This window comes from Typopeltis vanoorti, chromosome 5 (genome assembly GCF_054136105.1).
Source record: "Typopeltis vanoorti isolate ZY-2024b chromosome 5, IOZ_Tvanoo_1.0, whole genome shotgun sequence".
Classification (NCBI taxonomy): Eukaryota; Metazoa; Arthropoda; class Arachnida; order Uropygi; family Thelyphonidae; genus Typopeltis; species Typopeltis vanoorti.
In genome coordinates, this window is record NC_143553.1 from 86,871,589 (window position 1) to 87,012,898 (window position 141,310).

The 141,310-nt window shown below is 35.0% G+C and overlaps 1 protein-coding gene across 2 annotated transcripts; it reads left to right on the forward strand.

Annotated features, from left to right (window-relative positions):
• The first annotated feature begins 51,356 nt into the window (after window positions 1–51,356).
• On the forward strand, window positions 51,357–114,665 carry LOC150106617 (uncharacterized). Of its 2 annotated transcripts, none has more exons than XM_090392579.1 (4): window positions 51,357–51,722; window positions 74,389–74,536; window positions 101,393–101,541; window positions 112,116–114,665. In XM_090392579.1, the coding sequence occupies exons 1-4, from the start codon at window positions 51,662–51,664 to the stop codon at window positions 112,304–112,306; spliced, it is 549 nt and encodes a 182-aa protein (XP_090248705.1). In that variant the 5' UTR covers window positions 51,357–51,661; the 3' UTR covers window positions 112,307–114,665. The 2 variants fall into 2 exon arrangements, with proteins under 2 accessions (XP_090248705.1, XP_090248706.1); XM_090392580.1 differs by having other exon boundaries at window positions 101,408–101,541.
• The last annotated feature ends 26,645 nt before the right edge of the window (window positions 114,666–141,310 follow it).

Consider the following 141,310-nt stretch of genomic DNA (forward strand, 5'->3'; position numbering starts at 1 on the left):
TTTAATTTACTTTCGTATGTTGTCGTGCTTATTTAACGCAGAACTGGTTTTTGCACTGACTGAGGTTAAGAAAGACAAAAGCTACGAGGTCATTTACAAGGATTATACTTTTAAAATGACATTCCTGTTAAACACATGGTCGTTTTCCGTAATATAATTTGGTTAGAAAATAATGGAATAAGTTCAAGAAAAATCTTTTTCCTTATAGAAGTGATTTAAACAAACTTTTAAATAATGTACAGATAAGCACATCTGTTGATCTTGAATCAATTTCATTTTCCTTTTTTTTTCCTTTTGATTCTCTACCTCGTTTGCTAGAAGGATGAAGCCAAGAGACTGAGGCCAATAGGTATAAAACAGTATTATACCTATTGGCCTTAGTTTTATCAAACTGTTGCGAGAAGTATGGATATGTCTAAATATATTCCAACATTTATACGCAAAAGTAATGGCAGGTGTTTGGCCACCATACGTTGCGCTAAAATATGTCGAGATTCATTTTGTGATTTAGCTTTTAAGATGTCTTAAGAATTTCAAGTAATTAAATTCTTCCTCTTCCTATTCCTATTCCTCAGTTACTTTTTTTTATTATAAATTTCTTATAATTACGCTCTTCATTTTCCCATATGTTATTTACTCATGCGTATTATTTATTTCTTTTTAGCGTAAATTGTTTCTATGTCTTTTCTGGTGTACTTTTTTTTTAATCGTATTCGCAGTCATCCTTCTCAATGACACCATACATTTATAGTAGTTCCTCTTGTCATGCATTTTCTAGTCCTACTATTTGCGTCAGAGAAGTTCTATCCAACCAAGAAGTATATTTCGTGCAATATTTTTTCCCCCTTTTATTTTATTTTTTTCTCTATTATTAATGCTCTTTCAAAACTTTCATTGAAAGAAAATTTTTAGTTGAACGTCTTAAGAAAAAAAAATTATTTAAGACTTTAAAAATTTTTTAAAGATTTTAAAAAATTCTCTTCCGTCTCCTTTTTATTTTCATAATTTAATTCCCAACGAATAAAATGTTAATAATGATTTAGGATCATTATCCTCCTGAATTAACTCTTTTAAATTGAAGATTATTTATTCTTTATTTTTAGATTTTTTTTCATCCTATTAATTATGGCGACAATTTTTCTTGGGGGGATACACAGAATATTTACACTTGGAGGGCTTTAAAATTAATCATAACCTTATTTCCAGATTATCTAATTTCTGAATTTTTTACTGATATTTTAATTCTCAAGAAGTGTACTTTATTATTTCTTATTTGCATTTCTAAATAAACTAATTGTTTTCAAGATTTCAGACAGTACCACATGCTTTAGGTATTTTGAGTGCATACTCTTCCCATTTTGTACTAGCCTTGGTTTTAGATTGAATCCACGTCTGATATTTTGTGTGTATTCTTTATTCATGGGGGAAAAAAAAACATGCCTCAAAGTTTGCAAAAAATTATAAACGGCTGATTCGAAGTCCAAAGAGTTATGTGATAGACAAAATAAAAAGTTCACATTTTTATGAGAGATACGCTAGAGAGTTGGCCATAAAGCAAAATACGAGTAAGCTCCATTTTTATTATTTCCATCTCTTTAGCCTGGACAATTTCGAAAATGAAGAAAACGAGTTTGTTTGTTTTTTCCAACGTATTTAGTAGATACGTTATCACGATATTTATAAAGTGACTCATAAAAATTATTTCTATATGCAAAAGGAAGATTCATGAAGGGCAACATTTTCTTGGTTAACTGATTCTAGAATAACACAATATAACTCAAAAACTGTGTTGTAACGTATGTTTAAATTTTCAGAACATCGAAACCTATAGTTTACTTGGTATAAGTTCTAGCAGTTCATTTTTTTTTTCCAGCCAGCAACACACTGTGATGCATGATTTATTTATTTATTTTTTCTTTACGATTCCATTATCACTAAGTCAACTTCAGTAAAACAACGAAACAGATAACATGTAAGTGAACAAATGAGGAGAAAGAGGACGGGATGACAAATAATATGTCGAATCATGTCTCATCCTGCATCAACATGTTGTTTTATGAATCATGTGCACTCATGTTGAAACTTGCCTGTATCGCCACAAGTTCTGAGCCTGTAAAATTCTTACAGGTTTGGACATGAAAATTTTAGTGTTTTATATAATTTCTGTTCTTTTCCTGACTAAATTATTACGATATTTAATTCAAAAAATAGTGAAATAAAAGAAAATTAAATCAGGGTTCTTCCTATTAGACGTTTGACGCTTTTTATAGATGTACATAAACTCCCATTTGTTATTGTCATGTGTCGCCCCACTCATAAAAATATTGTCTTGTATTAAATACGCTGAAAGATGAAAAAAACAAAAACTCTCTAGTTTTCTTCATTTCAAAAGTCTATCTAGACTGAAAGGTTTGAATGTAACTACTTTTATTTTATAGCCAGCTATCAAGGGCATCGCTCATAAAAATTTCAATTTTTTATTTTGTCACCCACATAACTTTTTTGGGCTTCAAATTCAGCTGTTTTTATTTATTTTCCATCACAGAGAGGCTTCCATCAAGGTTATTTGGGGCATACATATTCCCCTAGATGTCCACCAAAACACACCCACACACACAAATATACCAGAGTATAGTGGAGTAGAGTGCAAAATGGAGAAAAGGAGCACTCGGAATACCTAAAATAAATAGCGCTGCTATCTTTAAAGATGGGTTTGCCTGAAAATGCAATTAAATAATTAAAAAAAAGTGCATATCTTGAATATTAAAACACGAGTAACTTGGAAATAACTTGTTTAAAACCCGTTGAAACTAGAATCGGAAAAGTTACGGATCTAGATCACGTGGTATATTTCCTTGGAGAAATGACTATAATTCAGATTAGTAGCAATAAGTACTTTTAATGCTATTTTTATGACTATTTAGCCTATTTTTGTTTAGGAGTACCCCTTTTTTATAATGTCATTGACTTTTTACTCAATTTTTGGGGCATTACTGATGTTTTATAGACAGATATACGAAGAATATATAGGAAGAATAATTCAGACATACCTTTGTAGGATGTTGCTCGTTGTCTTCTTATTCAGCGGCATCCGGCGTATGGCGATATATATTTGTATTACTACTGAAGTATGACTGAAAGGAAGCGGGGGGGGGGTTGGAAATGTGGGGATAGGAGAGATGTGGGAGAATTATTGGTGAAGCAAAAGATATGTGAATTTTAAAGGGTGGGCCGAGAATTCTTTGGGAAGAGGTGAAAGATTGAAATTTTTAGAGAAGGAGAAAGATATTATGAGATAAGATCAGGGGTGGGAGTAACGAGTGTGAGCCGTTTCGACAGTGCGTCGTCTTCGGAGCTCGTGGGGAGGGGGGGGGGGAGTGGAGGCCATGCCATGCCGGATTGGTGTTTTTGTCTTTGGTGTAAATAAAAGTTTTAATATATTATAGAAATAACTTATAACAAATAATAAAAGCTATATTGTATTATTTAAAATATTTCACAAAAAATTAAAAAATTCTGCGTTTCTTTTATTTATTTGGATTAATATTAAATTTTAAACAGTTTTATAGTAAATTTTAAATTGCATGTATATAATAATGTTTGGAATTTCAGTGACCAAATATTAATTTGGTAACTTAAGTACTACTTCATATCCCCCCCCCCCTTCTCGCAAGACGAATAGCTTTTTAAAGATCAAAAATCAAAGTTCACGGTCAAGTCAATGTCAATGGAAAAAAAAGTGCAAAACTGATTTAATTTTAAAAATATTACGTCATATTTCAGTAGTCCCACCCACCCGATCTTCCTTTTGTTTTTGTGATTATGATGTGACAATAAAGTACAGCTCACTTAATAGTTTCTGTCTTCGGGTCAGTTATAAGTCAGAATCTGAGTAAAATTGTGCGAAGTCACATCTTTTACGTGAAACATCTGATCTTATGGATGGCAAGTATTATCCATGCTTTTCCTCTTACAGTCCTGACACGAGCCTTCCAGCTTTCGATCTGTTCCCCAAGTCGAAAGAGCCACTCAATAGGTCAACGCTTCGCTACTATTCACGAAGATTCTTCTGAAATAACCCGACATATCAAACATATCCACAATACCACCACCACCATCAAAAGTTTGTTGAATGGGATACATGACTTACTGAACGTTGAGTAGCAGTGGTTAAGCAGAACTAAGATTATATGAGATTTGCGAATGTATTTTGTTAACTAAATATTTGGCTTGGCAATACGAGTACAGTGTGCTGAACTGATGAAACAACTCTCATACGCAAAAAAAAAAAAAAAAGTAGAGAAAGAAATACAGGCTATTAATATCTAATAATATCTAAGAATTTATGACTACTGAAATTATGAACAACTTCAGTTTTAACCAGTAGTCTTATTAGTGTTTTAGACTACATCGATCTTCAGTGTGAGATGGAGACAACATACAGAAAGAATGGGTGAAGGAAGAATCCCCCAGAAAGAGATACAGAGATATCGACCTGAAGGGAGAGGGAACAGAGGACGGTCTTTGAAGATATGGACCGTCACAGACCATTAGGCCTTATTAATGGAAAGGAAAAAGAAGTCTTATTAGTCAACCTTGTGGAACATAAAGTGCATCGTATAACAATTAGTCACTATTTGGAATTCATTATTTCGGTTACAAAATGAGAATGTATGTGTGTGTCTCTGTGCTCCATCATCAAATTTCCTGCTATATATCTTCAAGAGCACATCTCAGGTTACATATACTGTGTACTACACTTTGCACTGTGGAAGGATAGTACTACCTGAAATGTTTATATTATTATACTAACCTCCTATCGAAAAATTTCCTGCAAATGTGTCTGTTATCTATCAGAATTTTAATATTGTTAGATCTTATATTTCTATCTTCTATGGCACACTTCTTAATGCATTAATCCACCTGCATCTTGGTCGTCCTATGGGTCTTTTTTTTTTTTTTTTTTACTATCCTATCATCAAAGACCTGTTTTGCTAACCTTTCCTCTTTCATTTTATTTAAGTGACTAATGCCCCACATGAGGTTAACTATACTCACGCATTCCTGAATGTTAACAATGTCAGGTTCCTTCCAAATATCTTCATTTGTAATGTGATTCTGTCAGTGATGCCATCTGTTCACTCCCCTAATTTTTCTTAGAACTTGTCTCCAGTCTTTGATCAGCTGTTTTATTTCTAACCCCAGCTCTCAGATTCGCATGTAAGCTACTTCATTATACATTCATAAAGTAGTGTCCAGGTATTAAATCTGACTGCATGACTTCTCATGTGTATCGATAGACTACAATGAGAAATGCGCTAATGCTATTCCACCTTCGGAGCGTTAGTAGTCTCATTACTCGGTTTACTCTGAAAATAGAAGGGGTCACTCTAATACATGTGGGAAGCTCCAACTGTCACAGGAGGTATAATGAATGTTGGCAAAGTTAATTCAAGCACCGACCAACCCACATACCCGAAGGAGGTAACGAATAAAATATACTTTTCAGACTGGCTTGGAGTGAGAGGTGATTCTAACAACACCCAAAACATCATTAGTTATGATACGGATTTGTATCCCATATACTGCCAAGTTGGAATGGAACTGAAATAAGGTTCATAGAAGAGGTCAGTCACTATTGATCCTTCATGACCTTTGGGTGGGACCTAATTAAGAGTTATACTTTATACTTATTAAAAGTATGCATTTTCGGACACTTTATCATCTACTCCACTTATAAGAAGACCCTCTGTTTATTACTTGGTAGTTTATTTTGAAGGATATTCAACATCACGTTATCGGAAAATAAAGATTTAGGAACATTTGGATTGTAGTAAAAAAACGAAAAACAACTACTATGTTAATCCTGAAATTTTCTCGAAAGAAACATGCAGGAAAACCTCGCCCAATGCGATTAATTAATCCATCAAATAATGCACGCTAAGCGAAATCGCATTAATCGAATACAATACATAATAGAAATAATTATAATTCATGCATCAGTTAGCGTAAATTTGGAAACAAAATTACAGTATAAGCCACATTAGAGGATAAAATCATCAAAGTTAATAAAAATCAAATGCTTAAATTTTTGTTTAATGTCTAAACATTGGATTGAACTACTTTTTTACAAAAAAATTAAGTAAGGATGTTTGAATAGCTCGACTTTGTCATCTTGTCATGCAATTTGCGCCAGCTGGCGATCGCTTTATCAGGATTTCGGCAGACTTCGAAGCTTCGTTCTATATCAGAATCGGCAGCAAACAAAATTTCCTTAGCATGCTCAATGTGATTGAAAACTAGTACAAGTTCTTTTGCAGTTAGTTCCTTTGTCGTAACATTCTTTTCTTGTTCGCGCTCCTTAACTTCTTTTTCTTCTTCTTCTTCTTCTTCATATGTACACTGTTCTTCTAGTTGAAGGAGATTATTCTAAACTTAACTGTTCTGAATGGGAATCGAGCAAGTTTCTCACATCTTCATTATCCAGTTCATTAAATCCAAGTTTTTTTTTCCTATTTTCCTGATTTCTTCAATAATATTAGATCTTGAGCGCGATAAATTAACATAGACTTGAGTTTAAATTTCGCCTTCTGCATTGCCTCCTAATAGAAGCGTAAGACGATCTTTAGATACTTTGTATCCTGGTTGAAATGCTTTAGTTTTAACTAGGAAAGATTTTGTTGGCATACGCTTCCAAAAGAAACCAGTTTGAATATTTGCTGATCGTCATAATCACCCTCCTGAATTATCCTTTGCAATTCTTCAGGAAACTTGGCCGCAGAATCTTTATCAACACAAGCAGATTCCTCAGTTATTCTTACGTTATGCAGTCCAGTCCGATTTTTAAAACGGTCAAACCATCCTATACTCGCAGCAAAGTTTTCGCATTCTTCTTGAAATTTGGACTTTTTCAATGAGGTAAAAATATTGAGAGCTTTTGCCTGAATATTCCCTGTACTAAGAGTTTTTTTTTTTGTTATAATCCTCAATCCAAAGTGATAGAAGACGCTCCATCTCGATCAAATCTGCATGCTTAAAGAAGCAGTATCAGCTTTTCCTTGCTCTTTGTATTCTTTTGCCGTTATTTAATATAGTCTAAACTGTAGACTCGCTGTATCCCAGATCTCGCACAATCATTATATTACTAGGGCCACTTTCATGTCTCTTAATGACTTCCATTTTTTTTTTCTTCATTTTTTTTTCTCTTTTTTTTCCCCATTTCTTTTTGATATGGTTTGGATGTCTGGAAAAATTCCTCACTCCTGGAAAAAAGCACTGGTTATCCCAATCTATAAAAAAGGAAATAAAGAAGATTGCAATAACTATAGAGGAATTAGTCTGCTGAATACAAGATATAAAATATATGCAGGAATATTAAAAGAGAAGCTAAGCAGTATTGTAGCCTTTTCGGAAACAAAATAGTTTCCGAAAAGGCCGATCCTGCATAGATCCAATGTTTACTCTAAAATTATTAATAGAAAAGAGAAGAGAATTTCAAAAAGAAACACACGTGGCCTTTATTGATTATGAAAAAGCCTTTGACAAAATTAGTAGACAAAAATTGTTTAAAATATTAACCGATTTAAACATACCAAACCAAATTTTACAATCCATTCAAGCAATATATATGCAGGAAATAAAATAGCAGTTAAATGAGAACACATCTCAGAATGGAAAGATATATCAAGAGGAGTACAACAAGGATGTACCCTCTCACCTCTGCTTTTCAATATACTGTATATATAAATAAAATTATAACAATCTGGAAACAGTATAACCCATTTGGTATAAAAATATAGAAAACATTTGGATGAAAAACGAATTCAAACAGCAGAAATGAAGTTTCTCATAAAAATAACTGAGAACAGCAATTCACTACTACATAAGGCAGTATAAAGACAGTATATTTAAATGTTCTAGCCAAAAAACCATAAAATTGGCTAGAACATTTAAATCGAATGGACAACAGCAGACTACCAAAAGTGTTCTATAGATACAAAATAAGTGGAAAAACAAGAATCGGAAGACCAAGAAAGAGATGGCATGAAACCGGAACAGGCCACTTGGCCTAAAATCCATGTTAGGAAGAAGAAGAAGAAGAAGAAGCTTTTTCGCTCGCTGCAGATGGGCAACAAAAAAATTTCGAGTAACGTAAAATTTCGCACAACGCAAAAAAATCGCGTTAACTGATTAATCACTCGCTTAAAGCAGGAAATAGTATTATTTCACTCAATCGCGCTAACTGGTTATCGCGCATATCGAATTCGCGTTAAGCGAAGTTTTCCTGTAATTAGAAAAATTGTGGCGCACACACACACGCACGCACGCACGCACGCACACACACACGCACACACACACACTCCTTCCATTTGAATATACTCAGGAAACAGTGATATCCTCCTCCTTGATCAGAGGTTACACAGTTACAAGAGTTTATATGATAGATGTGCTTAAGTAATTTAATAGATAATAGGTTGACCAACCACACTTTCGATGTGCATCAAATGTGTGTGTGTGTGTGTGTGTGTGTGTGTGTGTGTGTGTGTGTGTGTGTGTGTGTGTGTGTGTGTGTGTGTGTGTGTGTGTGTGTATAAACAAAGCGTTATGGTTTATCCAATATCAAAGTCAAATTTCGTAACTGTGTCATGAGGGAAACCTTTTTTTATGAATGTACGAAGTGTGTTAGTTGTCAGTTCCATTATGGGGAAAACATGCAATGATCAGGCATGCATGCATGCATGTATGTACGCAGGAAGTAGTTCAGTTGAATGAAAGAAGGATACATCTATGTTAACACGTGACTACGTTTAATGGGTTATTGTGGCTCCCTTCAGATATTCAGTATGCAACAAAGTTCAGTTACGATCCACCAATGGTTACTACAGTACAATTCCTTACGCGAATATATCACTACTTCTGGTTCTATATTAACGTACTAATATAAAAAAATAAAAAAAAGGAAAGGAAATTAAATCTTGTTCTTTGAAATTAATGAACAATGTCTTTATGGAAATTTATTGATCGGCGAATTCATGGATCAGACAGTATTTAAACTTCACTATTTATTTAAAAGAAAATCAATAAATATTTAATATTACACTATTAACTGTTTATGATCAATATTTAAAACCGAGTGATTAAATGTTTTAATCTATAATAATATTTAATATTAATTTAATAGAGCAAACAGTTTCGTCGTTAGATAAATTCACATCCAGATTGTTCATGAATCTCAAAATGTATTTTTTTTAATCTGCAAAAATTTTGTATATATTAGTTCTTATCAACTAATTAAAGATAGCTGGCCAAGACTATCATTGATTTTAATAGGCGCACTGATATTCCGACTGATTTTATGTGCAGATATCCAGGCATTCCAGGAGTAGTGGAAAATCAAAATTTATACCAAGTTTGTTAACTGCTTCATCTTGATTTGTAACACTGCTATGGATTTGTAGACTTTTTATTGTGCTTCAAATCTACGTAGCACAGTGTTGCCGATCAGTTTCATCAAGATTGATCTAGCCGTTTATGCGTGATCCAAGTGATTTTTTAAATAATGTCAAAAAGTCATAATTTAATTTAATTTATAGATAAGAATTTGCATGTTTAGTACTTGATAATTTAATTACGAGAACTGCAAGATACTTCAGGCAATATTGGCATGAGTGTGTACTTTTTTATATAAGTCAAATATTCCCATCACCATAATAATAGTTTTTTTTTTTTTTTGGTAATACTATTTCCATAGCACTACCAAAAAAAAAAAAAAAAAAAGATATTATTGTGAAGAAAATGATGCTTGTCTGTAGCTGCCTCACAAGATAGGGAAGGTTCCCTCCAGTAAACTAAGATATTATTTTTCATCCTTCAAAACACGATTAATGGACAAACTAGTCAGGTCTCATAACCTTCTTTGCTTAAGTCATAATTCCAGCCTATCAATCCTCTATAGTTTGTTCAGTGATGTTTAATAAATATTCGAGCTCAAATCAGAATTGAAAGATGTGTAATGATTTTTTGATCTTTAATTTGTTTCCTTTCAGTTAACAAAATCACTCCGTTCCATTCAATTCTTTGAATAACTGAAATGCAAGACCTACAATGAGATGTTGGTTGTACAGCGACGATCTTCTTCTTCTTCTTCTTCTTCTTCTTCTTCTTCTTATTATTATTATTAACAATCATAATTTTTAAATAAGCATTTTTATCGCCTATATTAATCCAATAAAAACATTTATCAAAATATGTTTCAGGAATTGAATTTATTGGTACTCATCATAATTTAACTTGAATTGTTAATTCAAGTTAAAGTGAATTAAAAGATAAATTGCTGCAATGTCCATTTTTCCGTCCTTTAACTAATGCACACACACACACACACACACACACACACACACACACACACACACACACACACACACACACACACACACACAATTGCAATCATTGCTTTGCCAAGTTAAGGTATTAACATAGAAAATTTGATTATGTATTGGATATAGAGATATCAAGATATGAAGGGATCTTTCTGGAAAGATATGTTATGCTGCGCCATCTATTGGGCGAATTCAGAACGTTTTATATAAAATCATCTTTAACGTACCTAAAGCGCGGCAGCAGAAATTCGAATATTATTATTCGACTTATATTTATCATTAAACTATATTTATTTATTTATTTAATTCGCATAGAGAATAATAATATGTCACAGCCTTAATATCACGTCATAAAAAGTGCATATTATTTTATCTTTAAAACTTTCATTCAAAATTGAATGTATTCCAATCATGTTTATTATTATTATTATTATTATTATTATTATTATTATTATTATTATTATTATCAATAACAGGATTCTGTTCGTATTTAATTTCATTTGTTTATGATTGGTAAAGTATATTCAAATATTTTTAGAAAATATTTTGAATTTGGGACTTGATAAATATTCTAGATACAAAATCTCTAAAAAAAACTCAATTTTTCCGAGATTACTTCCTTTTAAAAGGAAGACAGCAATGTCAAAGAGGCATATATATATATATATTACATAATACGAAACATATATTATCTGGGGTAATAATTGCATAAGAAAATTTAAATTCCTAGAAAATTCAACTATATTTCCACTATATTTCAACATATATAACTATTAACATTTAACTATCTGAAAATTCAAATGGCGTTACATATAAGTTTAGAAAATGAGTTTTTAATTATTAGTTGGAAGACTGCATCTACGAAAAAGTTTTTTCTCTGCAATTTTTCTGTATAAATGAATAAAATTTATATAGAAACTAGGGGGGATCCTCCCCCCCATGACGCCTACGGCTCCCCCCCCGAGTTCCGGACTGGTAGGTCGGTTCTCCTTGAATTCTGATGACTCAAATTTTGAAAACTCGATACTCTGGGTAGACCCTGAGTTTCAATACGTTTCAAATAACTTGACAAAAAACGTGACACAAAAACGTTACAAAAAAAGGCTTATCAGCAGGCAGACGGGCATCCGAAGGTTCTGTGTTTTTTGTATTTTATTCATCAGATAAGTAAAAGGCATGACTTAAGAGACTTCGAGCGTGGTATGATTGTTGGTGACAGACATGCTGGTGCCAGTATCTCACAAACGTCTATCTACTCTTCAGGGCTTTTTACACACAACTGTTTACGGTGTACTAAGAGTGATGTAATAACCAGACAACTTCAATCCAACAAGTCCATGTGGGCGGAAACAGCTCATTGATGCATGCGGTCAGAGAAGAATAGTAAGATTGTGAAACATGCGGGAGGGGCCACGACCAGTCAAATGACAGCTCAGTACAATAGTAGTGGTCAGAACATTATCTCGAAGCGCATAGTTCGTCACACGCTGTCACTGATGGGTACAGAGGCAGACGACCATCCCAGGTCGCAATGCTGTCAGTGTTTTTCCAGTCGTTAGCTGTCCAGTGTTGGTGATCAGGAAAAATGTTGCCAGGTCTGACGAGTCTTGGTTTGTACTGTATCATGCTGATGGCAGAACCACAATATAGTAGCTACAAAATGAGGCCATGGACCCTTCCTGCCAAATAGCAACCGCTCGTGCTGGTCGCAGGGGTATAATGGTGTGAGTGAATGCTTTAATGGTGTGAGTGAATGCTTTCTTGGCACTTGCTTGGTTGCCTGATACCAGCCGAACATTGTCTGAATGCCCCAGCTTATTTTAGCATCGCCGCTGATCATGTTTCATTGATGGATACAGTTTACTCATTGTCAAATGAGTACTTCCAGCAAGACAATGCGCCATGCCATAAAGCGCGTAGCGTGCTGAAGTGATTCGAGGAACATGACAGCGAGTTTCCTTTAATTCAGTGGGCAACTCAGTCTCCAAACTTCAACGTCATAGAGCATCTCTGGGATGAGGTGAAACGAGCAGATCGTAGCAACGTGCCACCATCTAATCTGCAACAATTAGCCGATGACATTGTGATATCGTGGACGAACATCCCAGAGGAACGTTTTAGACACTTAGTTGAATCAAAGCCACATAGAATACAGACCATTCTTAGGGCAAAAGAGGATTCCACTCATCATTAAATGCTGTTCCTAATAAAGTGGCCATTCAGTGTATATTTTGAAAAAAATATACAATTTTATTTTCTAAAAAAATGGCGACACATATTTTAAGGAAAGCAAACAGTAGTAATAACTGAAAATTCAAAGGATTATTCGAAATAATTTTTAGAAAATTCATTTATTTTTCTGTTTCGCGTAAAATCTATCGGTTATTATACCGATGGTAGAGCAACCGACGGAACTATAGAACAAAAGTTCTATACAAACTGTTATTATTACTAAAATATCACTATATTTCTTCTGTAGTACTATAGAAGAAAACTATAATAATTATTATTTTTTTATTATTACGTGACACAGCCTAGGAATAGTCCAAGGACTCATTATGGGAGGATACTCCACTCCATACAACTCACTGCCTACACTACGTTTTCCTTTCTCTATACCACTATCCATCATCCACACTCAACGATATCTACTACCTCTGTGTGTGTGTGTGTGTGTGTGTGTGTGTGTATATATATATATATATATTGTAATTATGAGCATAAACAATATCTATACATTTATATCTACATGAGTCTTTGGACTCCCTGGAGGTGTCTAATAATAATAATAATAATAATAATAATAATAATAATAATAATAATAATAATAATAATAATAATAACTTATATCTATATATCTATAAATGTACTCATCACCTAAATGGAAAATGAAAAATTAAAGATACATGATGGTGGAAATGCATTCTATTTTAATATTTAATCTTTTGCGAATGTAGAAGTATAACAGAACAGACAGGAAACACCAAACTAGCGAACTAGATTCCTTGTATGTGTGTTTAGGTAGTTATTTTTATTTTTCCAGGAAATTTTGAAGCAACGGTAAATACCATAATTATTACTGAGAAACTGCGTTCCACAAAACAGAGATTCAGCAGCAGAATTTCGAATTTTATTTCCATTGTTTACTCATTGCACATGTTCCAGAATTCCTGAACACAAATTCGAATTTAAAGAGAAAATATGATATACGTTACGGTTAATTTGTTTTAAAATAATTTAGTTACTTCAGTTTATACAGACGTACTAGTTTCCAAGGGAATAATTATTCCATTTAGTGACTCAGCATTTCCTTGTTACAACATGATTTTTAAACGCATACAGATTTAACGCTAATTCCACATTCTCCCACTTGCTTTCTGAACCAAGACATTCTTGTATGTGCATAATCTTTCAAAACAATTGTGCCTACCTAAATACGTAGTGCTCTTCTAATTTTTATATTCAATAAAATATGCATTTAATAATGTTGCATACATATGTACAAAGCTATTTTAAAACTTCTTTGAAATATATCCAAAATCGTTTCAACGTTGCATGGATTTGCCTATAGTCTACGTTTGTGCCCACTACAAAGAATGCAGAATTGGCACTTTTAAAGTGGCCGATAACATTCTGATGGCAGCATAAGTCTCTTGTTAGTGGCAAACCTGTACATTTTGCTATTAATGGTTGATGTAACCAGCAGTGCTGGCTTTTAATAGTAACCGTCAAAAACATTATAACCTATTCTATAAAACCCATCTCTTCATTAAAAAAAATATTCATGTACATCACTTAAAAAATGTTACAAAGAATAAAGAGAGAGAGTTTTAATAGATTATCTCCGCTATCAGGAAGCATATTATTTTCATTTTTCTAAAATTAGTATCTCTTGAAAATATTAAAAAAGCAGATGAAAGAAACAGAAGATTCATCCGCTTTATATATATATATATATATATATATATATATACATAAAGTAAAACGGAAAATAATATTATACTTTCTGTCTAAACGCTATTTACATTTTTTTAAAGAATACATCAAAAATGAGAGCCTACAGTATGTTCTAAGACAAAGCATTGCGTTGTTTTAGAAAGCGGATATACACCAATTAGGCTTAACAGAATTTTCACCATCCTTTCAGAGTTAACCCCAGGGATCGGGCCTTGTCACATTTTATCTTTTCCTTGGTCATCCTTGATTTCCATGTCCTTCAAATGTATGGTATCAAAGTATTTTTTGGATAGTCTCGAATTGTTCATTTTTTCCATGAGTTCAATCCATTTATTTCAGTTCTTGTATATTTTATCTATTACTAAGTCTATTTTTAACTCTCTAGATATTTCTTTGCTTTTTCTTTTTAATCCCGTAGATTATATAACCTGCTATCCTTCGTAAGAATTTCATTTCTCCCGTATCTATTTTTGTTTTCTTATGCTGTTTTTACTGTTCGTATTTCACATCCCTACAGCATAGACGATCTTGACAGAACTTCATAAACTCGTATTATTGCGTGCTTTGGAGCTCGGTTTGAAAATATTATTGATCATCCCTGTTATCTTTAGCAAGTTTAAAAGTTTGGCATCAATGTCAACTTCTTTTATAATCTAACAGAGAGCATCCAAGATATCTGAAGCACTTGATTTGTTCTAAAATTTTATTTTCAATTATGATTACTTTGGACTAGAGAAAAAGTCATGATTTTCGTTTTATCCATTGATATTTCCATTCCGATTTTTCTTTAGCAATTGTGTTTATGGAAAATATTGATCTTAGTTCATCTTCTCTTCTTGCTATGATTATTTGGTCATTTACAAATAATCGCGTATTAAGTATAGGTACACGATCTAGTTTAAATGCTGACTTTATAAATTTTTCCCATTTCTTTACTATTTTATCTATATAGATATTAAATAAGAGTGATAATGCACATCCATATGCAATCCTCTGTTTATCGGTTTCCATTCTGTAACTTTTTCGTTGATTGTTACAGATATTTGATTGGGTTGATAGTTATTGCATGGAGCAGCTGATTTGAAACAGTTAACTTTTTCGGTATGGTCCATAGCTGCTCCTCGTGTCATCAAAGGTTTTCCAGTAATCTGCAAATATGATATTTGTTTTTATGTTGAATTCACAATGCATTTCCATTGGATTTTTAATGTAAAAGCTGGGTGAATACACGATTATGCTTTTCGGAAGCTACTTTCTTCTTCACAAAATTTATCTTCTACACGTTATTTGAGTTTCTAAACCAGTTAATATTCGACTTACTTCATAATTTTCACAATTACACTTGTTTCCTTTTATGTATAACGCTAATGGATTTATTCCAGCTTTTCGATACTGCCAGATATTGTTAAATATTTTTTAATAGTCATTTGATAAACAGGATGTGTGAGTATTTAATAAGTACTTTATTTATTCGATCTTCTCCAAGAGATTTTCCTGATTGACTCGATGTATTGCTTGTTGGAATTCTTGTAATATTATTTCTTTCGTTGTATAGTTAGTAGTTCGCATTATATCAGTTTTAGTTTTATTATAATCCTTGCCACAAACTTGTACTTTTTCAGGTTTCTTGTTGCACAAGTGAATTTATTGCAATCTTTATACTGGAAAAAAAGCGCTAGTAATTTTTAACGTCATTATACCTGGAGAAATTTCTAAGTCTGTATCCATTGCATATGGCTTCGTCTTTCGTTCCTGCATTTGTACTAAGTGGAATGTTCCCTATTAAAAGCTCTCGCTATTAAAAGACAGTCTATTTTATCTTTTTTTTTCTTTTTTTTTATTGAAAATCTGAATAGAAGGCATTGCTATCTTTCTCCTTTCCTTCGTTTGTGGCAGATACACCAATAAGAGGAAGTCAAGACTTATTTGTAATGTCAGTTCTAGTATTCTTGTGCTCCAATATTAATAATGTGTTCACATTTTATTCATTTGAATAAAAAATTCGAATGATTTTTTATTCAAATGAATAAAAAATCATTTGAATTTCAAATTTCATTTGAATTTCTTTTTTATTTCTGTTATTGTTGCTAATTTAATGTTTCTATTAGAGTTTTGTCTAGAAATTGATATTTGTGATGAATATTTTTGATATTCCAGGAAGCAACATTACGAATATTCTTTTTTTTTTTTTTTTCCCTTGTCTGGCCCATATGACAAAGTGACAGTCTCATTTCTTCTATCCTGAGACATCGGAGTAAGAAAAAATATTGAAGCTGGGTTGGTTACCGGCACCACGAACTAGGCTGTGGAGCGCCTACAGACTTGCTCTTCTCTCGTCTCTACTTGACCAAGCTTCCCACTGTGGTTGGTATATCAGCCTGTCTTCCACTTGGTTGCTAAGGTTCAAGGGGGGAGGTCACCACGTGGAGGCAGAGAGAGAGAGAGAGAGAGATAGACTAGATGATCCTGCTTGAGGGAATCATGTATTGCACATCCTTCTCCCTTTGAACTCCTAAAAGAATTTTAAAATTATGAAATCTGCTTCAGTCTGATCGACCAAGAAATGCACCTGTTCGTCAATCATGTTTGCATTAATTTAAGTCAATAAGAGATATGACCCGTAACTGTCAACTTATAGATTAATTTAGCATTTGTTTTGTACTCGTATAATGCCACCACCACCACCACCATCATCATTATCATCATCGCTGGTATTTATAGGTCTTTGCAGTCCAAGACCAGTCAAGTAGCTTGTCGTGGACACCGATTAAGCCTATGATTAAGAAAGCTGTCTTTGGCTTTTTTTACCATATTAACCATATTTTACCATATTTACCATATAAAAAATTAACCATAATTTTTTAGGATAAAGTGGTTAGTCTTATGCCCATTGTATATATATTTTGTCTGAATTGCATATGTTCACATAACCAGTTTGTCTTTTTTTTCCCCTTTTTTTTGGGGGGGGGATATTCAAGTTTCTAGGAGGGAAACTCTTTACATCCGAAAACGGCAAACTTTACTTTCAGTTGAAAAGCCGTATAAAGATTTTTCTTTATAAACTTAGACCGGATTCGTATCCTAGTTTTTACAACCAAAGTAGCCTCGATACCGACTGACCTAGGGAAGCCCCGATGGAAATTTAATAAATTACTACTCTTTGTTTCAGGCAATAAAAATATGGCATAACAGTCTAGAAAACAGCGGTAGTACTGGATTACGTAACATAAAATTGATGGAAATGGTGCTATTATAACAGACTTACGAGAACCCATAACGATTGCACCGAAATCTATTCAGAATCGCACGTGAAATGTACTCTCGTAGAATAAAATTATCATCCAAAAAAATTATAAAAATATAAAAGATCACCAGAAAGCATGAAATGAAATCTGCATGTTTTCACGATAGGATATAATTGAACGCTCATATCGTCACAACTGGCACAAAAATACAACTAGAACGCATGAAATCAGTTTCTGTATTTTCCCAAATTATATGGTTATGCATAACGCCTATTTTCACAATCAGTATTTAATAAAAAATAAAACAAAACAAAACATAGTAATTACAATAGAAAATACAGCAATAGCTTATGACTAACAATCACATGCTAAAATGCAAATATATGCTAAAATAACTACCGGGCATTAGTAAAGGCATCAGTCAGACAAATGAGCTAACAGTTGCATTTTCTTTCATTTTGCGTTATTTAAATGAGCTAATAAGCGTTTTCTATATTTCTATAGAAATATAGAGTTCCATGAGAGCAGCCTTTATTATCATACATTTTTTTCCAAATGTATGTTGCCAAAATAAATAACTAAACAAATGAAATAATAATAATAAATAAAATAAGTAAATTAATTAATTAAAATAGAAACGTATACAAAATATGAAATGATACCCAAAAGTAAATTTATATTTTTACTTATGTATACAATATATAAGTTAATATATTTAATAATACACAGAAGTATATAGAGTATATATTCAACTACTTATTGGATATTCAAACTGATTATTGCACCTCCTATACCAGATATGAATTAATTAAATGTTTATTTTATTTATTTATTTTTTTTATTTATATTTGCGGGATAATAAATATCCCGCAAATATAATAATCCTTCACCATAGGCCAACGACCATGTTTAGTAGGTTGTTTAATTTCACACTGTATAGGCGTACGAATATACAGTATTCGCAACATAAACATGACGAGTAATATAATTCTATTATCTTTTCAGCTGTAATAAGTTTGCAAAGTAAATGTTTACTAGTTTGTTTTTGACATCTACGAGATATGTTAATCCTTTACCTCATTGGCTGGTGTATTGAATGAGCTACGGGAAGGACCCTGTTAGTACTATATTAATTGCGTTGCTATGTGTTTCACGTTAGTGGATGTTATTTACATATTTCAAGTTTTGAAGCAGGTTGTTTGGCAATGTGGTGATTTGTGTTCGCTGCATTGCGTGAGTCACTGTAATGCATGACTGTATTCAAGGATTCTTAGGATTTTTGTGTATAGCCATTAGAAAAGTCGGTTATTGACTGATGTCTCCAAGGCACTATTGAAACAATCCTGTGTGCTTTTTTTTTTTTTCTAAATTTTTTTTCCCTTTCTAATTTTGATAGTTCACTGTTGTGTTAGCATAGATGCATACCGTATCTTAGCACTGAAGCGTTTATAATCTAACCTGAACTTCGAGTGTTCTGGTGTGTTCTCAACTGGTTCCAGACAAAAAAAAGTGAGTTTGCTCTGTTGAAAAAAAAAAGAAGAGAAAAAAAAGATATGAATAAGAGAAAATACAATGATGCCTCAAAGGTTTTAATTATCTGTGCACTAATTCAAAGCCACCCAGTCGTCTACTAGATCTTTTAAAAATTCCAATTTGAGAAGTCGTTTTAAAAAATTCTTATATTTATCGTTTGATGCAAAATGCTTACATAAAGCTGGGTAATTTCTCCACAAAGCAAGAGCCGTTCGTAAACTGCAAGCTGCCCATCGTGGTCCAAACACACGGCGGATCTTTAAAATTTCGATATCAAGGTCATTTGCAATCGTATTTAATTCTCGTTGATTTTTTTGGTGATTGATGATAAATAGCATATAATTTATCCATAAATATTTCAAAATGATTTATTTCTTTAATGTTTTTTTATCGAATCGTCTAATGCTAAGTGTAAACAATGAGTGCAATGCCAAATCACAACGTTGGGAAATTTTTGTAGAAGTTTGATTGCAGCACCTGATTTGTTTCCTAACATTACACTAGCTCCATCAGAACAAAATGCAATGAGATGATTTTTTATATAGTTATCAGAAAATCCATATGAATTTAAAGTAGCATGTATACATTCCACGGTGGTATTTTCTAGTTCTACAAGATTATTAAACAAGAAGAACAAGGGGCTCGCAAATTTGAGAAAATTTAACAAAGGGCTCGCGCGAGCCCCCGCGAGCCCCTTATAGCTCACCACTGGATATTAGGGATTTGGTCTCTGATTAGCAAACATCTTCCTTCGTGTAAATATTTATATAAATATTTAACAAAAATATATATAACAAAAGTCCGGTTCACTCTTAGGATAAACTGCATAATGATTTGACTATTGAAATGTTGATACGATATATGAATTATCGTATCAACATTTCAATACAAAATACAATATTCTTTGGGACAAAGATTACATCGCTGCTACATTAATTCGAGAAGCTTCCTTCTTTGCCTCTCTTAATGTAACTTTAATGCATTTAATCGATTTCTGTTTTTTGGATGAATCTTGTGATGTCAGTATCAAGGTGCACCACTGTCTTCTCCAGTAACTTGAAGTCGTGTTAAGATGTTGAAATACATTTTCTCCTTTTAAAATTAAGATAATGTTTTAGTTTTTCTCTCTGTGCCATATGAGTTGCGAGGAATTTCTATCTGTGTTGAGTGGAGAATGTTACTATTTTAGCAAAAAATGTATCAAGCCTTTGTTCAGGGTTTTTTTAAGTGCTAGTTAAATGTCCGGGCATTATCGAGAACAAAATCAAATATAATAAATATTTTGAGTTTCCTGTCATAAGATTGATTATAACAAAAAATGAAAAAAAAATAGTTTGATACAGTTACCATTATGCATTATCAGGAGTAAATTAGTTTGGTGCATGATGTTCATTTAGTTCTTTAGTTGTAAAATGCGTTTTAATAGTGAAGAACATGCTCGATAGGGCTGTTAATTAATATCAAATGGCATTTTTTGTCATCTTGAATATACCCTGAATTCAAAACATTCACGTAAGCTATGGCATTAAAGAAATGCTGTGTAAGTGTATTTCAGATACCTGAATTCTCATTTGTATAATTTATGGGCATGGCCACACTTTCGGCATCTACGGGTTGTCTGAAAATTTCTCCTCCTCGACCATAGATGGTAACACTATCGGCAAGATTATTTTTTCTAAGTTGGTACATCAGTCATAGGCATCCATGTAAAATGCAAGTCATTCTATCAAGTTGTTTGTTTTATACAGTTGTCTGAAGCAAAAGGGTTGTCTGTATCCCTTGAAATGGATAAATTGAGTATCGTGCAGTTATAAAATTCTTTGTAAAAGAAGGTTTAATGCAAGTTCATAAAAGTTTATGGGCACTCTTCTCCTTCGTTTTCGACAATTAAGAAATGGGCTGCCGAGTTTAAACGTGGCCGTGCCATCCTTGAAGATGATCCACGTGAAGTACCTCCAAAAAGTGTAACAACATCACAAATCATCGATCAAGTGCACGATATGATATTGGATGACCGGAGAGTCAAAGTGCGTGAAACTGCTGCGACTATAGGCATTTCAAAAGAACGTGTAGGATATATTTTGCATGAAAATTTGCACATGAAAAAGCTTTGCGCGAGATAGGTGTCTCGCTTGCTCACAGCAGATCAAAAACTTACTCGCATGAAAATCTATGAACAGTGCTTGGAACGTTTTAACAAGAATAAAAACTGATTTTATGCGTCGATTTATTACTATGGATGGACTTGGATTCACCATTACACATCAAAATCCAAACAGCAGTCAAAACAGTGGAGAGAAACCGGTTGTTCAGCTCCAAAGAAGACAAAGCCGGTTCTATCAGCAGGAAAGGTCATGGCATCAGTGTTTTGGAATGCCAAAGGCATTTTGTTAATTGATTATCTTGAAAAGGGTAAAGCAATAACCAGGGAATATTATTCCGATCTTTTAACCAGACTGGACGAAAACATTCGTGAGAAAATACCCCGTTTGCAGAAGAAAAAAAAAATCATCTTCAATCAGGACAATGTACTTGCCCACAAAGGTGTTTAGGCAATAGGAAAATTAAAGGATCTGCACTATGAATTGTTGGAACATCCACCCTATTCCCCAGATTTGGCTCCCTCTGACTTCTGTCTCTTCCCAAAACTAATACTAAAACTAAAACTAAAACTAATGCGTTTTTCTTCGAATCAAGAGGTGATTGCAGCTGTAGAGGAGTATTTTGCAGATCTTACTGAGAACCACTACGGAATGGGATAATGGCGCTGGAGCATCGATGGAATAAATATATTAGTCTTAAGGGAGATTATGCTGAAAAATAAAAATAATTTTGAAATTATAAGTTCGTTTTTTCATTGTTAGGCCGAGAACATTTCAGTCCACCCTCGTATATGAGCTTTGGGGCAGAGGTTTTCCAATTATTGCAATACGGAAGCAACTGAGATACAAAAATTGCATTCTAATAATTCTAATAAGTCTGGCGCTAAGCCTACTCAAAAAATTACTAAAAAAGTTTGAAGTTGAATGGCCAGGCTATTTGAACCTATACTCCACAATGAGAGATGATGATGAGGAAAGTGAGGATACTGCTAATACCGAGGAAAAATTGGATTTGGTGATCTCCAAACTCCCCCCCCCCCAGGGATCAAGGAGAGACTCACCCGCGGAAAAAAATGCAAAACACAGTCGACAGAACCACCCACAGATGAAGGTATGGAGGAAGACTGACACAACTCTGACCCTCCTGCCTCCACTAAAGAGAAATTGCCTCCAATTATCTTAAGAGAAAAGAATAGATGGACAGAACTAAGGGCCACTATGACTAATCTACAGATAGCATACACTACAGCAAAGAATTCAGACGATGGCATCAAAATCCAACCCGCCACTATAATGGACTATCGCAGACTCACAAAGGAACTAGACAATAAAGGTGTACAACACCATACTTTCATCCTCGACTCCGAGAGGAGCCTGAAGGTGGTTCTCCGTGGAGTATCAGAGCACATACATACAGAAGACATAGTCGCTGATCTCTGCTACCAAGAGCTACCATCCATCAAGGTCAGCAGAATGACCAGAGCAGACAAAAGTCCAATGCCACTCGTCTCAGTAGAGATCCACCAAGCATATAAAAACATATATGACCTAACTTCAATTTGTGGGCTAAAGATCAGCCCAGAACCACTAAGAAAAAGAACCTCATCAGGACAGTGCCACAGGTGCCAAAAGTATGGTCATGCCCAGAGATTATGTAAAGCAGAATACAAGTGCTTAAAAATGCGGGGAGAGCCACCCCATATACCTGCACCAAGCCAAAATCCACCCCGGCTAAATGTGCAAACTGCGGGGGGGGCCCGCATCCAGCAAACTACAAAGGATGTATACAACACCCAAAAAACAGACTATCTGCTCCCTCTGCTAATCTACAAAAACCAGCAGCAGTAGCTTCAACTCCTCCACCCTCCAGAGGTCGACAAAACACGATACAAAACCAAATGCTGCAACCAGAAGCCCCGATCAAAGCAAACCTCAAACGTCAGACGAAGTCCTACGCAGATGTAGTCCGCTCAACAAAGGCCACTCAGGACCAATACAACTCAAATTTAGCAGCCGTCATCACAAACTCTCTTGCAAATATGCTTCAAGATTTCAGCAAATCTAACCCCACATCGGACGCCAGAAAAAGATTTCTACAAGAAACCCAATCCATCCTAGCAGTCTCATAAATGCATAAAAATAAAAGCACTCCAGTTTCCCTACAGATCATCGCTTGGAACGCGAACGGACTTAGAAACAAGATTCAGGAACTCCAAATATTCGCAGTGAGATACAACCCAGACATTATCCTAATAAACGAATCCCACTTAAGACCAGCAGATAACCTCAAAGTTAGAGGATACCTCCTCTACAGAAACGACAGAATAAACTACACAGGAGGTGGCACCGCCATTTTCATAAAAAACCACATCGATCACCACTCTGTAACCAACCTCTCAACCAAAAATCTAGAGCTCACAGGAATAGTAGTACCCACTTCCTCAGCTGGGAAACTAACACTTTATGCAGCTTACAATCCTCCATCAAAGAATCTACTACATTCAGATCTAGCCGTCCTGGGCAATAAAGATCGAGTCATCATTGCCGGTGACCTAAACGCGAAACACCCGGCATGGAACAGTAAACCCACTAACAGAAACGGCTACACACTCTTCACCTGCTCCAGTTCAAATTATGCAGTAGTGGCAGGCCCTGCAGAACAAACACATCATAGTACGTATGGCACAGCCGACATACTTGACATTGCTATATTACAAAATATTAAGCTACAGTATAGCCTAGATTCTTTAAACGAGCTGACATCCGATCACAATCCAATCTTGCTCCAGCTGGGAAAGCAAGAACAACTGCTGCCTCCTCCCCACTCCTTCATCTCATGGAAAAAACTAACAGAATTACTATCAGAACACATTGGACCTGTCCCTCACATCAGATCCATAGGGGAGATTGAGAATGCTGTTAGAAGCCTGACCCAGCGGATCAACACAGCTATAAAGGTTGTCACCTCTACCAAAGCCACTCTTAAGCCATACCAACTACCCGAAGACATTATGGATTTAATTAGGGATAAAAACAAAGCAAGGAAAAGGTACCACAAAACCTGTGCACCTCATGACAAAAAGATCTCAACAAACTGAACAATGAAGTTAGAAGCACTTAAAGCTCACAGGAACGAAACATGGAAAGCCAAACTAGCCTCTGTATCACCCGGCGAACACTCCATCTGGAACATATTATGAAGTCTCAGAAACAAAAACAGATCTCTTCCCCCACTCAGGTCAGACATGGGACTAGTACACACGGACGCAGAAAAAGCTGAAGAAATAGCAAAGAACCTAGAAAAACAGTGTAGCCCTATATACGACAACTTGGATATCAAGCATGTCTATAAAATTCACCGCCATGTCAGACATGCACTGAAAGTCACCGATACCTGCAACAACAACATACCTCCAAACACCTCACCAGCGGAAATCTATGAAGTTCTAAAGAAGATAAAGAATAAAAAAGCCCCTGGCCCAGATGGCATATCAAATAGAATAATTAAACTGCTTCCCCGAAGAACTGTCGTACATCTCACCACCATAATCAACGCCATGTTCCGATTTAACTATTTCCCCCACTACAGGATGTCTAGCTCAGTGGATGTGGCATTTGCACACCACGGCGCTTGGCCGCACGAAGTAAGATTTGCTTTCGAGTCTAGTCGACGACTAGAGGAAATTTTTCTAAGCCTTTTTTCGACCGGTTCCCGAGTTAGTCGATCTCTGGCACGGGCAAGCGGGTTTTTCCTCCCGGAAACTCGGGTTTTTCGTCCCGTAAACTCAAGAAAATCGACCGTAGAACCCACATTATTTCAGACATTAAACATATTGTGTTAAGGTCAGGGACCACGAGATGGCGGCACATTTGAGTCGTCTCTCTTCAATGTGTACCGCTTAATTAGTGATAGCCTTGGGCCATCTATCTCTAATTGGTACCAGTGGAGATTGAATTGCCCACTCAGTCTCCAAAAGTTAGATAGGGCTAAATGGCCTCGCCTACTCCCCATATATGGGAATAAAAAGGCGTTAGCTGATTTTTTTTTTTTTTTTTTGATTACTGGAAAATCGCAGATGTGGTCCCAGTGCATAAACCAGGTAAAGATCCCCACCTGCCTGAAAGCTATCGACCCATCAGCCTAATCTCAAACTTAGGCAAAATTGCCGAAAAAAATCATCCTCTATAAACTCCAAGCCTCAGTAAATGAGTTAAATATCCTTCCCAAGGAACAATTTGGCTTTAGACAACATCACAGTACTACTCAACAAATTCATAGGATAATTGAGTACATCACCACCGGCTACAATTGGGACCAGCACACTGGAGCAGTCTTCCTTGACATAGCGAAGCTTTTGACAAGATAGGGCACTTGGGATTACTACACAAACTCATTTCAGCAGGCATACCATCAAGAATCGTCCACCTAATTAAATCTAACCTCCAGGAAAGACGCATACAAGTCAAAATAAACGGTACAGTTTCCAGTCAGCGACGGATCTCTGCGGGAGTTCCCCAAGGTTCCCTATTGGCACCGATCTTGTTCTCGATATATATGGCAGACATCCCACACAACCCAATGTCATCCATCTTAGCACTTTATACGGATGACACAGCAGTACTTGCCAGATCTCTACGACCACATCTTGTCACTAAAAAACTGCAAGAAAACCTACTACAACTAGAACAATGGTTCTCCAAATGGAGATTACAAGTGAATCCCCAAAAGAGTACAGCGTTACTTTTCACCAGAAGATTAGCAACTCCCAAGGGGGACCTTTATCTATTCAACACCAAAATCCCCTGGCAAACAGAAACAAAATATCTTGGGGTAATTCTAGACAAAATATTAACGTTCAACTCACACATCAAAGCCTTATGCGCGAAAGCATCTAAAACCATCGCACAACTTTACCCTCTAATAAATAGAAGAAGCAAGCTAAATGCCAGAATCAAAGTACTCCTCTACCTGCTGACGATCCACCCCATAGTAACATATGCATCTCCAGCCTGGAGCCACACATCCAACACCAACATCCTCAGGCTGCAGAGAGTGCAAAATAAGTGTTTGCGCATGATCTTGGATGCACCGTGGTTTGTGAGGAACGTCCAACTGCATAGAGATACAACACATCCCTTACATCTACTCCTTCCTACTAACTACAGCGGAGAATTTCTTCTCAAAGATTATGAAAAGAGTGATACACCCCAACGATCTAGTTAAACAGGCAGCAAACTATGATGAAACTGACCTCTTCAAATACAAGAGGCCAAAAGCCATCCTGAACACTTGCAACAATGACTAATCTCCGTGCCCCCCCCCCCCCCAGGGAGATCTCACAGCTCATAAATCTTTCCTTCAATTCATCCTCCCTATCAGACAAAGAGGAATAAAAGCATCTTGCTTAACCCTTCTGGCCAATGACGTTATGTTATGTTATGTTTCTCGTATTAATCAGAGTCATGTTTATTTAATTCATTTGAGTCATTTTTACTTTATTTATTGTTGTCATTGGTATATTAATTGAATTTTTGTAATATAATATCTGCCGAACAGGACAATGTTGAGAAGTAGAATGTAAATATCGACCAATACTGAATTGTTTTTTCCTGTATTCTGAAAATGTGAATCTGTTTCGTTCGATGAATGAGACAAACACATCAAAGAATAAAAGTTGTCCGTTTTCTTCAATTCCCAGTGTAAAGCTAAATTTTTGAATTTATGCTCTTCAAAAAATTGTTGAAAATATGGAGTATTTCTTCGGGGCCTAGTCAGGCGCGGAAACTATTATCGACAATAATTTAGCGATATTTTTAATTCAATGGTTCATCTTTTCAATATATTCAATACAAACATTACTACGTGAGGGTGAAATTGATAAACCAATGACTAGACGCTTTTGCTTATACTAATTATCTTCTATCTGGAAGATTTTGTTGCGTAAAGACATCGTGTGAAAAGAGTGATGATGTTTTGTTGGACGGAATTCGTCTAGTAGGAATAACATTTGTTTTCTGAGTACATTGATGATAAGACTTATTATGTACAGTATGTCTAAAATTTCATAATATAGTTGTGGGATCCAAAATAGTATCGTTTACGTTGTTAATAAAATCTTTTGAGTTCTTGATGTGAGAAATTGTTTTACCGATATCGAAACACATATTCCTTTGTCTCACGAATCCTTGAGCATCCAAAATCCGTAAAGAGGCTATCCCATTACCTCCAATTATAGATGCGTGGCATTCTCCAACATATAATCTAAATAGTTGACAGAACATAGAATACTTCATGTCGGTAAAACGATCTCTCGCATCAAGAAATAAAAAGATTTCATTACCAACAAAACAAAATATATCCGAATAATTTTTATTTCTAAAGTTTTCTTGAATTTTCCAAACTTTACTTGAGAAATAAAAGAATATTTGTCTTCACAGATATTAAAAGTAATAAAGAACTGTGCAACGAAATTTCATCCTAACATCGGTGATGATTTGAAAAAACTTCCAAATGAATACTGCAAACAAAAGAAGAGAAGCAAGGTAATTATAACACATATCATTATTAACTGATTTTTTTTAATTGTTTAAAAAGCAGCGAAGCGCTGCTTGTTATAAACAGAAATCAACTTTTTGCTTGTCTAAAATTTCTAGATTTATTTATTTTTTTATTTTATTTTACAGCAGCTATTAAGGCATTTAATGAAGTGAAAATGTTTACTAGATTAAATGCTCGAGAAGTAAATGAATAAATAATCTACAGTATTATTAGTTCACTAAAAGTAATGTTTTCTTTAGGTAATGTTTTAGACAACCAACTCAGTTATAAAAACTCAAAAAAGGACAGCTGTTGTGTTGCAAAAACTGAAACTGTATCAGTTTTTCAGAATGATCCTCTCTGTTATATTTAACAGAGAGGATCATTCTTTGCTAGACTTTAAGAAATCTGTGAATGCGCTGAACAATGACTGCGAAAAATTCGTAAGCTTCGGTCCTGGAATCATGGATTTTTTGTTTGTTCAAAAAAAGATGTAGATTAGATCCCCTCAATGACACCAGGAACATTTGTAGAACTTTTCAGTTGAAGTTAAAACTTTCAAATTTTCATGCCTACAACGAAATGTGGACGTAAATTTATTGCCAGCATACTCATGAATTATATTGCACAAAAAACGTGTTATAAATTCCGTATGAATTAAGTTGCAATACGTTTTTGGCAAAAGTTATAAATTTCCTAAGGACGTAGTTAAGGAATTAATGTACAATGCTTACTGAAAAGTGTGTGGAGAGATATAAGTATGGAATATTTCCACCTTGAGCTACAATGCAGCTCTCACAATCTCGTACCATTACTTAGCACCAAGCGATTCAGGAGTTCTCGAGGCAAAGTGGCTCACTTCTCTTTCAGAGTAAGGATAAGGACGCCTTGCTCTTTTTTTTTTTTTTTTTTTTTTTTTTGGAGGGGAATTTCGAGTAGTAGTGCTTCTCTCTCTCTCTCTCTCTCTGTGCTCAGCGGATGTGGCGTTTGCACACCGCCGAGCTTGGCCGCACGAAGGAAGACTTGGTTTCGAGTCTAGTCGGCGACTAGAGGAAATTTTTCTAAGCCTTTTTTCGACCGGTTCCCGAGTTAGTCGATCTCTGGCACGGGCAAGCAGGTTTTTCCTCCCGGAAACTCGGGTTTTTCGTCCTGTAAACTCAAGAAAATCGACCGTAGAACCCACATTATTTCAGACATTAAATATATTGTGTTAGGGTTAGGAACCACGAGATGGCGGCACATTTGAGCCGTCTCTCTTCACTGCGTACCGCTTAATTAGTGATAGCCTTGGGCCATCTGTCTCTGATTGGGTACCAGTGGAGATTGAACTGCCCACTCAGTCTCCAAAAGTTAGATAGGGCTAAATGGCCTCACCTACTCCCGTATACGGGAATAAAATGGCGTTAGCTGATTTTTTTTTTTTAATATATATATATATATATATATATATATATATGAGGTTGATATCAGGGGAGCGTGCTAAGAAATGGGCTGCCGAATACCAGCCTTGAAGATGATCCACGTGAAGGACATCCAAGCAGTGCAACAACCAGAAATCTTTGATGAAGTGCACGATATGGTAATGGATGACCGGTGTGTCAAAGTGCGTGAAATTGCTGCGACTATAGGCATTTCGAAAGAACGTGTAGGATATATTTTGCATGAAGAATTGCATATCAAAAATTGCATCTCACAGCAGATCAAAAACGCACTCGCATGAAAATCTCTGAACAGTGCTTGGAGCATTTTAACAACAATAAAACTGATTTTGTGCGTTGATTTATTACTATGGATGAGACTTGGATTCACCATTACCCACCAGAATCCAAACACCAGTCAAAACAGCGGACAGAAGCAGGCTGTTCAGCGCCAAAGAAGGCAAAGTCAGTTCCATCAGCAGGAAAGGTCATGGCATCGGTGTTTTGGGATGCTAAAGGCATTTTGTTTATTAATTATCTTGAAAAGGGTAAAACAATAACCGGGGAATATTATTCCGATCTTTTAGCCAGACTAGACGAAAATATTCATGAGAAAAGACGCGTTTTGCAGAATAAAAAAATCATCTTTCATCAGGACAATGCACCCGCCCATAATAGTGTTTTGGCAATGGGAAAATTGAGGGATCTGCACTATGAATTGTTGGAACATCCACCTTATTACCGAGATTTGGCTTCCTTTGATTTCTATCTCTTCCGAAAACTAAAATTCTTCTTTGCTGGTCAGCGTGTTTCTTCGAATCAATCTGATTGCAGCTGTAGAGGGGTATTTTACAGATCTTATTGAGAACCACTACAGGGACGGGATAATGGCGCTGAAGCATCGCTGGAATAAATGTATTAGTCTTAAGAGAGATTATGTTGAAAAATAAAAATAATTTTGAAATTATAAATTCGTTTTTTCATTCTTTCTTTTAAGGCATTTTGTCATCGTTTTTTTATTGTTAGGCAGAGAACTTTTTCAGACCATCCTCGTATATGGTAATCTCACAGCTAAGTGACGAGACAAAACAAATTATTGTGTTGTCTTTTGATATGTTGTATATACCAAAAGGCATACAAATAATCACGGTTGACAAACTATCACAAAGTTCTTTTTGCGCCTATCAATTATCAATGCTTATTTCATTCTTCATATAGCCACAGGAAGGACTTACTGAAACGTGTTTCCTGTCTGATATAAAGGGATGGCCAAGCCACATCGATTTCCCTTAAACAAAAAAGAAGTTTAGATAACACGAATTTCTGTTTTTAGTATCTCAGTAAACTCTTAGAACAAACAGTTTGTTTAAATACTGAGGAGGCAGATTGTGCTACGATAACATTGTTCCAGAAAACTATTATTAAATTAATACATAATGACGTTAATCCATCCTTTTAAGGAAGGCTACTCCTTCCTGTGTAGGTCATATACCGATATTATCTAACTTTTAAAGATAACCGAGTGTGTTCGGTGGGTTTTTTTTGGGGGGGGGGGAATCTATTTGCAAAGAATGGAATAAATGTTGATAATTTAGTTTCTTTCTACATATCAGAAGGCATACAAATAATCACTCTTGCCAAATCACACAAAGTTTTGCATGACCTCTTTGGCTATGAGATTACCGTATACTATATATATACATGGCCCGCAACACTCGCAAATCTAATATTACCAAATGACTAAATCTGACTATTAAAAGTATTTGCCAATTGTGCAATGGTAATAGTGCTTTCGTTCCTGGCAAAAGTTGTTGGGCACAACTTTTGTCCATCTGTGCTACCACCTTTTTACTACCCAGACGATATTATTGAAACATTATTTAAAGCCGATCTTCTGACATCATTCTTCTCATCCATCTCCTGCATGGATGACCAAAACAAATCGTCTACTTCTATCAGCGACCACTAATATGGATTTCGCCAATTAAGATCCACAACAGATCTATATCCTCATCACTTCACACACCTCTGGACATGTGCATTGGAAAGGTTTCGAAAAATGTGCATTTCCAAGGCATTTGTTATTTTACCTACCTTTCTCTTTATATATGTAAATGACCTGCTCTCACTGATCTCAAACCCTGTTGATGATAGCACTCTTAACTGATCCTAATCATACGACAAACCTTGTAGTCCTCAAACATCTCATGCTTCAATATCATCTATAATACATGCCCTTAACACTGACCACCACATTCTGCAATTGGGTACTGACAACCTAGTCACCGTCGATACTTTAAAAACACAATTTTGCCTCGTTTTCTCGCAAAGAAAAACCACAGTTCTTCTCCCCCTTACCTTTGACAATGTTTAACTTAACAATCAACATCTCTCGGAGTGACGCTTTACTCCCAGCCTTTCCTAGCATAATCACATGATATCTGAGCATCTTACTTCAGAAACTAAATGTGTTGTCCTAACACCCTATTTCATATTTTCAGTTGCAGAAAACACATCTTAAATCACATGATTTCTAAGCATCTTACTTCAGGTAAACTCGCTCAAGACGTTATTTTTCATCTGTCCAGTTACTTACTTAAAAATCTCAAGTCTGCCGAACTTTGGAACACCACGCTCACATTTGGGACAGTGCCGTTACAACATCTCTAAAAATTCTGAGTGCTCTTCAGAAGAGAACAGATCGGTTGATCCACGACTTCTTTCATACGGACTAGCTTCACCCACTGACTTCTGACGGTCAGTTTTTTTGCATTGTGCGTCTTCTATAGATATTTTCATGGGCGTCGTTCAGCAGAATAGCATCCATTATGCCTCTCATTTCTGCTAAACATACAAAAACACGAGAGAGCTTAGTGTAGATGAACTGCACTCACCGAACCAATTACTCCCAGTCATCTTTCATTCCATCTACCTCAGTTCAACATTCTACTCTATGAAGTATTTGCCTCAAGACTACAAACTTCAACTCTTCAAGAGAGGAAATCAACCGATCAACTTTGCTCTTGAACCCAGTCTGCGTACAGCATATATATATATATATATATATATATATATATATATATATATATATATATATATATATATATATATATATATATATATATATATATATATATATATATATATATATATATATATATATATATATATATATATATATATATATATATATATATATATATATGCACACACACACATACATATATCATTACTATCTCAGTAATGGGATTGAGAAAACCGAAGCATTTGCTATCATTTTTCTATTGGAAGTAGAAATATGTTAATTTTTTAACTAGATTAATTTAAACATATATCTAGAACTATATAATTTTCAATTAAAATTAATTTTAACATGATTTTCTTTGAAATAAAAAAAATGGATCATTTATCTACGATTTTTTTCTTCAGGGATGATTTAAGGTAACTGCAGATTTGTCTTTGAAATGAAAAAAGATAATTACCATGAGCGTATTTGATTTTTCAAGGATGAGGCTAAATAGATAGATAGAATGCAATGTAGTTCACACTAATAGTATTTCTAAACATATATTCCCATCGCATCGTACTGCTTTCCGGTTCACGGCTCTAAACCACAATGTATAAAGGAATGTCTATATTTCTTGTGTTTATGTAAAAATAAAAGTAATCAAAATATAAACACAAACTCATGGAAGCTAGTTCCACGAGTTCAATATACACATGAACTGTAACTGAACTATGTCTCGCGTTTTCCATGAACCCAAAGCGTCTGGTTTCAGGTCGATTGCATAATCTACGCCACTGTGGAAAGAAAAGTGGCATCAGGAGGGTTGTGAAAGCATCTCAAGAGGGAAAGCACGTTCTCTGCAATCAGGAAATGACATCTTTCAGACGCTATATATTTCAGTCTCAATGTTGACCATCTTTATGACGTTTCCTTTGTCATAAACAACGCTCTCTATGCTTCAGTGTCAGAATATCTTATTTATGAGACAGATTAAATTACGGTAACTCAGCTATCCCGTCGGAACGAGCATGGACTTCTAAACTAAGCAGGTCGTGTCTTCGCGCCGATATGCCACATAACATTTGTTTCTTTTCTTGATGAAGTAATAAACAAGCCAAGTGCTTCTAGTTTATTATTAGGAAAATCCTCACTCCAACAATATTTATTTTGCTTGGCAATTTGCTTACAGATCGCAATGTTTAGAATGAACAGTTTGAAATTTTTATGTTCATTCAACTGATGATAACTATCATTATATTGACTTTTCGAATGTTGTCTCTCGGTTTTACCATTATCTATTATTAAGCTAATAGGTCATATCAACTTCGTTTGTGTACACTGAGTGAGAAACTTGAGTCTTGGACTAAGATATGATCTCATAGAAACATATCAGTATTTTAAGTTAATGAAAGTGATTTATTATCCGGAAATAAATGACCTGAGAACCTTTTTTTTTATTTGATTAAAAACCAGTTTTAACACAACGTTAATATATCCGGAAAATATTTTAATTTGATATTTGTCATGGGACATTCACCTTGAATTCAAAAATGTAATGGAAAAATATTGAAGAAATCTTAATTGTATTTACTGATTTCAGGTCTATCTGCGTGAACCATATTTTCATCTTCCACTTCTTACATTAATGTTGGATCCATAGAAAAAGACATGAAATCCCAAGAATAGATAAAACAGATGAAAAAAACAAAAACTTCCAAAATTCAATGTTTTTTTGGGAAGCATATTTATTCGTTTTTTTTTTTTCTTAAAATTCCTGGGACAATTTTTACTGTTGAAGCCCACACTAATTCCATCGGAACAATACTGCTAATACAAAAACAGGTCTCTCTTTGTAAACGAAATCTAACAGTTTTTTTTTATTATTTTTTTTAAGTTAATTAAGTTAATTAAAATAAAAAATCATGGAACAGAACCAAAACATGTTTCATGAAGCAGTATATTTTGTGTCAGCTATCAGTAACATTTTCACTGAATCAATAGCAGCAAATCGCAAAGTACTTGTACTGTTTGATAACCAAACGTTCCTTTTTCCATGTTTGCTTTTTCGCTTTCGGTTTAGTCTTATCATTTCATCAGCTGTTCAGCCATATATATGACCTTGACCAAGTGCATACTTCTTATCGTGATCAACTCTGGCTATATGATATCATTGGACGTCACATGTCATATATAGCTTCTTTGTACCGACATTACGTAACAGTTATAAGAATTAAAAAAGAAAAACTGCTCTAATATTAAAATATCACTTCAGTGATTTTCAATTAGATTTTTTTTTTTTTTTTTTGCGATAGCGGAAGGAAGACATTGATATGAAAAAAGAGCTCAGAAGTTCATTTTTCTTTAGGATGACGTATATTCAGTCTGGACTCATTTTTTGAGAGCCACCTCTGATGACAATTATTATTATTATTAATTTTATTAAGAGTAGTAATAATAATTATTATTACTACGTGATGTGCCAGTTAATTTACCTATGCATGTCAATAATTGGGGGGGAGTGAACTCTTTTAACCCATTGTAGTATTTTATTATATTTTGAAATCTCTCCTGTTAAAGTAAAATAACAGTGTTTCCACAATAACTAGAGCTTCCCTGGTGGTATATTTTGGGCTTAACTTGATATTCTGTTACTATCTCGGTACAGAATGTTTCCCTGTGCAGTCATAAATAAACTCTCAAATGTGCCAGGTTAGTTGTTTGTCAGTTTGTAATGTACGATGTTTTTGATGTTGTTGAGATAGGGCTAGTGTTGGAGAGGAAATTTTTTTCCCTCTCTATTAGAAGAAAAAAAAATTCATTCCAGAATTAAACATTAATAATAAGACAGAGTAACAAATAACTATATCATTGCTTTTTAAATAAAAATATAATCCATATGCTTATGTTTTATGAAAATGTTATGTTAAATTACTTTCTCTAAATTCGTTAAGAAGTTTTATTTCAAGATTTATTTTAGAATTTTTAAATCTCAAAATATAATTTATCAAAATCACAGAAAGGCCAGTTTTTGTGTTTGTTTCAAACAAAAAAACAACAACAACAAAAATACGAAAAAAAAAAAAACGCTAAATGAGATTGTAAGAGTCTCCAAGTCCACATACAGCCCGAAGAACAACGGCTCCTCATCACTGAGCTAATTAATGTATGAATTTATAAAAATGTTCTTAAACAATGGGGGTAGCGTGCAATCCCCACTCAAAGTTCACACAATAAAAATTAATTTTAAAAAAAAACGAAAATCACTTTCCTCTTTTTTTACCTACCTAATTTACCAAACATGATCACTCAGTCAGTGGCCAACTCTAAATTACATATTTCTGTGAATGGATGGTGATTTACACTTCTGTATTTATACTAAAGCTTCTGCAAGCAAATATATCACACTAAATAGCTTTTCGCATATTTGCGGCGAAGTGAACTCAAACGCATATTATTTAATTCATTCTATTACAACGTCGATGAAAACAGTCTATTGTCATAGATACGAAAATAAATTGCACGATATTCGTATTTTGCTCACAAGTGGCAAACAAACGAAACTGACAGAAAATATTTTTATTTTATTGTATTTATTTATTTTTTTTAAATACAGAGAGAGAACTGAAAAAGTTTATTAGATAAAAAATGTCCTCATAATTCCTCATATCGAGCTGTAAAATGCGCACTGCTTGTTAATGTCTGCTTGTTAATTCATTTTATGAATTATTACGCAGTCAACAAATACGTTTTATTAACTCAGTTTAATATAATTAATTCGTTGACCTTCAGCTACATAAAACAGTTAACCCTATATATTAAGTTATTAAAAACTTTGGTAATCCATTAAGCGATTTCTAAGTTTTTTTTGAACTTATTAGGGCAATGTCATTAATGGTGTTGTAGAATTAAAATCAACATAAAAGTTCATTTTATAGAATGAACTTGACGTTAATGCTACTTCTGGCAGCAATAACTAACAGCACGTGACGGGTGAAAGAGGAAGAATTCCCCAACGATATTCTCACCATTTAAATTGTACAGTATGAGTGATCGCATTACACAAATTGGGGAGTGTCTTGTTTGAATTTTTTATGCTACACATCCGAATGGCAGACATGTGATGCAGTACACACTATATGCAACAAAGCTATTCAGTCATAAGAGGCCATGGAATCTAAATTATTTGGTCATTGATAGACCGTGGAATCTAAATATATTAACCAAAGAGTATGTATGTGTGTGTGTGTGTGTGTTCTTCGGTTCGTAAATCAATTTTTCACTATTTTTTCATCTCCAGCAAACTGATGTACTAGCTCTGCTTACATGGATTATTAAGTATTTTCCTGCTTTATTAATAATACATGTAAGATTTATGAAATACATTTGAGAACTACTAGAAAAGTAAGCTAGCATTTCAAGCTAAATATGGATTGTTGGAACCAGATTTTCATTTTATTCAAATTGTCAAGAATAACATGATGAGAACACGGATTTGTTTTTCCAAGTATTCTTCTGTAACTCGCCCTTCATGAAATCAATGGAACTGCATCATAAAATATCGCCTGTGTCTAATTACAAAAAAATTAAATATTAAACTATTTATTGTGTTTCCATAAAACAATTTAAAGTAATAAAATGGCCTTTTTTTTCTTTTCATTTTTACATGTGTCTAATATAAAGTCATGCATAAATAAAAGTAAAAAAAAAACGTTTTTGGCAGAAATATACCATTTTGTAGGTTTTAAAAAACAGACAACGAGATATACATCTTAATCATCTACTGAAAGTGAAAGAAAGAAAAAGAAAAAGAAAAGAAACTTATACACCAAAGAAGAGAAGAGAACAATAACAAATAAAAATCTGTTTACTTTTTGTTTACTGAAAAAAAAAAAAAAAAGAAGTAATTTATTTGTGATAACTCTGAAACATTACAGAGGATAAGACAGATGCTGAGTAGCTACCACTATTCCTCGATACTTCGCAGTGTGGGGGATAGGAGAGTTTAGGTGGAACCAATGAAATCTCAAAGATGGGAAAAAGAGAATAACAAACCTCAAAGTTTCAAAAAAAAAAAAAATGAAAAAGAAAAGAAAAATAAAGTCCATCAAAAACTTGCTGAGTTCATGATGAGGGAAAAATCCCTTAGCATGTCATTAGTGGAATAATTATACCATATGGATTTAATACCATTGAAAAAAGAAGATCAACACAACGGGTTGCCTATTGATTTTACTGAAGTATCACTAAAGAAAGTAATCTCAGCATTAATACTTGATTTTTTTTTCTTCAAAAGCGTCTACTAATGGATGTTATTAGTGAATTGGAAGTGACGTTTCATATCTATAGTACTCTCAAATTCACGTTACTGGCGTAACTGTTGTAAGTACTACGGCATTATAGAACACTGTGAAATATCAAGTCACGGATGAGAAGAGTTCGTTTTCATTTTCAGATCTAACATACCAGTGCGCAGCCTCACATAGGCGCATCAACGAAACTGAAAATTCATCTACTCGATTTCACTCCGTCTGACTTCAATCTCTTCCCATAATTCTAAAAAATGAGAAAGGAGTTTCAGGGACGAATTCACCAGCAACAATGAATGTGTGAGGACCACAAAGGTGAATGTATATCTGTTTTTGTTTCCATGAAATATCTACTCCTGATATTGCAAAAAAAAAAAAAAAAAAAAGAAGCAAATAAGTAAATAAAAATAAACATTCTTTTTTATACGGCATTCGCCTTTGTAGTTTTATTTTTACTACTCTTTTTATGTAAATCTACCCAGAAAATATTGCACACCTATAGCATATATTAAAATTAGTACCATAGCTTTGAATCTGTTTCAATTTCGTAAGTAACCCAACTGGTCTATCTATGAATGAAGAAAATATTGGTAGATCTTTCTTCAGACATAACATGGAAAAAGTTGAAAAACAATTTCCTACTTGATAAATTTTAGGTAAAAATTCACAGAGAATACAGGCCATCAAGTGAAACAACATTTAGGATCCTACCGCAGTGACAGTTCAGATTGAAGTAGGCTACAAATAGGTTGAATTTAACTCCCACTTTATCTCTAAAAAAAAACGTTACACTAACCTTGGATAATCTGTCATTCGATGCAAGCTTATATTTCTCATTGAGATTAGCGTATTTAGTGACTGAATATCATTACTAAAGCGACTGATTTTTAGAACAGTTATTCCCCTTTATTATTTGTAGTATTATACATCAATGTATTATTAATGAAAACATTTTGCATGTAATCGTTCATCGTCATAATTTACTTTCTGATAATGTTCATGAAAATTTTCATAGGATTGTGCAGAAAATAAAAACAATTATATATTAAAAAAGTTAGATATGACTAAAACGGCCTCGCCTAGGAATAAAAGGAGTTAGCTTTTTTTTATATTATTTTTATTTGAATGTATGGTTCTGCAGTCTCGAAAAGTTTAAGAAACAATGTTCTAAAGTAATATTAAATTTTCCAAGCCGCTTCAAGGCCTTTAATAAATAGAAGTGGTGGTCTCACACCACGCAAACATAAAAAAAAAAGCAATAAAATCATCAAACATAAAAAGCAATAAAACAAATAACAAAAATCTAACCAAAAACATAATAGCAACAACAGTCTAACTCCCCCCCCTCCCCAAATTATTAATAATCCTTAAGAAAAAAGCTTGCACATCTACTTTAGGAATATTCACTCCTTCAACAGCAATATAAACGATACATACCTCATCTACGGTTGACAAAACCAGACTTATTATTCTTTAAAAAAAAAGCTTCTCTGCTGGTAATCTCAACAACTACTGTCCACCTCACTGCACAAGAACAGCACTGTGTGATCATCACATCGGACACGATATTCATGTCAGAGAATGCAAAACCTAGAATCGCCTACCCATTTGATTTATTTATCTCAAAATTTCTCTATCAAAATATCCAAATAGGAAGATAATTTTCTCTTGAAGACTCTAATGCCCACATCCCAAATTGGCTTCCCTTGTCCAATTGCATTCACCAAGCAGGCAAGGGTGCTGAGATATTCGCCTTTAGCAAGACCTAAAAAATTGTCCATCTTCCTACTAGATAATTTCTGCAATCTTGCCAACACCTTTGACTTCTTCCTAACATACTTCCCCTCCAAATACACCGTGAATATCAGTTCTCCTGTTAGTAATTTAGATCACAAAGTGATCCAAACTTTCTGCATTTGGCAACAACTTACACCAGCTGTTCTGTGTCGTGTCGTGTCCGCTGGCATTACAAGTCTGTCAAATGAGATGACTTCCACGATCTATACTCCTCCTTTCCATGGTCTAACTATTGCTTCAGTTTTCCCAATCCAAATACCTGCTCAGATCGAATTCATTCCACACCCACCAAAAATTCCAGAGTAGTATCTAAACTTTGTACTCAAACAAATGCTCCAAGGCAGTCCATGAAAAAAGAAGAAATGAAAAGAAATTCAGCATCTCCTTTCAAAAACTATGACGAAGGCCATCAACTTGTACACCACCTAGAGGACCACTAACAATATGCACTTAACCATTCTCTATCCACAGTTGATCTAAAATTCATCATCCACCTCTGGATTCATGTGAATAAAAAGATGTGGAGAAACTCAAATGACTACTCTTGACATTTCTAAGGCATTTGATAAGGTCTGACAGAGAGGTCAGCCTCAACAAACTACCATTTTTAGGTCAGCCTTCAACTTTTGCAACTTTGTCTTCAACTTCCTCTCTGGTCGCTTACTACATGTTATGGTAGATGGGTTCCTCTCTACACATTTCTCCACCAATGAAGAGGTATCTCATGATCTGTACTTTCACCCACTTGCTTCCTTCTGTAGATAAATTACCAGCGCTCACTGACTTCGAATGTTATTCATAGTTTTGATGATAACAGTAAACGCTATCATTCACTCTCATTATTCACTCTCAATGCCTTAAAATTTGATCTCATCACTGTTGTTCATTGGGGTGATGAAAGCCTTGCAAATTTCAAGCTATTTCCGAGTATTATCTTATACAATTTCCGCAATAAAGATCTCTTGTATATTTCCATTAAAGCCTTATCAGCATTGTGTGATGTTATTCAGAAGATAACAGCCATATTAATTGATGACCCCTCTAACAAAGAGGTTCTAATACTCATCATCAGTCAATGCTCTACTCAGTCGACCACTATTATTCCTACACTGCCTTCTACAACTGTAAGAACAAGAGCAACTGCTTCATTTACCACTCACCTTCTAACTTAGAGAAACAACCATATCATTCACATACCTTTCTTCTCTGAAACATCTTTCCTCACTCTATCTTCCTCGAAGACTACAATCCACAACTACTCAAAACATGTCAACAAATTTCTTCATTCTTTTTATTCTCTGACCCACCCTAGGTAGTTATGCGCTATATTGGTTTTTGGAATATTTCGTTTGTGTATCAGATAAAAAATAAAAACACAATGAATTTCCTCAACCCCTTGGAAATAATCACAAGCTTCCAAGCCCACCAGTTTGGATCTACAACTTGTTGGCTTGAATGCAGGTAAGATGTCCACCCTGCCAATCAGGCAGGTATGTATATCTTGCTTTCCAACCAGAATTTTTGTGGATCCTTTCACAAAAGTTTTGGAATATATGAATACATTCTTCGTTCTGTGATTGGAGAAAGTATTACATAAGTCAGATCTCTTCATTGGGCACTAAATATGGTTGTAGAAAGTTTTTTACCTTGGGTATAGTATGCGTTAAAGATACCAAGCAATTTTATAAACTTGGTTTTAATTCTTTTTCCCAAGTAAGCAAACAAACAGGTAAGTCAAGTTTGTGTCTCAAGTATTTTCAGGTCTGCGGCAACTCGTGGTAAAGGTGCAATAAGCTCTGACCACTTTTCTTAGTAGTTCCCATAATGCAAAGCACATCTCCATGTGGTCATGTATGATGCTATGCATTAAGGGAAGGGCCACTACCCAATCATACATGTCTGCAAGGAGATGTGCTTTGCATTATGGGAGATTCTAAGGAAAGTGATCAGAGCTTACTCCACCTTTACCACGAGTTGCCTCAGACCTGAAAATACTTCAGGCACAAACTTGACTTACTTGTTTGTTTGCTTACTTGGGAAAAAGGATTAAAACCAAGTTTATAAAATTGCTTGGTATCTTGAACTAAATATGGTTTGTATATTCCCTTCAGTCTTTCACTTTGCAATGTAGCATGCAATTAATTTGACAAACATCTTACGAATTCAGTTACCTAAAATAACTTTTCTGTAATGGTAAAAAGGGAAAATACCTTTTTTTTCTTTTTGACGCTTTAACGGAATTACTAAAATATAACACAATGCGACCAGTTCCATAATCTTTCAAATTGGTTAGATTTAATATATTACCTTAATTACCTTGATGGACCTATGTTTCACTCAGGATTTCTCCATGAGTGCAAGTCACAAAGATGCCTCCAACTATCTCGATGTTTAGCCTCTCTCTCTTACATGTTATACAGATAAATTTCACTAGTGAATCTTTCCATCTTGTAGGTGGTCTTCCTGGTTTTCTCTTTATTCTTGGTTGCCAGTTGAGTATTCTATATGTCCATTTGTTATCCCTGAGTCTGGCTATGTGACCTCCCCATCTCTTCTTGCTTTCATATACTGCAGTTACCACATCTTTTATGCCTGATCTCTTTCTTAGTTCCCTGTTTTTAACATGTTCCATTTTGCTGATGTTACAAATCTTGCGTTCTATTGCACGCTGAGTTATTCTGAGAGTCTCTTCTTCTTTTCTTGTCGTGTTCCATGTTTCTGATCCATATCGGGCGCTAAATTGTTGCAGGGCGAGCGGGATGCTGCACGCGACAATGTAGCGCCCGAAATATAGGCAAAATGCACCGCCGTCGGATGCCAGTATTGCGTCGCCTCGCCTGTCGACGACAAGTCGCAAAAATTCTTATTTTATCGCGCTCGTCCGTATTGTTTTCTAATAATAATAATAATAATATTATTATTATTATTCCAGATACCTCCAAGGAGTCCGAAGACTCATCGCTGGAGGACATCTTCAACTATCTCTACACCTTACTTCTACTACGAATCAACGCCATCTACCGCCCACCTCCAACACCACCACAACTAGTAATTTTTGTCTGTAAATTGCGTGTGTTCTGAAGGGCCGATTTGTATGTATGCGGGATGAAAAATCCGAGTTTCCGGGAGAAAAAACCCTGCTACCTCCGTATGAGATCGGCTAACTCACCATCGATTGAAATCGACCAGATAAAGATTGTGTATTTCGGAAAACAATTGTTTTGTGTATTTCGGAAAACAAGTTATTTCTTTTGTAAAATTTGAAACCCTACAAAATGGAGACAAAAAAAGTCAAACAGCAAAACCTTTTAACATTCTTTAGTAGAAGCAAGGACAATATTCAGAGAAAAGTAGTGACGGTACCGAAAGTATGCCAAGTAATAGTGCTTCAAGTTTAGAAGAAACAAAGAAAAAGTAATATGTTGATACTTCGGAATGTGCAATACAAACCAAAAAAAGAAAAGAAAAGGAAACTTGGTTAAGCATTTTGACAAGGACTATTTAAAACTTGGTTTCATTGTAGCCCCTGGCAGTGAACTATCGCCACGGCCTTTGTGTGTAGTATGTTCCGAAATTCTGTCAAATGACGCTATGAAATCCTCCAAACTTGCTCGTCATTTGCATTTGAAGCATAGAGATTTTATTGCTAAGTCACTGGACTTTTTTCAAAGATTACGTGACCAGATGAAAAGTCAGATAAGTGAAATGAAAATGATGACGCTAGTGACAAGTCGCTGCTTCGAGCATCTTATTTGGTTGTTCTTCGAATAGCTAAAACGAAAACACCGTTTACTATTGGTGAGGAGTTAGTAAAGCCTTGCATCTTAGATGTCGTACGAGAAATTTTGGGTTCTCAAACAACTAAAAAACTGGAGGCTATATTTCTTTTGGACACCATCATTCAGAGGAGAATTATTGATATGGCCACTGATATTGAAAAGCAAGTTGTACAGGGGATAAAGAAATCGAGATGTTTCGCGATTCAACTTGATGAATCGACTGACGTGAGTAACCATGCTATCCTACTTTGCTTCGTGAGGTATAGTAAAGATGAAGACTTAAGCGAAGAGCTTACCTGGACGGACCACTAGTTCAGAGATATTTAATGCTCTTGACGGGTATTTTCAAGTGCAGGGCTTAGACTGGAACAAATTCGTCGGAGTGTGTACGGAAGGTGCTGCGAGCACGATTGCACTTCGCTCAGGAGTAGTTGCGAAAATTAAGGAAGTCGCCCACCCAGAAGTTTTGTCCACTCACTGTATGATCCACTGGGAGCACCTAACTGCAAAGAAGCTTGCTACTGAACTAAACACTGTGATTAATGACGCAGTGAAAATCATTAATGAAATTTGTAGTCGAGCTATGAACTCCAGGCTGTTCACGACTGTGTGAGAGTATGGATTCACACCACCAACATCTCCTTCTTCATATAGAGGCGAAGTGGTTATCGAGAGGAAGAGTTCTTGCACGACTTTTAGAACTGAGGGAAGAAATAAAACAGTTCCTGTGAGAGCAAAAATCTGACCTAGTAGAGCCTTTCTTGAACGAGGAATGGATGGCTAAACTTGCTTATATGGCGGGAATATTTAGCCTTCTTAATGAATTTAATATTTCTCTTCAGGGGTCTTGTTCAAATATTTTTACACTGAGAAATAAAATGGATGCGTTCAAAGAGAAGCTGGCTCTTTGAGGTTGTTGCGTTTAAGAGGAAGATATAGAAATGTTTTCACTTTTGGGAGAATTTTTGATTGCTGCTGATGTCACAAGAAAGTCATAATCAACATAATAAGTCAACATTTAAGTACGTTAACTGAAAACTTTAATAATTATATCCGTGAAAATGAGCATCCTCGTAAAGGTAACTGGATTAATAATCCCTTCTTGGAAGATATAAAATCATGCGCACTTGATTCTTGTGAAAACGAAAAGCTGATCGAGTTGTCTTCTGATGTCAACCCGGTATCCAGACATAAAATACTGTCATTGTCTCAATTTTGGATATCACTCGAAAAAGAATATCCATCTCTGAGTTATAAAGCTATCAAATTGTTGATCGTTTTTTCGACTTCCTATTTGTGTGACAAAACGTTTTCAGCCATCTCAGTAATAAAAACCAAAAAGAGAAATCGAATGGATGCTATTGCAGCGCTTCGTATCTCAGAAACAGCGCTCCAAACCATGTATATCAAATTTCCTAACCTCTAAGCAGCAGTAGATGTCGCACGAGCTAAAAAATGTAATTTTATAACATTGGATTTAATAAATAAAATACTGTCTACATTGGTTTATGTTTCTGTCTTAGCCGTCAGCCGGTACGCGAAATATTTCTCCTATTTTCCCAGGTTCGCAGGTGTAAAAAGATTGAAGAACGCTGGTTTAAGCGATTTCAAAGTGGTCGTAAGACGCTTGAGGATGACGAAAAGCTGGGCCGTCCAAAAACTGGACTGAGCGAAGTTAAGAACAAAAAAGTGCGTGATTTCATCAAAAAAAACTTGAAATCGTCCGTGAGATTGATTGAAGGTGAATTGGGGATTCCAAAATTAACTGTGCACAACATTTTGACCTAGAGTTTTGGTCTCGTATATTGAATTCGCGATTTGTTTCCCACAAGTTGGCCGACGACCAAAAATTGAACAAAAAAATTTGTTCCCCGCAAGTTGACCGACGACCCGAAACAAAGCGCCAGATGCTGAGTGAGATTACCAGAAGAGGGGCATCCGAAAAAAAATCGCTTGGAGAAGTGAAAAGTAAAGGCAATACTGATTTTTTTCTACGATTCCAAGGGCATTATCCACAAACAATTAGATTAGTTCCACCTGGGCAAATGGTCAATGGTGAGTTTTATCTCGAAGTTTTGAAGCGATTGATAGCGAGAATTCGTCGCGTACGGCATGAATATCGTGATGCAGGCAGCTGGTCACTTTTGCACGATAATGCACCATCTCATCGTTCGAACATTGTGAAACAATTTTTGAACAAAAACCAAGTTTTTATTGGATCACTCACCGTATTCACCTGATTTAGCACCCTGTGACTTTTTTCTCTTCCCCTAACTTCATTTCTTCTTCATTTCACTTCCCAGATGAGTCTTTGACTCCACGAGGTCTTGGGGTATTAATAATAATATTTGTCGATGAAAGAAAAGCGATACAAGAATGTTTAGCGGCAGTGACCAGGATCCTCAACAGTATCCCAAAAACGGATATAAAAAACTCATTTAACGAATTAATTGACCATGCTAAACTCTGTACCGAAGCTGAGGGAGAGTATATTGATTGAAATAAATGATTTGAATAATTATAATTGGCCTGTGTTTTATTTTCTATCAAAAGTACGGTTTCTTTTTGACAGAGGGTGTATAAATCTCTTTTCCTTGTTCTTGCATACTTTATTTTGGCTCCATTCTATATTCCCATAGTTAAAATCATTTAAAATAATAATCCTTCTTGTAGCCGTGAGCTTAACTTTCTATGATGGTCACAATCTTTCTCAGGTGACTGAAGCATTCTAGGGTCATCTGAATATGTATTTTGCCCAGTGTTAATCTCTGTCTTCCATCAAACGATCTCGAACTCTTCACACCACCACCACCTATCGAGATTTCTACTCTGGTAAGATTTAATTTCCTTGCTGTTATGCAAGGAATTATTATTATTATAATTATTTTATTCACATAATTGATACACAGTCAAAACAAGATATCATATAAACAAAAATTTGACTGGTGATACAGAACAATTCAAGTTCTACCTAAGAATTTAAGAATAGTCCGTCAGGTAGCTTCGTAAAATATGGACTTTTCCAAGTAATGCTGCTTTTTGCAGGTCATATGGGGTCACTTCATTGATGTTTAATTGCTGTAAATATTTGGATAGCTTCTTTGAAGTTGCACCAAGTGCACCGATAACTATTGGGATGACTTTGGTGTGTTTAAGCCACACCGGCCAAATTCGATTACCATTATTATTATTATTATTATTATTATTATTATTATTATTATTATTATTATTATTATTACTATTCTTCTTCTTCTTCTTCTTCTTCTTATTATTATTATTATTATTATTATCCTCCAGGGAGTCAGAGACTTATCGAGAGAGGCCATACTACACACACCAGCTATCATGCTTATTCTTGAATTCATTCATACATTTTGCACTCACAACATTCAATGGCAATCCATTCCAATCACGCGGCACCCTCTGAGAGAAAAATCTAGCCCTAACACCCTTCTTTGCGGCCTTCATACTCAGCTTCTAAGGATGTCTTCTCGTTCCTTCTCCACCATCCATAAATTGAAAAATACCATCAATTGAAATCTTGTATGATCCTTTCAGAAGTTTGTAAGTCTCAATCATGTTTCCCCTTTTTCTCCTGTTTGCTACTGTCTGCGGTCTACAAATTCTCAATCTGTATTCATAATCAGTATTCCACAATCCTGATATCATTTTAACACTTTCCTTTGTACTCTCTCCAATATATCAGAATCACAACGGAAATCAGACCTGCGCACAGTAGTCCAAGTGAGGTGTTATCAAGGCCTTGTAAAGAGGCAAAATAACATCCTTATCTTCGTTAACGTTCGTTAACATGTGAACGTTCGTTTCAGCATTGCAATTATCTTCTGAGTTGTATTTGCATTCTTTGCCACATGGCCCCTAAACGTCAACTTCCTATCTATTAACACTTGAAGATCCCTAGCCTCATCACTTTCTTTTAGCCTTTCTTCTAGAATCATTATAAGATTGAATCACACACACACACACACACACACACACACACACACACACACACACACACACACACACACACACACACACACACACACACACACACACACACACACACACACACACACACACACACACACACACACACACACACACACACACACACACACACACACACACACACACACACACACACACACACACACACACACACACACACACACACACACAAAGTTTTCATTCCATGATCCTGATAGCGTCCAGATTTCCTGACTACAGTATTTGCATCAATTCTTTCAGTGGACAAGAGTTTCTCCTAGCATCTAACACCAAATCCACGTAAGTTAAATACATGACGTCTTCAGATATAAATCATTTCTACTATTGAAACAACCACACACATCAATCCATCCAACGATTTCACTGTCTCTTCTTTTTTTTCTCGTTCAACAATTCACTCATATCTCCTCTCATACCATACGTATCGTTTTTCAAGTCATTCGTTACACAACACATCATACATTTTACTTGTTCTGCATGATTTCACGCTTTTGAGCATTTTTGTGCTTTCCTTTTCTTTATTGTTCTCCTATTTTGTGTCCATTCTTACCATTCCTGCTATTTACTAAATGGTGCGGTGTTCCCCATTGAAAGAGACGCATTTGTTCCCTAAAAACAACGTAAAAAGGGTTGATTTATCCAGAAGCGCGGTGTAATTGCCAGCATTCATTGTTTCAGGTAGTACTACAACCAAAGGAACGAATCAATATAGAAGAAAAGCCTCCAGTCTTTTAACTCTCTGCTAAAGTTTGAGTTGGGATGGTGCAATTTTGGACAAATTTCCTTAGGCATGTGCTACACCCAATCATTCACCAGCAAAGACAAAATGTGACTAGCTGCTGAATATCACAAACTTCCAAAATTCTACAGACGGTTCATTGCTCTGTACACTATTTTGGGATGTGCTGTTGATTGCAGTTGGCTATGTTTGACTTATCCTTTCTGCAGAAACAACGTATGTTGTACTTTACTTATAAATTTCCACATCATCCTAGCAAATATCTCTTGGTGTATGTTTCTTGGATTTTTATATACTTATCTTAGTTGAAGAGGTACCTTCCCGTTTTTATTGTTAATAAATATGAGTGCTAAGAACAGTTTTTTCCTGATGCTGTTCAAATCAACTAATGGGCTCAAGAACGGATAGACTGTAATATGGTATGATATAATTAAACCAATTTAGAGTTTTTTGAGTTTTTCTTCATGTGTAATCGATAGCAGTTAACAGACGTACAGTTTATTTTATATATTTATATCGGTGCAAACTATGGTTGACGATAGAAATATACATATCATTAATGTTCCTTTCCAACAGAGCATGTCACAATTCTTGTTTGGGCATTGCATGTTGAGTAAACTGTAAAATTGGTAATATCTCTTTGGGTAAAGAGACACTGACAGCCGGCTATAGCCTCGAATTTCCATATGCCATAAATGTTCATGAAAGTTTTACCTGGTACAAGTCAAAATGTTAAGATATGATCATGATTGTTCAACGGAGCAGAACGTTTTCAACATCAGTACTCTGCAATACCTCAATAAGGTTCTGATTCAACGATTTCTTTTGTTACAGTCACTTTTACATGCGTATACAAACCATTTTATACCTTAATCATTCTACCTTTTACTGGCCACGAAAAAGAATCCATAGGACTCCATAGAATTTACTTTGGTCCTCCTCTGGACCAAATAAAAGTTAAATCGAATTATGACATAATTCGATTTAACTTTTCTGACTGCATTGTACTTACCATGTTCAAAATATTTCTACTGGACCCAAAATTTGACGGCATTTATGTATTACTCTTCTGATTCTATTAACTAATCATTCATGCATTATTATTATTATTATTATTATTATTATTATTTGACACCTCCAGGGAGTTCAAAGACTCATCGAGGGAGAGTGTGCCAACAGCATCGAACGATTGGCCCCTTCCAACTACCTACCGCGCTCAAACTTATTTAACTGAGCTATTAGTAGCAGAGGCTCTACCAATCGACCAACCTTTGCCGTCAATTACCTATTATGTCATAATCAGTAACCTATTATGTATATATATATATATATATATATATATATATGTATATATATATATATATAATTATTTTTTTTTAATTTGAAAATTTAGAAGTAAAAGAGCCTGTGTAGCTCAGTGGATGTGGCGTTTGCACACCACCGCGCTTGGCCGCACGAAGGAAGACTTCGTTTCGAGTCTAGTCGGCGACTAGAGGAAATTTTTCTAAGCCTTTTTTGGACCGGTTCCCGAGTTAGTCTATCTCTGGCACTGGTAAGCAGGTTTTTCCTCCCGGAAACTCGGGTTTTTCGTCCTGTAAACTCAAGAAAATCGACCGTAGAACCCACATTATTTCAGACATTAAATATATTGTGTTAGGGTTAGGGACCACGAGATGGCGGCACATTTGAGCCGTCTCTCTTCACTGCGTACCGCTTAATTAGTGATAGCCTTGGGCCATCTGTCTCTGATTGGGTACCAGTGGAGATTGAACTGCCCACTCAGTCTCCAAAAGTTAGATAGGGCTAAATGGCCTCGCCTACTCCCAGCTAATGCCTACTCCCAGCTAACTAATCAGCTAACGCCTTTTTATTCCCTATACGGGAATAAAAAGGCGTTAGCTGATTTTTTTTTTTTTTTTAGAAGTAAAGGAATTGTAAAAAAAATTTTAAACTTAAAGGAGAGTAATGTGTTTTCTGTAATAACTTACATAATGTCATGCCTGAAACAGGAAGACCATTAGAGATTCTGTTGTGGTCCTGGTTAAGGTTTCAGAAGTTTAAGGCATATTGTTAATGTTTGTAAATAAATATATAAACAAATAAAAGCCATCTTACTAGTCTTTCACAGTTAAAGTGTAAGAAGTCTTCAATTCAGTGCTTTTCAGGTTTATACTAAATCTGATATCTTTCCAATTTGATATATTTCTGTAGAAAAAAACGTGGAAGGTGATGCTAATTTGTCAGTTAAGTTTTAAAATGTGATGTCAATAAATTGAACCTCCTGCAAGATTGACTTAGCAGTTTTTTGCTTTCGTATGTAGAAAGATCACAGGAAGCAATCCAGGACAACTTCGAAGCAAAAGCGATAGCAACTTTCAAAGTGTGGATAATTTTTGCTTCACCACTTGTATGTTGTATGTCTACTATACTAAAACTTGAAATAATTCATCCATAACCAGCCTGCTCTCACCGACTAATATCTTATCGTGTTCATTTGTAGTCCAACAACATAATTTGTATGTTCTCTGGATGTTGAAGACCAGTGGTTAACTAGCTTCGACACTTAGCCAATTACAGAATAGCTGGCCCATGACTATCAGTGATACTATTTATCACCTGTGGAGGAGAGTACGATAAACAACTGCAGACATCTCGTGATCCATAACCCTTAACTCTGTAATTATTGTCTGAAATAATGAGTTTTACTGTTGTTATTTTCTTGAGCATACAGGATGTAAAATTTAAAACTGAAGGTTCCGGGAGGGACCCTTGAGTTTTAAATTTGTTTGAAAAATTTGTTTTAAAGAACTGTTTGAAAAACGTTCTTTTAGTCGGAGGCTAAAATCGAAATTACAACGGCCTTTCTTCGGAAAGCTTACCACTAGGGATGTAATCACATTTGCACAGGGCTACACAGGCCTCAAGTTTGGCAACCATAATCGTAGTTGAAACACAGCCCAATCGATATTGGTGTTTTATTAATGTATCATCAATAGCGAGGAATTTAACTCTTGAAAAATGATAGCCACTGTAGAATTCATATTATTTACTGTGCTTCCCCACAGTAGTGGAATCTCAAATTTCCACTATGACATTGGCGTAATAGTAATTATCAAGAAAATAAACGATTTAAATAAACCTATTTATTTGAATGAGAGGGGTCATATAAAGAACAAATAGCATTATATTTATTTTCAAATCAGAAACTGGAAAATACGTAATTTTTGTATATAGCTTGATCATACTCATTTAGAAAGTACTCACTTTTCACCCTTTTTTTTTTAGTGAAATTTTGTGGATTTTTTTTAATAGAACATATTTATATAGAAATTATTCGCTCACATTTTTTTCATACTTTAAACATAAACATTTCTATAAATTTGAAATTTGTTTCATTCACCAACTATTTTTATTTTTATTATATATGTATATATATATGTTTTTTTTTTTTTTTTTGTAATCTTTATTCTATTTCCATTAAAATATGTGAACGTCGCCACATGTCTCATTATCTATCTGGAATTGACGTCAGTTTTGGAAAAACGTCTTGGTAATGGGAAACTGTGATAAGTGTGCGGGAAGTGTTCTAATAAGTAGTAATCACTTGCGGAGAACAAAAAAATCTTGCAAGTTGTAGCAATGTTAATTACCATTTGTATATATACTTAATGTCGAGGAGCTAGGCATATTGGTTTGTTGGAGTGAGTTTGCATTCTGTAGCGTTATCATTTACAAGGTTAGATAATCTTGAAAACGAAACTGCATATTTACAATTTTATACGGCGTGGAAATTTATTGAAGATACATATCTGAAGAAGAGAATTTCTTAAGTTAATCCACATTGTTAACTATGAAAGCTTACATTAGTGGATTAACGGTTTTTGTGACATTGACGGTCATTATCACAGAAGGTAATTTTATGTTTATGATATGATATGATATTGATTTACGTTGATTATTATTGTTACCAGATACTTTCCCTTGTATGGTGTTACTGACCTAGATGTTCATTTAAAGCAGAGAGCATCGTTATGTCAGAATGTGACATCAGTTTCCTATGGTTGGGTATGGATTTAAAATTATCTATAAGGGTGCTTGGGTTTTTCATTACTCTCCCAAGTTATATATATATATATATATATATATACATACAGAGAAATTGCACATTTATTTGTCAAATAATTTTTCTCACTGCTCAAAATACCGAATGTTTGGAAAGCTTAATATTTCTTTAGTTATTCACAAAATGAATATCCAAGCATAAATTACACGCGATAAAAACAAGTCATTTAGATTATTGAGATTCTCTCTTTCTACCTATCTATTTTTTGATTTTGTATTGCAGCTTTGCCAAGTGCTATGTATATTTTGATCACGAATATTTTGCTCATGATTTTATAATTTTTGAAACCCAGTTGCGTCAAGTTGATATAGTGTGGAATTGTCAGTTGTGTATGTGTGTGTGTATATATATATATATTGAGAACACAAATGGTCATATAATTTACGAGTTATTGTGTGTGTGTGTGTGTATATATATATATATATATATATATATATATCCATCCATCCATCCATCCATCCATCCATCCATCCCCTGAATACTTTTCATGAGCGTACTTTACAATGTTTTGTCGTATAAACAATGAGAACCATCAGTTGAGTTTTGAATGACAGCCAAAGTAACTATGGCTATGAGGCAAGTGCATGAAAACACCCTCGTTTAAAGTGCAAAGTAGAACACAATCCCATTTTCGCAGTTCTCAGACTTTAACAGAAAATATTATTGTATTTTCTATAATGCTATATAAAAAGGTTTTAGAGGGTGGCTATTGGATAGATATGAAAGAGTGGTTTATGAAGGAGCTGGACAAGGAGAAGGCAGGTGACTAGTGGTGTACCTCAGGGCTCGGTGCTTGGTCCTCTATTGTTTATTTTGTACATTAATGATATTGGAAATAATTTGAAAGGAAATATCCACTTGTTTGCTGATGATGCAAAATTAGGAAGAGCCATAGTCAATTTAGTGATGTAGATATCTTGCAGGATGACTTAAATAGGCTGACGGGATGGGCTAAGGTGAATGCCTGTCAGTTTAATGTGGCTAAGTATAAGGTGATGCACTTTGGGAGGATGAGATCACATGCTGTTTACTATATTAACTTGAATGGAACTGCAAGAAGTTGACAAGGCAAGGGACTTGGGAGTCATTGTGGATAGAGAAATTAAGTTTAAAGGGTGTATTGCAAAGGTTGCCAAAACATCACATCAAATTTCATGATTGTTGAAGAATACACTGACAAGCAGGGATAAGGAAGTGATTGTCTCACTTTATGAGACATTAATAAGACTGCATTTGGACTATTGTACACAGATCTGGTCACCTGGATTTCTTGGTGATGAAGAAATGGTGGAGAGGATTCAGAGGCGAGTTACATAGATTGTTGCAGGTCTGTGGGATGTTTCCTACGAGAATAAATTGAACATCTGTGGGCTCCAAAAAACTAGCTGACAGATGTAGGAGAGAAGATATGATAGAGACATATAAATTATTAAAGGGGTTTTATAGGATTGATGCTGATGACTTTTTAGGACTAGTGCAGGAAGCGGGAGAACAAGGGGCCATCCCTGGAGATTGTGTAAGAGTGGTTAACAAGGGTGTTAGGACTAGATTTTTTGCTTGGAGGGTTGTGAATGGGTGGAATGTGTTGCCAGAGGTGATTGTGAATGAATTTAGGGAGAAGTATGATAGGTATTGTGTGAATAATGGTTAGTCAATGTAGGGTCTCCCACAATGAGTCTTTTTGACTCCATGTAGACACTGTTATAATAATATATTATGCTATATATAATCTTAATTAAATATAAAATTAATACTCTAATTTTATGTTTAACTTTATATTTTATAAAAAATTATAATTTTATATTTTATAATCAAAAATAAAATTAAATATTTAATTGATTTATTATAATATATTTAAGTAGATATAATAAATTCAGAAAAATTTTATAATCATCATCTCAATGTCACACTCGGGTTACTGTCTAGTGATCAAGTAACCTAGACCTATATCTTAGTAGTCAGGCAGTGATTAAATCAGAATTAACCTCAGGTCGCTGCAGATGAAAGCAAGTCAGATATATAGAACTGCTAGATCTAATCTGACACTGGCACTTTGCAAGAATGGCATATACACACATTACAGTAGATAGCCTCTGCTACTAATGGCTAACGCAAAAAGTTAAGCAAGTTTGAGCGCGGTTAGTAGTTGGAAGGGGTTCAATCGTTCTATGCTGTTCGTACACTCACTTGATGAGTCCCAAAGACGTTAAGATTATGATGGCTAAGTAGAAATGATGCCTCAACTGCACATGTTGCAGAATATTAACAATTGCTTCAAGTTTGTTGTGCCATTGGCCAACTGGGCTCTTTTGAAACATAATATTTGCAGTCTATAGAAAGGAGCATTGTGAAAAGATCCACCATCCCTATGAGAACTGGAGCTTATCGGTAGTGAATGGTAAACTATAGGAGCTCTCCGAAACACAGAATTTCCTAATCTGGGACAATGGACATGAATCAATAGAGAGAATTATAGTGTTTGCAATGAACAGGCACTTGAATATTTGGCCCACAACAATGGATGAGACTTTTGCAATAGCCTCAAGGCTATTCCAGCAATTATGCATCATCCAAGCTTCCCTTGGATGATGCAAAATCTTCAACCTATGAAGAGCTCCTCCAAGCACTCTTCAGTAAGTGTGAATATCTAGGATTCAGTCCAAATTCTGCCATTGTGATGATGATGATCAATCAATGATGATGCAGTCCAAGGAATCCTTGGACTGCATGTGTCGTCTTGCGATTGTTTTTACCATCTGACCCAAAAGCTAGGGCTGACTGCTGCATACAGGAAAGATGAGCAGGTAAAGCATTTTTGTGGAATATTGGATAGACTGGCTTTTCTGCTGATAGATGATGTGGCTAGCGGGATGGATTATCTGATGAATGTACCTGATGTTGAAGACTTGGAAGTTCTTATGGACTATTTCAGTTGTGTTTGGCTCTTGTCATTGCATCCAGCCACCATCTCTTCCTGATGGAATACTACATTCACTATGAAGATTCATATCTTGTTTCCACCACAGTTATGTCCATCAGGCAAACATTGATAAAGGAATCACACCAACAACTTACACAAGAGTTGGAATTTTTCTTTCTATGGATTTGTGGGGACTGATCATCTAACAGTCTAGAAGACCATTGAAAGTATTAGAAAAGATCACACTCTTGTATCAACAAGCCCTGAATAAGGATTCTAGTGGCAGGCCTCCAAGAAAATGAGGCACATGTGCCTTGAAGTATCAACAGTGCTTGAAGAACCTGTCTGGACTTTGTGAATGGAAGGAAGACCTAGGAATTTTTGAATGATATAGGTCAATCTGAATGATGTGTGTCATACTTATTTGATTTTTCATAGATATGGAAAATTATTATGTTATGTTAATTTGTATGATTGCATAAATAATTTTGTTCTTCTGTAAAACCGAGCTATAAATTTATAATTCAGGTGTTAATCTATGTTACAGTATGATACTTATAATATCATTATCATTGCAGTCTTATGATAGAATATAATATTTTATATGTTAGAGAAGTGTTCATAATCTACAAATAATAAGAATAAAATTATAATTTAAAAATTTTGATATGTAAGGCAGCTTTATCCTACTCTGCATTTTAATTGAAGTGTTTTGTTTAGACTTGCTAAAGGCAAATTCCTCACTTTGGAATTGTATGAAGACATAATAACAGTAGTTGTCATGACTTAATATATGTATTTCATGATTTAATTATTTTTAATAATTAAAATTATTTTAAATTATTAATGAACTCATTGCTTATTTTTTTTTTTAATTCTCTTTTGATAATTTAAAATGAAAACATTTAACGGTGAATTAATTTTTCAAAATTAAATGTTAATCAAACCTTTTGTGAGAGAAATTGCTGCTGATTAAAGTTCATTGGAATAGTGAATCAAGCATTCTTTTTTTTTTTTTTCCTATTCTATTTTAATAAATTTGGTGGTCTGGTTGGCCGAGTGGTTAGCTTATTTGTTTTCCAGCCAAAAGGCTGCGGGTTCGAATTCCACTGTAGACATGGATGTTTGTGATTGTCTGTGAAAATACTAGTAGTGTGAGCAGTAGATGGCATTGGTGTAGATGATGATGGTAGTTGTGGTTTGTTGTAGTTGGTGAATGATGTGGTAGGGGAGACAGAGAGTTGATGCCCTCCCTTGATGAGTCTTTGGACTCCTTGGAGGTGCCACGTAATGGTGATAATAAATTTCAGATCTGCACTTAATTAAGTTATATGAACATTCTATTTTCTTTCAATGAATGAAAGTAGATTTAAAGATGGAAATAATGTTCATTAAAATGCTGAACAGTGATAGTGTGTGTATATATATATATATATATATATATATATATATATACTAGGGAACTCTGTCCCCTGTCGCCTATGGCGCCCAACCCCCCGTGTTCCGGACTGGTAGGCTGGTTCTCCTTGAATTCTGATGACTTGAATTTTGAAGACTCGACATTCAGAGTAGCCCCCCTGAGTTTCAAATAACGTGACAAAAATGTTACACAAAAACGTTACAGCCTACATCTGTTTCAAGCCGACGTCACATTCTTTTCCAATTTCAGCTTATCATTTTCTAGTATAGAGTAAATATATATAAAGGGAAAGTTTAGTAAATGATTATTATATTTTAAATCAAGGACTGGATTAACTTCCATAGGTATTATTATATGGGTATCTCCATGGAGTCAGAAGACTCATTGCAAGAGAATCTTTATTGACACACTAGCCATTATTTACACAGTACCTATCATACCTCTCCTTAAACTCATTCATATACGAAGTACTCACAAGCACACCTCTGGCAATGCATTCTACCCATTCACCTCTAAGGGAGAAAAATCTAGTTGTATAACCCTTGTTAACCACAGCACAAATTTCCAAGGATTTTCAGATACTGAGAAAAAAAAAAAACAACAACCCAGCGATCATTGTAAATCCTATAAAAACCCCTTTTAAGCTTGTTAGTTAGTTTTTGGAGCACACACACAGATCTTCAGTCTACTCTCATAGGGAGCATTCCAGAAACCTGCTGCAATTTTTGTCACTTGCTTCTGAATGCTCTATCACTTCTTCATCACTAAGGAATCCAGGTGACCAAATCTGTGTGCAATAGTCCATATGTGGCCTTATCATTGCTTTATATCCTAAAGGGAATCAACCATGTTATTTGATGCGCTGTTTTTGCCACCTTTGCAATATGTCCTCTAAACTTCAATTCCCTGTCAACAATCACCCCAGGTCCCTACTCTTTTTCCTGCAGTTCATTTCCATCAATATGTACATAGCATATGATTTCATCCTCCCAAAGTTCTTCTTCTTCTTACACTTGGCCTCTTTAAACTGGCAGGCATTTACCTTTGCGTATACAGTCACCTTCTGTACCCCCCTTATCTCTCTCCTCCGAATTCTCATGCAGTGTCACTGCTGAAAGCTGACTCTTCAGTTTGTCATAATCACCAGCTTTGTAATTCCATACATACTCCTTCTCAGCAGAAAATTCTGCATTTCTAGCAGTCACCTAGATAAAGACTACATGATCGCTTTCACCAAGTGGGAGTAGTGTGGCTAGATTAGTTACTGATAAGTTCTCCGATGCCATGACCAGATCCAACACTCTAGAACCTCTTGTCCCCTCTATTACATGCTCTCTCTGGCAGTTATATAAGCTCCATTTCCTTCTTTCCACATAACCATGTCTTCTTCCAGTCTATGTCCATAGTTAAAATCTCCCATAATAATTACTTGACCTGCACTCGTAAAAGTATGCCAATGCATGTCATCTACATTCTGGTTATATCCTTCTCCGGGTTACAGCAGCAACCAGTTATATAGGGTGTTTCAAAAAGGGGGGGGTATATAACTTTGAATGACAATAGATGATAAATAGCGATGGATGAACAATTTTTATTACAATTCAAACATAGCATAACACTTGAAGTTTCAACACAGACAGTTAAAGTTCAATATGACTGCCTCCAGTAATTCTGCAGTCGTCCCATCTGTAATCAATTTCCTGCCACATGCGGCAGAGCATATCTGGGGTAACTTCAGCAATGATGGCAATAATTCTGAAACACAGCTCATCCATATTGGCTGGTAGTGGTGGTACAAACATTCAATCTTTCGCAGAGCCCCACAAGAAAAAAATCTAACAGTGTGAGGTTGAGGGAATGTGGTGGCCATACTACAGGTACCCCCTCTACCAACCATCTGCCTGGAAAATGGGTGTCGAGATACAACCTTATGTCTGTCAGATGATGAGGAGGTGCTCCGTCTTGCTGGAAATGTAAGTGTTCATCGTGGTCATTGTCTGATTGTGGTATTATGTACCCTTGTAGCGTATACAGATACACACCACCAAAAAAAAATGATGAAAAAAAGAAGGTCCATACATTCTTTTTGCTTATGTCACAAAAAACATTAGCCTCCTCTTAATCTCTATCTCACACCAAATAGCTTCAAATCAACTGCCCTCTGCATCCCATCAGCAAAACATCCCCCCCCCCACAATCTGTACCCCCTCTGTCTTCTCTGAAAATACTGTCTTCCTTGCATTTTTCTCCAATGACTTTAATTTTTGCTGTGTTGTACTAATGCCAAAAATTCCTTTTGCTTATTCCAAATACTTCTTTCATTACTATACATAAACTGCAATATCCCTCTTCATGCCACAACCTCCCTGTGTGTTAATTAGCCCACCAGAGGTAAGAACACGAGTGGATTCCAATTTTATACTCTTATAGACAGTACCCTGTTCACAGTTTACTTTCTGACAACATTTAATCCCACATACATGCACAAAAATTATTGACTTTAGTGCTGTTGACAGCAGACCCAATCACCTGCCTCCTTAGCAACTCCCATTTCCCTGTTTGCCTGTTTACTCTATCCTTTATCAGTAGATGCTCTAAATGCCCAATCCATTTAAGTGTACACCATTACTTAAATTCCTTCCAGTATTTTATCCAGCTCATCCTAAACATTCAGAAAATGAATATTCAATCTGATTTCTTTGCAATAGTTCTTGTACAGTCTTGACATCATACCATTGCTATAATTACCCTTCATCACTGTCAAACTTTGGTAGCACACTCACGATTTTTCATATCTTGACTCACGAAAAATCTTTCATTATCTAGATCAGTGTTTCTCAAACTTCATATATCCGCATACCCCTTCTTAAATTTTCATTATTACCGAGTACCCCCTTATCAAAATAATAATTGTTCATGGCAGGATGTGAACATCGTGGCAATATAACTCGCAGTTTGAGTAGGAGAATTCATACATAATATATAATTTATTGAGAAATATATACGTTTAACCTCCCAAACGGCCAGGACGTCTATAGACTTCCAGCTAAATCTGGATATGATTCAGCCCACCTGTTTAAAGAACCAGCATAAGAAGTGCAATTTGACCGTCCTGTCCATTAGAAGGTGTGATAAACCCTCACACTGAAGAGAATGGTTAATCAGATTATCTCATGTTCGTAGCTACCTCTCAGTTGCCTATAACAAGAAACACACATCCTTTTTCTATGCTGGGTAACTGGATTTTAGTTATATAAGATAGACTAAAAATAGAGAAATTATTTATATTTTTGTTTTCTCTTTTTATTGTACAATACAATTTTAATTTCTGGACAAAATAAAGGTCTTGCATAATTTCTTCACTTAAATATTGCCTTACCTTGGAGAACCAATTTCATTTTTAATTTTTTGTGCTAATTTTTTTCTAATCGCTTTCTAGACAAAACATTTTGCTTTGTTCTTGAAGAAATTAATTCACGATAATTATTTGAAATATTCTTTTAAAAAAAGAAAAGAAAACCGGCTGCCAACGTTCCAGAGTATATTATTTTTATTTTTGTACAAAACCATCGAAATCGAATAATACTTCACAGATTTCCTTTAGGACATGCTGGAGCAACTTTGCTTTATAGAGAATAACATGAAATTCTTTAATCATATCACTAAAATTTTTTTTTATATTATATAGTAATCTACTGTTCTTTGTACTTTCACTTTCTTGGTTTCCCTGTATAATCGGTCTTTATAAAATGAAATAAACAGTTATTTAAATTTATGTATATATTTTCTCTAGTTTATATATTTTTTGCCAATTTTAATATAAGTTATACTTTTGTGTATATTCTCTAATACAAAATATATATATATATGTGCATCCATCAAATGTGAAATTTCATATTTTCACACTTTATTTCGACTTTGATAGCATCAGCCCCCCCCCCCTCCCGTTGCAACATTACCAGACACCCGAAAGCTGTTATGAAACATAGGTACAGTTTTTATTTCATTCGTGATTTTTCCATAATAATTGTTCCACATTACGTTTATTTTTTTCGACACAGAAACTAAGTTTTGATTATTATAAATTTGCAAATTATAAATACGAAAATATACATATTATTTCTCTATTATTATAAACCAGGAAGTTATGTGACGTTGGCTAATAGGGGAAATTAATATTTAAAAACACTGTCATCCTACAAATGCAATATCAGAATATGCTTCGAATGTCTGCTAATCAATCAGAAAGATGGAAAAACAGAACAAGGAATTTCTGCCTGTAAAATATTCAGTTATTTTACACGAGGTACTTTAGTGTGCTGCCTTCTGGGCATGTTCTTTTGATCTGGTTCCCAGTGGGGGGGGGGGGTAGTAATCTCCATTAGTCTACAACTTGTTACTGGGCAGAAAGGAATATTAGAAAGTATACCCAATATACAATTCATTTGTGAGATGGCAAGCAAGAGCAGCAGCAGCAATAGCAGTAATTTTTTTAAAGATAATTATCAAATAATTTAGAATTTTTCGATAATAAAAGTGAAACTGATCACTATAAATAAAGAAATCATTTTTTGCATAAATACTTAATCAGCCTGTAAAAGAAATGTCAGTTTTACTGTGTTAGGATATCTGAATAACAGAAAATGAAACAAGACATTCTTGCTTAGAGCAATTTAGTGCAACTTCTCGGAAACTTTCTGTCTTGTGTTTCTCAAAAGAGTAATCTATGACTTTTAGCTTTTCCTCTAGGTAAGAGGATTATTGTCCAGCATTTCTAAGACGTATTTCAGAAATAGCAATCAGCAGAAATAGAAGTAGTAATATTTAGATTTTTTTTTTAAAAAAAGAAACAGAAATAACACAATTGAAATTTCTTTGTGTGGTATACAGTTTTACATGTTGAAAATACAGCATAGTATTTCTAAATCTTAGAATAATTTCAGCAGACTGCTGATTTCAGATTCAAAAAAAGAGTACAGAATTAGAAGCTTCGATATACAATAATATTACTGCTTTATTTCTTTTGTCAAAACGGTAAACTGAAATAAGAGATTTTGAATACCGTCTGAAAGCTTTCAAAGCTGTAGAAATTTAAAGTAGTTAGCAACTCAGTTCCAGGACAGGAGAGGGGGGGGTTGCAGTAAAAAATCCTAAAAATGAGCAGAAATTTTTAATCATTCCATACAGCATATCCTTCCTATTATATTTTCAACATATCTACAGTGGTTAAGCACTGGATATTATAGTAATGTGCATCCTACAAAAAAAAAAAAAAAAACCTTTGTTGCAATTTTCAGCAAAATAAGAAGGCGAAGAGTCTCTGATAAAATAACATTAGGTATAAATTTTTGATACTAAAAATGACACAATATCGGAAACCGAGTAATGCAGTTATAATCATTTGTTGTTCATAAAAAAAAAAAAAAAATCGTTCCTGAAATTGAAATGTGACAATCCATATAAAGTTATTTTGCAGAGAAAGAAAGCAAAATGCCATATTTATTTCACTAAATGTTATTTAAAAATATAAATATTTGACAAAATATTTTAAACGTAAACAGACATTTGAAAATTCGCGAAAAAGAATCTATATTGTCAGTAAAGTGGAGGAAATTAACTATTACTAAAGTATATTCATTGCAAAAGCTGATCTGTGGTCATTTCAGGATTGATTATTTATTTTGGCAGATGTGAAACTTCTATTTTTGGAAAGAGAACACAATAAATAAATTGTTCAGCAAAAAAAAAAAAAAAAAAAAACGATCAAATATCCAAGTACAGTGAAGAAAATTCGAAGTAACAGAGTACATGTAAAGACAAGTGACACAAAAGTCGTTTGACCACAGTTAATCTGCTAATGGCTCTCAAATCACCATTAAGGATTAACAGCGGAGGAGGGTAAATACTTGATAAAAGTAGGTCTTAGTTATCAGAATGACTGTCACAGTATCACAGTGCTTGTGTTCAAGTAACCCTTATTTTACTTAAGAATTGCCCCAAAGCTTAAGAGTAGTTATGCTGGCAATTCGGATATATGCCAAAGAGAAGCAGTAAAGTACTTCCTTTTAAGTGAAAAAGGTGAAAGTTCTCAACTTCATAAAATAATAAATAAATAATAACAATAAATAAACGTATGCTGAGGTTGCTAAGATTCCATTCACATATAGATAGCTTTATTACAGTATGTTGTTATAATTATTCTCTTTTATTATTAGTTATTGTTGTTAATCTCTTATTGTGCCTAATTTATGAATTAAACTTTATCATGGGTATGTATAGAAAAAACAGTGTTTATAGGGTTCAATATTATCCATGTGGTGTCTCAAATGTATCCCCCCGTGGGTAAGGTGGGAATACTGTACTCGATAATTGTTTGTGTAACTGTTAGATTTTTGGCATCTCTAAAAGTCTGTGTAGCTCAGTGGAATTGGCATGTGCATGTGCTACACTGCCCTGAAGAATGGTGACCTAAGTTCAATTCTAGTCACCAGTTAGACTAGAACTGTCTAGAGAAACATTTTCTAAGCCTTTTTTCGACTGGTTCCCAAGTTAGTTAATCTCTGACATAGACAAGAGGATTTTTTTCCTGGGAATTCAAATTTTTAATCCCATAAACTCAAGAATATCAAACTTACAATTCACACTATTTCAGACAGTAAATATAATGTTAGGATTAGGGACCACAAGTTACAATTATCAGCTTCCTATCTTCACCTGATCCCATGTATAATTAGTGATAGTCTTGAGCCAGTTGTCTCTGATTGGCTATGGGTAGAGATTGAACTTCATCCTCAGTCTCCAAAAGTTAGGCAGGGCTAAATTGACCTTGCCTACCCCATAGCATATTTATTTATTATAAAATAGAAATCAAAGCTAAACATGTTGTTTATTTTTTTTAACGGTATATATTAGAACACAGAAAAATAAGTAAATAATTAATTTATTAACTTGTTGCTGATATTTTGCTGGTGTTATAACCAGCATCTTCAGAGCACAAAAACACAGTTTGTCACAATACGTGAGACTATAACAACATGGTGTAATCAACAGACTAGTTAAACAAAATTGTAGCAGCAATACAAAGACTAGAATCCTGATTTTGGCCCCTCTATCTGAAAAAAAAAATTGCAGCTATCACATAAGACTAGAGTCCTAAACAGAGAAAAAAACCGGTACTAGTTTTTTCTTAAGATGACTGTCTCCCAGATTTTAGGCAAATTTATACAGCCATATTTGTTGAGATTTGGAGTGTGTTTCAGGGCTTCTATTGCCTCTAAGAACAATCTTTCCAACTTGTAAGAGCTCTGTGCAGTACTTTTGTGTTCTTCCAGTTGATCCTGTGTGCAGGGGAATCCAGAGTATGGTCTGCTAGGCTCAACTTGCCATAGTGATAATGCTGGATGTATCTTTTGTGTTCGTTGATGCAGATGTTCACAGTTCTTTCTGTTTGACCATAGTAGGTGGCTTGATTACATGAGCAGGGTACTTCTTAGACTCCTGGATTGATACAGGGGGAATGCTGTCCTTGGGTGAGCAGGTAAGGGTTGCTAATTTGCTCCACAGTCTGAATGTGGTGAATTCTTAATAAACATGAACTATGCACCACATTCAGACCATGGAGCAAATTAGCAACCCTTATCTGCTCACCCAAGGACAACATTCCACCTTTATCACATCCAGGAGTCTAAGAAGTACCCTGCTCATGTAATCAAGTCTAATGGTCAAACAGAAAGAACTGTGAACATATGCATCGCCGAACACAAAAGATACATCCGGCATTATCACTATGGCAAGTCGGGCCTAGCAGACCATACTCTGGATTCCCGTGCACACAGGATCAACTGGAAGAACACAAAAGTACTGCACAGAAGCTCTTACAAGTCGGAGAGATTGTTCTTAGAGGCAATAGAAGCCCTGAAACACTCTCCAAATCTCAACAAATATGGCTGTATAAATTTGCCTAAAATATGGGAGACATGCAGCTATCACATAAGACTAGGACTAGTCTTATGTGATAGCTGCAATTTTTTTTTTTTTTTTTTTTTTTTTCAGATAGAGGGTGCCAAAATCTCTAGTCTTTGTGTTGCTGCTACAATTTTGTTTAACTAGTCCGTTGATTACACCATGCTGTTATAGTCTTGCGTATTGTGACAAACTGTGTTTTTGTGCTCTGAAGATGCTGGTTATAACACCAGCAAAATATCAGCAATAAGTTAATAAATTAATTATTTACTTATTTTTCTGTGTTCTAATATATACCGTTAAAAAATAAACAACGTACGACGAACGCATAAGTCTGTCAACATGTTCAAAGCTAAACATATTTCAGATAGTATATGAATTTCTTAGTTGATAGTGAACTTCATGTTTGGTCTCCAGAGCAGGTTTCTGAGTGGATTACCTAACTATAAACCAAATAAATATATATATCCACTCTATATATATAAAAAGATAAGCCGAAATTTGAAACGTTTTTATGTCATGTTTTTTGTCTCTTCATTGTTTTGAGCCGATTAAGCTGATAAGCCGAAATTTGAAACATTTCACATCCAACAATGTGTTTGTCTTCATGAGACAACAGTTTGTTGGACGTTTCAAAACAATGGAGAACCGTCTTACCAGCCTGGAACTTGGAGGTTGGGTGCCAGCGGTGCAGAGCCCCCCCTAGTATATATATATCTATCTCTCTCTCTCTCTCTCTCTCTCTCTCTCTCTCTCTCTCTCTCTATATATATATATATATATATATATGAGTGTTAAATGTTATGTTACATATTTTACAGAAGTGTAATTTATTTATTTATTTGTGTGGGGTTTCTCCCCTTTCCTCAACCATTCCTTAGGACTGGTTGAGCCCTTCTGATGAGAGGGATTAAGTATATATTTTTATGACTGTAGATCCGTGTGTGTTCACAGGCCAGTTTGCTTGTTCTGAGGGACAAAAAACCCAAGTTTCTGGGTGAAAAACCCTCTACTTCCTTATGAGACTGACTAACTCATCTTTCTTTGTATTTCCAACTTTTAGCATTCATTGAAAGCAGCAGAGATGATGGTTGGTTGTGTTTTTGATTACAGCAAAGTATCTAAAGCTGTGAGGTTGAGTGTATTATACCTATCAGTGTATGTTATCAGTTTTTTAAAAATAAGTTTCTGGGAGAGGAAAGCCTGCGAACTTATCTTCAGCACAATAAATGTTATGGTTTCTTGCAGGGCTCCAGAAATCCACTTGCCACAGGCTAGTTATCAGAGACTAGTGGCTAGTGAATTTTATCCAGGTCTAAATGCATTCAAAATAAATTTTCTTTGCATAACTGACACCTTTTTTTAAATTTTTATTTATTTATTTTTTATTTTTTTTTAAACATCATCTCATTCACTGTCAAGGTAGGGTCACTTCCCATTGAATTTTTTAAATAAGTTTTATTTCTAACCAGAAGATAACATCTTATGTAATTATGAAGGAATTAGCTTATTAAATTCATTTAGCCATTATCAAAATAAAGTGTCAATTATTGCTAATGTTATTAAAAAAGAATTAGTTAACGAATAGGAGAGTTAGACTCCTGGATGCTTCAAATGAGGATGAATTGGTCCATTATGTAAGATACATGGATAAAAATAGGAATAAAGAGGTGTTTATTACTCTAATTCAGCTGCAGGGTACTTTGATACATTAGAGAGGGAAATGAACAAATTACTCAGTAGCCCATAATGAGTAGACCACTCCCTTTCATGCCAGGAAACAAAATCTGCACATGAAGTATCTTCACATTGTTGAAAGTTTTTCCACTTAGTTATACTATAAATGAAAGATACTAAGAAATTATATACTTGGTTTAATTCTTTATCCAATTGTAAGCAAACAAAGTTTGTGCCCGAAGCATTTTCAGGACTGGGGGCAACTCTTGGATAAAGGATTAAACCAAGTATATAATTTCTTGGTATCTTTAATTTGAAGTATCTTCACGATTACGTTTCTAGCGTGAATTCAACAATCTGTATACAATTAGCTAGTCATGAAGATACCTTACCTACAACTTTTGTTTGCTTACTAAGAACTAATAATTGGCTAGTGGATATTGGAACAGATGGAGCAGATAACATGCTGAGAAAAAATAATGGGAAAAATTAGAGAGATGTACCAGATCTAATATCAACACATTATATTGCACATAATTTGAATCTAGCTGTTTTAAATTATATTAAAGTTGTTCTTTGTTGTTGAAATTGAAACAGGAGTAAAAAAATTATATACTTTTTACCATAATTCACAAAAAAAGACTGAAGAAATTAAGAAAGATAGCAGCCATGTTAAAATAAAATTCATGAAGTATCACCATTCAGTAAGGTGAGTGTCTAATACAGTAGAGCACTGACTGCACTTATTAGCAACTATTATTAAGTGCAATGCATTTGCAGGAAACTGGAATGGAAAAGGGAATGATGCTGCAACATCAAAAGGTTTGTTAATGAAGACATAAAGATATTCAGATAATGCATATAGAGAGCTATATCACTGTTGAACGAAAAAATCTAATGGATGACTGTAGATCTGTGTGTAATTTTAAATAAACCTGGCCTGAAGATCTGGAAGATTTTGGGAAAGAAAAAAGTAAGATTTTAGATAAATATATCAGCAAATATTTTGATGATAATGAAGAAACAATTTCATTAAATTTGGTCAACAAGTGGTTGACGAGATCATAGTTGTGTAGAAGCATTTAAGCATACAAGATCTTTTTGGAAGAACAATGAGTAATAAGAACAAGTTACCATTTTCTCAAACTTCTTGAAGTTGTATACCAGCAAATCATGTGAACAAGGTGTTAATCAAACGATTCTAATAAAAGGGAAGTTGAGGTTAGCAACAAATACTTCGACCATGAATAGAATAATTGATTTATAATACCTGTGAATGGCCTTTGCTGCAAGACTTTATTTGAGAAAAGACACTCTAGGCATATGAAGCTCCTATGTAAATTAACAGCAAGTGTTAGTGATGCACATTTTAAACCCATATTGAAAGGAAAGGATATTTCTATATAATTATGTAATGTGTAGTAAGAAATGATGTATTAGTTTAATATATCATTTAGTTTTTTTTAGTTTTTGGAAATTTGGTGTAGGATCAATAGCTATTTTAAACAACAAGTAAATCTTATAAATTGCTAGTCATTAACAAAGGAAAATTTTTTATAAAGAATGAAGTACGACATAGGTTCATGTTCAAGACTAAATGAAGTGAAAACAGCACAAGAAAAGAATTAAGCAAATGTTTAATGCTTTCAGTATGTCTTTTCATTTACAGAGATATCAGGGAGGTACAGTGTAAATTGTAACACGCACAAGCAACACAAAATAAAGTGAAACTTACAAGTCTAGTCCTATATGGCAAGTCACTTTATGAGCAATTTTAAATTTTAGGAAGTTTATCACATTCATATTATTTCAATTAGTTATTTTTTTAAGGACAGCTGCAGATTTTAAAAATGTCTTTTCTGAACACGGTTCACTAGACTGTAAATCTATAACCATGACTGACAGTAGTTATGATTATAGATTTATGTTCTTCCAAGTAGACTATGACTGATTTACCAGTTTATCCATAGTACATCCTCAGTCCAAAAAGAAACTGAAGTTTTGATAGAAAATAAAACACAGGCCAATTATAATTCATGTTCAAGACTAAATGAAGTGAAAACAGCACAAGAAAAGAATTAAGATTATTCAAATCATTTATTTCAATCAATATCTTCTCCCTCAGCTTCAATACAGCGTTTGGCATGGTCAATTAATTCGTTAAATGAGTTTTTTATATCGGTTTTTGGGATACTGTTGAGAGTCGTTACTGCCACTTGAACGTTTTCAATGTTGTCATATCGCTTTCTTTTCATGGGCAAATGAAGTCGGGGGGAAGAGAAAGAAGTCGCAGGGTGCTAAACAGGTGAATACGGCGAGTGATCCAACACACAAACTTGGTTTTTGCTCAAAAACTATCTCACAATGTTTGAACGATGAGATGGTGCATTATTATGCAAAAGTGACCAGTTGCCTGCATCACGATATTCATGCTGTATGCAACGAATTCTCGCTATCAATCGCTTCAAAACTTCGAGATAAAGCTCACCATTGACCGTTTGGCCAGGCAGAATGAATTCTTTGTGGATAATGCCCTTGGAATCGTAGAAACAAACCAGCATTGTCTTTACTTTTGACTTCTCCAAGCGACTTTTTTCGGATGCCCCTCTTCTGGTGGTCTCCATTCAGCACTCTGGCGCTTTGTTTTGGGCTCATACTCAAAACACCACTTTTTGTGGTGTATTGAGTGTTTTGAATATTGAGTCCTTACAAGAGGTTTTAATGAGGTCTTTGCAGTGTTCAATTCGATACATTTTTTGGTCATCAGTCAACTTGTGTGGAACAAATCGTGAATTCAATTTACGAAGGCCCAAAACTCTTGGTAAAAATGTTGTGCATAGTTGATTTTGGAATCCCCAATTCATCTTCAATCAATCTCATGGACGATTTTGGGTTTTCTTTGATGAAATCACACACATTTTGGATGTTAACTTCGCTCAGTCCAGTTTTTGAACGGCCTGGCCTTTCGTCCTCCTCAATCGTCTCACGACCACTTTGAAATCGCTTGAACCACTTGTAAACTTGAGTATGGGATAAGCATTCATCACCGTATGCTTTTTGAAGCATTCGATGATTCGATGAGCCGAGTTATAGTAACAAGAGTGACTGTGTTTTGACAAACGGTCGGAAAATGAGTTTCCAAGTTTAACACAAAAGTCAATCGCAGCTCTCTGTTTGAAACTCATTTTCCGACCGTTTGTCAAAACACAGTCACTCTTGTTACTATAACTCGGCTTCTAATGAAACAGATGTCATAAACAGTTGACACAACACTAATGAAGGTTGCCGCTTTCGACAACAAAAAGATACAACACTTGGCACCACTAGTTTCTTCTATTTTCGAAAAATTCGGTTTCTTTTTGGACAGAGGGTGTAGACCAATGTGCAGGAACAATTGTACCCTATACACATACCAGAAACTTAGAGTAGGAGTTGTTGCTTAGGGGAAAAAAAAGTGCTACTAGTTTGCAAGTTGGAGCTAGACTTCACTGACCAGTTATGATTATAAATGTACTTTTTTTATGCCCTTCCAAGCAACATGGTAGCTGATCTTCCAGTTGGTTCATAGGAGATAGTGCATAGTTTTTTTTTTAATTCTGGCTTTTTTTTTTTCTGATATACTCTGAACTTGGGGAATTGTGATTGCCTTACTATAATCTTTCTGAAGCAAAGGTTGAGGATTGGGTGAAGGATGAAGTATTTTATTTTTGTTGGAATTTTGGCCAGTAGATAGGAAGGCGTGATATATATGGTTGTGTTCGTTTGTAAGAGGGGCTCGTTAGAATAAAATGGCTCTGTGGATTAATTGTTTTAATAATACCACACTGTTCAGAGGGGAAGGAAAGATTATTATTGCATGGGCACCTCCAAGGAATCCAAAGACTCATTGTGGGAGACTCAAACTATCCATACAATATCTATCATATCCATTAACAGACAAAACACAGCTGACTCTGACAGCTCATCCCATTCATTCACCACTCTTTGAAGAGCCTCCATAGCTCAGTCGGTATGGACAAAGCCCTTTGGTCAGAAAGACCTGGGTTCAATTTCCATCCGTGATGTGAGGAACCTTTTTCTGGCTCCTTCGACAAAAGGTGAGTTAGCTGGTCTCATACAGAGATAGGGGGTTTTTCATCCTGCAGAACAAGCAAACTGGCCCTGTGAACACACACTGATTACAGTTGGGAATACTTAAGACGATCCTCCAGCCATAAGTCTGATTTGTCAGCTTATGTTGGTCCCAAGCCTGGATAAAAATAGAGGGGGGAATTGAGATGGTGCCGTACCTCCCCATAAAAAGGGCTCATGGGCATTGTATCATTATATGAAATAAATAAAATAATCACTCTTCAAGTGAAAAATCTCACACTCTTACCCAACTTCCAGTGATGACATCTTGCCCTATCCCTTCTAGCCAAATGCTGAAATATTTCCTCTGTATTAGTCCTATAAAATCCTTTAAATCGTTTCCATCATATCCTCTCTTTTTTGCCTGTCAGTTAACTTTATATATATATTTTCCAATTCTTCCATTTGTAGATCCTATTTTGATTATAATGTGATAACTAAATTGTATTGCATACAGTATCCCAAGCTGTTTGTGTTTTGCTTATTTTCTGTGCATCCATCTAAAACTATTAAATGATCTCAGGGCCAACTTTACCAATGTTGTCTTCATTGCTGTTTTCAAGTCCTTACTTTAATTATATTTGTTATACTCTCTGTATCACTTATTTCTTTCTTAATGCCCAGCATATTTCATTCCTTGCCATGTGGAATAGGTCTTCTTTAGATCCAAATACATACTATAACTTTAATTTTTGTCCTATATTTTTTTTTCTACACCTGTCTCAATGTGTATGTTGTATCATTTGTGCCTTCACCTTTCTTCATGCCTTACATTTTAATTTTCCCTAGTGTCTGGTTTGTCATTGTGTTTTAAGTCTCCATTTCTGGTTCCTGTATTTATGCTCTTTCTTCTCTTATTATTCACATTTAGTAGCTCTTCAAAGTACTTTCATCTTTCTTTAATTGCTTTGCTCACTTGTTTGGATATGGTCATTTTTAACTTTTATTAAAATTACATTACTAAGTTTTCCTAGCCAACTCCCTTTGTGTGGCTATTTTCCTTTAGATTATTATAAATCACTTTCTAAACTTCCACCTCTGCCATATTGATTTTCCATTTTGCAACTCTCATATTCCTGTTATTACTTTTTATTACTTTTCTTATCCTTGTTTTCATGCCATTTCTTCAATGTCCCTCTCCCCTCTTCTTCCCTACTGTTTCTTCTTATACCTTTCATGAAGATGTATCTTTTTATTTTATTCCATATCCTTTTCACATTGTGTGCTACTTCATTTTGTCTTGTACATTTTTTTTTTCAACATTTCCTTCTCATCACTTAACTTTATGTTATCTTTAATTTTTTTTTTTTCTTAATCTTTGTATTTTTGATGTTATGGTCTCTCATCAGGATTGTGTAGGTCAAAGCTAGATGTCTTTAGAGGAGACTTCCATGCAACCTTTTAAGGGATGATGAGATTGGAGCTTCTAACCTAATGTCCAATCTACAACTACTACCGGGGCTCACTATAAGAAACCATAATTGGGGTTTAATCAACCAAAATTGTATTCTTTGTTGGCTTCAAACCAAAAGACAGTGATGATACAATAATATGAATGCCATGTCACCCGGGACATTGTCAAGTTAAACAAGGCCTCGGCTGTTTTTGTTAGGCAACCAGGACAAATTGTGAAATGGCATGTCCTGGAACAAACTCCACATCAGCAGAATTCAAGATAGCCATCAACAGCAAGAAGGTAACTCAAGAGTTCATGCCTACATATAATTGGTGTTATCAAAACAGGTGAGAGTCTTCTGAATAACAACTGCAAGATGCCACCTACTAATGGGATGCACTATAAGGTGAGGATTGGACATTGGCTTAGAAGCTTGGGTCGGTTCTTCATAAATAATGATTAGGAAAAGGAAGGGTAGTTATAGTATTCCACACACTAGACACAAAAATAATCTTCTTGGAAGGCAGTTTCAAGTAGAGTGATGTGGGACATCAAACTGAGGAATTGGACAATGCGACCTATTATCCAAGTGATTTTGTACAGAAGAGAGGAATTTGATTAATTAGTGACCCATAGCTTACTGATTCACTATACTTCACACAGACATTCACTTTCTGCTGTATTTTCTGAAGATATTTTCATGGTCACTATTCATTAGAATTCATATCAGTAATTCTCTTGCTCTCCTGAATCTGTTAAGACTTATTCAGTTGGATAGTTAATCACCCATTTCCAGTTCATTTCCAAACATTCATTGGACAACTTTCAAACATTTCATCTCTGTTCATTCTGTCTGTTGCTATCTTATACATTTCCTGAAACATACAACCTAATGGCTTTGAAATGTCTTGAGGAACAGGAAGTTGAGAAGAAAGTTTCTTCTCAACTTTCTGTCTATCCATAGTACTAGTGTGTTTGTGATTACCATTAAAAAAAAAAATCTATAAATAAATCTTCTGATGCTATTTTATTTTCTCAAAGGGTGATTGCTGCTCCTCTTTCAAGAGTAGCAACTTTTTAGCTGCACCTTTTTGGAAACAGTTGGTGACTGTTCATCTTCCACTCTGAGATTGACTGCATTCCCACAGTTATTCCTAATCCTCAACATGTTGGGATGGTTGTCTTTAGGTAGGAGATGAATTTTATTGCTCAGTGAGACATCGTCTCTGCTTATTAAGGCCTGAAGTGGCTTGAAAAAAGGTCCATGTTTGGTCTCTAGAGCAGAGTTTGTGGATTATGTTAAAAAATAAAAAGGAAAACATACATATATATTAAAATTGATTAAAAATAGAAAATAATCATTAGTCCACAGTACATCACCTATGGTATAATAATCCCCCTCCCAACTTCACTTCCAAAAAAAAATTAAATAGCAATTCAAGTTTATAGCTTTCATCAAGATGCTTTTTTCCACTAATTCTTAACATAACAATGATTTATGACCCAACTAACCATATGTAAAGCAGAAAAATATACTATTAAAAATTCCATTAATGCATTGCATTTATTAATTATTTGACTGCCATAAGAAAATTTATGCTGACTTGTTATACTCCTCAGCTGTAATTTCATAAGGCATTATCTCAGATCACAAGAGATGGACGTACAGATGTTATATAACATTTTATTCCTTGAGTCTGAATGATCATTTAGAATAATCAGGTATTAGAATTTTTAAAAAAAAATAAGAAAACAGCTGAAATATCAAACAGCCTGTTTAGTTCAAAGAAAGAACTAAGCCCCATTACTCATTGAAGATTGTATACTATATAACACAATAGCTTTCCCCCCCCCTTTTTTTTCCCACCCTCATAAGAATAGATGTGTTCATAAAACACTTTCAGCATTTTTTTATTTGATGTCTTTTGTACCTGAATTCATGTTTGTAAAATTTTAGAATTGCAAAATCTTTCTCAAAATATACTTAACCGATTTGCCTATCTGTTTAAAAACAAACATTCCAACATTAATAACAAACTTAACAAACTCCTGGATAGAATAAAATGTAGTGGTTTGTTGTTTTGTAGAATGCAAGACATTAGTTTTTTATTTAGTTCTGACTGTCCATTTGTGAGATTTTTCTGATGAAAGGCATGATGGTATTTAGGTAGAGATCCAGAATGAGTATATTTCTGATTATGGATTAATTTTTTAATACGTTGTGGATGATATCTGTTGTTTATGGGGATCTATCTGTTGCTAGTTTGTGCTCCAAGTTTCAGAAAAACAAATAATTTTAATGCTGTGAATTGTTCTCTTACCTTTATCTTGGTGTACATGTAGTGTATATGAATAAACCCTTTAAGTGAATGGGAACATCAAGTCTTGCTGCCCACTATTTAACATCATGCATGGTAAGGCTAATTGAAAGAAAACAAACTTGCCACTGCCAAAGAGTGATAGGTCTTTCTGACTAAACAGTGCATGCTGCATTGATCTAACTGTGCTATGAAAGTACATCGAAAATGAGATTTTCATTAAGAAGTTGGTGAGGTTCTTATGAACAAGTCTGCATTTAATACATAATTATGTCCATCTGTAACATTTAAAAATTCAAGCTCTGAAATAATGCACAATTACAACTGTGTAATCTAAAGAATGCCACTGTCAGTTTCTGTAAATCACTTGTATGCCCTAATCTGCTTTTTAACTGAAACCATTATTTTTGGATTTCTTTTTGTATATATACTCAGATAATCTTCCTCTTCGGCATTTTTTTTAAAGAAACAGTAAACTATTTCTTTGTTTTAATTCCATTGGAATGTGTATCATTAGATTGTTACAAACATCTGGCAATACATTTTCAACTTAAAAAAAAATTATTTTTTTTAAAATAATTTCTGTAGAATGTGTGATTTCCTAACTTTTTTCCCATTTCTCTTTTGCAGTGACAGCAGAAATATGTAGCAAAGAGAGGTTTGGAAATACATATTATCTCACTTGTCCTGGTCAAGGAGATCCACAGAGCCATATTTACTGTTGTGGACCCAAAAAATTGCGTTACTGCTGTAGTTATGCTGCATATACATCAACAATGTAAGAATAAAATTTGTCATTTTTCTATATCTTTAAATATATGGTTTGTATACACACACACCTCACAGAGTGGTATAATATATGAGGATGTTGGACAGGAAGTTTTTTTAATATATATTTCTTGCTTGAAATTACAAAAATAATAAAGCAGGCTTATGCCAGTCTAGTAATATAAGACAAAAGTGTGTTATCTGAACCTTAGAATGCTGAATGGACATAAACATTACGTCAAGCCACATGACTCACATTTTTTGCTACTCTAATTGGAATCTGTGAGTTAAAACTCCTAGTACTTTCAATTGTTATCTGGGTACTGTTGTGCTAAACACTAATTTGCACAATAGCACTTTGCAAGTGTTTATTAAAACATCACTATCTTTAAATTTATGAGAATTACCATTGTGGTAAGTTTTCCACTGTTTTTTTTTTTTTCATCATCTATATCAATCTGTCGTCCCTGTTAACTTGCAAGTGCTGATAGGTTCAAAAATAGTCACTATGTCTACATACAAATGATACAAATTTGAAGTCTTATAACTTTTTTTTTTATTGAAGAATGAAAAGAATAGAATGAATAATTACATTGATCATAGTCAGTATGCTGAGAGCACAGGAATCAATTTTGAAACAGTTGGCACTCTTTTCTTGATCACGTAAAATTCTTGAATAGATTTTATAACGTCTACATCAAAATCATTCAAAGCTATGGTTTCGATGGTTTTTTTTCTCTGGTGCTTTTTTTTTAGGAGATTTAAATGTTGGCTTACCTTCACCTTTTGATTCCCTACGAATTCTTTTAACAGTCGACCCCGATACGCCCGCAATTGCACTTGCACGGTTTATGACTTGAGAAAGGGAACAAAGAGACTGCCTTTTAACGATTCTTTTTCGCAGAATGTCAGCACATTATTCAGTATTCTTTTGCAAGAGCTACTGAAACGTTTAACAACAGAACTTGTTGACTGTACTCGATCCATCATACAAATTAATAATAAGAAAATAATGCAAAAAAGCGACAACAAAAATCAAGCTACTACTAGTACAGTGACAGACAAGAAAGCACGTGATTTCGCATGTTGGCGACCAATTTGTACATCCTTCATTTCTTTCTCCCCTTCAGCATGAATCGACTATTGGCAAAACGCCAAGCAGAGATCTATAAATGGTGGGCGTACTATAAAAGTAGCTAAACAAATGGGAAGGCTTTGGTAAGAATAGAAAAAATAAATATCAGGAAGATGGTAAAACGCTTTGGAGGCTATTGAAATAGCTCAGAATAATAATGTATAAAGAATCAAATGGTAAGAATATATGAAATAAATATCAGGATGATGGCAAAGTGTTCTATAGGCTATTGGAAAAGTTCAGAAATGAAAGAAAAGAATACTGTAAAAGGAATCAAAGATTATCGGTAAAGATAACATGAAAGATAACATAAAGATAACAAAGATCTGTATTTAAGTTTTGTCGATTTGGAAAAGGCATATGACAAGGTGCCAAGAGAGAAGCTATTCAATACGCTGCAGTTATATGGTGTCAATGGGGCATTATATCAAGCAATACTTAGTCTTTATTTGAGTTGTGAGTCAGCAGTTAGAATTGAAGGAAGTACAGGAAGATGGTTTAATGTTAAATCTGGTGTGAGACAAGGATGTACATTATCCCCTCTGTTATTCATTATCTATATGGATCACATTATGAAGGAATGTGGTATTAAACCTGATATCAAAATTGGAGATGTTAATGTCAGCTCTTTGCTTTATGCGGATGATGTTATACTTCTAAATAAATCCGCTACAAGTCTGCAAGATTCTCTGACTAAATTGAATAGCTGCTGTAATAGATATGGTATGAAGGTCAGCAATAAAAAGACAAAGACAATGAAAATAGGCAGATTCATTGAAAATGTCAACTGTGTTGTGAATGGAGAACCTGTGGAACAAGTAAAACATTTCAGCTACTTAGGCACAATTTTTACTGAAGATGGTAAACTAAATATAGAAATAGACAACAGAATCAGCAAAGCTGGTATCGTGGGAAGTCAATTGAATAAATTCATATGGAATAAGAAAGAAATTAGTCGGAACACTAAATTAGCTGTATACAAGACTGTGTTCAAACCAATTTTAACTTATGGATCTGAGAGCTGGGTCAGAAATAAAACACTTGACCAAAGACTAGAGACCGCAGATATGAGAGTCCTAAGAAAGATTAGAGGCGTGAACAGATGGCATCAATGGCAATATCATATTAAAAATGAGAATATTAGGAAAGAACTTGACATTGTCAGCATCCAGGAATGCATTAGCAGAGCGAATCTCAGATGGTATGGTCACTTAAATAGAATGGGAGAGGAAAGATTAGCAAAACAAGTGTTCTCTGCCAGGTTGGCAGGAAAACGACCCAGAGGAAGACCAAGATATAGGTGGATTGATACGGTACAAAGTGCCTTAGACGATAGAAATATAAGATCTGATAATGTTGGAGTCTTGACAAGTAACAGACTGATTTGGAGGAAAATTGTAGATAGGAAGTTAGTAATGATGTAATTTTTTCATGTAGTACTGTCATATCCTGTACACCCCTTGAGGGTACATGGCAGGAATTTGATGATGATGATGATAACATGAAAACTGATAAGGATTTCCTACATGTCTAGAGTAATTACTCTGAAAGACTGTTAAACGGAACACTCAGTGACAGAACCATAGTAGAAAATTTTCAAGAGGAATGCAAAGAGGAGTACATATCAATATTTGAGGTGGAAAAAGCTATTAAAAACTTAAAATGTGGAAAGGAAGCTGGAGTAGATGCTTTGACAACCTTACTCAAATCATCTGGAATTTGACCTTCTGACCAGGCACTCTGAATTATGCAGTGTAACCACTGCAAAACTTTTATACCTGCATATTTAAGCATTTCTGGTTGAATGTCATCTACTCCAGCTTCCATTTTAAGTGTTTGAAAAAAGGAAATAAAGCTAAATGTGAGAATTGCAGAGGAATTTATGCAAGCATACTTGAAAAGAGGTTGACAAAGATTGTGGAAGAGATACTTGGAGAAGAAAAAGTTGGGTTCAGACCAGTGGTTAAATTCTAAATGAATAAGTTCCAGGGCCCTATACAAAATAACCAATTGTATTTACCTTTGAATGCTATCCAGGGAAGTTCCAAACCTACCCATCCCTTTCATCAGGTGACTGTTGATATTGACTTTATATACACATTCAAAACTGTAAACAATCATTGAATAATAACACAATAATGTGGGCATAATAATTACGTAAAGGAAGAAAAGTCACAAAACCAAAAAATGTTCCTACAAAATAACCAGTTGTATTTACCTTTGAATGTGATCCACTGGTCGAGTGACCAGGAAGTCAGCAAATCTTTCCTTTCGTTCAGCCTATTTAATATTCTCTCATTGCAACTGATGGGAATTCTGTGTTTCTGTGGATTCATTACAGACCTCTTTCTCTTCAGAAACTACACACAAACTGTCATTACAAACCCGTTTTGTATTATCACTGTCATCCGAGCTATTTTTCCATTTAAAGAAAGTATCAATGTTCTTATCTATAGTTGAAATACCATACTTACTCGAATATAACTCGCATCCCTGATTTTACTTTTCAAAAAAAGAAATTAAAAAGTTTCACATATATAGTCGGGTCTCTTTTTATGCAGTAGATACATTCCACAGAAAACGGCATATAAAAAATCGCACAAAAAAGACCTAACTTACGTTGAAAAATTAGGGATATGTTCCACTTTTCTAAAATTGCATAAAACCGAAGCAGTGAATTAAAATAAACCTAAAATCGCATAAAAAATTTATAAAAATTCAGGAAAATAAGAATGCCTAAGTTTGTTTTAAAGCTTTATTCATTTAATTTTATTGAAAAGTAACAATTTTTTTTTTACATTTTGTCATCAGAATTATCGTCGCTATTACACAATATTCGGCAATGTTTACGAACTGGTGCAAAATCGCTTTCATCACCAGAAGAGATAGTCAGCGCATCAGATCTGTATGGTTCTTCACAAACAGAATAAGCTTCACCCTTGTTTTGTGCTGATTTTTTTTCTTCTGACAATGTAATCAGTTATTAAACTTTGCGATGATGATTTTACTAATTTTTTTATAAGCTTGCGATATCCAGACATACAGTTCTTCAGCTCATGTTGAAATTTAAAGGAGCGTTCAGAATTTGTGTCATTAACAAGAAAATGATTTTCCAATTTATTGCACAGTTCAAGACCTACTCGAATTATATTTGCAGTGAGCGGCTTCACTATTGTTTTCTGGATCTTTGATGATATCTAAAATTAATCGATATCCAATAATATCACATCACTTAAGGCATTATCCACAAGCAATTTGTCTACATCATTCTGGCTAAATGTATCAAAACCTTCTCCACCAATTTCCTGTGCCAAAGTAATGATTTCAGCTGATAATGTAGATGTTTGCATGGTTGCACTGTTTGCAACACATCCAGGCCAAGCTGCTTTCTAGCAGGCATTTAAAGTTTGTGGTCTTATTTCAGTGATAGCAGATGCAACATGATTTAAGCAGCCCAAAATAGAAAATTTTTTCCAAATGTCAGTTACTGTTAATGATTTATTTTCTAGTTTATCCAACATAAATTGAAAAATGTGCTTAACGTAATAATTTTAAAAGTAGCAATTATGCCTTGATCCTAATGGCTGAATAACGCTTGTTGTATTGTGGGGAAAAAGCACTACCTGCACATTTGGATGTTCTAAATGTGGATGAATTGGTGCGTTGTCAATAATTAATAAAACTTTAAAATCGAGAGCATTTTGCTTCATACATGTTTCCACTTCTGGTACAAAGCAATTATTGAACCATTCAGTAAATACAGCAGTTATTACCCAGGCCTTTGTATTAGCCATCCAATGTACCGGTAGCTGTTTTAGATCTTTGCCTTTTAGAGCACATGGTCTTGGAGATCGATTTACTAGGAGGAGGTTTCAACATTCGATTTCCTGATGCATTGCTACAAAGTAGCAATGTTACCCGATCTTTGCTTGCTTTTTTCTCAGACTTTGCGATGTAAGTTCGACTAGGCATTTGCTTCCAAAACAATCCTGTTTTCGTTAAACACTTGATCGGGACAATATCCACCATCTTCAATAATTTTGGCTATTTTTGGCTGCTTCTTCATCTGCTGCTGCAACATCACCTGTAATATTCACGTTATGAAGTGCATTCCTTTTCCAAAACTCGGTTAACCATCCTTTGCCAGCTGAAAATTCTTTATCAGCCTAGGAAGCGGAAGTAGACGGCTCCATTTGCTTCATCTGTTCATAAAACTGAAGAGCTTTTTGTTTAATTAAATGACCACTTATAGGAATTCTTCTTTGAGTTAATTCTTCAATCCAAATTACGAGCGCTCGTTCCTTTTTTTCTAATAAAGCATCTCTTGAGTATGATGATAATTTGGCACCACTTAATATTGTGCCAGAAATGACAGATTTTTTTATTGCAACTTTATTCTTTTTAATTGCTCTTATAATAGATTCGCCTAAATTAAAATGTTTACATAAGCATTTACATTAAAATGGTATATACGTTTTGAAGTTATGCAACGCATAACTTCAAATCCGCATAAAAAGAGACTTGAATGTACCTCACACATGAAAAAAAGCTTAAATATGTTCACGTTGGGCGATAGTAGCTTGCCCTCCCCAAACAGCCACTATACTGCACTAGGTAAGAAAAACAAGTACTTTTATTATGTTAGTGAATAAGGTATGAGCAGTCTGTGTAATATATTTCTCAACAAATAGTGCAATTAGAGACAACTGGGATAAAAACGACACTAATTAATGAATCACATGTCCCCTCATACGGAAACTATGCTTGTTTTGCTTGAGTCTATGCTGTATAGACTCAATCAAAACCATATGTTGCACCTGCAAACACGGTATCTAATTAAAAACTATTGTTATTAATTAGATGTGTGAGTTCGCCTGCCTCCCCAAAGCAGTAGTAAAATTCAACCAAACGTGTTAAAACTAAGAAATATATATATATATATAGTGAATGTTGTTATGGCAGTTTCGCATATGGAATTCGGTTGAAGAGAGTTAGCATTTCAACTCAATTGTCGGCTATTCTTTTATCTTCTGGTCGCACGATCTTTTGTTAATACCGCACCAGTCATATGCACGTCTTAATAACCTGCCATTTCTGTCTGTTTCGTGTTAGGCTTAATTACCATAAAGGGAGAAAAGTCACAAAACAGAAAAATGTTCCGGAGCTGAGTCCTAGCTGAATTTAACCACTGGTTCAGACCAAATAGAAGTTAAGGTCAGTTTTTCACTTTACAGCAAATAGTTCAGAAATCATGGGAATGTGGCAAGGATTTGTACTTAAGTTTTGTAAATCTGGAAAAAGGCATATGACATGGTGAGTAGAGACAAGATTTTTACAACACTACAATTACATGTAGTAAATGGAACATTATATAGAGCAATACATAGGCTATATGTAAGTTGTCAGTCAGCAGAAAAAATTGAAGGAAATACAGGAAGATGGTTTGATATAAAATCAGGGGTAAGACAGGAATGCACATTAACTCCACTCTTATTCATCATCTATATGGGTCATATTATGAAAGAAGTGGCATTATGTCTGATATTAGAATTGGACATATCAAACTTAGTTGTTTGCTTTATGCAGATGTTGTCATATGCCTAAACATTCCTAAATGTATTCAGAATTCCAGTACAGGTCTCTAGGATTCTCTAACTAAATTGAATTGCAGCTGTAATAAATTTGGCATGAAAACAGCAATTAAAAAGACCAAGAGTATGAAAACAGGCCGGAACATAGAAAACTTCATCTCCAAATGAATGGAAATCCTATAGAACAAGTAAAATATTTCAGCTATGTAGACACAGTTTTTATGAAAATGGCAAGTTAAATCTGGAAATAGACAACAGAATAAGCAAAGCTGGTATGGTGGGTAACGAGTTGAATAAATTTATATGGAATAAGAGAGAAATTAGCCATAACACCAAACTAAGAGTATACAAGATTGTTCGAATCCATTTTAAGTTATGGATCTGAGAGTTGAGTTAGAAATAAAGCACTTGAACAGACTAGAGATCACAGATGTAAGGCTTCTGGAAAAAAATCAGGGGAGTGTATCGATGGCATCAATGGCAGAATGATATTCAAAATGGAGACATTTGAAAGGAACTTGACACTGTTAGCATTCAAGGATATGTCAGCAGAACTATCTAAGGTGGTACGACCACTTAAATAGAATGGGTAAGGAAAGGTTAGCAAAACAGGTGTTTGATGCCAAGATGGCAGAAAAGATACCCAGTGGAAGACCAAGGTCTAGGTGGATTAATTCAGTCAGAAGTGCATTAGAAATATGAAATATTAGATATGACAATAATATTGGAGTGCTAACAAGTAATAGACTAATTTGGAGGAAAATTGTTGATAGGAGATTAAGAATACTGTAAACATAATCATGTAGTGCTGGAAGTGATGATGCTGCTTACAATTTAACATGACCATGTGAAAAATATATCTGAACTACTTAATAGTGACTAGCTTAATACACTTGCTGTGTGAAAGCTGGATTTTACTCTTTCATATATCCTGATATTATTATTATTATTATTACGGGCAACTCCGGGAAGTCATTAGACTCATCGAGGGAGGCCCCAAATCATTTTCATCACAACTATTCGACATTCATACAGTATCTATCATACCTCGCCTTAAACTCATTCACTGTCACAGCATCCACCACAGACTCAGGGAGCGCATTCCACTCATTCACTACTCTAAAAGTAAAGAACCCAGCTCTAACACCTTTACTAACCACACTTTTGCCCAGTTTCCATGGATGTCCCCTAGTCCTCCCACAACCAGCCCTGTTCTCAAAAATATCTTCTGAATTAATTTTATAGAAACCCTTCAGTAATTTGAATGTCTCAATCATATCTCCCCTCCTCCGCCTATCAACCAATTTTTGCAACCCACAAATCCTCAACCTGTTCTCATACGGTTCATTCCACAGACCTGCTATCATCTTGGTCACTCGCCTCTGGATCCTCTCCACCTCCTCCACATCAAGAAGAAACCTAGGTGACCAAATCTGGGCACAGTAGTCGAGATGAGGTCTTATCAAGGCTCGATACAGAGGAACAATAACCTGCTTGTCTCTGCTTGTCAACGTATTCTTCAGCAACCAAGTGATTTGATGAGCTGATTTGGCCACTTTTGCAATGTGTCCCCTAAATTTTAATTCCTTATCCACCAACACTCCTAAATCTCGTGCCTCATCAATTTCCTGGAGAACGGTTCCACCAATGCAGTAAACTGCCTCCAATCTTTTCACACCAAAATGCATAACCTTACATTTTGCCACATTAAATTGACATCCATTATCCCTAGCCCAGACCTCCAATCTATCCAAATCATCCTGCAAAATTTTGACGTCATCTGCATTCACTATTGCCCTACCCAACTTCGCATCATCCGCAAACAATTGAACTGTTCCTCTCAGATCCTTTCCTATATCATTTATGAACAAATTAAACAGCAGTGGTCCAAGAACAGATCTTTGTGGTACACCACTAGTCACAGGCCGTCTTGTGGACTCTACTCCTGAGTAAACCACTCTCTGATATCTCTCCGTCAACCACCCTCCTATCCATCTCACCAACCCTATGTCCATTCCCATATGCTGCAATTTACTGATTAGAATTCCATGTGGTATCCTGTCAAAGGCCTTAGCAAGGTCCAGTAGAATCACTGTAAACCCATTACCCTTATCCAGTTCAGCCGTCACTGTGTTATAATACGTGAGCAAGTTACTGAGGCATGACCTACCCTTCACAAAACCATGCTGTCCCCGATACAGTATCCCATTTTCTTCTATCCAATCTTGTATTTTCCTCTTGACTATTTTCTCTAAGACCTTGATAATGATTCCTGTTATGCTGATTGGCCGGTAATTTTCAACAGCAGCCTTGGAACCACCTTTGTGCAGTGGAACTATTTTCCCCTCTTTCCACCCCCTTGGGACTGACCCAGTCCTGAGGCTCAAATTAAACAAAATGGTCAAGGGCACTGACAATTCTTTGGCCGCTTCACGTACGACACGAGCTGGTATACCATCCAATCCCACAGATGTATTGACATTGAGGTTCTGTAATAGACTAGTTACCTCTACTTCATTCATCACAATTCCAGTATAAGCTGTTGGTTCTTCCATTTCCGCAAATTCACCACCTGGATGATATACTCTTGCAAAGTGCTCGCTCAGTAATTCCACAACATCGACTGATTCGGTTACCTCCCTACCCTCAGCATTTTTTAAGATCATTCTACCATGAGCATTTTTCCTTTTACTTACAACATATTGAAAAAACTGTTTGGGATTCTCTTTAGCCTGCATGGCCAATTTCCTTTCGTAATCTGCTTTTGCTTTTCTTACCACCCTTGTTACCATCCTGGCCTGAGCTTTATACTGTTCCTGTGCCTGATGGTCACCTTTCTCCTTAAATTCCCTCCACAATTGTTTCTTTTTTTGCAGCTCAAGCTTAATAGTGTTATTCATCCATTTAACCCCTACCTGATTTATTATTCGGACTCTTGGTATACAGTCAACCATTGCCTCCTGCAAACAGTTCTTAACCACCTCCCATGCACTATCAACATCCAGCCCTTGCAGTTTTACATGCCGTGGCATTGAGCCAAGCACACACCTAAGCTTGTCATACTTAGCAGCCCGGTAATTCCACATGTACCCTGTCTTAATTGTAAATTCGACTCCTTTAGCCACCTCCCAAGTCATGACCTTATGGTCACTCTCACCAATTGGTGGCAACATGGTCATGTTCGTTACAGCTACATTCTCAGTTGCAATTACTAGGTCCAGCACTCTTTGCCCCCCTGGTATTTTCCAATACATGTTGCCGTAGATAGTTGTCCCTTAATAACTGCATAAAATCCAATTCCTTCCTCCCATTTGCCCTCTCCTCTTTCCAGTCAATGTTACCCTAATTGAAATCACCCATAATAATTACCCTCCTTCCACTCATTTCTTCTATTTGCTTATGCATACTATCCCCACCATCCACTCCATCACCCGGCCTATAGCAGCACCCAATTGTATATTTTTTTCTGCTAGATTCTATCTCACACCAAACAGCCTCAAATGTGCTTTTTTCCCCATCCTGCAGTTCAACTTCTATACTCCTTGGCTGAAGCTCATCAGCTATCATCAATAACACTCCTCCCCCCTTTTTATTCACCCTGTCACTCCTGAACACGCTATACCCGTCGCATTCAATCCCACTAGCTTTATCATCTTCTGTCAGCCATGTTTCACTAATACCGACAACCTGTGGCCTGGAAGTGCCAACCATGGCCAAAAACTCTTCCTTCTTGTTCCTAATACTCCTGGCATTAGTGTACATGAATCGCAGAAGCCCATTTGTCCCATCCCTACTTTGATGCCTTATACTAACTATCCCATTCTGATTTGTTGTCCGTTGTACTCTTCCGGGCATAATATACTCATTCATACACTTAACTGCCCCCCCTAAAGTCTGCATATCTACTCCCCCCCTCTTAATAAATCTAGTTTCCCTGAGTCTGTACATCCACTTCCACATCATTCATCAACACTCTTTCAAGTCTCCGTACACCAACTCCATTCAAATGTAACCCATCCATCTTATATAAGTCCTTTCGCCCATCGAACTCATTCCACACATCCACAAATTCCACACCACTCTCCATTAACCCACACATAAAGTCATTGGCAATTTTGGCCCTCCTCCTAAGCACTTCGCTGTCATACCGCGGTAAGATACTCACCATCCTAACTCTCTCACTCTTCTCTTTTGCTACCTCAAACAACTCCCTCACATCCTCTATCATTTCCATTTTGTCCTGTTTCAAATCATTCGTTCCTGCCACGATTATCATCTCTTTCACCCTCTGTTTTTGCAGTCGAATAGATTCGCTGACGTCCTTTATGTTCGCACCCGGCTGGTACGACTTCGTTAAATTCTCAATTATTACGCCTCTTAATAGCGAATCCCCATACAGCACTCGCTCCTTCATTTTATTGACGTTTACGAACATTCTATTATTTGCCGTCACAGACTTCCGCCGGTTATTTGTCGGTACGTTCAACACACATTTTTCCATACGCTCCAGTTGTCTTCTGGCTCTGTGAATCGCGTCATTCAAACGGGCAATTTCGCTACTCGCATTTATCTCACCATTTTCATTATCAATCAAATCATCCATTCTTTCTGTGTTTCTACCTTCATTTACACTTTCAGCGACGCTCTCACACCTATCTGGCACTACCACGCAATTCTCTAGTACACCGCCATTTTCTACATTCTGACTACCGTTAACGATATCAGTCTCGATACACGAAACGCGCTTGAAGTCCTCATTCTCTTTACACTTTCTACACACACATATATATATATATATATATATACATATATGATATATATATATATATATACATATATGATATATATATATATATATCAGGATATATATATACTCTCAGAGGGTATCAGGAAATTGATGATGGTGATATATGCATGCAATAACAGCTCTAGATTCAGCTGTTATGATTGTAAATGAAATCGCTGTGTGAAGTGCATTTCATAACAGTGAAATCACTGTTATGAAATGCACTTTTTTTGTAATTGCATATGATTATTCCATGTTTTTATATTTTTATTTATTTATTTAAAAAAAAAAAGACACTTTAAAAAATCAAAGAGCTATACATGCTTGTCTACAACAGACTTCTACAAACATCCATGACCTGTTGGTTGGAGAGCAGGTATGCTACCCATTCGGTCAACCGGGCTCTAAAAGAATCTACAGTCATAAATCAAAATATTCGTGACTTCTGCCATTTTAAAAAGCCTCTATATCTCAGTTGAATTCAACTGTGCTTTTGGCTGGAAAGACCTGGGTTTAATCCCATCTTGGATGGGAAGAACTTTTATCAGAGCTTTTCAACTGAAGGCGAGTCATCATCTAGGTAGTAAGGCTTTTTCCTTCTGAAAACTTGGGTTTTACATCCTGCAAAACAGGCAGATCTGCCAGAAGAACACACACAATTGACAACCACTATACACTGGTTGATGGTTCATCCTATCTGTAGATAGGATGAACCATCCTGTTAGAGCATAAATATGTATTAAATTAGGAATGTTGATGCTTTGATTTTTTTTTTTTTTTTTTCCCCCACTGCACTTTGCTTTTGTAAACAGAGAAGGAAATCTTGTGTTGATGTGATCTCATTTGAGAAATTTATTACTAATTTAACTGAAATTTCATTGGTTGTTTTTTTTAATGAAAATTAGATGCATTGTGTTGCTCTAAAAGAATTAGTTGCAATGTAACAATGATGTATATTTCCATATATCTATATGGAAATATACATCAGTTAGCAATGAAACAAAAAATAGTTTACTAGTTAATTTTAGCAGTATTTTCACTGCATGTATTGTAGTTATATAATTCAAGTGACTGAAATGAAGAATTTATTAACCATATAAACCATAAATTCATTAACCATAAAAACCTTAAATGTGTTAAAAAAAAAAAAGTGATGATGCTGCTTAAAATTTAACATGACCATGTGAAAACTGAAGGCGAGTCATCTGAACTACTTAATAGTGACTAGCTTAATACACTTGCTGTGTATTAAGCTGGATTTTACTTTCACACTGCTGGCACATTTAGGATAAATATGTGTGATTTCATCAGCTATATTTAAAGGCTGTTACCACATGCCTTACATAAGTTTCATTCTAAAATGAAAGATCATGAAGTTTAATTCTCATTCTAATGGAAAAATATAGCTCATAGCATGTCAGAAGGTCTTAATATCAGAAGGTCTAAAAGAATCAGTTGCAATGTAATGATGATAATGGTAGCTGTACACAGCAAATTCAAACTTTTTTCTTTTTTTCCCCCCTTTGGATATAAAACTTGGAGCATTTATAAATCTGGGGTGCACTGAATTCGAAATCTGATTTTGAAATTTCTGTACCATCCACTGTTTTAAGGAAAGTGAAATAAAAACTTTATAGATAAATTTTTAATTAAAACATGATTATTACAAACTGAGCCAATTTAAAAGAAAAAATAGTTGTGTGTTTCATTTGTAAGCATCATCTGAGGATTTCCTAGATAAAAAGTAGCATATTGGAATTTTTTTTTTCTTTGAACCACTTTTCCATGTTGTCAGTATCCTTATGAACATATAACCCACAGATTCATAATGCCTTCATCAGTTGATGTTAATGTAATTGTCACTGGATTTAATTAAGGAATTTTGAAAACTGACTTCAAGGCAACCCATGCATTTTTTTTTTTTTTTTTTTTTTTTTTTTTTTTCCCCACTATTTTAGTCTTTGTCAAAATTGGTGTCCTTCCTAATCGTTTGATTTGTGAGCTTTTTTTTTTTAATTTACTTATTTAGCTTCATTTATCTTTGGAATTTATTCCTCAAATAAATAAGTGCTTCACAGTTTTTATTTATATGTTATCATGAAGCTTAGTTTAATGTGAAGCAGTGGTAAGAAAAAATTATTTTTTTTCTGATGTAGAGGTACATACAGACATTCTTCTGTCCAGAAATCAAATTCTACCTAGCATGCCTAAAATTACAAAAATTGTAATTAGTATGCTAAAATCAATATAATTCATGCAAAGGATAAATCTTGTGATGTATTGTAATTTATGGTACCTTTCTAAATTGAATTGAATACAGGAGATATCTTTACAGTAGCAAGGCTTATACGTTGGTTAGACATAACTAGTAATTAGTTTACGGAATTAACAACGCAAATAAAGTATATTAATTAAAGGTAACTTTCATGAATCACTTCTATATTTCGGCAACGTCACATTGCCATCTTCAGGAACATAAAGATATGGTATGTGCACGCAGGCACCAACACAAAGCAAATGAGGAAGAAAGCAAGAAACTAATATTGTTCCTAAAGTCCTAATGGTGCCCTCTTGTGGGCTAATTTGAGTCTTGGCTGTTGGGCTGAAGTTCTCATAATGTAAGTCTCCCAAATTTGGGGTAGTTTCATGCACCCAAATTTGTTGAGGTTAGGAACGTTTTTTAGAGCTGCTAAAGATTCTTTGAATAATCTTTCGTATTTAAACTTGCTGCAATGAATTATTTTTGTTTTCTTCCAACGAATTTTATGGTGGGTATCTAAGGCATGGTCTGCCAGTCCAGAGCAGCTGTACTGGTGAAACCGGATGTAGTCTTTGTGTTCTGAAATCCTGATATTAGTTGTTCTGCCTGTTTGGCCAAAGTAGGACAATTTGCTGCTGCAAGGGACCTGGTATACACCAGGTAGGTCTAGGGGAAGTGGTTGGTCTTTGGTAGAGCGGATAAGGGATGCCAACTTTTTATATAGTCTGTAACAGGAAGTAAGGTCATATTTTTTGAGGATATTGGTTATTTTCTCAGAGGTGCCCTGGATGTAGGGGGATGGTGATAGACTTGGTGTAATCTTTATTGTGGAGGGGGGTTGTGGTTTATTGGTTTTAGTATTTTTTGGGGTTATTGCCATTGGCTAAGAAAGTGTTGAGGATGTGGTTTAGTTCAGTAGTCAGGGCCTTGTCATCTGAGCAGATTAATTTTTCCCTGTTATATAGTGTTTTTATAACCCCATATTGTTGTGAGGCTGTCCCCTCTATCTGTTCTACAAACAGATAGAGGGGACAGCCATGGGTTCACCACTTTCCCTGCCCTTGGCCAATTTCTTTATGGAGACATTTGAAGAGAAAGCCTTAAACTCCGCCCCACAAAACCCCACTATTTGGCTTCATTATGTGGATGATGTGTTTGCTATTTGGCCACATGGCTCAGACACACTCCACTCCTTCCTAACACTTAAACAACCAACACCCCAGAGTCCAGTTCACCTTAGAAAAAGAGGAAAACAACACCCTCCCCTTCCTAGACACTTTAATCACCCGCCAGCTTCATGGATCTTTGGTTTTCTCTGTTTACAGAAAACCCACCCATACTGGCCAATACATTCACAATCCCCCCCCCCCCCCTCACAACAATATGGGGTTATAAAAACACTATATAACAGGGCAAAATTAATCTGCTCAGATGACAAGGCCTTGACTACTGAACTAAACCACATCCTCAACACTTTCTTAGCCAATGGTTATAACCCCAAAAAAATCCAAAAAATACTAAAACCAATAAACCACAACCCCCCTCCCCAATAAAGATTACACCAAGTCTATCACCATCCCCTACATCCAGGGCACCTCTGAGAAAATAACCAATATCCTCAAAAAATATGACCTTACTTCCTGTTACAGACCATATAAAAAGTTGGCATCCCTTATCCGCTCTACCAAAGACCAACCACTTCCCCTAGACCTACCTGGTGTATACCAGGTCCCTTGCAGCTGCAAATTGTCCTACTTTGGCCAAACAGGCAGAACAACTAATATCAGGATTTCAGAACACAAAGACTACATCCGGTTTCACCAGTACAGCTGCTCTGGGCTGGCAGACCATGCCTTAGATACCCACCATAAAATTCGTTGGAAGAAAACAAAAATAATTCATCGCTGCAAGTTTAAATACGAAAGATTATTCAAAGAATCTTCAGCAGCTCTAAAAAACGTTCCTAACCTCAACAAATTTGGGTGCATGAAACTACCCCAAATGTGGGAGACTTACATTATGAGAACTTCAGCCCAACAGCCAAGACTACCAAATTAGCCCGCAAGAGGGCACCATTAGGACTTTAGGAACAATATTAGTTTCTTGCTTTCTTCCTCGTTTGCTTTGTGTTAGTGCCTGCATCCACATACCATATCTTTATGTTCCTGAAGATGGCAATGTGACGTTGCCGAAATATAGAAGTGATTCATTAAAGTTACCTTTAATTAATATACTTTATTTGCGTTGTTAATTCCGTAAACTAATTACCAGTTAGGAGATATCTTTCTCAAACAAATTACAGGTATCCTCGCTTAATGCGGGATTTGATTAACATGGTGAAATTAATTGCAGCAATCCCATGATATACGCCGCAAGAGATTTGATTAACGCGCCTTTAACCCTGCGAAGCTCGCAGCTGATCTGACAGATACATGCAAAATGTATCTGTCAGATCAGCTTACACAATTCAGTATATAGCATGGAGGTCATGAGTAGCTGTGCATTCACATGTTAGAGTGATATTCCGCACTGTTTTTTGTTATCAGTTTGGTTTAATAAAGGTTTGTGATATTTGACAGTAAATTGTATCTGCCGCGCCCTCTGATGTCAGTATAGTATGGTTTAGTTTTTTTTGTTTTTTTTTTAAAATTCTTTGTTCAATAATTTCTGGATTGTAGCTGAAAATAAATAAACCATCATGTATTATTACTGAAATAGAGAGCTAAAGGCTTATTTATCATACATGTTCTCCAGGAGATGCGCTTTAAATTTATGGAAAATACTAAGGAAAGTAATCTGGATCTTTCTCCACCTTTACTACGAGTTGCCCATAAGTTTGCTTATGCTTGCATCTGCCGAAACTTTTAGTTTCTATATATTCGGCACAAAACCATTGTAGTTTCTATATTCGGCTATGAAATAACGTTCGATTCAATATCCATTTAATTTGTACCATCGTGTATTATATTTGCAGTGTTTTTTCGTTATGTTTTATTGCTTGTTCGACGAGGTCTGAAGAGTCATTTTGCTTGTTATCGTAGAATTTATGCCGATAAGAAAAAAACTAAAACTGTTCAAACTACTCTTGATGACTTCTTTTGATAAAAAAAAAAATTGCGGTAAATAATGTGTGTACAAGTATTTATTAAACATTTACTTTGCATTCATTTTTTAGAAGAGTAGCATATAAAACGAATTATTAATACAGTAATCGATCATGAACAAATTGAAATTTTTACCATTAATTATTACATTTGATTAACGCGATTTTGATATATGCGGTAACATCAAGGGATTAATTATCTGCGTTAATTGAGGGATACCTGTATTTTAAAAAATGAAGGGGTATAAATTATTTTTTTTAAAACTGCTGCATATAGAGTTATGCAGAATGTAGTTGTTATCATTGCTCATTGTGCCTCTACTCAAGGAAAGTCTATATTATCTGATGAGTGAAGCTTCATCAAAGAATCAGAAATTGTGGCTGTAATCTAATCTCTTAATCCAATCTTATTATATTTTGTGATTCAAGAAAAATTAACCATGACTTAGTTTTAATACAAGTTTTTTTCCACAACTGATAAAAAATAAGTAAATAATAAATAAATAAAATCTGTAACCCACCCACATTACAAATGTACTATAGGTTTATAGAAGCCTTTTGTGGCTGGTAGCCACATAAAAAATATTTTAACTTATTATCTAATTTATTACTATTACCCCTTTCTATTTCAAACTCAGTATTCAGTCAGTTTTCACACTTGTGCATAAAAAGAATATTATGGATGTGTATGTGAGAGTAACAGCTTAGAAATAGTTTGTGTACATAATGAACTCATATTTTTAAGAAAGAAATATTAACTATTAAAAAAATGATAGAGAGCAAGAAAAAAATAAGTTGCCGGTTTAGATTAAGAAGTTGGTTGCTTGTTTTTGAGGAGATAAGTTAGTATGGAAAACTGCCATATTTTAGACACATCTTGATTTTGTTACCAAGTTTTGTAGTTGTGCTCACAGAAATTGAAACCTATAAACAGCCAATGGAAATCAAAGCTAATTCCACTCCTTCAGAGAATGTCACAGTAGTTTGTTTCTCTAAATTACATATATCCGATTTCTAACAATGATATTTAAAACATTGGAATTTTTGTTTGCCTATAATTGTTTAGTGTAACAGGTTTCTTCACTTTGTCTTGAAAAGTCAAAGTGAAGAAATAAATTTTGAATTTCTTTTCTTTACAAGAAATGCTGTAGTTATAACCAAGAATGTGATTTGTCTTTTTTTCATGGAATGGTGACAGACTCACAAGTCAGCTATACTATACAGTCTTCGATGACAATATATTGTTTTATATGAAAAATATGTGCATGCACAGTTTTAACTTAAAAAAATAAATAAAATAGTTGGAATATGTGGTAATAAATTCTTTACTATACTGCTCAGATTATGGATGTTTATGAATAAGATGGCCAACTTTAGAAAATCACAAATCATTATTTTCACATTTTTTTTACATTACATTACAAAAAAATATCATGTTGGAGACTTAATGGATTATATACAGATTGTATACATTCTTTATTCCAGTGGAACCACCCTTACAACTGAGCTTGACCACATACACAACACTTTCCTCTCCAATGGCTACAGCGATCAAAGTATTAAAAAAATAATCAGGTCCTCCCACATTCCCCGGTCTTCTCTTCAGAAAGAGTTTAAAAATGCCGTCACCATACCCTACATCCGTGGCACATCCGAAAAAATAGCCAAGATTTTAAAATCAAGATTTTATAACCTATCCACAGCATTTAAGCCCACTGCAAACTTGCTACTCTTATCCGTTCTACAAAAGATCAGCTCCCTCCTCTCTCAGTGCCTGGAGTCTATAAAGTACCCTGTTCCTGTAAACTGGCATACTTTGGACAGACAGGCAGATCAACTACTGTCCACCTGGAGGAACATAAGTCATACATCTGCAACCACAACTATGGTCAGTCAGGCCTGGCTGACCATGTCTTGGATACAACCCACAGAATCTAATGGAAAAAAACCACCATGCCCCACCACAGCAAATTCAAAAAAGAGAAACTATTCTTAGAATCAGCAGCAGCTCTCAGGAATCAACCAAATCTTAACAAATATGGTTGCATTAAGCTTCCTAAGATTTGGGAAACGCTTATCAGCAGAGGTCCCACTTTACATTTCAGGCCACCTACAACTGCCCTTAGAGGGCACTCAACCTAGATAGGACTTTAGTGTCACCCACGTGGTTGGGCTTAGTATTGTTTGTTATTTGTATATATATGTTACATTAGTTTTTTTGTAATCCCTGAAGATGTCTCAAACTGAATTTTAAAAAAATAAAAAAAAATATATAGTATCCTTTTTTTATTGTATAATAAACATTATCACATTCCTGATATGTATCCCTAGAGGAGTATAGGATGTTACAATAACACTACATGAAAAGTTTACATCATTACCTATCAATAGTTTTCCTCAAGATTAATCTGTTATGTCAGGACTCCAGTTTCCGTCACCTAGATTTTGGTCCTCCTCTGGATCTTTTTCCTGCCATCTTGGCTTCTAACACGTTTTGCTAACCATACCACCTTAGATTAACTCTGCTAATCTAAGGTGGTATGGTCGATGAATGCTAACAATGTCAAGTTCTTTCTTAATATCTTCATCTTTATTATGATTCTGCCAGTGATACCATCTGTTCATGCTCTTAATCTTTGTGAGAACTCTCATATCTGTGTCTTTAATCTTTGATCAAGTGTTTTATTACTAACCTAGCTCTCAGAACCTAACATTAAAATTTGGTTTGAATACTGTCTTGTATATAGCTAGTTTAATTTTTTTGACTACTTTCTCTCTCTCTCTCTCTTATTCCATATCTATTTACTCATTTGACTTTCTACCATACCAGCTTTGCTAATTCTGTTCTCTATTTCTATATATAATTTACCCTTTTCACTAAAAATTGTGCCTAAATAGCTGAAATGTTTTGCTTATGTTGTAAGTTTGCCATTCAGGATTCAGTTTGATGTTTTTAGTTTTGATGTTCCTACCTATTGTCATAGTTCTTGTCTTTTTATTACTGATTATCATACCAAATTTCTTATAGCAGTTATTCAGTTTAGTTAGGGAATCTTGCAGACTTCTATTGGATTTCTTTAGGAGTATAATATCATCTGCATAATGTAAAGAGATAAATATCTAATTCTTTGTATTAGGCACAATGTTACTTTTCTTCATAATATGATCTATATACTTTCTTTTAGGGTTACAGTGATCAGCATTCATATTTATAAATTTAGGGATGTGTTGAACAGATTATTTTATTAATTACTCGACCCCTGTATCGAGGTCATCGTTGAAAGGATACAAGTGTATAAGGAACCAAACTACATGCTGTAGCTCTGTATACATATTTCCACACGACATCACGGCCCCCTTTGTCCACATACTCCGCTCCAGATATTTTGTGTGGCTTTTCTTCATAATATGATCTATATACTTTCTTTTAGGGTTACACGGTGATCAGCATTCATATTTATAAATTTAGGAACGTATTGAACAGATTATTTTATTAATTACTAATAAAATAAAACAAAATTTGACGTTTCGACACCTGTATCAAGGTCATCGTCGAAAGGATACAAGTGTATAAGGAACCAAACTGCATGCTGTAGCTCTGAATACATATTTCCATACGACATCACGGCCCTCTTTGTCCACGTACTCCGCTCCGGATATTTCGTGTAGCAAAACAATTTTTACCTTCAAAAAGAAGATACAGCCATGGGTTCACCGCTTACCCCCCCCCCCCCAATAGCTAACTTTTATATGGAAGACTTTGAGCAACGTGCTCTAGAGACAGCATGTTTAAAACCCAAAATTTGGCTCAGATACGTCGATGATATTTTTGCCATTTGTCCCCATGGCCGCGAAGCTCTAAATACATTCCTTAGTCACCTAAACAAACAACACAAACGTATCCAATTCACCATTGAAATAGAAAAAACAATTCTCTTGCGTTTTCCCTCTGGCTGTCTCTCTTTCTCAGTTTACTGCAAACCTACATACACAAAAATTCTTACCACCACCCAACACAAAAACTAGGTGTCATAAGCCCCTTAAACACAGAGCTCTAACAATTTGTTCTAATGACAAGCTCTAAACCAGAAATACAAGATCATCAACCAAACATTTATAAAAAAATGGATACAGTAAAAAAACTATTCACAAGATCCTCCATAAAGATACCAGTAAGAACAAAAAAGATTTCAGGAATGCTATTGCCATTCCTTATGTTAGAGGCATTTCTGAAAAAATAGACAGAACATTTCGCAAATACAACATTAAAACCACCTTTAAACCCCAAATAAGTTAAGACACCTACTCAGTTCTTCTAAAGATCCTTTTCCACACCTAGCCCACCCAGGGGTATACAAAATACAATGCACATGTAACATACCATACATAGGGGAAACAGGGCTAACTATCCCAATCAGACAAGAATGAACACAAACGACATTAAATACCTCCATTTTGGAAAAACCGGCCTTTCTGACCACACACTCCAAACATACCATAGAATTGATTGGAAAAATACCAAGTCCTTACAACGCACCAAAACCTGGTTTGAGAGAAAATTTAAAGAGTCACGTGAAATGCTCAAACACAACCCAAATCTCAACAAAAATGATGGCCTAACCATATCAAGAATGTGGAGGACCCATCTACAACCTGTATAACAACCTAAACTAGCCATAGAAAAATTCCACTACAAGAAGACAACCTGTTGAAGTGTTTGTAACATTCAACAGCAACTGAAAGAAATCAGAACTGTACAAATCCAGAAGAATATTAATACATTAGGACTTTAGCAGTTTATTGTAGTTGTATTTATTTATTTTTATCACTAGAGGTCAGGCTAGGGAAAAAGGATTAATTAACTACGTAGATTTAATTTACCAGTATACAGAGCTAGAGCATGTAACTTGGTTCCTTATACACTTGTATCCTTCCGATGATGACCTCGATACAGGGATCAAAACGTCAAGTTTTATTTTATTAGTAATTAATAAAATAGTGTGTTTTTGTGTCCCTAAATTTATAAATATGAATGATCTATATAGATGATGAATAACAAAGGAATAATTTGCACCCTTGTGTGACAACTGATTTAACATCAGATCATCTTCTTCTACCTCTTTAATTCTGACTTCTGACTTACAACTCAAATATACACTATCTACCAATAATTGTCCGGACACTAGCAATATACAATTGATACCAGCAGGAGAACTCTAATATCGGGTATGTCCACCTTTGGCTTTGATCACCTCCTCCACCCTTCGAGGGAGGCTTTCCACCAATGTGCGGCAGATTTGTCTCCATTCCTCCAAAGCAGCGCTCAGTTCAGTGACAGATCGATGACGTGCTGCTCTGGACCACAATCACTGCTTCCAATTTGTCCACAGATGTTCAGTGGAGTTGAGGTCAGGACTCTGCACAGGCCAGGGCAGTTGTTTAACACCCATCTCTTCATACCATTCCATAACAGCTGCAGCTTTGTGGAATTGTCATCTTGATAATCACACAGGTCCATTTCATAAAAACTCCACAGTGTAGGCAGAACCTGATTATCCAGAATATCAAGGTACTGAGCTGCCTTCATGGAATCACGGACAGTGACCAGTGGTCCCACTCCAAACCAGCTGAATGCACTCCCACACCATTACTCCTCTACCACCAAACTTTACTGTGGGTACAACACACTGTGGTAACAAGCGTTCACCAGGTTGCCTCCACACTCGCACCCTGCCATCAGACTGGAAACAGGTGAACCTTGATTCATTGCTCCAGAGTACCGTTTTCCACTGGTCAATTGTCCAGTTCACATGCTCTCTCTTTGCACCAGGCCAGATGAGCCACCTTGTTCATTGTTGTGATGTTTGGCTTGTGTGCTGCTGGTCTTCCGTGGAAACCCAGCCAATGGAGTTCTTTTCGTACAGTATTAGTGCTCACCATGGTGTTGCTGGCACTCTGGAACTCATCATGTATGGTCGGTGCCGATTGTATCTGGTTTTTGCATGTCACCCGTTTTAACACCCTACTTCCCTGTCAGTCATTTTCAGCATCTGTCCTGGGTGTTTTCCACCACTAAGTGATGCCAGAACGTCTCCATTTCTTGATCACATTGCCAACCGTTGATTTTGGATGCTCCAGTTCAGCAACAATGGCACATATAGACATGCCACCAATGTGACAGCCCATGATGATACCTCTCTCTCAGTTACTGAGTTCATGTTGTATTGCCATACCACCTGTATTCAACTGCTACAATGAAATACTGCTTCCTACCATCTGTATACCGGTTTTTATGTTATTAACAAACCTGGAATGTTCTGTAACTTCAAATAGCAGGGGTGTCCGGACAATTATTGGTAGATAGTATACATGTACACTACATATTGTTTGATATAATGTACCATTTACACTATAATTGCAGTTTTTCTTATTGTTTCAAATTCATTTTTAAGAGCCTGCTCATCAAAACAAATTTTAAGGCTCTATTTCTTAGGTCACTAAAAACCTAGTTTCTGTGTAAGCTGGTGGTATTTTGTGTGTGTGTACAGTAGACAGTAAATGATAAAAAGCCTGAATAAAGATATGTATCCAGAAAAAGAAGTGTGTTATTTTTTTTTATTTCAATGATGGATTGAATACATACATGTTGCTTGTTCGGATGGCTGAAGAAATTGTTTAAATATTTGCGGCAATGGGGACCAGTTGGCCCCATCGCTGCAAATATTTAAATATGTATTGAAATAGTTATCAATACATCTTAGCCAAACTTTGGGTTTCAAGGTTGTTGAATTTAGAGCTTGTTGCTCAAAATGTTTCATATGAAAGTTAGCTATGGGGGTGGGTGGGAGGTGAAGTGGAGAGCCCATAGCTAGAAACAGTTTTGCCACATGAAATAACTGAACTGAGGGCTGTAATGTCGGGGGGAAATTTGTCTTGTAAGAAAAGAACTATGTTGGTGATTGGGTCATTCGTGAAAAGGACAGTAGCATCAAAACTGACTAATAAATCGCCATTGTTGACTTGAGCATTTTTAATTTTGTTTATGAAGTGTTGTGTGTTTTTTTATGTTAAAAGGGAAATGACCTACTAACTACTTGAGTGCCACTGCTAGTTTCTTGGCTAGGTGATTATTAGGGCTGTCGATTCCTTCAACTGTATTTTATGCATTTGGATGGCTGTTAATTCTTGGGGAGCATGCACAGTGTCAACTTTTCAACTGTTTTTGTCAGGAACATAGTTACTTGACTTAAGTAATTCTGTTGTTTTCTTTTTAATGCATTCTCTTGGGTTACAGTTAACTGTTTGAGGGTTAAGGCCACATTTAAACCACCAATGAAAATAAAAAGTATGTTAAGATCTTTCTTATGATCCCCTTCCTTCCCTTGCTCCCCAGGCATGTACCAAATCCATTGCACCTGTAACATATTCAACATAGGTGAAACAGGCCATATAATCATAAAACAGAAGAACATTAATGACATAAGAACATAAATTATACCTTCATCACACAAAAGCAGGTATTTCTGATCATGCACTTGAAACAAGCCACCAGATCAACTGGAAAGGCACTTTACATTGAACCAAAACATGGTACAAATGTAAATTCAAGGAAGCTGTGAAATACTTATCAGTCAACCAGATTTCAACAAAAATTATGACCTGAAAGTTCCAAGGATTTTGATAGCTCACCTATGACCTACATATCTGGAGAAAAAAAAAAAAAAATAATAATAACCTACATAATGAATACTAGAAGAAAAAGTTAATTTGATAACACGATAACTCTTAGGCACCAAACAGAAACTTAAATTAACAGGACTATAAGAAACAAATAACTGCTGATGTAGTTTTATGAAGATAAGATAATAAAATAAAACATTTTTTTTTTTCTACCAGAGGTCAGGCTATGGTCAACGGTTGACCAAGCATTTATTCTCAGCCTACTATGGTATGTACCGATGTAGCTTATGATCCAGTGTGTGTTCCTGAAGATGAACTGGATATAAAAGTTAAAACATTGAATTTAATTTTAATTAATATAAGTTCTTAAACATGGTAATGTGTCCCCATAATTATTCATAATGATGCTGATTACTGTGTAATCCAGAAAGAAAGAATTACATGCATAAACATATTGAAGAAATTCTTTCTAGTGACCTGTGATAAATGTTTTTGATGAAGAGCATAGTCTAGTGTTCTTCAGAAATTTAAGGTGAATCGTTCCTATTATGTTTCACAAAATACGCAACATTATCTTACATGGGTTTCTAGGCTCTAAGATCAGAATTGATGTTTGTGATTCAGTTTTTTTTTTTTTTTTTATGATTTATGTATGTTGATATAAAGAATTGATTTCTCACTCCCTGCCAAAAATCCATTTTTGAAACAATTTGTATGTTTAGTACATAAGGAGAAAAGAAAGTTGGCACATTGGAAAAGAGTTTCATTAGTATTTAGGGCTGAGATTACTGTTGCTTTGTAATACAAATATACTTCAAAAGCTATTGTCAAGGTCTTCTGTTAGAGTTCAAAGATATCCAAGGAAGATCCATCAAGCTTAGCTTTAAAAAAATTCAATGTCAACTTTTTTAAATTTATAGTAACAACAGTGTTTCCTCTAAGGTGCGCATGCACACAAAATTTTTGTTTTCAGAATTTCTAATTTACAGCCAATAATTGTGAATGTACTATAAAAATGAATTATATGATAAATCATACTTATCACTTATTTTATTAGTAATTTCTCCTTTGTTTCCACTCCAATATTACTCTAATGCATTTAAATTTAATACACTCTAATTAGTCACATTTAGCCTGCACCACATGGGCAGATTGCAATGGATTTTTGTAGCTATGCACATTTAAGCAAATTTAGTGCTCACAAGTTTATAGTTAGATGAAAAAAATAGGCAATATTAACAGAGAAATATTATATTAGCAGTTTTAGTGCATTAAACCCTCAAAATGTCACTGTTGAACTTAAAGTGGAAAAGAACTGCAAATTCATTTAGATTTGAGTGGCTGGACAAATGTGACATACATTGTTCATAAACTTCAGCTACTTAATATGTGCCATATTTAAGTAGCTGAAGAAGTAAGTATTTAGATTGCTCTTAGAAATATTTAGCATGCAATGTAAACTATCTTTTAACAAAGATATTGTCACCAATTTTATGCATATAAAATCAAGAGTTTATGGCTTGTGACTTTCACTATTGTAAGCCCAGATTATCACACACACATGAAATCTGTGTGTGATAACCTGGGCTAACAATAGTGAAAGTCACAAGCCACACTTTTTTTTCATGCACACATGGGGCAGCAAAAATTAGAGGGAATGTTGTTTGACACACCTTAAGTTTCTCACTATCTTTGAAATCAATAAACAAGTTCTTCTTTCTTCCTTACTGATTATCTCCATATCATCTTTGTATGTTTCCCTCCAGTCTTTATTGCTGCATGCCCTAATAAAAAATAAAAAGTATGTGATGCATCATCATATGAGCTATATACTTCATTCACATCAGCAGTGTGGATTGCAGAAGTCGATCAAGAATGAAATTCTGCAATCCACACTTCTCCATCTGCTAAACAATCCTAATCTACTTTTTGTAACATGGCTGTTTGCTCTCTATCATTTTCTCATCACTCTGAATATTTTAATGGTGAAAAAAAATTTTGTGCAGTTGATGACTGTATCACTAAAGAAGTTTAGTCAATTACTGATAGCAGTTAATATGCAGCAATTACTGAAAAAAAATGCACTGATTATATTTCTTCATACTGCATTAATCTATTATAGCAGTATAGTAGTATTGCACATTTTAGTAATTAAATTTAAATTTTAAAAATTGCAGAGTGTAATAAATACTAAATTTCTTTCTGTGTTTTGCATATTATAATGTTTATAGTGTATTGATACAGTTTTGTTTAAATTTATACATTTTAAATAAAAAGTTATGTTTTATTATTGATTATAAATTTATTTTAGACATTTTATTTTCAGAAGTACCATTGGACTCGTGGGAATACTGGTAGCAGCAATTGTTGTAGTTGTCATCATTGTTGTAGTCTCCTGCTTTTGCTGCAGTTGTTGTCTGTTGGCCAAACGAAGACAGCAGAGGGGCCGTGTATTGTATGGTAAGTGTCATTTATTTATTTATTTAAAAAAAAAAAACTTATTAGGAATGTTAATATTTGTTTTCTATTGTATAAAATATAAGTAGCTTATAAGTTTGGAGTGTGAGCACGATTTTAAATTATAGTGGAAACATGATCAATAATGGTGTTAGACTTGGTGGGCAAGATTCGAAGAGCAGTGAAAACTTCAAATATCTAGGAAGTATGCTTTCTCTCTTTAGTGATGGAAATTTAAACTAGGAGATAATGATGAGGATGTCAATAGGTCACACTCTTTTTAACAGTGTGTAAGTAGTCTACTTTGGAAAATGAGGTCACACTAAGTGCAAACTTTTGATTAACCAAAGTTACTTTTTGTGCATTTTGAATTATTCAGCAGAGACATGGAGACTAACAACAGGAGACATGAAGAGAATGCAAGCAGTGTGATATTGGTGATTGGTGGAACAGTGAGGGGAGCTCCATTGAATTTTGGAATTTGGGGGCTGAGATGTGAATAAAAGAGTTTTAAGCATGAAAGTAGTGGTGAATATGTGATATTGGTGGGAAATACACTGTAGAACTTGTAAAGTTTGAAGGTGAAAGTGTTAAAATATTGGAGTCTAGAGCTTGGGAACTGGGGAGATAGGAGGGGACCAATGTAAAAGCTGTTTTTGATGATAATAGCCTTACTTCACTCCGTAAATTGATTTCAACTGTCATCATATATTTTTATGTTCTACTTTTGAGGCCTTTACATTGGTCTTTTCTTGTCTTTTACAGTTTTTAAGTTTTCTGGATTTTGATCTTTTAATGTTTTTAATTTTTGGATTTTACAGGTTTTATAGTGTATTTACTGAATAATGTGCTACTATTTGTTAATATCACATTATTCATTGTTGAATTTATTCTTATCTTTTAATTACTGCATTAATGCACAAAAAACATTAGTATCCTAATGTTTTTTGTGCATTAGACTTTTGTTCGTGTTTCAGTCTTTAAATTTTGGAGTTGGATGGAGCTCCATCTTGCAGTTCTGCCTATTACTGATATTATGTCCTTTTGTTGTCTGGGGTCTCTCTCCAAATCTCAAGGTTCATTATTGCCAGTAGGAAGCATCTATATGTGATTAATAGCCTTGATGGAACGTGCACTAGGCATATTAATGTAAGTGTTACACGTATATGTGTAGCAGGGATTATGTGGAGTTTGTGCGATGACTCCAGTGTGTTTCCAATTATATATATATATATATATATATATATATATATTTGGTTTAATCCTTTATCCAAGTGTAAGCAAACAAAGTTTGCACCTGAAGTATTTTCAGGACTGGGGCAACTCGTGGTAAAGGTGGGGTAAGTTCTGATCACGTTCCTTAGTATTTCTCATAATGCAAAGCACATCTCCTTGTGGACATGCATACTGCTATGCATTAAGGGAAGGGCCACTACCCAGACTGGTTTCGATTTATTGAGGTCTCATCAGTGGGAGCCAGATCCAGAGGTGGTGATACTAAGGTGGAAGTAATGCAGAAGTCATATTACCACGAGTTACCCCAGTCCTGAAAATACTTCAGGTGCAAACTATGTTTGCTTACTTGGATAAAGGATTAAACCAAATATATAATTGGTAGCATAGCCAAGTGAAAAAACTTCCATCAACTATCTCTAATCCAGAGAATTTTAATAATAAGGTGTTGACACCTTTTGGCAACTGGTATGTGGTGATATGACTTCTGCATTACTTCAACCTTAGTATCACCACCTCTGGTGATATTTAAAATAATTATTAATTTTAAAAAAAAATGTATGAACAATTAATAGTGATCACTTCCCTTTGGAACTTTACAAAACTTCTCCACTCCAGCACTTCACTCTGGGTCTGGCTCCCACTGATGAGACCTCAATAAAGGTCAAAACCGGTCTGGGTAGTGGCCCTTTCCTTAATGCATAGCATTATACATGTCCGTGTGGAGATGTGCTTTGCATTATGGGAGATACTAAGGAAAGTGATCAGAACTTACCCCACCTTTACTACGAGTTGCCCCAGTCCTGAAAATACTTCAGGCACAAACTTTGTTTGCTTACACTTGGCTATGCTAACCAAATATATATAATTGGTAGCATATCCAAGAGAAAAAACTTCCATCCAGTGTGTTTCATTCAACATTGCACGGATGTCATCGAGGAGATGGACTGTTGACTGCACTCAAAGGACAAATCGAGGTAGTCTGTCATGGGTCATGTGTATTGGCTCGTGTCTCGTTGTGACTGAGATGTGTGATGTTGCACTGTTGGAGTTTAGGTCAGCAGTTGTGGTGGATTGTGTGAATTGGAAGGAGAATATTTAAAATAATTATTAATTAAAAAAAACATATGAACAATTAATAGTGATCACTTCCCTTTGAAACCGTACAAAACTTCTCAAATTTGATTGTCTTTTCCTTGAAACAGTCACCTGAACCAATCAGACTGTATGCTAATATCCAACTTTCGGGAAGTGATCACTATTAATTGTTCATGATGCCTCCAAATTGATTTTGCCACAAGAGGGTGGAAGATAGTGCAGGTGGTGAATATTGCTGCCAAAAGATAAGTTCTTTTTGGAAGTTTTTTGCAATAATTAAGTAATTCTTTTTGCATCATTACATTTATCGGTGTTGTCCAGGCATCCTAGAGGTTAGTAAGTGAGAGAGAGTGATCACATGATGCAAAATATATCACTGCCAGGTTAACTTTAGTTGGTTAAGCAACACAAGGTGTAAGGGAGATTGTGGGATGAAGTGGTTATTGCAGTTTATGTATATATGCCAAAAGTATTTGAAATAAAGTTGAGGAGTTTTTGGCAATGGTTGGCATAACTTGGCCAAAAGTTATAGACATTAGTGAGATGTGCTTTACTGAGGATGATTTGGCTATAGGAATAGAATGCAAGAAATGTGGTGCCTTCAGAGAGGATAGAAAGAAGATGGTTATGGTTGAAAACTAGAGGTGATTGTGGGTGCTTCATCAGTGAATGAGTTTAAGGAGAAGTATGATAGGTATTGTGTGAATGATGGCGTGTGTGACAAATCAATCTCCCACGATGAGTCTTCCGAGTCCACGGAGATACCTGTTTGATAATAATAATAAATAGAAGTAATTTCATTTCTATTAAAATCTATTTTTGTTATGAGTATGTATCAAATAATTAAGAAATCTGAATTATGCTTGTATTCAAATAACTTTTTCTGAGCATATTAGGATCATTAGACAGTATATTAAGTTTGACAAAAAAAAACTCCATTATACTGCCTCAACATGCAGGTCCTAAAAAATATTCATTAGATGCATTCTGCCTTACATATGAATGTGATAAGTCAGAATACATCAAAAGAAATTGCATAGGTGCTTGGAAGTTGTGTTTGTATGCTCTCCCACCTTTGGAAAGGTTGGTGTCATTATTCTTCTCATGCTGTAGTTAAAGTATGATGTACAAGAGAGAAATGTTTGAATTTCTGTACTTTTTACATCAAGTTGTCTACAAATTCCTTGTGCAGAGAAGATATTTGCAGTATAACATCATCTGTATAAAGAGTTGAGATTAACATCTCCACTTTGATCAGGTTTAATACCACTTTCCTTCATAATGTAATCCATATAGATGTTGAATAACAATGAAGATAATGTATACCCTTGTCTCGCACTTGATTTAACATCGAGCCATCTTCCTGTACTTCCTTCAACTTTAACTGCTGACTTACAACTCAAATATTGACTAAGTATTGCTTGATATAATGTCCCACTTACACCATAGAACTGTAGCATTTTGAACAGTTTCTCTCTTGGCACCTTGTTATATACCCATGATTTCTCAACTGTTTGTCTTAAAGTGAAAATTTGATCTTCACAACTTCTGTTTGTCCTGAAACCAACTTGTTCATCTCCAAGCTTTCCTTCCACAATTTTTATCAAGTATACTTGCATAAATCTTCCCAGGAACACTCACTAGGGAAATTCCTCTGTAATTCTCAGTTCAGTTTTATTTTCCTTTTTATAATATGGGTACTGTGGAAGCTCTATTCCAATTATCCAGAATTAAATCCTCTGCCAGGCTTTCTGAATTATACACTGTAGCCATTATAAAACTTTTATATCTCCATATTTGAGTATTTCTGGTTGAATATCATCTACTCTAGCTGCCTTCCACATTTCATGTTCTTGATGGCTTTTACTACTTTATGTATTCCTGATTGCATTTCTTTGTTTCAGTAATACTTATTTTGTTGATCTGGTACTTATCCAATTCTTCTGTTCCATTTCCTTTCCATTTTGATGTGTCTTATGTTTATCATGCTAGTCTTGAACTTTGCTGCTGCTGTTGAGTTGATATTTGTTCCAGTTGAGTGTTGAGTGTTTTTTACCACCATGCTGTCACTGCTTGTTTCATTTGGCACTCTTTCAGAGTAATTACTCTGACATCTAGAATATCTTTATCTTCAGTTTTTCATGTCACCTTGATCATGTCTGAATCTCTTTATGGTACTCTTTCCTCCATTTGTAATCTTTTTTATTTTGCCACCTTCCTGATATTTATGTTCTTACCAAGGTCTTCCCATGACTTCTGTTTAGCTGTTTCACATACTGCTCTGCTTTCTTATGTTTTTCTCTATATTCTCTAAGAGTTCAAAATGACTTACTTGCCATGAATTTTTGATATGCTCTTTTCTTTTTCTTGACTGCCTCTTTAACGTCCAAAGTCCTCCATGGAGTTCTGATTTTTCTATCCTTGCAGATAACCTCACGACATGCCTTTCTCTCTAGCTGAATCAGTCAATATTTTCTTCAGGGTTTGCCACTGAATCTCCAAGGTTTGGTTCTTATTTTCAAACTCTTTCATTTTTTCTTGAATAATGTTTGTGTATTTAAGTCTACAGTTCACCTCTGAAAGCTGCTCAACTTTATTTTGTTTTAAAACTTTCTTACACACTCTTTTCTGTAAGAAATTTAATTTTATCCAGCTCGACACTATATGGGGATGACTTCCATTGTTCTGAACAGAAATCCAGCAAGTACTTAACTATTGTTATTAGCTTTGCTTTTTTCTCCAGATTTTCCCAAAACATTTTTATATATGTGGTAATCATTCCCTACTCTTCTGTTTAGATCTCCAACAAGGACTAACTTTTCCTTTTTGTTATGTCAGATGCCTTCTTTGATGCCTCGAAAAATTCCTTCACTTCTTCCTTAGTAGAATCTTCTGTGGGATCATAAGCACAAATAAGTCTCATTGTCCAGTTCTCCATTCTGATGTTTGCCTACATCACTCTACTTGCTGATGCTACCTGCCATTCAAGATTAGTGCTGAATACCATAGCTACTCTATCTTTTCCCTGAATATATCATCTTGCATTTGTTCTCGTGGAAAGGCTTAGACGTTGGTTATGCATTTTCACTATATAATTTAAGGAAATTACAACGTACTAGGATATGCATTAAAATAAATTTTAATATATTTCAATATTTCGGCAACGTCACGTTGCCATTTTCAAGAATTTAAGTACAAGACACTTGCACGCAGGCACAACAAAACAGTAAGTGAGGAAGAAGTAGGAAGCTATTATTTCTCCTAAAGTCCTGATTGTGCCCTCTAGCAGGCAATGTTGGTATTCTTGGGCGATTGAGCTGAAGGTCTTCTGACGTAGGTTTCCCAAATTTGAGGACGTCTCATGCAGCCAAATTTGTTGAGGTTTGGATCGTTTCTTAGGGCTGAAGCTGATTCCATGAAAAGTCTATTTATTAAAATTTATTTTAATGTATATCCTAGTACGTTGTAATTTTCTTAAATTATATAGTGAACTTGCATTTGTTGCTTAGAAAGATCTCACCTGTTCTTGTCTTCTTTGTTTCAGTAATATCTATTTTGTTGATCTGGTACTTATCCAATCCTTCTGTTCCATTTCTTTTCCATCTTGATACTTCTTATGTTTATCGTGCTAGTCTTGAACTCTGCTGAACAAATATCAACTCTACTGTTGAGTTGATATTTGTTCCAGTAGTTGACTTTTCACTGTTTTCCTCTGTTGAAAACAACAGGGACCTTGTTTAACCAGGCAATTCCCCAGCCACATTAAATTCTGTCTTGTTGTGCTATCATTTTGTTTTATGGTTTAAGCGAATGTGAATACAATATAGTCTGCTAAATCCCCAATTGCCAGCCCATCCTCATTCATTCAGTATTCAGGTAGATACCTAACAAAGTACACCACAAAAAGGTGAGGATTGGATATTAGATTAGAATGTCCCTTAAGGAACATGGTCAGTTCTCCATGTTCCTTAAGACTACATGGAGATCTCCTCCCCGTTATCTAGCTTTGACCCTTAAGCATCCTCCTGTTTTCAATTCCTGCCTATTTTCATACCAAGTTGCAACAGTTATGTAATTTAATAAAGGATGCAGACTTGGACTGGATTTATTTAAGAGTATAATATCATCTGCATAAAGTAAAAATCTGAAATTAACATTTCCAGTTTTGATATCAGGTTTAATGCCACCTTCCTTCATAATGCTGATCCATATAGATAAATGAATAACAGTGGAGACAGGCAACCTTGTTTCACACCTGATTTTATATGGCATCACACAATTTAAAATCAAACTTTGTAACTATCACATCATGTAAAACAGGTGGTATGTGATATTCATCTACCATACTATATATGATTAAACATTATTATATATGATCCTAAGTATAGAATAAATTAAAATTCCTCATTTGGCAAACTATTCCTTTGGTCCTTTCAAGTTTGCTATAGTGGAGTTAACTCTATAGCCAGGTAGTTTTAAATTCACGAAAAGGAAATACAAACAATAAATTATTTACAGTTTATTTGCTGCCTTGAAAATTTAATTAGAAGATATTTGAAACAACAAAAATTGGATATATATTTTAAAAATTAAGTTTTTAATTTCTCTATATATCTGAGATAAATGTGATAATTTGATATGTGAGAATTTTATTTACAATAATAAATTTAGTTTAATTCTTTATCCAAGTGTGAGCAAACAAAGTTTGCTCCTGAAAATATCTTCAGGACTGAGGAAAGGTAGTGCAAAGGAAAGGTAGTGCTTGGTCCACCTTTGCTCAGAGTTGCCTGAGCAAAGGTGGACCAAGCTATCATCACTCCTATTTCAGTATCTCCCATAATGCAAAACACATCTCCTTGCAGACATGCATAATGTTATGCATTAAGGGAAGGGCCACTACCCAGACCAGTTTCGACCTTTATTGAGGTCTCATCAGTGGGAGCCAGGCCCAGAGGTGGAGATACCAAGGCAAAAGCAATGCAGAGGTTATCTTTACCTATAGGAGTTGCCAAAAGGTGTGCCACCTTATTATTAAATTACTCTGGATTTAGAGACAGATAAAGAGAAACCGGTCTGGGTAGTGGCCCCTTCTCTTAATGCATAACATTATATATATCCGCAAGGAGATGTGTTTTGCATTATGGGAGATACTGAGATAGGAGTGATGATAGCTTGGTCCACCTTTGCTCCGAGTTGCCTGGTGTTGCACTACCTTTCCTCAGTTCTGAAGATATTTTCAGGTGCAAACTGTTTGCTCACACACTTGGATAAAGGATTAAACTAAATTTATTATAGTCTAACCAAGTGCAAAATAAACTTTCAATTTATTTACAATAAAGAAGTGAAATAGGTATAAAATTTTTGCCAGGTGACAGTAGTTAATTATGATTTTTTGAAATCATCATTTATCATCTGCCTAATGTTGTGTGTTTAGAAAATAAAGTTTTTTTTTTCTAATTTCACTTAATTCAACTGTAGAGTGAATTAAATATGTTTTGTTAATGCAAGCATACCTATATTTAAAAGTTGCCTTACAGAGGTGTGGCAACTCATCAGCTATTTTGGTAATCAGAATTGTTTACTTAGATCAGAAGCCTTCAAAAAATAGTGCTAATCTTTTCATAGGCTAGATTGCAAAATTAGTATTATTCTAGGCTTCCATGGAGTCACCAGACTTATCACAAAAGTTTCTTACACGTGTAGACTACAGCACTCATCACACTTGCCTCACAATATGCTCTCAATATCAGTGAATACCCCTTACTTATTTTGGATGGCAACACAAACTACTTTCCATGGATGATCTTTTATTTCCACTGCCATCTCTCTCTGTGCAATCACTCTTACCTCTAAGCTGAAATTCTGCAGTCTTGAGGCAATCTTAGTAACTTATCTCTAGACCTTCTCTAGTGTTTGTTATCTCTCGGATATCCAGGTAGTTGAATTTTGCACAGTAATCCAGATGAGATCTGATCAGCACTTTATACAATGGAACTGTCATCTTGTCAATGACCTCATTATGGAAGCATTTTTCTAAGTGGGTGTCACAACTTTTTGTAGTTCTCCGAACTTCATCACATGAACTAGATTATCATGGGAGGAACATTGAGAATATGTGTGTAAGTTCAGCTAAGATATGTAAACATGATAAAATTATGAATATCACTGAGCATCGTTATAAATCTGATGAAGGTAGTGTGGGAATGGGAAAGAAAAAGTTGCTCAACTGGACCAAATAGACTGAAGATGTATACAAAATAAGTCAGAAGGTAGCTTGTTATGTCTATGTTATGATTAAAGTGATAAATCCGGTTAAAGTGAATAATTTCTAGAAGAGGCTGGTAAATGTAATAAAAACATGTTTATAGGTTTTGTATATAGGCAGGCCCGGCTGGTGTCGTATGCAAAGTGTGCAATATACACAGGCACTGCAGAAGAAAAGGTGCCTAAATGATGTCAAAAAATATGAGATAAGAGTTTAAACGAACAACGAATGGTACATATAATTATGAATGTACATCGTCTTCTGTTCGGGCCTCTTCAGATCTTCCCGGAAACAAACAAATAAATTCTGGAATTGTATCCTGGACCCGATTATATCACTGAAATTTTTGATTAAAATTTACGAAAATATACCTAAAATAGTTCTTCTTTATTTTTTTGATGTATCATAAATCAACTTATGATTAATTGTTGAGTTCTGTGTAAAAAACATTTGTATAAGCAGGACTAATCCATAGGTAACATTATACTGTAAAGCGGTTTTCATTTGTTTTTCATTTCCTGTTCGTTTTATTCACAATTTATTCAAAAAAAATTTTTTGGGAAGGCGCCGAACATTAATCACACACACAAGAAAAATACTAGGTGCCGGTCCTGTATATAGGTATTCATTCTCAATAGAAATTATAACAGCTTAGGTTAGGTTAGTTTATAATGAAAAAAGAAAGGAAAGTACTTCTTTTGCATTCAGTGAAATCAGAAATCATTATAAACTAACCCAACCTTTATTGGTTAGGTTAGTTTATAATGAAAAAAGTAAGGAAAGTACTTCTTTTGCACTCAATGAAATGAGAAATCATTATAACTTAACTGAAACTAACCTGGATGTCGCATGTTGAACCAGAGTGTAGTCGTAGTTTGTTGTAGGCAGATTAATGGGGATAAAAGATAAGCGTTGTTGTGGGCCAAGCTTAATGATTGCAGGCAGATAAATGGGAATAACAAGTAAAAGTTGTTGTGGGCAGATGAATGGGGATAATAGATAAACGTCGTTGCTGTACCTCTTTCCTCATCAATGGAGAAAAACACTGATCAGTTCCTCTCTGATTTATCTATTATCCCCATTCATCTGCCCACAACAACTTTTATTTGTTATTCCCATTTATATGCCCGCAATCATTAAGCTTGGCCCACAACAACGTTTATCTTTCATCCCCATTAATCTGCCTACGACTACACTCTGGTTCGACATGTGACATCCAGGTTAGGTTAGTTTATATTGATTTCTGATTTCATTGAGTGCAAAAGAAGTACTTTCCTTACTTTTTTCATTATAAACTAACTTAAACTAAGCTGCTATAATTTCTATTGAGAATGAAAACCTATATATAAAACCTATAAACATGTTTTTATTACATGTATGGGACTCCTCTAGGAATTATTCACTTTAACCGTAATTATTAATAACAACCGGATTTATCACTTTAACCATAACATCATACACAAATGTCAGGTGTATCAGGAACAAAGAGTTTGAGTTCATCGCTTTGATGAATATGTGTTGGCTTAAGGTTGTCAGCATTAGTGAAACTTGACTCTCAGAGCCAGATGTAAGAACTAAAATCAAGTATAAAAGGGTATAATATTTTTAGAAAGGACAAAGGAGAGATAGTACAGTTCCCTGGAACAATGAAATGCATTGAGAAATTACTTTGATGAACACTAAATGAGTAATCATTATGGGTGACTTAAATTATCTGAACATTGACTGGGTAGCAGCATTCTAAATACTAGTTTTAAAGGAGCATGCAAAAAATTTATTTTAGATTTAGTAAGTCATTCATTAATGCACAGAAATGTTTTGAAGTACATTTGTCAGTGCCAGAGATTAACGTGAAAAAAAAAAAAAATGATAGCCCATGTTTGTATGATGGTAAAATGGTGAGTTCTTTTAACATTGTATGATCTATATATATTTTTTTTTTAATGTGGGTCACAATATACATCAAGTCCTTTTTGTTTAGGTCCAGCAACAACTACCACCACTACTGCTACTACTTATCCTGCTCAGCCATATCCTGCTGCATACCCAGTCCAGCCATATCCTGCTGCTTATCCACCTCAGCAAGTATCAGGATACCAAGGATATCCACCTCCTTATCCACCTGCTGGTAATCAACCTGCTTATAATCCTAATTATCCTCCAGCCAAATAATTTGGCCTTCAACACCTAGAACCATAATGTGTCTTACATTGTAAGTTAAACAAAAGTTATTGAGTTGAAACAGTTTAGCATACTCTGTTCTTGTATTTTTAAGTTAATGGTGATTAGCTGTTCTCAGATATGACTACTTTAACAAACAGTTATGGTCATTTTATTATGTGAAATCTTGACTCATTCCTGACTAAATTCAAGTTGCTGTTAACCCTGGTTTACAATATAAAAGAGTAGTCAAAAATCTGAATGTAATGTAATATATATAATATATATACTGGTTAATATATTCAGAGAACAGTTCCGTGTATTTATATCCTGTGTTTATCAGTGTTTCTATATCACTGTATACAGTAGCATTTGTAATCATAATATCAACATGATTTTAAGATGTTATTGTTGTCGTTTGCAATAGGTTTCAAAATAAAAAAACAAGGACTGTTGACTTTTTTCCATGAAAGTTCATTATATTGCTAAGTTTTCTTATGAAAATTGAATTTCTGATATTTCATTAATGCTGTATATCTTCTTGGGAGATATTGTAGCATATAAAAAGATTCGTAGGTGGAATGTAGGAAGTATTTACTGTGTATATACGTGTACATTAGAATAGCTATGTAAAGCAAGGGGTGCAAACCCTCTCTGTGCTGCTATCATTTTTCACACTGCATTTTCTTTTGTTTTCCTTTCCTGCTTCATTTCATTTCATTTCTTAAGTTATTGTTGGAAGCATTACACCATCTTTCCTTTTTAATTAAATTTTTTTATTTAATTGTTTGTCATGCTTATTAAAGTAATGAAATAAAGATGTTCATGAAATGAACTTACCATTTCGTTTTGAGAACTTGATCAATCACACTTTTGCTTTGTATGCATGTTAGCATTTAAGATTTGTGTATGTGTTGTATATATTATAAGGTAAGACTATATTGCTGAGTTGCAAAGTGTAATGGATGATCATTGTTGGTTCCAAAAAGGATAAAACTTTTTTTTTCTTGTGTTGTGAGTGTTGGTATGCTAGATTTTGTTTTTACTATGAATGCTGTATTAAACTGATATCTAGTTTTACTTTTATCCTCATTAACTGCCAAATTGAACTCATGACCATGATATTATACAAATGTTATATATACTCAAGTGTGTGTGTGTACTTTGAAAAGTTCTCTAATTTTCAGAAAAGTGATTAAATGAGGTTTAGACTTTGTCTTATGTCCTTTTTTTTAATGTATTAAAAAATAGACTTTGAATTGTTAAAAAGTAATGAGAAATTTTATATGCAGTTAAAGGGAGTGTGAAAAACCCTATTTTTGTCTTTCATTGTTCTTGTCATGTGCCATGGTAAATTTTCAGTGTATACAATAACACTTTCAAGCATTTATATAACTTTACAATCTTTTTTTATAACTTGCTCATTTTCACTATTTATTTACCCAGCCTTTTCATAATTCTTATATTGCCACTAGTTCCTAGCATACACAAGAATTTGTATATCACCAGTTTTGCTCATTATTTATAACATTCCTGTTAATAAATGTGAAGTGTATTTAGAAACCTTGATGTTCTGTAATATAAATTTGTATTTGCACAGGTATTGTACCCTACCGTGTTACTGCTTTACATATTGAAATCAGAAATCCTATATTGTGGCAGCATGGAAGATCACGTAGACTTTCAATTTAAAACTGTTCATGTGTCATACATGGCAGGAATATTGTGTTTATCTTTTTAAATTCAGGCAGAACTAATGACTGCATAGTGATTGAAGGCAGAAGGAACAAATAAACAAACAAAAAAAAAATGTATAGATTTTATATAATGCATTTTCAGATGACTATAAATTTATAAACAAGACAAAATTTAAATACAGAGGGTGTATTTAAAAGGATGACTTGTATCAGGCTAATTTAGATTGTTTGGTATATTTTTCATGTTAGTTGTGCTTACAGGATAAGAAAGACATGAATTTTAATTTAAGCTAATATTCACATTATCCATGCTGAAACCAATTAAAGCATAATGAAAAATTTATTTTCTCCAGGTAAAATAGTAATTGTTGTAGTTTGGAATGTATCTTCAAGATTCAGCATGTTTGCTTCAAGTAATGGAATGAAAATTAAAATCCCATTTCTTGTGAAATGTTTCAGTATCAGGAATATAAATAAATAAATTTAAAAAATGCAAGGTTAATTATCACTATTAGAAAGGATTAACAAGCCACATGTTATTGAAATGTCAACTTTTGGAACTGCATAGTTACATAATGTTTGTCCATTCAGAGTTGTGCATGTTGTATTAATTTGAAAAATGAAGTCTGTATTAGAAATAAACTGACTTATTCAGGTGGTAATGACATAACCCAGATAGTAGCATGTTGATTGTATACAGATATGACTGCCACTCTAGAATAAAATTTTCACATGAAATCTGCTAAAAATTATGAGTGTGTGAAATGCTGAAATATTTCACATTTCTTACTGAACTGTTGTAGCAATCTGTTTAAATTGTAATAATTTCAGTTTGCAATACATTCACAACAATATGTTTTTAAATTTTTCTGTAATATCTATTGATATTGGTTTTGCATAATTACAAAAACTTTGAAAAGTTTAAATGTGTTCTATTACCTCAGTTACTTACAATTGGTTCATTTTGTGTGTGTTGTGTAAAAGCAGTCGAAAATCTAAAATTTTTTTTAAAATATATATAACGTATGAGAGCGTAGCACGTTTCACATGTATCTGTTCAGCTTTCAGAATTGGCTTAGTGATGAACTATAAGTTTTATTAATTTTCTTGTAACATGAATGAGGTAATATCAAGCATTTGGAAACTTATTGATATTGGGGCAGAATTTTGCCACGATTCACTATCAGCCAAGATGTAGTCATTTAGAAAAAAATGTTCTCACAGATGCTCTATTAATTTGTTAATACTCTTCCTTTTTTTATGTGTATTTTCATGAAATCTGTTTTACTGAATTGACTTCCATCATTCATTCATTCACTTTCTTCTAAGCCTGTTGAAATATGAGTGGCTGCACTATTCTCTTTCATTCCATCTTTCTTTGCTTTCTGGAACAGCCTTCCTCGTGTTGTGTTCCCAAGGATTCAACTTCCAACTGTTCAAAAAATAATATATATGGTGTAAAATAAAATGTTCCTGCCTTCTTCATAACTATTTGTCTGCAAGGGCATTAATATGCTGTAAGTTGTGCATTCATTTCTATGGATTTTTTTTATCTGAATCCTTGAATGTATGCAAATCTTCCAGCGTGATTAAGATTTTAGCAGATTATAATTTTTTACTTCATATGCAAGACCACAGATTACTAGTGTTGATGATGAATACCTTTCAGAACATATACTGTTACACATTGAGTAAAATTGTTAGTAGGATATGAGCTGTCATTAGTGTCATGATCGCACTGAGATAACCACTTTTCATCTTATGCAACCTTGATATAGCATTAATTGTTTGCTGTCCCACTACTTCAATCAAAAACTATGGAAGAATATCTTTTAGTGGAAAAATTCAGTTAAATTTTGAATTCGAATCCTGTATTGTATCCTTTGTTGAAAGATACTTTGTCTACTGTTCCAAAACATTCTAACAGCAGAACAACTTAATTCCAACAAAGTATCTTGCTTGGTTTTCAGAAACAACTCTTATGTTTGAAAAACTGACTTCATGAGGTTTTACAAATTAAGAATGAAAGGAAGGTTTTTTTGACTACCTTCATGGATTATGGAGCTATAAGCATCAATCACAGTGTTTTTCAAATATAATTTACAAAGATGATTTAGCATAAGCATACTGACCTTGAAGTTTTAAGTTGCATTCTCCTTAAAGAAAATGCCTAAGCCAAATTTATATTGAATGACCATTTATGTCTTTGTTACTTTCAGTAATGGATGAAAGTAGATGTTCATATTCAATGAAATAGGTATTCAGTTTACTCATATCCCTTCCCACCAATTAATGGCTTTAATTGGTGGGAAGGGATATCAAAATCCTCCTCCCTCCTTGGGGTTGCTCAAATTTTTTCCTTCACACAAAATTGTCCATATGTGGTAGGAAAAGCATGCCTCTTTTCAAGGTGAACTCAGAAAATGCAACTGGAATTTCCTGATTTCAGCCTAAGTACAAGCTTCTATATTAATAGGAGATTCATGTAATGATGCTGATTAACAGAAGATTTCAGAGTAAAAAGAATTACTATGAATTAACTATAGGTAGTGTTATTTGACCTTTGCTCCTGTAGCTTGGAAAGCAGAGATCCACCTTGGTCAACCAAGCTGGAAATTGTTATTCACTCTAAAACTATAAAAGTTAAAAAAAAAAAAAGTCAAACCAGAAGCTTAATATAAACATTAAGTATAAAATTGAGACTGATGTAGAGAAAGGCAATGTATGCCAACATTGAAGCAAGTAGCATAACAGACAAAAGCAGTTAATCACCATTTAAAAGTTTGCAGAATTGTGCTTGCTTTTTTTTAAGCCAAGCCACCATATTACGATCTGCCTTCCCTTTTTGCAGTTGGGTCGCAATTTTCTCTGTGAGCATTCACTGTGTATCACTGATGGTTCCTCATGTGGGATTTCTCTATCAGTGGCAGGCTACCCCTCCACCTGACTATACGCTCCCTAACACATGCCATCTTATGTGTGCTAATATAAGCTGAAGTGTGTTAGAACAACATCCCTTCTTTCTCCATCTGTACTGATGATAGAATTAATGAGGACTTGCTTCAATCTCATTACTTTTAGTAATGTTTAGCTCTCCAGTGAAGATCATATTTCCCGTTTTTGCTAACAACAACAAAAAAAAAACTGTTCCATTCAAGGCACTAGAATACCTGCCCATACGACTTTTTAACCCCATGAAATCCCGAATTTGACTATTCTAGTCTGTTCTAGTATGTGGGATTGTGCACCAAAAATCTCGTTAAGAATGAAAAGGGAAGTCTGTTTAACTGCTATCCCCCTTTCCACACTCCACTCATTTTCTCACAGATAACCTGTTTTTGTATCGTTCCTTACAGGTATTTTCATGTAGGCTGCTCCAGTGAATTGATCATTACGTTTCTCCACTTTCCTCTAAATTTATAAACGCAAGTAGCTTCTCATTGGCATTCATACTGTTTAGCTCCAAATATAACTTCTAATCTTTTGTTCTATTTACCTCTTCAGAATGAATTTTCCATAAGGATTACAATCTCTAGATGTTCAAGAAACAGCAACAGATTCCTTCTTTCCGCTTAAACAGAGCTGTAGCTTGGTATTGATGATGTATTGACGTGAATCTTACTTGAGATGCAAAGAAACTTAGGCATTCAAATGAAGGTGAGTTAGCCAGTCCCATACAGAAGTATTTTTTCATTCTGCAAAGCAAACTGGCCAGAACATGCAATTAGCAGACAGTACGTTTTCCCAATAGCTTTATAGTTGTAGTTCAACCTGAGACAGCGTTCCTGGATCACCACACAGGGCACTGGTGTTATAGATTTTGCAGTATTTTTTGAGTAGTGCTTTCAACAGCCATGAAGATCAAATCAATATGTAGCATTATTTTATGGTAAAATGTCAATCCTATCATGATGGGGGATGGGTGCTCTGGTACACGTTTACAGTCAGCCAACTTTGAATTCGACACTCATCACAAGTTTCTGTACTTGTTGAATTGGATTATAGGTTAGTGAAATAAACATTAGCTGTCTGAATAATGCTAGAAAATTTTGCACGTGCATGTCTGAGAAAAAGGTAACTAGTAGAATGCTGCATGATTCAATTCTGTTTGTGGAACTGCTGTTCTATTTATTCATATGGTTTAAAAAAAGATATTTAGTTCTTTGCTGATAGTGCAAAGTTTGGAAGAAATTACAGAAATACTGATTGATAGTGCAAAGAGCTGTAAGAAATACTGATTTTCAATTCTTTCAGTAGGGTTAGTAGACAACCGACTCAACTTCAAAGTATATTGCTGATACTCTACATGGAAATTGACATGATACTTGAGAGCAGTACTGCAGAAATACTACTTAAATAATGGATGAGTTCCTCATTTGAAGCATCTAGAAGACTCACTATTGGAGTCTTATTTCCTTAACTTGGTATTGTTATATGACAGCAGTAAACGACAAATTCTTGACATGTCATTATTTTTTGGTACCGTTGTGCTACTGGGTTTGGAAGGCAGTAAATGGTTTATTGAATTTATCTTCATAATAGGTTATAGTAAAAATGCACTTCGTGTATTCAAACATTTTAGAATGCAACTAGAGGTATACTTTGTGGTTGAGTCTTAGTGTTTTTTTTTTTGTGAAAATTATTAAAATCTTATGAAATGTCTGAACTTTAATAATACCCCAAAAACCTTGTAGTAATCTAGAGTTTGTCAGCAGTCTCGGTATTTTTCATACACTATAAAATGCAATTTCGTTTTCGTAGCACTACTACCTGAATTTATTGAGTCAATTCATCTTGATTGTTTTTAGATGATGGCACAACAGCACTCATTTATCCAGTATTTTAGTAAAATCTGGTACAACCTTCACCTTTAGTTTTGCACTTCAGAAACTAAAGAGTGTAGTTTGCATTTCCTTTCATTTATTGTCCATGTATAGGGTGAATTTATATAAATTATAAAATAATTCAATAGGAATGACAGATTTGCCACTGTCAACTAAAAAAATGTTTTTGCCAGCATAGTATGGAAAGTCAAGCTTTCAAAATATTCTACACAAATTGACATCAGAACATGCTTAGTATTGTGTTGATGTATGTAGTGACTTGGTCGATAATCCTGACTTTAAAGAATGTGGACAAAATGAATCAACTCAGAAGCACTCTCAAACTTGATAAGGGATTTCGATTAGATAATGTTAAGATGAACTTTAGTATGAACCGTGTTTTGATTTAGCTCCAGAAGGGTTGTACCATCAACCCCACTTTTATCCTCAGGTATAAAGAGATTGATGCCTGCTAAGAGAACAGTGGGTTGTAAGTATAAGTATAGACTAATGGCTTATAGAATGTGGCTCAAAAAATACTCAGTAGCTATAACGATATATGTTATGAAGTAAACGGGTTTATTAAAGAAACATGTACATCGCAACTATCAGTGGAATCGATCGAATAAAACATTGACAGTAGATTGCGTGCTCAAAATGGGTACTTTGACAATGAGTGCATGCGATGATTCTGTCATCTGTGAGTATGAGGGTCGGGACATACAATTTTATCAACATTTTATCAAATGTATGTAATTTTATCCCTTAGTTCATTAAGATTTGAAGGTGGGTCATGGTGGAATACTGATTCCTTCAAGATCCCCCAAACGAAGGCATCAAGTGATGTGAGATTAGAACATTGAGTACTTATACCAACATGGGTACTTTGACAATGAGTGCATGCGATGATTCTGTCATCTGTGAGTATGAGGGTCGGGACATATGTAATTTTATCCCTTAGTTCATTAAGATTTGAAGGTGGGTCATGGTGGAATACTGATTCCTTCAAGATCCCCCAAACGAAGGCATCAAGTGATGTGAGATTAGAACATTGAGGGTACAGGAATTGGGAGTCTTCTGAAGTGCTCTGATAAATAGGCTCCAGAACCACTTGATGTGTGACAGATTGCTCTCCTGTTGGAATGCCCCTGCACGAAATGAAATGTTTTTTGCATGCCATCCTATGCACATCCTGAGTAAATGAAACTAATACATTCCCTATATAGCGTTTGCTATATCGAGAATGTGTTATATCGATTCAAAGTCACGAATACACCATTCTTGTATAAAATTGTATAAAATATATATTCCTGGAAAGATATTCTGCAGAAATAAAATGTATGGTAATTCCATTGCATAAGAGTGGTGTGAAGGGCGACCTATCCAACGATTGACCAATTAGTATCTCAAGAGTGAAGATTTTGGAAAAAATTGGTCAGGGCTCGCATTCAGAAATGGGTTGAGAGTGAATTTCTACTTTGCAATGAACAACATGGGTTTACTAAGAGACGGCCATGTTTTAGCAACTTGCTGACATTCTCTAACAATGTTACCATTGAACTAGACAAGGATAATGGATACACCGTGATACTTTTCGATTTTGCTAAGGCTTTTGACAATACAGTATGGTAGACTGCTGAAGAATATAGGTTTGGATTAGATTATAGAATATTAGCGTGGATAAGAGGGAGGATGGCTGACTGACAGATACAAAAAATGGTATATATATATATATATATATATACAGGGGATGTGTCTGCACAATTTAAGGTAACCAGTGGTGTACCACAAGGATCAGTGCTTGGTTCACTGTTATATTAATGATATTGGGAAAGATTTGACAAGCAACATATAGCTATTTGCTGATTATGCAAAGATTTGCCTGGTTGGCCAAGCAGTTAACGTATCCACTCTCCAGCCAAAAGGCTGCGGGTTCGAATCTTGCTGTGGGTATGGATATATGGATATTTGTGATTGTGGAAATACTGGTGGTGGCATTGATGTAGTTGGTGGAGACTTAGAGTAGGTGTCCTCCCTCGATGAGTCCTTGGACTCCCTTTAGGAGTCATAATAATAATCGGGAATGCTGCTGATATGCGGTACTTGCAGAATGATTTCAATAGGCTGGAATTGTGGGAATGGGAAAATGGATGTCAGTAAATTAAAGTTATTCACTTCGGCGTGATTAGATATCTAATGTATCATATTGGTGGGATTATTCTAGAAGAAACTGATGATGTTAGGTATCTTGGGGTGTTAGAAAGTTGAAGTTCAGGAGCCATGCAGCAAAGATTATCACAAACGATAATTGCAATGCTAAAACGAACGTTCACATATAAAGATAAGGATGTCATTTTGCCTCTTTAGAAGACCTTGATAAGACCTCACTTCAACTATTGTTGCAGGTCTGGTCTGTTATTCTGATATAGTGGAGAGAGTGCAAACGAGAGTTTTAAAAATGATATCAGGATTGTGGAATACTGATATGAAGAGAGATTGAGAATTTGTAGACTGCAGACACTAGCAAACAGGATTTCAATTGATGGAAGGTGGGGCAAGGACAACAGGGCATCCTTGGAAGCTGAGAATGAATGCCGCTAAGAAGGGAATGAAGGCTAGATTTTTCTCTAATCTAATAGGGTGGTGCGTCATGGGATGGTGTGAATGAATTCAAGAATAAGTATGATAGCTGGTGTGTGTGTGTGTAGTATGTGGCCTCCTTCAATGAGTCCCTGACTGGAGATTTCTCTTAATAATAAAAATTAGTTTATAATATTTAGAATATAAAACTCTAGTATCTAATGATCAATAATGTTTTATGGCAAGATCCATGCTCTTCGTACCATAGAGAATGGGCCAGTTATCTTCTTCGAAATAAGTAAAGTTAAGAGAAATTAAACAGCCTCTCAACCAAATAGTTTAATCGATCGAATAAAACATTGAGTAGATTACGTGCTCAAAATGGGCACTTTGACAAAATGAGTGCATGTGATGATTCTGTCATCTGTGAGTACAAGGGTCAGGACATCTGCTGGACATATGTAATTTTATCCCTTAGTTCAAGGTGGGTCATGGTGGAATACCGATTCCTTCAACATGCCCCAAACGAAGGCATCAAGTGATGTGAGATTAGAACATTGAAGGTACAGGAATTCTGTGAGTCTTCTGAAGTGCTCTGACTCTGATAAATAGGCTCCAGAACCACGATGTGTGACAGATGTGACAGATTACTCTGTCCTGTTGGAATACCCCTGCACGAAATGAAATGTTTTTTGCATGACATCCTATGCTAATCCTAAGTAAACGAAAGTAACACATTCCCTATATCGAGAATGTGTTATATCGATTCAAAGTCACGAATACACTATTCTTGTATAAAATATATATTCTTGGAAAGATATTCTGCTGTTTAGTAGAATTTTAAGTTTTGAAATCATAATTTGGACCATAATGATATAATTTATATAATGATGCTTGGGTATTCCAATGCCAAATGTTATTATGAAGAGATTTCCAGGGAAAGACAAATCGAGGCGGAGGTCATATATCACCCATAACAGCTATCGTATATTTTCTTGAATTCATTCATACTACCGACACAACCTCCAAAGGCAATCAATTCCAGTCACATCACTCTATGAAAGAAAAATCTAGCTCTCACCCCCCCTCTTCACTGGATTAATTATCAACTTCTATTATTGCCATCTTCTATCTCCACCTCCATAAATGAAAAATTCCATCTTCTGGTATTTTATATGACCCCTTCAGAAATTTGAAAGCCAATCATGCCAGCTCTCCTTTTGTTTGCTAGTGTCTGAGATCTATGAATTCTCAATTTATCTTCATATGTGTTTCAACATCCCAATATTGTTGGTGCCAAAGAGTTCCAATTGTTTTTCTTATATCACTGAGCATCTTTTGGGTCTTTTACATTCATATGGCCACCACTCCATTATAACTTTTGTCAATCGTCCTTGAGTTGTAATGTGTCATGCTCATTTCTATTTATTTCAAAGTATGTTTTCTTTAATATCTAAAAGTTTTGTTTTAGTTCTTTCTGTTTTTTGCATTTCACTATTATTTACTTTTTGAGTGGCCAGGTTTCTGCTCTGTATGATAACAGGCAATACATATTGGTTGAACAGTCATGCTCTGTTTTCAGGTTTTATTTTGTTGTTTAAACATCTCTTTAATTATCCAAAAGCTGATCACCGATACCTATTCATCTTTTCACTTCTTTAATCACTGCTTGTTTCATCATTGTTATCAAATTTTCCTAAGTATACATACTCATCTACTATTTCTGTTTCTTTATTGTTTACCTTAATAATGCTGTGTCTTTCATCGTCCGTTTTGCTTTGTCGTTATTTTGGTTTTCTCAAAATTAATGTGTAATCCAATTTCTAGTGATTTAGTTGTTAGATCTATCATTTCTTTTAAACCTTTCGTATTGTTTGCAATAATAAGAATGCCATCAGAAAATCTTAGGTTGTTTATTTTAATTCCATAAATATTGACTCCTTTATTGGACCATTCTAAATTGCTCATCATATGTTCCAGTGTTAATGTGAAGAGTTTGGGAGAAATTGTGTCTCCTTGCCTTGATTTATGTGAAATTTTTTATTTTCAACCTGTCTTACTGTTCCAGAATTACGATAAAAACCAGGAGACCAGAAGAACATACACTAGGCCAAGTGAGGTCGTATTAAGGCCATATGAAGAAGTGAAGTGACTTTGCTACCCTTAGGTGTTAAGTTTGGCATTGCAATTATCCTCTAAGCTGTATTTGCAATCTGCTATTTGGCCTTTGAGCTTCAACTTCCCATCTACTAAAGCTCCAAGATCCCGAACGAGATCAGTTTCTTCCAGTATAATCCCATCAATAAAATATGACATTGGATATCTAATTACCCCAAAGTGTGTGACTTTACATCTGCTAATGAACAGATTGCCATTTTCACAGACCCACAATTCCAGTCTATTCTAATCATTCCACAAATACTGCATATCAGCCACATTCCTAATTACCCTGCCTATTTTCGCATCATCAGCCAACAGCTGTCTGCCACCTGTAAAATTCTTCCCAATCATTAATGTAAACAGTGGACAAAGGACTGATCTCTGTAGTACACCATTGGTCACCTTGAATCTGGCAGAATCATCCCTCCATATCAGTCAGCCATCATCTTATTTACACTAATATTGTATAATCTAATTCCATATTCCCAATTTATGCAACAGTCTTCCATTCTGTATTCTGTCAAAGCCTTATCAAAATCTAAAAGTATCATTGTGTATCCATTCTCCCTGTCTAACTGAATGTTAACATAACAAAATGTAAGTTTCTGAAAATAACCTTCCCTTAGTAAACCGATATTGTTCATTATAAAGTAGTCCATGCAGTCAGCCTAGTGGCTTTGCGCTTCACAACCATATACCTGGAGAAGGAGTCCGAGGTTCGATTCCCGTCAACGACGTGAGGAGCTCAAGGATCTGCCATAGCCAAGCTAGCTGGTGTTTGACATGGACAGCAGGTTTTTTTTTGCCAGTTTATCTGGTGTTTTTCCTCCTGCAAGCAGGCAAACCGATCCGAGGATACACACGAATTACAGTCAGGAATACTGACCCAGCCATAGGTGTGATTCGTCAGCCTATGCCGGTTCTGGAGCCCGGATAAAATTTGGGGGGACTAGATGGTACCGTGAACTCCTGTATAAAGGGAGAACGCTGTATCATCACACGGAATTTATTTATTACAAAGTATAGATTCTCTGTCAAGTGATTTCTATATGCAAGATCTTACTAACTTTTCCAAAATCTTCGGCACCACCACCGCTCCAGAGATACTGATAGGTTGATAGTTAACACATCAATCTTTATACTACCCTTATGCAATGGGATTATCATACATTTATTTCCACTCCTGTAGAATCTTTTTTTTTCTGCGATTTAAATTATATAGCCTACTCAAAGGAACAGCTATGTCAGCTGCACACTTTTTTAGCATCTGTGCTGATATCCCATCAGCCGCTATTACCGAATTCTTATTCAGTTTGTGCAAGAGTTTAGCTTGTTCATACAGTGAAGAGGTAATAGTGAGCACAATATTGCATACACCAGGTTGGTAGCTTTTAGAAAAATGGACACTGGTTAGCTGAACTATCTCTTCTGCATCTGTCACACACATACTATTTATATTCAGTAGAGTTATTCTTTCTTTTACTTGCAGCATAATGATATAATTCTTTAGATTTTCTTTAATTTGCAGAGCCAGTTTCTTTTTATACTCAGACTTACTTTCATACTCTCTCTTTGCTTAATAAGATTGCATTCATTTCACTCTTACCCTATATATTCTATGAGCTATAGGAACACATTCCGAAAATGCATCATTTAAGTATTTTTTAAAATGTTTCTCATGCATTGCCGATATTCTTCCCATGTAGTAAACGATACCATGGCTCAGAACCTAGTATACTCCTCAGACGGTCATAATTTCCTCCATTGTAGTTTAGCATGCAACATTTTATGAATTGAACATTGACAAAATTAACCATTCCGAAGTCAATAAGGCATGAGCAATGTCACCAACCGTTGTCAGAACAGCCACGTTTTTACTAAAATCACCTCTTATACTATATTCAGATGTAAAACTATTTGACCTTGAGTTCCTTCTGTCACATACTGCTTGAGGAAGTTGTCTCGCAACGGTTCAATAAATTCAGTTTCATTTTTTTCATGAGATTTCAGTGCTACCTAATCACTACAGATAATTAAAAATCTCCATTATGATTATTCGTTTCGAAGCCATCATCGTTATTTGAATAAGGCATTTCTTCGTTACTAGCAACTGATCTACTAGGCCAGTTGTAACAACACCCCACTATGGAATTGATCTTGTTAAACTCTATCTCACATCAGATGGCTTAAAATCATTGCCACATGGAGTACTAATGTAAAGGATATAGCAAAATGCTATATACTTTACATTACACAAAATACTTTACATACACAAAAATTAGTATTTTTTTTTCTATTTTTGCTTTCCTTGCTTGGTACAACAGATTCTGGTTGAATGGTGTTAAATATTCGGATAGAAAGATTGATGTATTGTCTTGCTGTGCGTTCAAGTCCTTGGCAACTAGTTTTTTCTACCTGCTGGCTTTTATGAGATTGTCTCTTGTGGACTTGCTCGTAAGGCGAATTATGACTGGTGCAGGTCGTGGCAAACTTTGGTTTTTGCTCTTCCTAGAAATCTGATTTACGGTCTGAATGTCGTTAAGCTGTAGAGGGATATCAATTGCATGGACTAATTTTAAAACCACGTCTCTGAGGTTTTCTGTAGGTGCCGTTACAGGAAGACCGTTTATGACAAGATCTTTATGTTGTTGCTGATTTAAACCTTCGTATTGTAGTTTTAGAGAATGAAGTTCTTGACGGAGTTCGGATGTCTCTTTCATCAAATTTTGTTGCCTGTCATTTAGTGCATTAAGGCTCATTTTGTCTTTTACCGTTTGCAACACTTCTATCACTGCTAAATTATTATGTTTTACCAAATCTTCATATTCGCTAGTTTTTTTTGTTATTTGTTCGTTCTGTTTATTAAAGAGTTCTTGCACAAGGTCTAAGCTGGCTTTTATGGTCTTTAGACCGATTTCTACTAGTTTATTTAAAGAGTTGAAATTATAGGACTCACCTGCATTTTTTTTTTTTTTTTTGTTTATTCAGTTCGTCGTCTGATTTTGCCTCCATTATAATCGGCTACGTCGTAGGTGGCTGCTTTAGGTGCGTTTCTTTGTTCTTCCTACAGAGTACGCACTTCCATTCCTAGCGTGTTACATCGGATTTATATTTATGTTGCCCGGTCGTTTCTGAAAAGCCAGCACATTTTAAGTGTAGAATCCTACTGCACTTCGTACAAGTTATATTATTTCAGTCGGACGATAAATCCTCCAGACATTTGATACACTTCATGACTCACCTTTCTTCCCTCGGGCAGATATGGCGTGATTGCAAAGATGGCGACGTCCTTTGTTCTTGGCTCGTTGTTGACCACGGTCCTCTCTGTTCACTTTTCAATACTTCAAAATTTGGTTTCTTCTTGGCCGATCTCGTTGAATTTTTTATCACTGTCTTCGGCATGATAAGTAGAGTTACTTGGGAACACTTTCAACTTAAAACAGGAGTTGGAACCACTTTAAAACTATAAAATAAAAAGCTGGAGAAGCGATATCACCATGCGCCCGTTCGCATGCCTATAGTTCGCCCACCATTTCTAGATCCCCTCTTGGCTTTGTGCCAAGAATAGTCGATTCATGCTGAAGGGGAGAAAGAAATGAAGGATGTACGAATTGGTCGCCAACATGCGAAATCACGTGCTTTCTTGTCTGTCGCTGTACTAGTACTAGCTTGATTTTTGTTGTTCTCTTTTTGCATGATTTTTTTATTATTAATTTGTATGATGGATCCAGTACAGTCAACAAGTTCTATCGTTACACGTTTCAGTAACTCTTGCAAAAGAATATTGAATAATGTGCTGACATTCTGCAAAAAAGAATCGTCAGAAGGCTGTCTTCTTGTTCCCCTTTCTCAAGTCATAAAACGTGCAAGTGCAATTGCGGGCGTATCGGGGTCGACTGTTAAAAGAATTCGTAGGGAATCAAAAGGTGAAGGTAAGCCAAAATTTAAATCTCCTAAAAAAAAAAAAAAAAAAAAAGCGCCAGAGAAAGAAAACCATCGAAACCGTAGCTTTGAATGATTTTGATGTAGACGTTATAGGAAGAGCTATTCACGAATTTTACGTATTCGAGAAAAGAGTGCCAACTGTTCCGAAATTGATTCCTGTGCTTAAAGAAAAAATTAATTTTCCTTGGAAAAGAGAAACTTTAAAGAAAATACTTCATGAAATCGATTTTGTTTTAAAAAGTCCCAGAATAAAAGGAAACTTATCATGGAGCGAAGTGACATTGTTTTATGTAGAACGCAGTATTTGCACGTATTAACACTCTACGTACATTTTTCCAACTGTTATACAAGCAAAATAGTTACACTTTAAAAACAGCAATGTTCGTAAAAGAAAAGCTAAATTTTCCGCCCTGTAATAATAAACAAACTCAGTTTGTTTATTATTACATCCCAGAAGACAGACTGATTACCCTATTATCGGAATGGATTCTCCTTTTTCTGACATGCGCAGTAGTTTCGAGGGACCTCAAATCGGTGGGCGAACTATACACAGTGCCCTCTCCCATTTGATAACCTAATGGATAATCTATACCACACTTAGAGCATGTGTGTGGAAAATTTATATTACTTATGAGTGCCTCATCAGAATTTGAAATGCCAGTTAGGGATATATGTTCGGGATAATTATAAATATATAAAAAACTTGCTAATACTTTTATTCGCAATAGGGAATAAACAAATATTCCAATGTTTGTTTGAAAGGCCACTTTCTCAAAATAAACGTACTCGAAAACGTGTTAGAACATGTAGTTGGTTAAAAACTATTAGATGATGTCAATCATTTATGAACAGATCAATCAAGTATCGCATGAGAATGTTGAAGTCCATTATGTTTTGCACTTGAACATTAATTCGCCCATAAATGTTGTCATGGTGAAATGTATTTGCTTGTATTACAGACTTACGGTGATTACTCGAAGAAACGTCTTGTGGGGAAAGATGGAGAACTTTGCGATTATGTGCGTCATAATATTTTTGATTGAAAAATCATATAAAAATGATGAAAATTTCAACTTCATTTCACACTTCCAGATCAAGACCATGCACTAATGAATTGGCTGCAGAAATCTTCCCTAGTTACTGTGCGCTCCTCCAGCATTCACACGCTCAAGAGACTTGAATCTTTAGCCATGAGAGGGAACAGTTCCCAGCAGCAGTATTTCTTTGGAATAAAAATATCCTTTAAAATTTTGCCGCCTGTAAATTTTTCCCATCCTATTCTATAAGATTTTTGTCATGATTGTCAAAGCCCAATTAAAATTGAAATGAATACTCCATCAGTGGAATGATAAAGCATCTGAAAACTCCGCAGTGTAGGGAATCGTCGAAAATTGAGAGCCCACTAAAGGGCATTCAAATAATCATATTAAATGATCCCTCAACTCTCATTTGGTTTTCGTTTTCTGAATAGTGGTCTCCAAATAGTACAGTATTTAACCCCTATGCAGTGGTTTCTATTAGTCAGTCAAACAACTTTTCACGAATGGAATTTAAGAAACAAATCGTGACCAGTTTTGTCTATAATTGCACTGATCAACATACTTCCACCAGGAAGAGGTTTTTAGGCGATCCCCACTTTTTGTGCCAATTCCGATAATGATAATAATAGTAATCAGACTTATTTTAAAAATTCAAATCGCTCTTGTTCTAGTTAGGAAGTTTTAGTGCATTACTGCATGTTTGTATTTAGGAAACGTTCGTGTTTGTACAAATCTGTCACAAAACGTACATATTGACTTTCATTTCCAAGTAGTTACTCGTGATTTCGCTAGTAAATCCTATAAATGTGTATCTGGACGTGCGTGCGTTTCTTCACGCTTTTCACACTTAAAGAAACAGTTTGCCAGATTTAAGTTTTTGTGGTCTCTAAGCTATAACTTTTAAGAGGCCCCCCCTTTCTTTTTTTTTTCCTACTGACTAAATTTTAGGTTATCTATACTGAGATAGAGATCCTTTGTAAGGCTCTACGCTGTAACTTGTCACATTTATGCGTAAATTCTGCACTGGAAACAGTGTCTAGCAACATAATTTCTTTCATATGGATGTCTCAGGATTTTTCTCACACAAATCAGGCAAATCAGAAAAAAATAATACACGCAATTATTTGACATTATACACTGTTTCCAGTGCAGATATCTTGAGTAAGTTTCAGATATGTTGAGTAAGTCGCTGAATTACAGTAGATAGTTCCCGTTTATTCTAATTCATTAATTTAATCATTGCATGTTCAGCTTAACATCAATGCTATCATGTCCCATCCATGCTTAGATAAAATGTACTTTTGTTGAATTAAATAAAGCTATACTCATATGAATAATTTATATTCATATGAGTATAACGTCTCTTTGATATGTATCCTCCACAATGATATTGCCTAGTATGTTAACCACTATCTTGCATCTTGCTTATTGGTGTTCTAAATTATATGAAAAAAAAAGCATGTTAATTTCCAAAAGGAACTCAAGAGATCCAAGGAGAAAGGCACTCTTCCTTTGTCTGGTTTCGGTTATAACTATTATGGTAGTATGGGTTCCTCTCTTCCATACCGCCTCCTCCTGCTCCTCCTCTTGCACACGCCCACTAATCCAACACCTACAGCAACTACTCTTTGCCTGCTAACAATTATGGTCATTACATTCGTTCACAACACGAAGTATAAGCCCTCCTATAGATGTATATTTGTGACCTACTTTGTGCTCTGTCTTTCATCCTACCAGAATTCAAAAGCTAGTGATAAGCTAGCAAATTCTATGATAACAGTGAAACAAATCAAGGATGTTCGATGTAGGAAAATTAATATAAATTAACTTTTGGTTAATATACAATTGCTTTCTTTTTAGTTCTTCATACTTTTATTTGGTTTATTTTGAAATTCAAATGAAATGATTGGGAGAGATAGATTTGAATGGGAGGGAATGGAATTTTCATGTTATTAAATGAGATATGTCTTAAAAAGATTGGTAAACACTAGGCTAATTGTATTATCGAATGTAGGACTGTATAGCAGCATAAAATATTTTGGAAGACTGTTGAATAACCAGAGGAAAACATTTATTTATTTTTCTCTGGTTATTCTTTTGGTTGGATTAACTGAGTACATTTCAGGTCCTTGGTTATATTGAATTTTGTATTTAATTGTAAAGGCGAAAACATTACATATGCTACAAAGAGCGCATTACGTTCCTCTTCCATTATGATTGCGAAGAAATAGGAAAGACAGAATAATAGTGATATGTTATAGAAAGCCACCAAAAAGTACTCGTAGCATCTCACCTTGAAAACTACTTGAATCCAATATGGCAATGATGCATCTCAAGAAATCATATTACGGTGGTACCATCAGGGCCGTCGCCAGATTAGATCGGGCCATGAGGCAAACAATTAAATATCGCCCCTGGTGGATTATAAGACAAAAATATAAGAAAATCAAATCTCCAATTGCTATTTTGTTTTTATTACAAGAGAAACATTAATGCAAAACAATTACCTAATAATATTAATTAAATGTTTGCTCTACTGGGATATCACACAATAAAACTATTTTTAAGCTCTTCTAAATTTAAATTATAAGCTATGTCCCCCTCTATCGATATAGTTGCTAACCCAATCATTGCTGTTCGCAAATAATTTTTAATCAGTTTAAGAGTGGAAATTTTTTTTTCCGCGCTTGCTATGCTAATTCTTAACACTATCCTTAGGGAGGTGGTTAGGTTGGGATATAAATATCTACAAGATTTTGTTATATATATATATATATTTATTTATTTATTTTATTTATTTTTTTTTTTTTTAAGCAGCGCAGTGAGGTAGGCTGCCTCTATGCTACACCCTGTCGACGGTACTGGGTACCATTGTATATGTCAATGGTTATTCCTGCACAAGCAATCCAAGGTCCATTACCAATCTATTTATAATCTCCTACACTTGTTATAAATTACGAATTAACCAGGTGATCTGTTTTAGAAAGAGTGTGGCAGTATTTTACAATGTGCATCAGTTGTTGTCTCCACGTCATACCAACTATCTTAAAGGTCATCATAATACAGAAATGCATCGTTTTGTTTGTAGCATTTTGATTTCTTGTATAAGTTGTTCGATTTGAATCAAAACTAAAAGATTAATAGTAATGTCTAAATTTCGCTAATAGATGCTCACACATTATTACAAAGTATTAGAAAATATTGACAGCCATTAGAGATTCACATTAGGTCTAAGTAAAAGACATGAAGTTCTTCTTTGTTTGGAAAGAAGCATTAACCTTTCAGCTATCTTTTTTCGTTTCTTTTGTCTTTTTTTAAATAAAACTATTATAGGAAAATGATAAAAATAAAATAATTACAAAACAAAAAAGGTCATAAAAGCGGGTAACTGGGCGTTGAATTTTCTTTTATATTCTATGAATCATTTTGGTGGAGGAAAATATGATGTATTCTATTAGTCATCGACTTTCATGCGATTGACGCAAGAGCGTGGCATGAGGGTCATTTACTCCCATTTGAGGCTGAAATGAAGTCTCACTTATTACTCATATGCTTAAGATCCTGTTCATACAGGTAGGCTGATAGGACATCTTTTGTGTGTCATGATGTGGGAAGTACTGACGAGGTCATTCTTCATGCCCACTTCTGTCGATGCGGGTTTTAACCTATCTGCAGGGAGTGTCTTTTTTTGCTGAGTAAGTCGGTTCGTATTTCCTTCTGCACTCTGTATATTTCATAAGCCTTATAGGGTTGCCCCCCCCTCGCCTTCTTCTTAAATGTAGATAGTCTGTTTTGTTATACATAACCAGATTGTCGAAAGTAGCAAAAATATCATCGGTTGGATTAAGAAGAGCTGTTTTGCGTGAATAGTGGTGCTTACAATATACTGAATAAATAAATTAAGATTATATGAAATTATATTTGTTAAAATAATATTAAATAATGTAATTTTATAGGCCAAATTTCAGAATAAGGCAATGAAATGATTTACTAACAGAATCCATTATCAATATACTTTGTAGTAACAGTACAAAGATAATATTTTGCAATCAGTAATAACACAGGCATCCCAATAAAATTAACATCAACTTCATAGGTCACTGATCTGATTTTCCCTTTCAGTCGTTTTCGACCACCATAGGTGACTTTGTAGGCATTGCCCACAAAGTATTCCTGGTGGGCAATGCCCACAAACAGAGTAGTTCACCATTGCTTTCCCCAACCCCCTCAATTTTATCCGTGCTCGGGACCGGCGTTTGGCTGGAACGTATTCCTGACTGTAATCCATGTGTGTTCAAGGGGGCCAGTTTGTCTGTTCTGGGGGACGAAAAACCCGAGTTTAAGGGTGAAAAATAATCCCTACCTCCGCATGAGACCGGCTAACTCACCTTTAGTGGAATAAAGGTTCCTCACGTCACCGACGGGAATCGAGCCCAGATCTTTCAGGCCAAAGGGCTTCGTCTATACTAACTGAGCTACGGAGGCTCTCATAGGTCACACTTTTGAATATTTGAGTTGAACTTCGCATAAAAATAGGTGGCGTTGTATCACCTAAAAGTAATGAATTCCGAAAAAGTTTAAAATTGACAGACTTTTTTCTCTCTCTCTCTTTCTCTCTCTCTCTCTCTCTCTCTCTCTCTCTCTCTCTCGTTAAATGCAAGAGAGTTTACATGCGAAAATGTGTAAATTTATAGATCAGTGAACATAATATAGGTTATCGTTAGGGTTATTTTTAGGAACGGAAGTTGTTTTGGGGAATTGTGACGCTGCCCGACAAAAGGAGAGGAGTCTGTATCTGAATGATATCACGTCAAAATCGAAATAATGTTTTTCTTAACATTTTTCATATTAGAAATTCGTCCCTAATATTTATAAAAACATCATTAAAAATTAAAATGAAGTGAGTAACACGATATAATATATACAGTTATTTGGGTTCCCAAAATTATGAAGACTATATATGAAAATTTTGAAAAGTTTATATGTTTATTTATTTATTTTTAATTTTTGAGGTGACAGGGATTGTGAATGATAAAAGACACAAAGTTTGACATTATTTACCAGTGATCCTCTATGTGGAGATAACATGATTTTCAGAAATCTCACGGATTCTTAAAGGTCCAGTTGAAAGTGAAAACTAAAGAAATTTTAAAGGAAAAAAAAATATTTACATCTTAAAAAAAAAAAAAAAATAGGAAAATCTAAAGTTTCAAAGTGGTGTATTTTCTGTTTTTATTTATTTAATTTTTTTTAAGAGGTTACAATAATACACTATAGCAGACAGATGCTACAAAATCGTACTGTTTAGATGACGTGATGGGTAAAGTTATTATCTGTAATATAGCAATATTATCAGCTTTTTTTTATTTTTTAAGGCCAATGTATTACTTTTAAACGCACGATTCACTTTAGTACATTTAGGAAGAGACTATAGAGACAAGTACATAAACAAAATAACGCTGTGAGCACAAAATGTGCGCATCGGATTTCAGTAATATTTTTTAAAGGCATTTTTTTTCAATAATTTTTTAATCTTTAGAAACTTGATTTTTGGAAGCGAAATGAATCTGTTTCCTCTCTCTCTCTCTCTCTCTCTCTCTCTCTCCCTCTATATATATATATATTTTTTTTTTTTTATTTATTTATTTTTTTTTTTTATTTTATTTCACATTCTTTGAAAGAATACTTTAAGACATTCCTTATGCATCTGTTGCAGCTATGAACCTATTCCGAGAAGTTATAAAATTATTGCGCTAGGCTGGTGTCTTGGAATTGATAGTTACATCATCGCATATTCTGTTCGTCAGCTGGCTAGCTTTTTTTTAAGTTAATAATATTGGAAATATTTGCCTGAATTATCAGAATTTAACTTAACTTAAGAGAAATTGGATATGTATTATTATTATTATTATTATTATTATTATTTTTCCCTTCTATTGATTGAATATATACTGAAGTGTTTATTTCATAAATTCATCGTTTTATCCAGTACTTAGATTAAGAACAAAAGTTCTTTGTCTAAGTACTAGATGGCAGCACATTACAAGATGGTGCAGCGTGAGGATATCTCAATTTGTTTCGATGCGTTCCTTGTAGTTAACAGGCCTCCATTAGCTACCCATTCAAAAAATAGTTATTTTAACAGTGGCGGCCGGTGAAAATTTTAAGTGGGAGTGCTGCATATACAAAAAAAAAAAAAAAAAATTCCTAATCAGTAACGAATTTATTAATAAATAAATTTACATATTAAAAATTGCTTTATTAAAAATATTTCTTCCTCACCACGAACAAACACCAATAATAAAAATTTCGTATCAATAGCAATGACAAGAGCAAACGAATATCGGCGTTAGATCGCAGTGCATTTGTTTCGTGTAACGATAATTGAAAAAATATAATTCTTTTCATATTTTCAACAGTGACACTCGTCATAATTCAGCCTTGTATCTATAATAAATAAATAATTATATGTTATTTTAACAAAATAAAATAAGATTGACAAAAAATAGTTCACCATGCACACGCACCAATAATAAATGTTTCATATCTCACAGAAATATGGCACGTAAGCATACTAAAGATACACTGCCGTTTGAGCAGTGTGGGAATGACGTAACGTGCAATGACAAGCGCAAACGAATATCGGCGTTAGATCGCATTGCATTTGTTTCGTAATCTAAAGCGTTAATCGAACAATTCCTATTATTAACTATTCAATCAATATCAAAACATAGGCTGTAACTTTTAATATGTTGCATTTATATTTATATACTGCATTTATATAATGTTGTAAGCATTGTTATTATTTATAAACACAAACAAAATTTAAATTTTTCATTTTTTCCTTTGGGGTGCTACAGTGTCGCAGTGCTTATGTACGGGCCGCCACTGACTTCTAATTACTTGGTTTGAGTACTCAAGTTTGGTCATCCTTATGAAAAATGTAATCGATAAAAACGTAAAGTGCTAAAAAAAGTTCTATAAGAAAGTCCTATTCATATTGAATAGGACTTAATTATTCATTAGTGTCGTCTTAAAGGAAAGGCTATACAGGCCTTACCCCAAAATTTCGGAGACCTCTTAGTTTGTTACTTCTCTCCAAATTACCCAGGAGTCAAAAAGTAACAAACTTAGAAGCCTCAGAAAGAGAGATCTAGTTGGCATTAGTGATCTAATAAATATAATCTTCTAGGCGATGTAATTTTCATGGCTGTTAGTCATTAGTCCCAAAAGGAAGTAACGACAGCGTTTCGGCAGCAACCTGCATGCTAACACATGCAACAAAATCAAACCAATAAATTTCTGCCATTTTTCTGATATCGTATTGCGACTAAAGTTCGAAAGTAAGTTAAAGTTTCACTGGCACTATTTTTCAGCTTTTCTCATTTACAAATATGATAAATATACCTTCTGAGTAATATTCAATATCATTTATCTTTGTTTTTAATATTATACTGCTTATATTATGCAATTATTGTACAGTATTGTACAATACACTAGTATACAAGTATTATAATAATATGAAATTATTTTAAGTATAAACTAATTACATTTATGACTTAAATAAAGCGATTGCCAAAAAATGAATATCATTAATAATTATTTGAAATTAAAATTGTTATTAAATTACTAAATCATACACGTTTATAATATTCTATCATTTTGTTATTTAAGTTTAATATGTGACATTAATTATGTAACTCCCCGAGTGGTGGCTGGGATAAGAATAGCTGCACTGCAGCCCATGCATGTCGTACGAGGCGACTAAAATGGGTATACCCATGGGAGGATAATGGGTGGCAATGCTGTAGCCAATGAAGTTCTAACTAAGCTCAGCTATTGCTGTTACCCTCCTGCCATGATTACAGCTCATAGCTCAATAACACTCTATACTTACATTGTCCTCTACAGATAACGGGGAATATGAAAAGCATTCTTGCTTCGCCCATCTAGCAAAAAAAAAAAAAAAAAATTTAATTATGTGACGGGTACACTAAATTTTCAGAGTAACGAATGGCAATGCTGAGGCCAATGAAGATTCAACTGCGGCTCGGCTATTGCCGTTACCCAGCAAGACTAGAGCTTTCAGCTCAATAACACCCCCCATCCACACATTTTCTTCAATCAGATGAAGGGATAAAGAGTCAAGGACTGATTCTTGACTCTTTATACCCCAATTAATTATGTGACTATAATTAATTAATTAATTGTATGTCGCGTCATAGGCGTGAATTTCACTAAACTCGGAATCCCTACAAAAATAGAGGGCAGGAATTGGTAGAGTGTATGTTAATGATTCTATAGCAATATAATGATGCATCCTGTCACACAAAGGCATAAAATACTACACAGTACTGCTTAGAATTCATTCTCTTCGCTAATTAGTCACCATATATTCCAGTCGTGGCTTATCTGTTTCACCAGATCTTTAAGAACATTTCAGAATACGTCACTTACGTGTAGTCAAAATATGTGGTTTCGTGAACAGCATGCTCAGTTCTATCATAAAGGACTAGTATTTCGTTGTGAATTCTGTGATGACAGCAGAAACAATTATGTTAAAATATAATTGCGAAAAATTGTAGAATAAAGTTCAATCAAACGATCCGATTTTGTTTCAGTTAAATATATACTCTAATTGTAAAAAAATAAAATAAATAATCATCACTCGTGTTAACAAAATAGACACAAGAAAGATAAGTAATCATACATATGTTATTAAATATTCTGTTACAACACGTGAAAAATATACATTGCGATATACGAAGATCCAACACAGTTATGGTGCTTGAAAATTTTACAGAATCAACGAAACAGTCTCGAGTTCAAAAGTGCAAAGCATTTTTTCCATTGTCGAAGATATCTCCGCTCGTTTCAATCCACTTTTAACAGTCTTTCAATATAAAATGCATTATCCTTACAAAACGTTCGTTTTTAAGGGATGATGAAATGTGAGAAGGAACTAAGAAGAGCAACCAGGGATACAAAAAGAGTCCAGAAAAGCAGGACTATAAATGTGGAGTGAATCGTTAAAACTATTACTCTTATTGACAGTCGATAAAAATAAATGAGCACAGTACGGATTACCTTCATCAATCGTTTGCGCCGATTTTGGATGAAATCCAACATGTGAAGCATTCTGTCACTTGAATTAATTGAATTATAGTAAATCGAAATGAACGGGATCACAATTAAACTCAACGGATTAAAAAGCACGCGGCAAGCAGAAAATATGATCACTTTAAAAAATAAGATTATGATAATCCATGTTATAACTACTGCAGTTACTCCTAAGTAGCAGTAAATAATAAACAAATGGATTAAAAGGAGCATAGTGGAGAGTGTGTCGGTGAACCAGGATACTACTATGACGGGCATCCTTTAGCACTCTTTGTTTCGTTGAAGAATTCCACTTCAAATACTCTTCTTCATTTCAAGTCACCTTAAAGAGTCCTCTGAAACGCTAGACGGTTTCATGAACGCTACCAATAACAGTTAGTTATAATGGAAATTTTATGACTAGTGAACAATGTGTCTCTTTCATTGTTAGCGTTCTCTTTGTTTATATAAAGCATCGTTTTGGGGAAAGCAATGGTGAACTACCCAGTAAAAAATCTCACAAGGAATACTTTGTGGGCAATGCCTACAAAGTCACTTATGGTCGGAAACACCCTCATTCTATCCTCATAGGGAATTCCACAGGTCACTCGCTTCTGAATCCTTTCCACTGCTTCCTCATCCCCAAGAAACCCAGGGGACCAGACTTCAGCACAATAATCCATATATGGATATATCAAGACCTTATAAAGAGGAATTACAACTTCCTTATATCTACTTGTTAATGAGTTCTTCAATAGTCAAGAAATGTTATGGGCTACCTTAGCAATATATCCTCTAAACATTAACTCTCTGTCTGCCATCACCACTCCTAAATCTATAGCTTCATCTGTTTCCTATTGTACAGTCCCATCAAAGTGATAAACAGCTTGTAATCTATTTATCCGAAATGCATAACTTTATATTCCTCCACATTAAACTGATATCCATTATATTTTGCGCATACTGACAGCCTGTTTAAATCCTCCTGCAAGCTTTCCACATCGCCTTGATTAATTATTACTCTACCTAATTTCGCATCATCACCAAACAACTGAATATTTATTTTCAGGTTATTTCCTAAATCATTTATGTACAAATTTAACAACAATGGTCGCATCACCGAACCTTGTGGCACATCACTAGTCACCTGTTTTCGCCTCGATCCTGCCCTTCCATAGACCACGTTTTTGATATCTGTCTAGCAGCCACTCTCTTATCCATTAACCAGTATCATATCCATCCCCATTTGTTCTAATTGGCGTAACAGTCTTCCATGTGGTATTTTGTCAAATACCTTTGCAAAATCCTGCAAAATCATCATGCAGCCATTTGCTTTATCCAACTCAGCTATTATTCTACACACACGGACAAAGAAATTAGTGCACCTGGAAGAAAACATGGTAAAACGGTGCAACTAAGCAAATAGCTAGAGTGCAGGATGGTATGCAAATGATCCTATTTGGTGCGATTGCACATGCCCATACACCCTGCAGTGGCACTGCAAGCATGAACCGGCAGCCTTATAAAGCCAGCATGTAGTCAACAGCCGATTAAAGCGAAAGGCACCGGCCAATGCAAGCTAGAGTACAGAGTGACAATAATGCTAGATAGATGCCAGAGACATCGATTTAAGCAACTTACGGACTTTGACAGAGGCATGATCATCAGTCTGAAAACCGGAGGGTGGTTGGGTGCCATATAGGTGTGTACATGAACCGTTCTGACCATACCGTCTGAAAGTGTTGGGAGCTGTGGACACATTCCCTCACTGCCATATGGCAGAGCAGCACCAGTCGGATCTGGAGGACCAACGTTAGAGAGGATTGATGGATCATGCAGCAAGCACAGAGGGATCCCACGGTGACTGGGTCCACTATACAGGCAGATGTACGGGCTCCTGTGTGCCCACGAACCATTTCCCGATGCCTCGTGGAAGCATCGGGAAATGGTCCATGGGCACACGTAAATTGTTAATATGGGGCACACGTAACACCACAACAATGCCGACTCTGTTTGCAGTGGTGCCAGATGAGAGTGACATGGAACACCCCAGACTGGCAACATGTGGTTTTCAGCGATAAGTGCCGCTTCATCTTGGGGACAGATATCATCGTTTCTGGATGTGGAGGACCCCTGGTCATGGACACAATCCCGACCTTGCTCTCGAGTGCCACACCTTCCACACTGCTAATGTAGGCATTATGGTCTGGGGAGCCATAGCCTACATTAGCCGATCACCCCTCGTAGTGGTATGTGGTGCATTGATGGGACAGCGGTGTGTGGATGACATACTATGGCCCCATGTTCTCCCATTCCTGGCTGGGATACCAGGAGCACTATACCAGCAGGATAATGCCCATCTGCACATGGCTCAGGTTGCCCAAACCTGCCTACATCGTCTACAGACACTTCCATGGCCTTCCCACTCCCTGAACTTGTCCCCTATCGAGCATGTTTGGGAGCAGCTGAAACGCCAGCTCCCACTGTGCTGCAATATCCGGGATTTGGAGCACAGCATCCAACACGTGTAGGCCAGTCTGCCACAGGACAACAGATCTCTTTTGCCACCATGCCAGACCGTATTGCAGCATGTAACACTGCACAAGGCAGTGCAACATGCTATTGATGATGACTGGATTGCATTCCACAGATCCATTTGTAATTTCTTTCAGCTCTGTTTACGCCATCATGTGCATCACTCACCTGTATCATTAAACAAATAAAATTTCAGTTGAATCCTATGCTTCCTTCTTCGAGCACTAATTTCTTTGTCTGCATGTGTATTATAAAAAGTTAGTAAATTACTAAAGCATGATCTACCCTTCACAAAATCATGATGACCCTTATATTTTTCTACAAGAGTTTTTAATAATGTGTTCAATATTTAGCATAATACCTTCCCTTAGCAAAAACTCATCCAGATAAGACTGTCAGTTTTTACCTTCAGGCCATCCAGATTCTTCGTGTTTCAGCTTCAGAAATGTATCAATGTCGTGAGCAAAGAAGTTTTCTTCACCTTCAAATTTTTTAGAAAAATGCCACACCTCATAAAATTCTATAACTTTATAAACGTGAGCACATGCTAAATCTACTTCTGGAGTGCACAAAAAACCTGTAAAAGATCGGTCCATATGAGAGCATAATGGGGCCATTTTGGAAGCACACTTTTTATATAAGGGGAAGATTAATATTTCGTTCACTGTGATGGGCAAAACCGGTGAAAAGAGATCAGTGGGTACTTTTGCATGGCAAATACCAAAGTATACCCCCAGGAGAATAGTTGAAATTATCGAGAATAACTTCGGGATTCCCCATAGGAAATACCTTGTATTTCATTGCCCATGGATAAAGGCTATTGACGTCGAAATAGCGAATAACTTTCCCTTTTGACTGAATTTTGTGATACATTTTGTAGCAGTCAGTTCTGCCGCTATGCAGAGCACTATGAGGTAAAATGGGATCTGGAATATTAAGAGTTGCAATAAAGTTTTATAAGGCTGTGTTTTCAGAAATTTCTGTATTAAATTGGCATTCCCAAATTGAGATAACATCAAATCCTTTGCTATGAAAATAGTTTTCGTGATCCTTCATTTGTTCAAAAAGGGAAATCACGTCTGTGTTTTTGTATGGTTGTAATGTACTTGGTCTATAGCATTCCTGACATCCATGGTA

Coding starts and splice junctions, on each gene's coding strand:
- LOC150106617 (XM_090392579.1), top strand. CDS start 51,662: ATGAAAGCTTACATTAGTGGATTAACGGTTTTTGTGACATTGACGGTC. Junction 51,723..74,388: donor GACGGTCATTATCACAGAAG/GTAATTTTATGT, acceptor TCTCTTTTGCAG/TGACAGCAGAAATATGTAGC. Junction 74,537..101,392: donor GCTGCATATACATCAACAAT/GTAAGAATAAAA, acceptor AATTTATTTTAG/ACATTTTATTTTCAGAAGTA.